This window comes from Oryctolagus cuniculus, chromosome 20 (genome assembly GCF_051225735.1).
Source record: "Oryctolagus cuniculus isolate XC-2025 breed Fujian yellow rabbit chromosome 20, ASM5122573v1, whole genome shotgun sequence".
Classification (NCBI taxonomy): Eukaryota; Metazoa; Chordata; class Mammalia; order Lagomorpha; family Leporidae; genus Oryctolagus; species Oryctolagus cuniculus.
In genome coordinates, this window is record NC_142886.1 from 33,702,042 (window position 1) to 33,846,220 (window position 144,179).

A 144,179-nucleotide genomic window follows, 5' to 3' on the forward strand; every position below is an offset into this window, starting at 1 on the left:
GTGTTATAGCCTTACTATCTCTGTTAATATAGTAAGCCACACTTTGTCCAGGAAGAGACATCATCTCATCTCTCAAGGCTTCTTACTGAAAACACAACCCTGAGCAGGACCTGGGAAGACAGTCATCAAGGTTTTAAATTCTTGGAGCATTCAGACTCTTGGAACACCCGAGAACACAGGGCCCATCTGGTCTATTGTATCTGTGAGCAAATATCTGCAACATTGAAGCTCTTACCCACAATAATTTAGCTGAACATTATTTTTTTTCTATTCTGTCTTCAAACATTCTATATATCATTCACCAAATCGACTTTACAAATTAGTATATAGAAATTATCAATTTAATATGCAAACAAAAATATTATATTAAGGTACTATATGAGAGTACAATCACTGGATTATATTCTTAACATGCAAATGAGTTGTTTTATAAAGTGATTTCTTATTAATTTTTTGAGCAATGTTGGAATAATCTCTTTGCTATATATCTTAGCCACCTCTTGGTTTGGTGAGACATTTTATTTTTTGACAATCAACTGTGCATAATTATGTATGATTTGGTTATATTTATTTTACATTTTATTAATTATCAATGAGATTCATTATTTTTTATTTTATTTGAAAGTCAGAGTTACAGAGAGAAGGGGGGAGAGAGAGAGACAGAGGGAGAGACAGAGAGAGAGAGAGCTAATATCAGGTGGATTTTAGATTTTATATATAACTTTCAGGTGATAATATAAAGAATTTCTTTATCATGTGGGTTATATTAAGGTTAAGTAAACAGTACACACACACAGAGAAAATCAATTTCATGAGGGTGTTTTCAAAAGTTCCTGGAAAATATGAACTAAAAGATAATATCCATTTTCTGTGAGCTTTGAAACTTCCTTGCCACAAATAAAAATGGCAAATATTACTTTGAATTTTCCAAACTATATTCACAAATATATAATAGGTTGTTAACAGCAGTGGAAATTTTAGCAATAGACTGAGATATTTAGAGTATTATAGACAAAAGTTTACAAAATTGAGATTATAAGGGCTTACCACTAAAGCAGCTATCAATAAAGACTGGGGGGCTGGCATTTGGTATAATGGACAAGGAATCACTAGGGATGCCTTCATCCCATAGCAGAGTGCCTGATTTGAGTCCTGGCTCTGCTCCTAATCCCAGCTGCCTCCTAATGCACACCTTAGGAGGTATCAGGTGATAACTCAAGTACTTGGGTCCATGTCACCCACCTGGAAGACCTAGGTTGAGTTTGGCTCCTGGGTTCTGCCTGGCCCTGTTGCAGCTATTTGGGGGAATGAACCAGCAGATGGAAGATCTCTCTCTCTCTTTTACTGTATATGTTTTTATGTGTCTCAAGTAAATAAAACAAAAAAAGAGAAATTTTTAAAAATAAAGAAGAGTAAAGATTTTATGTTGGAAAGGTGTGAAGCATATTCTTGGGTATTAAACTCTGTGAGTAGGAGACTTTCCCTGACTCTTGTCCTCTGTGGAGTTTCATAGATTATCATATGCAGATTAGAAATATAATAATCCATAATAAATTCATAATCTAAGATTGAGTTCAATCAATATTATTTACAATTCTTTTTTTGTTTGTTTGTTTTTTAACTTTTATTTAATGAATATAAATTTCCAAAGTACGATTTATGGATTACAATGGCTTCCCCCACATACCGTCCCTCCCACCCACTACCCTCCCCTTTCCCACTCCCTCTCCCCTTCCATTCACATCAAGATTCATTTTCGATTATCTCAATATACAGAAGATCAGCTTAGTATACATTAAGTAAGGATTTCAACAGTTTGCTCCCACACAGAAACATAAAGTGAAAAATAATAGATGATTTTTTTAAATGATGATGAAATCAGATCAGACCTATTGTCATGTTTAATCCCAGTGACAGTCAAGTTGGGAGTTGATAATTTCTTTTTTTTTTTTTTTTTTTTTTTTACAGAGGATCAGTTTAGTGTACATTAAGTAAAGATTTCAACAGTTTGCACCCCCATAGAAACACAAAGTGTAATATATTTTGTTTGAGTACTCGTTATAGCATTAAATCTCAATACACAGCACATTAAGGACAGAGATCCTACATGAGGAGTAAGTGCACAGTGACTCCTGTTGTTGACTTTACCAATTGACACTCCTGTCTATGGCATCAGTAGTCTCCCTATGCTCCAGTCATGAGTTTCCAAGGCTATGGAAGCCCTCTGAGTTCTCCAATTCTTATCTTGTTTAGACAAGGTCATAGTCAAAGTGGAGGTTCTCTCCTCCCTTCAGAGAAAGGTACCTCCTTCTTTGAAGACCTGTTCTTTCCACTGGGATCTCACTCACAGAGATCTTTTGCCAGAGTGTCTTGGCTTTCCATGCCTGAAATACTCTCATGGGCTTTTCAGCCAGATCCGAATGGCTTTAAGGCTGATTCTGAGGCCAGAGTGCTATTTAGGACATCTGCCATTCTATGAGTCTGCTGAGTATCTCACTTCCCATGTGGGATCACTCTCCCCTTTATTTATTCCATCGGTTAGTGTTAGCAGGTACTAGACTTGTTTATGTGCTCCCTTTGACTCTTAGTCCTTTCATTATGATCAATTGTGAACTGAAATTGATCACTTGGAATAGTGAGATGGCATTGGTACATGCCACCTTGATGAGATTGAATTGGAATCCCCTGGTATGTTTTTAACTCTACCATTTGGGGCAAGTCAGCTTGAGCATGTCCCAAATTATACATCTCCTCCCTCTCTTATTCCCACTCTTATATTTAACAGGGATCACTTTTCAGTTAAAATTTCAACACTTAAGAATAACTGTGTATTAATTACAGAATTAAACCAGTCATATTAAGTAGAACAGACAAAAAAAATACTAAGAGGGATAATGTATTAAGTTGTTCATTAACAGTCAGGGCTATGCTGATCAAGTCACCATTTCCCATAGTGTCCATTTCACTTCAGGAGGTTTCCTTTTTGGTGTTCAGTCAGTTGTCACCGATCAGGGAGAACATATGGTATTTGTCCCTTTGGGACTGGCTTATTTCACTCAGCATGATGTGTTCCAGATTCCTCCATTTTGTTGCAAATGACTGGATTTCGTTGTTTCTTACTGCGGTATAGTATTCTAAAGAGTACATATCCCATAATTTCTTTATCCAGTCTACCGTTGATGGGCATTTAGGTTGGTTCCAGGTCTTGGCTATTGTGAATTGAGCTGCAATAAACATTAGGCTGCAGACCGCTTTTTTGTTTGCCAATTTAAATTCCTTTGGGTAAATTCCAAGGAGTGGGATGGCTGGGTCGAACGGTAGGGTTATCTTCAGGTTTCTGAGGAATCTCCAGACTGACTTCCATAGTGGCTTGACCAGTTTGCATTCCCACCAACAGTGGGTTAGTGTCCCTTTTTCCCCACATCCTTGCCAGCATCTGTTGTTGGTAGATTTCTGCATGTGAGCCATTCTAACCGGGGTGAGGTGAAACCTCATTGTGGTTTTGATTTGCATTTCCCTGATTGCTGATGACCTTGAACATTTTTTCATGTGCCTGTTGGCCATTTGGATTTCCTCTTTTGAAAAATGTCTATTGAGGTCCTTGGCCCATCTCTTAATTGGGTTGTTGGTTTTGTTTTTGTGGAGTTTCTTGATCTCTTTGTAGATTCTGGTTATTAACCCTTTATCTGTTGCATAGTTTGCAAATATTTTTTCCCATTCTGTCGGTTGTCTCTTCACTCTCCTGACTGTTTCTTTTGCAGTACAGAAACTTCTCAATTTGATGCAATCCCAATAGTTAATTTTGGCTTTGACTGCCTGTGCCTCCCGGGTCTTTTCCAGAAACTCTTTGCCTGTGCCAATATCTTGAAGGGTTTCTCCAATGTTCTCTAGTAACTTGATGGTGTCAGGTCGTAGATTTAGGTCTTTAATCCATGTTGAGTGGATTTTTGTGTAAGGTGTAAGGTAGGGGTCTTGCTTCATGATTCTGCACGTGGAAATCCAATTTTCCCAGCACCATTTATTGAATAGACTGTCCTTGCTCCAGGAATTGGTTTTAGATCCTTGATCAAATATAAGTTGGCCGTAGATGTTTGGGTTGATTTCTGGTGTTTCAATTCTGTTCCATTGGTCTATCCATCTGTTTCTGTACCAGTACCATGCTGTTTTGATTACAACTGCCCTGTAGTATGTCCTGAAATCTGGTATTGTGATGCCTCTGGCTTTGTTTTTGTTGTACAAGATTGCTTTAGCTATTCGAGGTCTCTTGTGCCTCCGTATAAATTTCAGCACCAATTTTTCCAGATCTGAGAAGAAGGTCTTCGGTATCTTGATTGGTATTGCATTGAATTTATAAATTGCTTTTGGGAGAATGGACATTTTGATGATGTTGATTCTTCCAATCCATGAGCATGGAAGATTTTTCCATTTCTTGGTATCCTCTTCTATTTCTTTCTTTAAGGTTTCGTAATTTTCATTGTAGAGATCTTTAACGTCCTTGGTTAAGTTTATTCCAAGGTATTTGATTGTTTTTGTAGCTATTGTGAATGGGATTGATCTTAGAAGTTCTTCCTCAGCCATGGCATTGTCTGTGTATACAAAGGCTGTTGATTTTTGTGCATTGATTTTATACCCTGCTACTTTGCCAAAATCTTCTATGAGTTCCAATAGTCTCTTAGTAGAGTTCTTTGGGTCCCCTAAATAAAGAATCATGTCATCTGCAAAGAGGGATAGTTTGAGTTCTTCCTTCCCAATTTGTATCCCTTTATTTTCTTTTTCTTGCCTAATAGCTCTGGCTAGAACCTCCAGAACTATATTGAATAGCAGTGGTGAGAGTGGACATCCCTGTCTGGTACCAGATCTCAGTGGAAATGCTTCCAACTTTTCCCCATTCAATAGGATTTGAGAATTTACAATTCTACCATGTTTAATTATGATACTTGTTCTTTCACCCTCAAAACACATATCCAGAAGTGTTACTGTCAGCTAATGTGCAATATTTAGGTTTTCAGTTATATTTTGTCTCATATTTATTATTCAGCTTTTTATAGATTCACTTTTTAAATTTTTAAAAACATGGAATCAATTTTATTCATTCTAAAGAAAAGGAAGTTATTGTGACATGGATGATTTGTTAAACACACTCAATAATAGCTGACAACATGGGAGTTGGTAAGCTCTGATAAAGCCCATGAGTAAAATTTATTTTTCATTTTACATATTTTTTACATTCATTTTTAACCAAGCATACATCAAAGTTTAGAAAACATAAAATAGAACATGAAACATCTTTTTCTGGAAAAAGGGAGAGAGTGTATTTCATTGTGGGCATTTTTGTGAGAATGCATAACTTGACAACATTATAAAACCAATGATTACAGGATTCATGGAAGTTATTCAAAAATGATGTGAATGATAAATTCTTGAACTAAAAAACTTTCTACAAGTGTATGGGAATAAAATAAATGATATTGTTGCACAATTCAGATCTCTCACCTTATATTGGGCCTAATGTGTTTGGTTTGCCTAACACATTCTTGCTTGATACAGACACTCAAGTGTAAGACCTCTCTCCTATACATTTTCTTCCCAGGAGTTCCTTTCATTCATATGTGATGGGATGAATTAATTCTTGGAATAGATCCAATTTGTTCTCCTGATATAATCATCAAATCTTTTTCTTTTACACATTCCTTTGGGGATGCTTTCTCTTCTCTAAACCTGGTTCAATTTCAAACCCAGACTTTCATCCTGCATCTTTATAGAGTCCCTTCAAATTGTATCAGTTCATAAAATCCTGTCATTTTTGTATACTTCCCCAGCTCCTTGGATATATTTCTCCTGATATAACCCATGGTCACCCGTGGTACATATGGTCTTATTATTTTTTGGAGTAAAATTTGTCAAGCCAACATAAGTGTGATTTTTTTAAACTCTCACATCATCTATGGGCCTTGCATAAATTAAACTTAATACTTGTTGAACATCTCAAAATAATGTCACTAAAACTCAAACCCAACATAATTAGTATTTCCTCCCTGGTGGCTCAACAATCCAGAATTGTTAGGCTGCTTAGTGGAATGAGAGAAATTTGTTTGAAGTATAACAGTACCTGACTGGATCAAGTGTTCTTTCAGATGATTTGCAAACTATTGCTTGCTTTGTACATGTTATTTATCATCAAGTTGTTTTTTAATACCTTTAATGTTGAAGATCTGGTATTGGTAGAGTTGTGGAAGTGAAATTATGAGGATGTCCTTAAAGTCCTTTTCTATGAATGAGTGATTTATTGGGGCAATGAAAAAAGGAACACATTTTCCTGTTCAGTATAGCCCGTCATTTTTGATGAATGTGACTCCCCTTTCTATAAGAAGTTCCCCTTAGCGCTGGTGCCAGTTCTTGAATTTTATAAGGGAATTGTAAAATGTCTTAGAAATATGTTGAAGGAAGGTTGAAAAAAATCAGGTTCAAAGAATTAAATTCTGAACTACAATGGATGCAATGGAAAGTCAGTGTTATTCAATGCCAAGATAATCTCAGGACAAAATTTTGTTTTAAAATTTTGGAGCAGTATTTGCTTGATGTTGACTAAATTCAGGTAGTAACATTCGCAGCTTCCTTTGTAACCTGCTTCATGTTTATATTAAAATGTGCTTTTCCTGCCATGACTTCCGTGGTAATCTGGGCTGACTTGTGTATGAGAATGCTCTATATGTAATTCCTCCTGACTTTGCATTAAGTGCCATCATGTGGTACCTTGATATTAGACATTAATAAGCACTTACATCATGAAGAATGGCATGTGTACTAAATGTTAGGGGCCCTGTCCTTTTAGAGATCTCTAGGCTAAACTGCAGGAGCTTCTAAAATATCCATCAATGTGTCCAGAACAATTTTGTCAGTACAGTGCTGTATTCTTCTAATAAGCATGTAAGTTCCTTTGCATTCAGAATTTTTTAAACTATTACCAACTAATGACTAAAAAAAAATGGAATACACAAAGAAGATAAATTGATCCATTCACATTCCCTGGTAAAATTCATTTAAATATAATTTAAAACATAAAATTTATTTAAATATAATTATGCATTTGTAGAGTAGACGTGCCTTCTACGGCAGAAGGAACTATGGAGAAACCACAGAGAACCAGGACTTAATTTGAATTTCATTTCTTATGCTTTTTATGAGCGTGATATTAGAGAGATTATTAATTTTTCTGAGGTTCCCATAGCATAGCAGTAAACTGGAAAATAACGATATGTATATCATGGCTATTGTCTTTTAAATAGAATCCAAAATACAGCAAACACATACATACACACATGAAAATTCCAAAATCATTTTAATTTTATTTGAATGGTACACACACACACACATACAGGCTGAGACAGAGAGAGGTAGAGAGATATCTTCATCCTCTGATTCACTCTAAATGCCCCCAGCAGCCAGGGCTGAGCCCAATTGAGGAAGTAGCTAAAATCTCATTCTGGGGCTGCCACATGGGTGGCAGGCACACAAGTGCTTGAGCCATCTCTCACTGCATCTCAGGATATTCCAGGGTATGCATTTTTGGGGAGTTGGAATCAGAAATGAAGCCAGGATGCAAGCCAGGCACTCAAATATTGTATACGGGAATCCCAGGTAACTGGGGTGCCAAATGCCTGCCCTCTGAATCCTCTTAAGACAGGGTTAGCATATTCCCATTCCTTTTCTGTGCGGCAGTTTGTAGGACATTCGTTCTTTCTAATCTGTAGAGAGAACAATGGGGGAGTACGCCTTTTCTGGAATTTTAGCTATGCCACTAAGCAATTTAAGTAGTTGTGTGGGCCTAAACATATCATTTGGTTATCTCATCTACAAAATAAGAATATTGACACATATGTTTTTTATAAGAATTAAATCAAATATTACATTTAAATACATTTCCTAGAGATGTTACTTATTTGTTAACAATGTGTTTTGTTAAAATTACATATATGTTTATTGTTATTAGTACTACTTATATTACCATTAATTCATGAAGGCAGACTTCTCAAAATAAATTCTTTAGAAGGTCATAGAATGGCATACTTCTCTTTTCATAAAAGGTGTTCAGCCAAGGAAAACAGGCAAGTATTCAATGAGACCAAGGAGGCCTTGACAGTAACTAGAATCTCCATCACAACAACAGTGGGTGTTATTGGAACACCTAGTCTCCCTCACTCACCTTTGACAGAACACAAACACTAAGTTGTTCTCCATTGCACACAAAGCTGTGGGTATCTGATTATTACAAAAGTGAAATATATCTGGTTTAATCCACTGAGGAAAAGCAGACGTTTTCAGAACTTCTGGAAGGATACTTTTCCTGCCCTCAAGTTGTCTTTCGCCCCAGGTGCTAAGACAGATGGTTAGCAATTTAGGAAAATGCAGTGGGTTGAATGTTTGTGTCCCCACAACATACACCTGCGAAATCCTGAACCACAATGGTATGGCATTAAGAGGCCTTTGGGAGGTGACCTGGTCGTGAGAGTGGAGCCCTTCCGAATGGGGTTGGTTTTCTCATAACAGGACCCCAGAGAACCCCCTCATTCTTTTCCAGTTTGTGAAGATACAAAGAGAAATCAGCATCTGCAATCCCGAAGGGAGACCTCACCAGAACCTCACCATACTGGTGCTGTGATCTTGGCCTTCCAGTCGCCAGGCTGTTAGAAAGGAACTTTGGCTGTTAATAAGCATGGCAGTTTGTTATAACAATACGCACTGATTGAGAGAGGAAGGCCGATTTATAGCTGAGGAGTTAGCCAAGCAGTAGTATTCCTCCTAACTCATCTCACCTGCAGAGCTGTTTATACTGTTTCTGTGAGTGAAGATCTTCACTGCTCACCGCTCTTCTTTTCCACAGCTCCTGAATTCCTGTCTAAGCCCCGCAGTTTCGAGTTTCTTTCATTCCAAGGGCTGCAACATTTTCTCCAGTATGTGCCAAGATCTTACCAGATGCTTCCGTATATATTATCTCCCAGTTGTCCTATATCACAGGAATTATTCTTTCAATTTGGTAAAATGAAGGTAGCTGATTTAACTTACTCTTCATCACCAACACTTTAACTGTATAGGAAGGACTTCCTTTTTACAAAGATTGATTTGTTTAAAAGCACCTGTTTTTTTGCACTATGTTTCACTAGCCCCAGAGGTAGGGTTGGATAAAAACTAGAGGATCCAGGCAACAATTCTTAGTATTCCAGGTGACTCTCTAAGGGGTTGTAATTAAACTTTTCTCTGTTCTGAAAACCCTTTGTGAAGTAAAGAAAAAAAAGACTCACCTTCAACAGCTGGAGCTGATAAAGGGTATCCTGGGAGAATAAAACCCAGACAAAAGAGGCTCTTGGGAAAGCCAGAGTCTGGCAGAAGTAGGTTGGATTATGGGTGAAAAGAACAGCGTTCCTAAGAAAGACATCTTTTGAGGAGGTTTGGAGCATTATTCAGGCTTTGCTGGTTGAAGAAGCTTTGTTTGTTATGTGATATAGGTAAGGACTATTTATGAATTCTTTCTTTACCAGCAGTTAATCTGTTGACTGATTCCCAAATATAGACATTATGAAAGAGTACAGAATAAGCCACAATTCACATATAAGAATGGTTTAAAAATTTTAAAAAAGTGGAACTTTAATTCTTCCAGTTGTGTTTGTGGGCCATATCAGTCTATGGGGGCCATGCTAGCTCCATGCCTGGAGGGAGGCAAGGCTCTTTACAAAGAAAGGAAGTAGCTAGCTTCTTTGGTTTGGAGGTTTGTTCTGGTTTAAAACTGATGATTTTGTTATCCATATCCAAGTCTCTTACACTAACTCCTTTTTGTTGAAGTCATTCATTAAAGTGACTTAGGAAGAAACTGTCTAGCTTACCTGTGCATCTCGTTAATCTTCCTGATTTGCCCTGGGTTGCTCTGCAGAACCCACATGTGAGAGTCCAGCTAAGAGGCTCCTGCATTTGCCTCTTGTTTTCTGAATAAATATATTCCTGGCACTTCTGTGACTTGTCTATCCTAATCTCCGACCTGGAGGGATTATAATTTAATTTCTTATTATATTTAGTACAAAAGGAATTTTACAAAATAGAGATTTTTATTGAAATTCAAATTAGATGAGCTTTTTGGATTAGTATTTCTAAAAGGAAGGGGCTTAATAGTAGTTAAACCTGTACTCTCTGAAGTCAGCACTGGTTTTGAATTCTCTTCTAACTACAATATTCAACAAGTTACAAATCCTGTATAAACCACCAACTTCTCATTTGAATAATGGTGATATTATTAATCTTCACAACAATCCATAACAACTGTAGTATCTGTGAATTTAATCATAATTTTTTTTTTTTTTTTGACAGGCAGAGTGGACAGTGAGAGAGAGAGAGAGAAAGGTCTTCCTTTTGCCGTTGGTTCACCCTCCAATGGCCGCCGCGGCCAGCACACTGCGGCCAGCACACCGCGCTGATCCGATGGCAGGAGCCAGGTGCTTCTCCTGGTCTCCCATGGGGTGCAGGGCCCAAGCACTTGGGCCATCCTCCACTGCACTCCCTGGCCATAGCAGAGAGCTGGCCTGGAAGAGGGGCCACCGGGACAGAATCTGGCGCCCCGACCGGGACTAGAACCCAGTGTGCCGGCGCTGCTAGGCGGAGGATTAGCCTAGCGAGCCGCGGCGCCAGCTAATTTAATCATAATTTTAATGTGATTTTGCATACAAAGAACTTTGTACAGTGCTTTTCAACAAAGTAAACAGTAAACAATATTTGTCACTATTTCTCTTCATTTATATCCTTCTCTGCTTCCTTTTGTTCTATTTTTAAAATATTTTTGTCCTGCAATATGTCACATTCACCAGTTCAATTACATAGGATTTTTTTTGTATGGAGGGTAGAACATCATGACAAAGAATTCCATTTAAATTATATTTGTATTATTCCTCATACAAATTGAACTAAAGTTTCAGTACTCAGAGTTTACCACCCAGATTTCCTCTCCTTCATTTTAGCAGCCATTGAAAATTAAACTTTTCTGTTTGAAGGAAACTCAAGTGAAGGTTCATGACTATAAAAAAAATCTCTCAGCTCTTAAAGTCCATTCTTTCAACAGAAGGGGGTCCAACCTGGGCAGCTGTTTTCTTCACAGTGTGAAAATATACTGAGGAATATCTTGATATCAGCAGGAACTGAAAGATCTTGGCTGTAAAGTCTAAAGCAAAACTGGAGCATCACATACCTACAACAGTAGGTGTAGGATATTTACCATGATGAGAAGTGGCACATAGCCCCAGCGTTGTTACTAGGATAGAGATGTGGATTCCATTCCATGAGGATGTAATACCTCAGAAGGGACAAAATTCTTACCATACAATATCATGTCTCCCTTAAAAGTTGAGAAGGAGAATCTTAAATTCTGCAAAGTCTGAGTCATTCATAGAACAGAGACTGGAATATAAACTTTACTTTATTGAATTTTTTTAACCCCATACATGTGGATGAATTTTCTAGATACTTCCTTTCCCAGCAATGTGCTTTATATTACAGAGACTTGGTATCTTTTAACTAATGAAAAGAACTATGAGTTTTAGTTGTTTAAATTTTTTATGAGTTTTAGTTGTTTAAATTTTTTATAGATTTATTTATTTATTTGAAAAGCAGAGTTCCAGAGAGAGAGAGAGAGAGGGAAAGAGAATTTTTTATCTGCTGGTTCACTCCCCAAATGGCTGCAATGACCCTGGCTGGGCCAGGCTGAAACCAAGAACCAGGAAATGCATTTGGGTCTTCCATGTGGGTAGCAGGGGCCCAAGTGCTTGGGCCATCTTCTGCTGCTTTCCCAGGCCATTAGCAGGAAGATGCATCAAAATTGGAGCAGTTGGGATACAAACCAGTGCCCATATGGGTTGCCAGCATCAAAGGCGGCAGCCTCACCAGCCAATGCCACACCACCAGCCCCAGTTATCTGAAATTTACATATCAAATGCCACAACTGTTTGAAAGCCCTGTTACTTAGCAACAGCTATTCTGATTCACTCTTGGTATTGTGCAAAGCATTGTTCTGATAATGCTTTTCATAACCTGAAAGGAAAACACATTCTATATGACTTTCATTACATGGAAACCTTTCTTTTTCTCTTATTCATGCCTGATCAATTCCTGACATATTGTGATTATACAGGAATAAAAATGAAAATGTCATCTACCATAAATGACTTAAAAATTTATAATTACAATGTCTGCCCTGCTCACTGCCTGGAAGTGGTCTTGGATCTGACTTTGTAACTTTAGTTTCAATGTTTTTAAAGTATTTATTTACTTGGGAGGGAGAGAGGGAGGGAGGGAGGGGGAGAGAGGGGGAGGGAGAGGGAGGGAGAGGGAGGGAGAGGGAGGGGGAGAGAGAGACTGCAATTGTATACATCTGCTCATTCACTCCCCAGATGCTTGAACAGCTGAGGCTGGGCTAGACCATAGCCAGAAGCCTAGAACTCAATCTGGGTCTGCCACATACATAGCAGAGACCCAAGTGCTTGAGCCATTACTTGCTGCCTGCCAGACTCAGCAGTGGACCAAGTGAGGAAAACTCACATTTGCTTTTATGTCCTCTTCCTCCTCCCTGTCTGCCTCCATCATATGCTTAACAGTCTCTTAAATCCAGAGACCTGTTGGGAACTGACCGCCCCCTCCCCAGTCGTTACCACCATGACAGGCAATCTGGAGTTCACAGTGACAGCCCTGAGATGCTGTGCCTCAACAGAGCGTACTCCTGTACCTTTTCTGGAATGTGGATCTTCAGCTTGATCATTGTGTCCCACTCATTTCTAAACTGAAAGGGTCAGCTTGTGAAAAGTTGTTAAACAACATGCTAGTGTGAAATGTCAACCCTCACACTAAACTTTCCCTTTTTAGGGCATCAAACGAAGACTTCATTGAGTTTTATACTGGCTTTCTGATTTTGGTAGTTCACTGAAGAATGGAGTTAAAAATTTCTGTATACTGTTGATGTTTGCCCACAACCTGCATGAAATACCATGATTGTTTATGAAAATAATATTTAATAAAGTTGGGTGAAGTTTTTGATTGGGATGAAAAAAGGAGTGGACAAAGGACTCCAACCGAGGGACTAAAATATAAGATGTGGACATCCCAGGAGACAGCAGTATACTAAACACCCATTCCATTAACTTTCTCAGTAAGGAATAAATCATTGTCTATTTAGCCTCAGCTGGCATGTTTGGTGCAGCACCATGGTTGAAAGAGAGAACTTGTTTGATCAGCTTTATAAACGTCATGTTTCTTTTGTCAAGAAACTTAAACTTAGAAATCACTGTGCTTATTACCTTTTGAAAATTTTTGGCAATAAAAATAAAACAAAATTCAGGTAGATTTTCTTATATATTTGTGATAAGCCAAAAAAGTATGCATTGTTTTCCAAAAAAGTATGCATTGAAGATAAACATTATTAAACATTCTTTCTATACCAAGTCTGACAAATCTCTAAAACACATCTGTGGAATTTCTTTGAGTATATGATACTTCTGGTGTGGAGTAAAGCACTGGAGAACAAATAAGGCAGGGAAAAATTACAGTGAAATATCTAAGAAAGCAAGACTTGCTATATTGGACAATATTGTCCACGTCTTATGTATTGGACAGAGTGGGCTGATTATATCTACTAGTGAATATATGGCAAAAATATCAGTAGCATACATCAGGAGGAAGTGAATGCATTTAAAGTGCTCCATACTCGTGTATCGTCTAGAATGAGAATTATGAATTATATTACATTTGTTTACAAAATGTTAGGCAATCTCAAAAGTATGACATAAGAGACAGGCAGCACAGTAATGCTGTCAAACTAATGGAAAAGATGAAAAACCTTTTAAGTAAAAGTAACCAAATCAACGGCATAAAGAGGCATAAAGAGGGACCAGCATTGTGGCACAGCAGATTAAGCCACTGCCTGTGACACTTCAATCCCATATCTGCTGTTTAGATGCAGCTGCCTGCTAAAGAGCCAGGGAAAGCAGCAGAAGATGGTACTAGTGACTTGGACTCCTGCTACAGACATGGGAGACCACGATGGAGTTTCAGGATCCTGGCTTTGGCTTGTCTCAGCCCTGGCCATTTGGGGACAGAATCAGCAGATGGAAGATCTCTCTCTGTTTCTCCTTCTCCATCACCTTGTCATTCAAATAAATAAATAAAATTTAAAAAGTAAATAAGTCATAATGAAAAGAAATAAGGAATATGAACATTATAAATGGCAAAAGGAAAATTTGCATTCATATAATAGCAATTAAATTATATAAAGACTAAGTAATGAAATTAATGGAGAGGATGGTTAAGTTGGAAAAAGAATGAATCATAGGCCTTTTCCAAAACAAATGTAAAATAGAATGATAAGAAAATTGAAGGTGAAAGGATTTGAAAATATATAACATGCAAACAGTCAAAATATTGTTACTTATATTTTTTAAAAATGTACCCTTTGATGCAAGCATTATTGCAAAAACCAAGTTGCTGTATGGTGCCTCTGATACAGGTGCTCGGGACCAGGAGGTCCTAGTCTCCCACTGTCTGCCAGCTCCCTCCCTCAGCTTAGTTTCTTGCCCTTTTTCAATTAAAATTAACTGAGTAAATTGAGGGAATTTGTGTAGCCACTTCTTCAGGTCCTCTGAACAAACGACTTATAAAGTAATTTATCTCCCCTATAGAGACATCTTGAGGTTTAGTCTTTTCTTGAGAGGTTTCTTTTCCAAGAATCCCAGGCCATGAGCAAACAGTAACTACCATCTGACTAACTGGAACCCATTTTGCCATCAGCAAAATTCCCTAAGGGATGTGACACTGCTCATTAATCAAAGGAGAGCCTTGAGTACTATAGACTAACCAGGCACTTGGACATGAGCTGAATGTTCATCTTTCAACCCCAACTTCAATCTAAGGATCTTTATCCATAACCCCTCAGGAAGTCTGGGAATTAAGCCATAGCTGCCCAATTCCTTTTTCTGCATTTTGCAATAAGAACCTTTTTTCTTCCATCATGCTGTTGTCATTACTTGCTGTGTACTGAGTGAGCAGACTCAGTTTTTGCGGTTCCATAGCAGTTCTTCCAGTTATTTTAGGGGTATTATATAATACTATAAATAAAGGTCAAAATTATTAAATATTTAATGAAACAAAGTTAAGGCGATATTCAATTCATTAACCTATTAATATAGCTTGAAACATATAAAGCAAACATTTGCAAAAATGTAAAAGCTTTACACCCTTGTAACCACAAGGAAAATAACAAAGCTAGTAATTAATAATGAAATAGGTGATTTAAAGGAGAAGATGAATTGTTTTGCCTAGTTTATGTTAAGGGTGCACTGTATGAAACAATTATAAAAATTATTTTAAATAATTCTAAAATATTACTGAAAATGACTATTTTAAACCATAGAACCATTTCTATAATGTTCAAAAATGAAACCATCTTTATTAAACAGTATTTTTTAAACTCAGTAGAATTAATATTAGTCAATGATATAAAAGATAGCTAAAAGTCACTATAAGGATATTTCAAAAAGTCATTGGAAAATGGAATTAAAAGATAAACTTATTTTGGTACAAAAATATTTCAAAAATCCATTCATAAAGGGATCCTCAAAAAACTTATGTAAATGTGAATTAGCAAAAACCTATGCATATAATTCAACCATTTTCACTTCAAACTTTTGCTTCTTTTTTCCAACAACTTTTTGATGTACTCTCATATATTTGCAAATTAAGAAATATACTTTCACATAATCTACAGGCTTAAAGAGAAAAAGAGTAGCCTTATGTTTCTCAGTTGTTTTAACTGCCAGCTCTGCCTTTTACGCCAGGCCCCTAAGAACTGCCCCACTCATTTATCATTTAGCGTAAGTACAAATTATGAACACTTTGGAACTTCACATTTCTGCCTCTCTTTCCCTTTTATTTATGTCCCTTATTTCCTATTTTGTCTTCCATCAAGATCATAAACAGGATCTTTCTACTATACTGGGCACTTGGGTTTAAGAATGCTTTCTACAGATTGCCACAGGACAGTTCCTGTCTTTATTTTTTCAACTCCCCTCCAGGATCTGCATGTCTTATGATTATTTTTTCCATGATTTTAATTCTTCAAAATTAATTAGTTTATTTTAAATTTATTTGAAAGGCAGAGAGATAGACACCTTCCTTTGGCTGGCTTACTCCCCACATACCCACAACTGCTGGAACTGGGCCAGGCCAAACCTAGGAGTCAATATCTTGGCCTCCCATGTAAGTGGTAGGGGTCAAAGCTGCTGCCTTAAAGGGTAAGCATCAATAAGAAGCTGGAATTGGAAGCAGAGACAGGACACTATAATTATCACTTAGATATTACATGCAAGTGTCCCAAGTGGTATCTTAACTGCTGTGCCAAGTGCCTGCCCTATTTTCAAGATTTTAAAATTTTATTTCTAAAAAACTATGCCCTGGTTTTTAGATTGTACCATTACCAAAACTCAGAAGCCATAGTTCATTTGTCTTGGCAAAACAATACAATCTGGTAAGACTGAGGCTCACTAAAAATCACCTTCCTTGGAGAAAATATTGGTCTACCCTAGTCACATATACCCTAATATATTCATTAATTATTATCAAATAACTCCTTGCTATTTGGACAGTGTGTGATTTATTATTGATTTATAGATATTTATAGATACATTTATTATAGATTTACTTTATTGGTTCCAAAGGCAGAGGTACAGAGAGAGTGACGAGAGACAGAGATCTTCCATCCGCTGGTTCACTCCCCAAATGACCTCAACAGACAGGGCTGAGCCAGGCCAAAGCCAGGAGCCAGGAGCCAGGAATTTTATCCAGGTCTCCCACGTGGGTGCAGAGGTCTGAGGACTTGGGCTATCTTCCACTGCTTTCCCAGGTGCATTAATAGGGAGCCAGATCACAAGTGGAACAGTCTGGACTTGAACCGGCACCAATATAGGATTCCTGCATTCAGGCAGGTGCTTACCCCATTATGATACAACAGCTACCCCAAGGACAGTATATATTAAGTAAAGCATTTGTTCTCTAAACTAGTTCTCAAGTAAAACACATGTTCCTGCTTATCAGTATTTATCCTAGAGCACATGGCTTGAATGTATAATTGCAAATAAGCAATAGCCAATTAGCAGTTTGCTCTATTTTTGTTACACAACGTAATTATAACCAGCAATTTGTGGTAACTAACTCTGTTCCTCTTCCTTTTTAGGCTTTGTAAGCAGACTGCTCAGATACTGTTTTGGAGCACCAGTTACGTTCAACTAGAAAACCTGTTTCCAGGTGTCTATGTTCATTTTGCCACAGTAAGTTCCTTGATCCTTAGATGCAGTGTGATTCTTGTTGTTTTTTAGGCTGACAGTCTTTATCTCTATAATTTACAGGTCCATCAATTTGCCATATTTTTAAAGTTAATTATCCATATTCCAATAACAAGTAGACTTTCGTACATTTGTCTCTTTTTAAGTTTGGATGCACTCTGTCCCAAAACATAGTTTCTGATCCACAAATTCTTATTTTCAGCTCCAAGCATGTTATAAAATGTTGCTTTTTTTTTTATAAGGGCCGGACTAACCAGTAATTTTTAGCACTAAGTACTGTGTTGTTTAACTCTATGCTCAAATAAGCTGCTAATATTTATAATTTGATTACTCATTTTTTTTGGTATTCCAATGGGAAAGTACAAATAAAAATACATTGGATTAATGTTTATTGATAGAACGTTATTTCAAAAAGTTGACTGTAACTACAATGTTCTCTTTTTAGGATTTTAAGAAATACAGAGGACAGAGTAGGTATGATGGGTATGTTAGGCCAATATGTAATTCTGTTATTCATCAAAGGTTTGTCATAGGCACTGGATTCTGGCAGTTTGCAAGAAATTAAAATGCAACATTAAAGTAACTATGGTCTAACCACCTGCTGATTTTTACTACAGTTGGATAAACAGAATTTGATGTGATTATATATGATTTCATTTGTGTTAGCAGGTATGAGAAACAGGCTATATGATCTATTGAGGACATCGAACCTGGCATTATTTAAATAATTTGGTTATTCTGAAAAGCACATTACTGCTCTTTTAATATCTAGATTTATGTGATAATGATGGAGGTAAATGTTTCTATACTCCTGTTGTAAATGGTGAATGGCAGAATGAGAGATAGCTTAATGGAATGAATCTGTTTTCAGTGTTTTGACTGTGAAATTTTAATTTTAATTATTAATAAAATAGTATTTCATTACTAATGAAAAAGTATGTCTTATATATTTATCTTCAGTTAGAAAGTTTACTGATTTAAAACTTCATTTTTACCAAATAAAATTATTGAAGACAAGCTATTAAACATTAAGAGAATTCCAGAAAGAGATAGTTTTTCTAGGTAAAACAGTATATCAATTTAAATTCGAGAGCTAGAATGCAGAAGACTGTCATCTAAGGCTTAAAAACAAACCGAAGCAAACTCATTCTCATCTCTGAAACAGAATTGTGTCAATAATTATATCTAAACTTTTGGCAATTTGATTTTCCCTTTGCTTTGTGCTTGAAAGTGAATCAAAAGCTTTGGAGTGTTTGATCTGGCTGTTATTTTTTATGATAATGAGTATTTCTATCAACCACTGACATATTAAGCTTTGTTTTTTTGGCACTGGGAGAGTGTTCTGTTGAGGCTGAGCAGAGATGCAAATACAGAACCACGCAGTACAACAGAAGTGATTTAAAAGGACAGCTGGGATCCAGGCCATGAACCTGAAAATACTATTCTTGTTTCTATTTTCTAGCAATCGATTGATCTGTCATGGGAATATGTTATTTAATATGTTTTTTTTTTTTTTTTTTTTTGACAAAGCCCTCTAAACCCTTCTGTGAGGCTTGTGGTTTAAGGTGTTTCCAGTAAAATAGTTTCTACTGATCGGATTATTAAGTATGGATACAAGAGGCTAGCAAAAGCAATGTTGTTTTTTTTTTTTTTTTCAAATTTGTCTTTTTTTTTTTTTGATTTACCAATTTCTATCACTGTTACTTGAAGGTTCACATAAAGTAAATAGCAGAAAACGAAGCAGAAATCAACCTAATGAAATTAATTAGCCCATAATTCCCTTATCAACATTATAATGCAGAAATAGCTACATTCTCTATTGAGAATCATTCAAGTGAAATAGAGATGAAACTAAGATTGGTCAAGAGGAACAAAGCTGCCCAGGCTAGTAAATGGGTAAAAGAAGAATCAAATTCAGCAAGAAAATCGTATATTTCTGTATTCTTTCTAATCGAGTCAGAACAAAAGCTGCAAGGATCTAAGCTTTCCAAGTATGCTTTGTTTGTTTCTGTAAAGCTGGTGCTAAACTCAAATATCTGCCTACTAACTGACAGTGAACATAAATTTTATGAATGGGATGATAACATCCATTAGTGTAGTATGTTGTGAGGATTAAATGAGTCATTTAATGCAGTACTTTCCTATACATATTGTACTGGCTAAATACAGATAATCAACATTATAGGAATGTAAGTTTGGACCCAGGTGTAGTGAAATAAAATTTACGGTTGGTGATAAAGGTGGTTCTTGACAATGAAAATTTTGATAAAATGTACAGATTATTTATAGACACTCAAAAATTAACTATAATTTGGAGAACATATCAGTTTAACTGATTTTGAATGAACTATATTTCAAGTGTCTAGTATGTTCAGGGAGATTTGATAAATATTGTGAAGTTTACCAAAAGTAAAGGAAACCCTCAAACCTCTAGGAAATTACAGGCTACCTGGAGATAAGAAAAATATAAATATATTCATTAAAGTGGATATTTAAAACATAAATAATAGAGTGAATATACTTTAGTTCGATGCAGCTGTACTAGTTGGAATGAGGACTAAAATGAAGTAAAATTCGTTCTAGGTTACCTTGGCTAAGGAAGTTTTCTATCAAAGGGGCAGGATTTAAATTGAGTTTATGTATTTAGTAATTAAAATGTTGCTGCAGTATAAGTAACAATAAAATTTTTAATACTGACTTTTATAGTTTGCCCATTAACACTCCATTTGGACTAAATTTCATCTAGGATTTGTTTAATCAAATTAGCTTATGGGTATGGAACTGAAGATTGAATGCACTTTAAAATTCTTATCAAATGCACACATTATTACCCATAAGTGGTGAATCCATTGAAATTTATGGACTCATTCACCCCAATAGGCAATTATGACAATTTGGGAAAACCAATTTGTCTAACAGATTTCCTCTGAGAGATTGCTGTAGTTGGAGACACATGCATTTGTAGTGAAGGTATTATTCAACACTGTATGACAAAGAATGAAGACAGTAAAGAGAAGCATTTTCTGCGATCCAGCAAGACAAAATTGATTTTAATATATTTTAATTTAGATTAACTCCATAACCATCCACTGTGCCATTATTCCTCATCTTTCCTTCAGCTTATTTGAGTGATTGCATTCTTTTTTTCTATAAACTTTGCATTACATTTAATTCTGTAATCTCAGCAGAAGCAACACAGCTTTTCATTATGCACCTCTCATTGCTTCCCTCAAAGTCTCTGCAGAGATCAAGGCATATAATCATAACAAAAACTAATCAGCCTCTACTTGTGAGAAAAAAAAGTATGTCAAGGAAAGCAAATAGAAGTAAATCAGGAGACAATTGAGAAGGAAAACAGAGCACAAGGGTTACTAAATAATCCAGAAAGAGGAGGGATCAGAGGTACTTACAAAATTAACCTTGGCCACTTTGTATGATCACAATGTTTAGTCTCAGGCTTGGAAAACATTCTGCCTACTAATTAGAGTAGAAAGAGTGGATTTTTATGCCTATTCTCTATCCAAAATTTAAGTTGAGAGTAATCATTATTTTGCATTCCCATTTTCCATTTGATAATAAATGCATGGGAGGAGAGAAGAAGCAGTTTTTGTCTCCAGCTAATATTTTTTCTTTCCAGTTCTTTTAAAAAAGTTTCTGTGGGAGCTGTTCTCTGACTTAGAGGTTAAGGTGCCAGGTAGGATTCCCACATCTCATGTCAGAATAACTGGGTTTGATGCCCAGCCCTGCTCCTAACCCCAGCTTCCTGCTCATGCAGACCCTGGGAGTCAAGGGGGATGTCTCAAGTAATTGGAATCATGACACTCAAGTAGTAGACCTGGATTGAGTCCCAGTGCCTGGTTTTCACTGCCAGTGGATATGAGTTCTCTCTGACTCTCTGCCTTTGTTTCTCCCTACCTCCTTCCTTCTTTCTCTGATTCTTCAAGAAGAAAATTGCAAGCATTTCTACAGAGGTGAGACAGTTTTTAAAATTTGTGTTATTAAAGTAATGTTGGCAGAGTGAGGGGGCAGGGTGTGTCACAGCATTTTAAACTGATGCTTGGGATACTGGCATCCCCTATCAGAGTGTTTTTCCAGTCCTGGCTGCTCTGCTTCTGAACTGGCTCTCCTCTAATGCACCCAGGAAGGCATTAGAAAGTGGCCTAAGAGCTTGGGCCCCTGCCACCCAGGTAGGAGACTTAGATGGAATTCCTGGCATTTGGCTTCAGCCTGGCACAGTCCTGTCTTTTACAGCCGTTTGTGGAGTGAATCAGTAGATACAACCTCAATCTCTCTCTGTCTTTTCCTCTCTCCATAGTTCTGCCTTGCAAATAAATAAATAAATAAATCTACCAAAAAGTCTTTAAAGACTTAATAATGAAGCCTTTATTATACCTTTTTAGTATATCCACAGAAGTTTTTAAAATTTTGTTAAATTCTATGTAGACATTGTTTAAAAAGAAAACTTAAGGAGTATGTTATTGTTAATAGTTATAATTAAAGATATTTTAATCTTTCTGTCATTTTTCTTGTCACTCTAATCTATAATCTTAGTTGCTTTGTATTTTATTGCATTATAAAGATTAAAGAAGGATAAATTATAATTATCTACATTGTCAAATTTTCCTATAAATGACTTACTTTTTATCAACTTTGAAATATTCTTTTTACATATCATAAATATTATTCTTCACACTTTTCTTTTTACTCTTAATTTCAAATAATAAACTCAAATTATAAATAGGCATGGTGGAAAAAAATCTACAAAATAAATCTTTAAGGACCATTATTAGTTCACTCATTAAAAGCAGTGTTGACTGTGTGGTACCACAATCACAGGGTAAATATTCATGTGACCTTGCTGTTTAATTAGATATTAGATAGACAAGGCAATTCTCTCTCACAATTACAAGTTTTACCTAATTGGCTAAGGGAGGGACTGTAGCATGAGAATTGATGGCATGATGTACATCATTATTTTCAGCAGAAGGGTGGCAACAAAGCATTATACAGAGATTTATCATATTTTAAGAGGATTTGGTTGGAATATATTAGTCAATGAATAATTCAAGTCATTTATCTATTTCTCCATATTTAAAAGCAAAATAACATAATCCATATAAGTGTCATTAAAAGACAAATCTAGAATATAAGCACATAGTTCAAATCCTTTGTGATATACTATTCCTTTATGATAGATTTTTAGCATTTAATCTGGATTTCCAAAATGAGATTTAAGAGAACAGTTAAGTTACATTATACTGGCTGTCTTGCTTGGGAATTTGAATAAAGATTCAAATTGGTGATTTTTTCAAAATATTTTAGTTGATATGGTAAATACAGGATACAAAAATAGTAGAATACTTACTAACAACTTATATTAGTATATCCATAATTATGCTTGGAGATCCTTATTCCTAAAGCACTAAGTTTATGCAGTAAGACCAAAAAAGGGAAGATTCATTTATTTTTGAAACCATATTATAACTGTAGCAAATTACTTAATAAATGTTAATCAGTAATTTCAAATAAAAAGTTAACAGAAATTTAAGGGATAAATGAATATAACTAGCATGAGTCCAGCCAGCATGCTAGATGTGACAAAAATTTTAATATGTAATTTATTTTCTATAAATAAAATATATTTATGTATTTTAAATAGTAGTATACATGACTTTTGGTCATAGAGGAAATTGTTCAAGACTAGGACATATAATGTATCATATGTCTGTACATATATCAATTTCTATAGGTATACCAATAGTTAAGAAGTCTTTGTTAACGATCATTTAGATAAGGCATGGAGAACATGAGAAGACTGATTGAGAGCAATTAATTGAAGCCTTCAAAACATCATTATCTCCAAAGAGATTGTGACAGAGAGGAGTCACATAGGAAGAATAGTATCAGCATGTCATATTATGAAAGTCATATGCATAAAACATTTCAATTTCTTTTTATATGCAGGAAATATTTCAAGGGGAATTTCAAGAAGAATTTATCAATTCTGAAAAATTGTGTTGCAAAGGCTAAGTGAACTAAGACAAATAATTAATTATTGAATTTGATAGCTTATCTGTCATTGTTAACCCAAAGGAGAGCCAGTTTTTCATGGTGGGCCATTGGATACTTCAGTAAATGACCTATAGGGCAGTATCACATTTTCTGTATTTGGATGCATTAGAAGCCAAAGGGTGGACCCCATATATTTTGATATTATGACATAGGTAGGAAGTGTGTATATGTATGTGTTTGTGTGTGCATTCAGAAATATTTTGGCTACCTAATTAGATACAAATTTCTTCATATGTAAGTATATATTTTGTTATTATTCTAATACTGTATTGTTTGAATTAAAAACATCATCATGTTTTATCAAATGTAAGACATTGTCTATTGCGAAATGCACCATTATTCTATTTACTGCCAGAAAAAAATTATATAGAAAAGAAAATAAATCTAAACTAGTAAAATTATAGCAATACCACAATTGCAAAACATATATCATTTAGAGAGATGTTAAAATATAAAGGAAAATTATGTCTCTGAAATGATGAGGTACAATAAACTACCTCTTGAATACAATGAGATACTATATTTGTGTTTCAGAAAATTAATGCACCTTATATATTCTGGATACTAATTCTTTATCAGATGAAGAGTTTGAAAGTATTTTTCTATTCTGTTGGTTGCCTCTTCATTTTGTTAATTGTCTTCTTTACTGTGCAGAAGCTTCTTAACTGGATATAATACCATTGTCTCCTTTGTTTTTTGCCTATGTCAGGGATCCTGTCTAAGCAGCTTTTGTCTAACCCAATGTCTTACAGAATTTCCCCCATTTTTTCCTCTATTAATTTGTTGATTTCAAATATTCAATTTAGATCATTGTTCAATGGTAAGGATTTTTTGTTTTGTTTTTTGTTTGTTTGGTTGATATTTTTTATAGAGTGTAAGATAAGCTTCTTGTTTCAAACTTCTGCCTGTGGAAATCCAATTTTCCCAACATCATTTGTTGAAGAGACTGTCCTTTCTCCAGGGAATGGTAATTGCTCATTTGCTGAAGATTAGTTGCTTGCAAATGTATGGATTAATTTCTGGAGTTTCAATTCTGTTCTGTTAGTCTGCACGTCTATTTTTGTGCCAATACTAAACTGTTTTTATTAAAACAGCCCTGCAGTATGACTTGACATCTGGTATTGTGATGCTTCCAGCTTTGTTTTATTGTTTAAGAATGCTTTTGCTAGTCAGGGTCTTTTGTGCTTCCATGTGAATTTTAGGATTGTTTTTTGAGATCTGTGAAGAATGTCCTGGGTATTTTTGATTGGGATTGCACAGAATCTATAAATTGCATTGGGTAATATAGATATTTTGATGATATTAATGATATTAATTTTTTCAATCTAGTGCAATGGAAGATTTTTTTCATATTTGAGTGTCTACTATTTCTTTAATTAATGTTTTATAATTTTTATTATGTAGATTTTTCACATTCTTAGTTAAATTTATTCCAAAGTATTGAATTTTTTGATAATTATTTTGAACAGAACTGATCTTATACGTTCTTTCTCAGAGCATAGGAAAATGCTTCTTTTTCTGTGCTTACTTTATATCTGGTGACTTTGCCAAATTATCTTTAGGATTTAAATAGTCTATTAGAGTGGAATCTTTTGGTTTCCCTATATGTATTATCATGTCATTTTCAAAAAGAGGGTAATGTGACTTACTCCTTTCCAGTTTGTATCCCCTTTATTTATTTATCCTGCCTAATGGCTCTGCTAAACCTCCAGAACACAATTGAATAATATTGGTGAGAGTAGGCATCCTTGTCTTTCCAGATCTTAGTGGAAATATTTATAGCTTTTCCTCATTAATATTATTCTGGATGTGAGTTTGTCATATATTGCCTTAATTGTGTTGATAGAATCCTTCTAATACCCATTTTTAAAGGTTTTGAACATTAAAATGCTGTATTTTATTAAATGTTTTCTCTACATCCATTGAGATAATCATATGGCTTTAATTCTTCATTTTTTGATGTGATGTATCACATTTATTGATTTGCATATGTTGAACTCTCCCTGCATCCATGGGATAAATTCCAGTTGGTCTGGGTATATGATATTTCATATGTGTTGTTGGATTTGATTTGCTGGTATTTTGTTGGGAATTTTTATATCATGTCTGTCTATCAAGGGTAATAGTCTACAGTTTACCTTTTTGTTTTATTTTTCTCTGGTTTTGGATTTAAGGTAATGCTGGCCTCATAGAAAGAGTTTGGAATCATTTCCTCCCTTTCAATTTTTCAGGATAGTTGAAGAAGAATTGGTAGTAGTTCTTTTTTTTAAAAGTTTCATAGACTTCAGCAGTGAAGTCATCCATCCCTTGGGTTTTCTTTGTTGGGAGGCTCTTTACTACTGATTCAATCTCAGTCTTGTTATTGGTTCATTCAGGCTTTCTTTGCCTTCATGCCTGGAGTTTGATATATTATATGTGTTCAGAAATCTATTTCTTCAGGGTTCTTACTTTCTTGGGTGTATCGGTATTTGTAATAATTCCTAATGATTCTTTTTATTTCTGTATTATCAGTTGTAACACCTCCTTTTTCATCTCTGATATTTTAAATATTCTCCCCCTCATTTTTTTGGTTAGCTGCTTCAGTAGTTTACCAATTTTATCTTTTTGATTTTAAATATCAGCCATTTATTTCACTTAACTTTTGTACAATTTTTTAATTTTTATTTTGCTTATTCTCTATTTATTTTTAATATTTTATTTTAATTAGTTTTTAACAGGTTCAAAATGCTTTGTGGATACACTGCTAAGAACATTATTATTTCTGTCTACTGATTTTGGTGTAGTTTGTTCCTGCTTTTCTAGATCTTTGAGATACACTGACAGTTCATTTATTTGATACTTTTCTGATTTTTTCATGTAGGAACTTACTGATTTAAACTTTCCTCCACACTGTTTTTGCAGGCATTGTTTAAAGGATAAAATATAAATAGCTTAACAGACACAGGAGAAAATGCTCAGAATCACTAACCTTCAGGGAAATGCAAATAAAAACTGCAATGAGGTTTTACCTCATCCAAGATAAAAAATTTATTATCCCAGCTCCCTGCTAATTCACCTGGGAAGGCAGTGCAGGATGACCCAAGACCTTGGGCACGTGATGCCCTGGATCCTGGCTTCAGCCTGACCAAGCCCTGGACTTTGCATCCATCTGGGGAATGAATCAGCAGATGGAAGATTCTCTCCCCCCCATCCTTATCTTTCTATGTATCTCTGCCTTTCAAATAAATAAATAAAAACATATTTTAAAAATATTTATTATCCAAACATTAAAAAATGACAAATGCTGCCTTATAAGGTTGTGGAGAAAAGGGTACCCTAGTACACTGTTGGTAGGAATACAAATTGGTCCAAGCAGTATTGTGAATATTATAGAAATTCCTCAGAACTCTAAAAATAGATCTATCATATGACTCAGTTACCGCATTCCTGGGAATGTGCCCAAAGGAAATAAAATCAGCATGTGAAAGAATTACAAGTGTTCCCATGTTTGTAGCACCAAATTCAGAATACCTAAGATATGGAATCAACCTATGCGCGTGCGCACACACACACACACACACACACACACACACAATGGAATATTACTCAATCATAAAGAATTAAATCCTGACAAATACAACAAAATGGGTGAAATCTGAGATCACTGTGGTAAGTGATACAAGCCAGACCCCAAATGACAAATATCATGTGTTCTCTTATTTGTGATAGTTATAAAATATGGAGAGGGAGAAGGGGAATAGTGGGGCCGGTGCTGTGGCTCACATGGTTAATCCTCTGCCTGCTGCACTGGCATCTCAAATGGGCACCGTGTTCTAGTCCTAGTTGCTCCTCTTTCCAGTCCAGCTCTCTGCTGTGGCCAGAGAAGGCAGTGGAGGGTGGCCCAAGTGCTTGGGCGCCCGCACCCACGTAGAAGACCAGGAAGAAGTACCTGGCTCCTGGCTTCGGATTGGTGTAGCTCCGGCCGTACCGGCCATTTGGGGGGTGAACCAACGGAAGGAAGACCTTTCTCTCTGTCTCTCTCTCTCTCTCACTGTCTAACTCTAGCTGTCAAATAAATAAAAAAATAAAGAAGGGGAATGGTTTGGGCTTTTGGGGTACTAGTAATGTCTTGCTTCTAATTTAGGTGTCGAATATGAGTGTGATCAGAAGACAAAATAATCATGTTTGTTTACTTATGTACATTTGTTGGTATGTACGCTGCATTTCAATAAATTGTTTAAATAAATACACAAAATAAAAAACTCATATAGAAAGCACTCAGGAAAACAAATAATAATTCCAGTCTATTGGTTAATTCCTTACTAGTCAGACCATAAATAGGAGAGTGGCCCCTAATATAGAATGGAGATCACAGAAGTAGGAAAAGATATATAATTATGCACTTAAGTTCATACATATTTGAAATCAAATTATTTATCTTGCTTGTTTAGTACCTAATTATGTTTGATGAATAGTACATATTTTTAAGGTAATAAAAATTTGTGTTAATTAATACTTGGATTATGCAATTAATACAAATATTAGTGAATTTAAGGAAAATGGTTGACTTACTGTAAGTTTTTTCTTCCTAATTTCTTGCTAATTTTAGATCCACAACAAAGTAAGCATTAAACATTGTGGTGGTAAACATGTGGTGTTTTCAGTGGTTAAGTGCTTGTGATACCTGCAACCCATATGAGTGCCTGAGTTTGAGTCCTGACTCAGACTTTCTGGAGCAAGGACAGCCTCTTTAACAAGGTGCTGGGGAAACTGTGGGATAAAAGTTGTTTTTGTAGCTCAATTGTGTTGGGGACTTAGACTGAGTTCTGGGATCCTGGTTTTGGTATGGTCTAGCCCTGGATGTCAGGAACATTTGGATAATGAACCAGTAGATGGAATAGCTGTCTGAATCTGTCTGTTTCTGTTTCTCTGTCTCTGCCTTTCAAATAAATAATATAAATATATAAATATACTCTTAAAAATAATGATGTTGATAGTAAAGATGGATACAATTAACAAGATGATCATGCATGATTTTTTAAAAGCATTTATTTTTCTTTCTTTAGACCACGAAATAGAGATTGAGAACAGTGGTCAAGCTTCTGCCTCCCTCTGTTGTCTTCCACAATATGATGATGAGATTTGTCTGACTGGCATACTAAATGTAGTTTAGAAAGAAGGTGACTTCATGAGTTTTAGACTTGAGTCTGTGATGTGAATGGGATTTCCTCCTATTAGTAATGGAGTCTCAGATTTTAGACAGAAATTACAATGTGTTACCTCTTTCTTTTTTTTAATTTTTTATTTTGACAGGCAGAGTGGACAGTGAGAGAGAGACAGAGAGAAAGGTCTTCCTTTTCTGTTGGTTCACCCCACAATGGTCGCTGTGGCCAGCGCACCACACTGATCCGATGGCAGGAGCCAGGTGCTTCTCCTGGTCTCCCATGGGGTGCAGGGCCCAAGCACTTGGGCCATCCTCCACTGCCCTCCTGGGCCACAGCAGAGAGCTGGACTGGAAGAGGAGCAACCGGGACAGAATCCAGTGCCCCGACCGGGACTAGAACCTGGAGTGCTGGCGCCACAGGCAGAGGATTAGCCTATTGAGTTGCGGTGCAGGCCTTGTGTTACCTCTTTCAAGGATATTTTAAATGCTAATATTATCTTCATTCATTCTTTTCATACTCAATGCAATCTTCCCACAGATTCTAAATCACTTCACAACTGTGGCCTTTAGATCTCTTATTATTACCTTTTAGTCTTTAATGGAATGAACTTTACCACTGGCAAATCATTTTAATGCAGAATTTTAAGAAAATGCTCTGGAAAATTGGTGTATTAAAGTATAAAAATATTAACTTTATTTCTTTCTATTTTTAAAATTTTATTTAGGATAAACAGATGTCATGTATTTCATATATACAGCTTTATGAACATAGTGATACTTCCCACACTACCCTCTCTACAGTGCACATTGCAACCTTCCTCCTCTTTCCTCAATTATTCTCTGTTAATTTTTACAATGATCTACTTTCAGTTTACTTTATATTCACAAGATTAACCCTACACCAAGTAAATAATTCAGCAAATAGTAAGAAGGGAAAAAAAACACTGTTCTAGTAGCAGCATACATGGGTTTAAACAATCATCAAATCTCAAAATGTCAATTACACTCCTATAATTACATCTTAGGAACTCTATTAGCACAGAACAGGAAAAGTATATGGTATTTGTCCTTTCAGGACTGGCTTATTTTACTGGGTATAATAATTTCCAGTTGCATACATTTTATTGCAAAAGAGACTACCTCATTCTTTTTTATGGCTGACTAGTATTCATATATATATATGTACACACATAGTGCAATTTTTTTATCTAGTCATTAGTTGATGGACATCTGAGTTGATTGTCCATATCTTAGCTATTGTGGATTGAACCGCAATAAACATGGGGGTACAGGTAATTTTAATATGCTGCTTTCATTTCCTTGGGTAAATTTCCAAGAGTGGAATTGCTGGGTCATATGGTAGATCTGTTTTTAGCTTTTTGAAGTATCCACATACTGTTTTCCACAGTGGCTGCACTACTTTAGATACCTACTGACAGTAGACTGGAGAAACTTTTCCCCACACCCTTACCAGCATTTGTTGTTTGTTGATTTGTGTATGAGAACCATTTTAACTGGATTGAGGTGAAAACTCATTTTGGTTTTGATTTGCGTTTCCCAGATGGCTAGTGATCCTGAGCATTTTTTCATGTGTCTGTTGGTCATTTGAATTTCCTCTTTTTTTTTTTTTTTTATTCGACAGGTGGAGTTATAGACAGAGAGAGAGACACACAGAGAAAGGTCTTCCTTTTCTGTTGGTTCACTCCCCAAGTGGCTGCTACAGCCAGTGCTGCGCCGATCCGAAGCCAGGAGCCAGGTGCTTCTTCCTGGTCTCCCATGTGGGTGCAGGGGCCCAAGCACTTGGGCCATCCTCCACTGCCCTCTGGGGCCACAGCAGAGAGCTGGACTGGAAGAGAAGCAACTGGGACTAAAACCCGGTGCCCATATGGGATGCCGCCGATGCAAACGCAGGATTAACCACGTGAGACACGGTGCCGGCCCCCCTGAATTTCCTCTTTTGAAAAATGTCTATTAAAGTCCTTTCCTCATTTTTATTTGTTTTTTTTTTTTATTGTTATTGAGTTTATTGAGCTCTTTATATATTCTGGATATTAATTCTTTATCTGTTTCATAGTTTGCAAACATTTTCTCCCATTCTATCAGTTACTTCATTTTACTGAATATTTCCTTTTGCTGTGCAGAAGCTTCTCAGCTTGAAGTAATACCATTTGTCTATTTTAGCTGTGATTCCCTGTGCTTCTGGGGTATTTTCCAAGAAGTCTCTGCCAATGTCTTGCAGAGTTTCCCCAATCTTCTTCCCTAGAAATTTGATGATGTAGGGTCATAGATTTATTTAGATCCTTGATCCATTTTGTGTTGATTTTGTAAAGTGTGTAAAGTAGGAGTTTTGTTTCATATTTCTGCACACAGACATCCGGTTTCCCCAGCACCATTTGTTAAAGAGGCTGTCCTTGCTCCAGGAATTGATTTAAGCTCCTTTGTAAAACATTGGCAAATTGTAGGTGTTTGATCAATTTCTGGAGTTTCTTTTCTGTTCCATTGGACTACATGTCTATTTTTGTGCCAGTACCAGCCTATCTTGATTATAACTTCCCTGAATTATGCCTCCAGCTTTGTTTTTGTTGTATAAGATTGCTTTAACTATTCAGATTGTGCTGTGTCCATATGACCTTCAGCATTGATTTTTCTAGTTCTGAGAAGAATATCATTGATATTTTGATTGGGATTCCATTGAATCTTTAAATTGCTTTTGGTACTATGGACATGAGGATGATAAAGTCTTCCAGTCCACAAATGTGGAAAATTTTCCATTTTTTTTGTCTTCTTCAATTTCTTTCTTTAATGTTTTGCAATTTTTATCATAAAGATTTTCACTTCCTTGGCTAAATGTGTTCCAAGATACTTATTTATTTATTTATTTATTTATTTTGTAGCTATTGTGAGTAGTGCTGACATTACAAGTTCTTTCTCTGCCAAGGCATTGTTTGTTATACAAAGGCTATTGATTTTAGTGTGTTAATTTTACATCCTGCCACATTACCAAACTTTTTTATGAGTTCTGATAGTTTCTTAGTGGAGTCTTTTGGATCCCCTATATATACAATTTTGTCATGTGCAAATAGTGACAATGTGACTTCCCTCTTTCCAATTTGTATCATTTGATTTCTTTTTCTTGCCTAATGGCTCCAGCTAGGACTTCCAGGACTATATTGAATGGCAGTGGTGAAGGGGCCATCCTTTCTGGTTCTGGATCTTAGTGGAAAGGCTTCCAACTTTTTTTCATTCAATAAGATGCTGGCTGTGGGTTAGTCATAAATTGCTTTGATTGTGTTGAGGAATGTTCCTTCTATACACAATTTGCTTAAAGTTTTCGTCCTGAAGGGATTTTATATTTTATCGGTTGTTTTGTCTGCATCTATTTTGATAATCATAGTTTTTACCCTTCAATTTATCAATGTGATGTATCATATTTATTGATTTGTGCATGCAGAACCACCCCTACTTACCAGAGATAAATTCTACTTGGTCCAGATAAATGAGCTTTCTGATATTGTTGGAAAAACTTAGCTAGTATGTTAATGAGGATTTTTGCATCCATGTTCTTCAGGAATATTGGCCTATAGTTTCCTTTCTCTGTTGTTATCATTTTCTGGTTTAGGAATTAAAGTGATGCTAGACTCACAGAAGAAGTTTGGGAGGATTCCCTTCCTTTCAATTGTTTGGAAAAGCATGAGAAGAATTGAAATTAGTTGTTCTTTGAAAGTCTGGTAGAAATCAGCAGTGAAGCTTTCCAGACCTGGGTTTTTCTTTTTTGGGAGGGTTTTATTATTGATTCAGTCTCTATCTTGGTTATTGGTCTGTTTAGGGTTTCTATTTCTTCATAATTCAATTTCTGTAGACTGTATTTATCCAGGAATCTATCCATTTCTTTTAGATTTTTGATTATTTTGACAAATAGCTCCTTGTAGTAACTCCTGATGATTCTTTTTATTTCTGTGATACCTGTTGTTACACTGCCTTTTTATCTCTGGTTTTACTACTTTTGATCTTCTCCCTCATTTTTTTATTAGTTGGGCCAGTGGTATATCAACTTATTTTTTTCAAAAAGCCACTCTTAATTTCACTATTCTTTTTATTTTTGTTTTGATTTTGTGTATTTTTCTTGTAATTTTAATTATTTCTTCTCTCCTACTAATTGGGTGTTCGGTTTGTTGTGTTTTTCTAGGTTTCTGAGTTGTCTTGATAGTTCATGTAATTGATGCCTTTTCAATTCCTTGAAATTGGCACTAAATGCTATAAACCATCCTCTTAAAATGCTTTTACTGTATGGCATAAGTTTTTATATGTTGTATTGTCATCTTCATTCGTTTCTAAATTTTTTTTTGATTTCTTCTCTGGCTCACCTTTCAATCAGGAGCATGTTCTTCAGTATCCATGTGTTTGCATAATTTCTAGAGATTCTTAAGTTGTTAATTTTCAGCTTAATGTCATTGTGGTCAGAAAAGATGCATGATATGATTTCAATTTTTTTGAATTTGCTGAGACTTGCTTTATGGTCTAGCATATGGTCTATACTAGAGAAAGTTCCATGCACTGATGAAAAGAATGTATGTTCTGCAACTGTGGGATGAAAACTTTTTTAGATATCAGTTAGGTCTATGTGGTCTATACTGTAGTGTAAGTGTTGTTTCTTTGTTGATTTTCTGTCTTGCTGACCTGTTCATTTATGAATGTAGAGTACTGAAGTCACCCATTACTACTGTGTTGGAGACTATGTTTCCCCTTAGATCCATTAACATTTCTTTTAAATAACAGGTTCCCTGTATTTGGGTGCATATACGTATATTCTAGTCACATATTCCTGTTAAATTGTTATTGTAATCATTACATAGTGCCCTTCTTTGTCTCTTTCAACAGTTTTTATGTTAAAAATCTATTTTGTCAGATGTTAGGATGGCTACACCTGCTCACTTCTGCTTTCCATTAGCATGAAATAACTTTTCAAATCCTTTCAATTTCAATCTGTGTGTATCTTTGTGGTTACGTATGCTTCTTGTAGGCAGCAAATAGATGGGTCTTGTTTTTTAATCCATTCAGCCAATCTGTATCTTTTAATTGGAGAGTTGATGCCATTTAAATTCAAGGTGACTGTTGATAAGTAACAACTTGGCTCTGCCACTTTTCGATAAATATTCCTATTGTTTACTTTGGATTTCCTCTGTAGTTTTACTGGGAGATTTCCTGCCTTCACATTCTTTCATAATGATAACTATCTTTCTGTGTTTCTGTGTGGCATACTGAATCATCTTTTCTAAGGCTGCATGAGTAGAAACAAGTTCTTTCAAATTCTGTTTGTTATGGAAGTTCTTTGTTTCACCTTCATCCATAAATGAGAGCATTGCAGGGTATAGTATTATAGGATGACAGATTTTTTTTCGAGACATGGACTTTGTCTCTCCATTCTCTCCTAGTCTATTGGGTTTCTGATGAGAAATCAGTTGTAAGTCCACTTGGAGCTCATCTGAAGTAATCTGGCATTTCTCTCATGCACATTTTAGAATCTTTACATATTACTGTTAAAAGTTTGGCTGCAATGTGTCATGGTGAAGATTCTTTCTGGTCATGTCTATCAGGGATTCTATATTCCACATTTTCCTGAAGGTCCCTTTCTTTCTCCAAATTAGGGAAATTTTCTGTAATTATTTCACTGAATTTGTCTTCTTTTTTTTTTTTTTTTTTTTTTTTTTTTTTTTTAACTTTTATTTAATGCATATAAATTTCCAAAGTACGACTTATGGATTACAATGGCTTTCCCCCCATACCGTCCCTCCCACCCACAACCCTCCCCTTTCCCACTCCCTCTCCCCTTCCATTCACATCAAGATTCATTTTCGATTATCTTAATATACAGAAGATCAGCTTAGTATACATTAAGTATGGATTTCAACAGTTTGCTCCCACACAGAAACATAAAGTGAAAAATATTAGATGATTTTTTAAAATGATGATGAAATCAGAGCAGACCTATTGTCATGTTTAATCCCAGTGAGAGTCAAGTTGGGAATTGATAATTTCTTTCTTTTTTTTTTTTTTTTTTTACAGAGGATCAGTTTAGTATGCATTAAGTAAGGATTTCAACAGTTTGCACCCCCATAGAAACACAAAGTGAAATATATTGTTTGAGTACTCGTTATAGCATTAAATCTCAATGTACGGCACATTAAGGATAGAGATCCTACATGAGGAGTAAGTGCACAGTGACTCCTGTTGTTGACTTTACCAATTGACACTCCTGTCTATGGCATCAGTAATCTCCCTATGCTCCAGTCATGAGTTTCCAAGGCTATTCTCTCTCTCCACACTTTCGGAAACTCCTAAGACTGGTATATTAGTTCATTTGATAGTGTCCTGTAAATTTCCAACACTGTTTTTAGTTTTTCTAATTTATCTTCCTCTTCCTCCTTCTTTCTTCTTCACTGAGATATTTCCAAAGGTTTGTTTTCTAGCTCAGATATTCTTTTTTCTGCCTCACTAAATCAGCTGTTAAGGCTTTCCATTGTATGTTTTATTTGAAATATTGAATTTTTCATTTCAAATAATTTAGTTTGATTTATCTTCAAAATCTCAATTTTTTTGGTAAAGTTTTCTTCCATGTCATGTGTGGATTTCTTTAAACCATTAAGTTGCTTCTCATTGCTTCTAGTGTTTCTAAAATCCATCTTTTTAATTCCTTTTCAGGCATTTCTTCAATCTCTTCATCGTTATATTCTAACATTGAAATGTTGTTGTGTTCCTTGGGGGAGTCATTGTCTTCTTTATTCTTGTTTCTTGCATGTCTGCATCTATTTTTAGGCATTTGTGGAACTACTTGTTGGTTTTCTCCTCTGACAGCTTTTAACTTTGATCCAAGTCTCTGTGGCTCAGTGGAGTGTTTGCTGTTTCCGTGATTACCCAGAGGTGTGTACTGAATGTAGCCACTTTTTTAGGACTACTAGATAGTTAATCCAAAGGAGATCTTAAATATTAGTGAATTACAGCTTAAAAAAATTATATAAAGGCATCAAAAAGAGAATCAGTGACTTATTAGAAAATTTTAAAGACTTAAAGTTTAATTGGCCTTCATAAGAAAAAGACACACAAAAACTGTCTAATTAAGGCAGAGGTGGTAATGCCTCTAATGGTGTTAATGCCAATAATGGGGGATATCCGAAGAGAAGGAAATAGGAAATTATAGAAAATAATACATGAGGTCTCAAGCAGTTTTATTTAAAAGACCAGAACTCTAAGTAAGATACTTAATGAAGTTAAAATATTTATAAACATGATAATTTTATCTAATGCCTTTGGAAAAATTTGGTAGAACTGGAAAATGACAAGATTTTTTTAGAATTCTGGATATGTGTATTTGTACATACATATTTGTATACATGTATATAGAAAAATAGCATTAGAGCTATTGTATGATTATATGAAAGACTTCGTAGTAAAATAGAGAGTCATTTCAATTCAAGTTTTAAGTCACTGATTAGAGTGTGATTGGGTATTCCAACCATTTATCTCTCCTGAACATGTATGATATAGTTACTAGCGGGCTGTCTATCCATTTCTGAGATGATGGTCAAATATAAATAAATATCCAAGGTTAAGTTATATAAAATGTCAAGTATAAATAAATATCAAGGTTAAGTCATTTTCAAATGTTAGAACTGATTGATGACATAGGAATAAATACAAATTTGATATAAAATTCCATTTTATTTGTAAATGTAAAAAAAGAAACAAAATTTAGAAACTAGTGAGTGAAATAGGAGTAACATAAAAAACTGTATATGTCCCAAGAGAAGGATTTATTTTATCCTGTAGGAAAATGAAGCCTATTAGTGATTTCAATCTTTGATCTTACTAAAAATTGTTTCAAAAATCAGTGTATAAGCAAATAGAAAACAGAATGAAAAAGATATCACACAATCCTTAGTAGCAAGGTTATTGCATTACTATAATAATGTACTTGGAAATTATTTCAGAGCAAATGCATTCCTCATTCCATGATATTTTGTATATATTTCTTGAATTACTGTGAAGGAAGTACTTTCTCCACTTGTTTTAAAAATAAATTTATGAATAATTCTTTATAATGCAGTGAATTTTCATGTATCATTTTATTCTAAAACATATAAAGCTATGCTGCACTGAAATGTTAAGCAGTCACAAATTTTTAATGTACTATATCAATTTTAAAAACCTGCTTTCCTTAACATATTTGCTATAAATTATAAGCCATTTTGGATGTGTTAAATTCTGGTTTTAAAGTTATTTCCCATCTTTTGAATTAAAGATGGTAAGCTTTCAGTTTGTAAAGTGGGTATAAATGGTTTAAAATCCTTTTTCTAAAAAGATTTCTTTATTTATTTGAAAGGCAGGTCTTCCATCCACTGGTTAACTCCCCAAATGGCTGCAACAACCGGAGATGGGCCGATTCAAAGCAAGGAGCCCAGAGCTTCTTCTGGGTTTCCCACATGGGTGGAGGGGCTCAAGGACGTGGTAGGCCATCTTCTGCTGCTTTCCCAGGCACATTAGCAGGGAGCTGGATGGGAAGTAGAGCAGCTGGGACTCAAATTGGCCACGGCTCCAGCATCAATGGTTTAAAATTCTTAACAGAAAAAGGTAAATAAATATCCTTTTCTATAATTGACATAAAGTAGTAAGTGAGAAACTTTGGATTTTAGGACTCAAATGTGGTAATTCAATTATTCCACTATGTTTTTTTTTTTTTTTTTTTTTTTTTTTTTGCACTGATCAATCTTTTAGAATAAATAAGGGCAAAAACGAGTGTGACTACCTGGTGAAATTGAGAATATTAAAGTTAGCATATGTATTCTGGACTATGTGTGGTCAAAATTTTGCCTCTTTTCTATTTAACAAGGTTTATTTCTCGGAGCTGACATAGTAGCGTAGTGGGTAAAGCCGTTCCCAGTGATGCTGATATCTCATACGGCACTGGTTTGAGTCCTTGCTCTTCCACCTCTGATCCAGCTCCCTGCTAATGGCTTGGGAAAAGCTGCAGAAAATGGCCCAAGTGCTTGGGCCCCTGCCACCCATGCAGGAGATCCTTACTTAGGTCTGGCTCAGCCCTGACTGTTGTGGCCAACCAGTGGATTGGAGACCTCTCTCTGTGTCTCTCTCTTTTCTGTAACTCTACTTTCAAATACATAAATAAATAAATCTTTAAAAATTTTAAAAAGTAAAAAAAAAAAAAAACTTGTTTATCTCTCTCCTTTTTGACTTTGTAGATCTCTTTTTTTGGTCTATACAAGTAAAACAGTAAATATCAATTATCTTAGATAATCTGATTTTGAAATTTAAATGGAAAAAAATGACAATTACTATGTGTTAGCTATAGATATAGAAATCATATATTTAAACAGGAAGTCTTTTAGAAGAAATCACTTGTTTAGTTTAAATGCAAAGAGCAGAATTTGAAAAAACATTTAAGGAAAAGTATGGAAAGATTTAACTCAAGGTTTTCTGAAAGTTTTTCTCTTCTGTTCCTCTCAATTGGAACAAGCACAGTTAAAATTCTCTCAATAACTAACTACTGTTCTATCCTCATATAAGCACCAAGGGAGATACTCCATGAAATCCATCTCACATGATTGACTTGTTTTTAACAAATAATTTATAATGTTTCTACAAATTTGTATGATGTCTCAGATAATCCAGGTCCAAACTAGGAGAGCTATCCTAAAATACTGAGCATTACTTGAAAATAAAATTACATATATTAGGCCAGAGCCACGGCTCAATAGGCTAATCCTCTGCCTGTGGCACCGGGACACCGGGTTCTAGTCCCGGTCAGGGTGCCGGATTCTGTCCCGGTTGCCCCTCTTCCAAGCCAGCTCTCTGCTGTGGCCAGGGAGTGCAGTGGAGGATGGCCCAAGTGCTTGGGCCCTGCACCCCATGGGAGACCAGGAGAAGCACCTGGCTCCTGGCTTCGGATCAGTGCGGTACGCCGGCCGCGCCGGCCATTGGAGGGTGAACCAACGGCAAAGGAAGACCTTTCTCTCTGTCTCTCTCTCTCTCTCACTGTCCACTCTGCCTGTCAAAAAAAAAAAAAAAACATATATTACCAGATATCAAAGCCTCTTTCTCTCTCTCTCTCTCTCTCTCTCTCAAATCCAGTAACAATTTTAGTGTTTGCATTTAACACGGTGCTTAAAAACACAGTATTGATTAAATCAATGTATCTTCAGTTGTGTCCTCACAAAAGCCTTTCTCTTCTACAGAGGCTGTTAAACTGCTCAACTTCCCAAATTCCCTTGCTTGTAGATTGGACACCTCGCTGAACTCTAGTGAGGGAGATGTAAGCCAACACCTCTGGGGCAGACTTCTGGGAACATTCCATTTATTAAAAAGTTTTGGTTGGAATATCCCTCAGGCCTTTATCTTTCCACATGCCCAGATAAAAACAATGCCCGGAGGCGAAAGAGTCATTTTACAACCATGAGGATAAAAGCCATGTGCTAGGGCTGTAGAACTTAAAGAAGAGAAAACATTTCTTTCCTAATTAATGTTTCTGAACACTTGAACTAACCTTAGGTTACTGGCTTTAGAATTCTTGTGTGATGAGAAAAATAAAGTATTTGCTTACTTAAGCCACTGTTAGGTTCAATCTGTTTGTTTTTGCTCATGGGAAACATTCCTTATTTTTATAGTGTGGAAAGGGTCTAGGAATTCTGTTAACACAATTTTTGCTTAATATGTTTTAATCTTTTTTCAACCATTCTGTTGGCTCTGAATATTGAAAGAAAAAACAAAACACAAGCTAATGAAAATTAGAAAATTCTTCATACTACAAAGTTAGTTTTTGAAAGCAACAGCTCATTACTTAGAAGAGCTCAACTTCATAGTAATGGGAGCTCCCACAGTAATTGTTTTTGTGATATTCATTCATTTAAAAGCAGAATACTGATGTTCTACATATCACAACAATCAATCAAGTTTGCTAACTCAATAAACCATGAGCATTTTAGCAAGGAGATGAAACACAGGAGATGGTTTAGGAGTCTGACCGAAGTTTGCTCAGTCAAGCAATGAATCTGGGTTGTAATTTAGCAATGAAACTACAGAGTGAAATCAAACTGCCCAAACCTGTGCTTCCTTTATTATACACACATAGAAAATGAAAAATATTTCAAGACCAGTGGGCTTAAAACTGCACAGTCATGTTATATTTTATTATACAAATGAGTGATTGTGTAGCTATGCCACCTACAGCCTATGTTGAGCCTTTTTTTTAAAAAAAAAATAGTTTCTTAAAGTTTAATGTTGTTATTTGTTTGAATGGTAGATTGGCATGGAGATCAAACTTTTCAATCTTTGAGAGTGAGGTAAAGTATTATTGGCCTGTTCATTGATAAAATAGTCATGATTCAAATTTGGCTGACTGAACAATTAAAGAAGTTTCTTTATTATGTTTCCAAAACAGAAGTGGCCATTTTATTAAACTAATCAGGTCTGCTATCTGTGCTTTTCACTTTTGTGAGAGCTTGTTTATTTTTTATTTTTTTGTAACTTGGCAGAGATCACAGCCTGCAAACAAAGGTATGAGCATCTCTGCACTTCAATGACAGTTTAACTTATTGTGCATCGTGACATGTAAGCAAATCCTACGGGAAGCCTCTCAGAGAACAATCCTTTAGAGATTGTGCTATATTATTCTACATAAATGTTTAAAAAACTTCTGGTTTGATACTCATATTTACAAAACATAACTTCAGGATCTTCAATTCTATTTTTCTTCCTATGATGCATGAGAGACCAAACTATGATTCAGGTTTTTTTTTAATAATTCAGAAAATTGCTAAACTACAAAGGTAATCAAAGAAAAAAAATCACAATAATTTGTGGAAGCTGATAAGAATTAATGGAGATGTAGCAAAGTTGTTTGCTTGTTTGTTTTTTGGTTCCTTACAATATTTCAAGCACATATCTGGTAAAAGGGTCTTTGTGGATGTAATGAAGCTCAAAGGAAGTCAATCGTGGTAAACATTTAACTAATATAATCAGTGTCATTAAAAAGAAGAGACACAGACACACTGGAGAAAGTACCATGGTAAGATGGAGGCACAGCTAAGAGTGAGATGTCTAGAAGTCAAGACTGTGACATCAGAAGCTAAGAGACAGAGGCTTAAACAACCCCTCCTCCAGGTCTTTGGGGAAAGACCTTGCCAGCAACTAATTTTGTGCTACTTGTAACCAGAACTGTGAGAGAACGTGTGTTTGTTGTTTTAATCCACCCAGTTTGGGGTACTTTGTTTTGATAGCCCTAGGAAGCTAACACAAACACCATTTACAGGATTTCCATGGGAATGTTTCTTACTTAAATTGTCCAAGTAAGAGCAATGTTTGCCTTGGCAAACATCAGAGTAATAATTGTTGCCAACAAGAATCATCAATGAGTGCTAAACTATTGGCTGAGAAACAGGTTATTTGCATGGTCTCAAGATATCACCTCACAAAATACTTATATTTCAGAGAAATGATTATGGTTTAAAATATGGTAGAAGCAACCATCAAGTTAGCATCACCTGATATTATGAGCTTTCTGAGGTGGTGTCCCAAGAGGGTCTTAGCACCATTTTTGTGGAATTTCTGCCTAAATTTCACAATTAAAGACACTGGAAAAACCTAAAGTGAAATACAATCTACAAAATAAATAGTCATCTTCAAATGGATCAACATGATGGAAGACAAAGATAACAAACTGTCCTTGTCTTCCTGAGACTAAGGAGAAATGAGAGAAAAATCTGGATTGAATCCTAGCCCAGAAAAAAAAAATACATTAATGAAAAAGCAGGTGAAATTTGAACAAAATGTATAGATTTGAGGGCAAATTAAAATATTATGTTACAATTCTTTTTTTTTTTTTTTTTTGACAGGCAAATTTTGACTGAGAGACAGAGAGAAAGGTCTTCCTTTCCACTGGTTCACCCCCGAAATGGCCGCTATGGCTGGCGCACTGTGCCAATCCGAAGCTAGGAGCCAGGTGCTTCTCCTGGTCTTCCACGTGGGTGCAGGCGCCCAAGCACTTGGGCCATCCTCCACTGCCTTCCCGGGCCACAGCAGAGAGCTGGACTGGAAGAGGAGCAACTGGGACAGAATCCGGCACCCCAACCAAGACTAGAACCCAGTGTGCCAGCGCCGCAGGCAGAGGATTAGCCTAGTGTGCCATAGCGCCGGCACATTATAATTCTTATAATGCTCTGTGGCTTTTTTTTTTAGTTTTAAATAAATTTAAATTATTATTTAAATTTAAATAATTATTTTAAATAAATTTAAATTTTTTTAAAATTTTTAATTAGTTTTAACAGAGTCAATGTAGTCATTAGATACAATTCTAAAAGTATAATGATTTTCCCTTCCTCCATCTTCTCACCCTTCCTCTCCGTCCCTTTCTTTCCATGGTTTTTCAGATAACATATTTTACATTTACATTACATGCTTCATCAAATAAGAAGTATAACAGGAAAAAAAAAGACACTAGCTTAGTGGGAAAATAGACAACTGCTGTAAATAATAATTGAGTGGAAAAATGCCCATGTCACACAGACACAGTAAATTTTAAGTAATCTCAGATCATTACAACTATAGTAGCATGACATTCTTTTCTTTCTTTTTTTCTTTTAATCAGCTGCTCTGGAAGTGATATGAAGTTAACAACCAATACTAGCTTCTCTAGTTCTTTTTTATGATTTTATTTATTTATTTGAAAGACAGAAATCCAGAGAAAGAAGGAGAGACAGAGACAGACAGATACAGAGAGATCTTCCACATGATGGGTCACTCCATAAATGGCCACAACAGCCGGGGCCTACCCAGGCTGAAGTCAGGATCCAGGAGCTTCTTCCAGGTTTCCTACTTGTATGCAGGGGCCCAAGTACGTGGGCCATCTTCCACTGCTTTCACAGATGCATTAGCAGGGAACTGGATCAGAAGTGGAGCAGCCAGGACTCAAACCAGAGCCCATCTGGAATGCCAGCACTGCAGGTGGAGGCTTCACCTTGTATGCCACAGTGCTGGCCCCAGCACCACATTCTTAGTTAATGGGTTGACACAGGTATAAAACAATTTTTAAAAACTACATTTGCAACAATAATAATACTTACATTTCTTTCTTTGTTTTTTTCCTTTTTTTAAAATTTAAACTTCCACGTATAAGAGAGAGAAAGCTGTATTTTTCTTTCTGTGTCCAGATCATTTCGCTTAACATGATATCTTCTGTTGGAGTCTTAAGCCTGAGGCTGACCCCTGACCAGAGGGGACAGTGCAGACACTCCCCGACAAGGCGAACAGGAGAGGTAAGTTCTGTCAAAGGAGGAACTACTTTACTGAGGAAGTGTGCAGGCTTATAAAGCTTAGGAAAGACATGCACAGTAGGGAGGCAATCAGTGAAAAGGTCATGCAGGCATGGGTGGACCATGCACAGGGGCATAAAGGAATCATGCACTGTCCATGTGTCCGGAACCAAAATGGACCTATCCCCACCCATGTTCTGATCTTACATAGCTTAACCACAGCAGCCGCAGACACGCCCCTCGAACATCTGCCAGGTACCATATTGTAATGGAGATTTTAGGCAATGCCCAACAATCTTCCTATTGCATAAATTTTGATGCAAATGGTAGAATTTCATTTTATAGCTGAGTAATATTCCATTATGTTTATATACCACGTTTTTTTAATCCATTCATCTGAAGATGAACACCTTGATTGATTTCAAATTTTGGCTGTTGTAAACAAGGCTGCTGCAGATCTCTTTGATACCATGTATTCATGTCTTTTGGTGGATCACATGATAATTTTATTTCTAACCTTTTTAAAGAAATAAACCTGTCCCTCAAAAGGCAAATGACATATGTTTTCCCTGATCTTGTGGTAACTAATAGAGTACAAAGGATGTAATGTGTATGAGCAAAATTGCCTTTTTTATATTTGGTTATTATTTATAACCCTTTCCTCTACTTTTGAGAATCAGTGGTTTTCACTTACTATTTGTTGAATTCTTTACTTAGTGGAGGTTAAGCTTATGATTATAAAATAAACTGAAAATATGTCATTCTGAAAATTAAAGGAATAAGGAAGGAGGGAGGAGAGAGGATAAGAGTGTAGGGAGGAGGGAGAGGGGATGGCAAGTAACACTATACTCCTAAATCTGTATTTATGAAATACATAAAATTTGTTCATCATATATAAATAAAAAGGTTGGAAAAAAATCTCCATACAGTTTTCCACAATGGCTGCACTAATTACACTTCCACCAACAGTGTATAAGCGTTTCCCTTTGTCCACATCCTGGCTGGTATTTGTTACTGTCTTTTGGATTTTAGCCATTCTGATAGGAGTGAAGTGATATCTCATTGTAGTTTTGATTTGCAATTCTCTGATGGCTAGTGATGTTGAATATTTTTTCATATATTTTTAGACTGTTTGGATTTCTTGTTTTGAGAACTGTCTGTTGAGATTCTTTGCCCATTTTTAAACTGCATTTCTTATTTCTTGTTTTTTGTTGTTGAGTTTTTTAAGTGTCTGATGTATTCTGGATATTAGTCTTTCATCAGATAGGTAACTTGCAAATATTTTTCCTATTCTGTTTGATGCTTCTTCACTATATTGATTGTTTTCTTTGCTTTGCGGAAGGTTCTGAGATTTATATAATCCCATTTGTTTAGTTTTCCTTTTGTTGTTTGTGTTTTAGGGGTCTTGTTGAAGAAGTTGTCTCCCAGACCATTGTCTTAGAGTGGTTCCCCTATATCATCTTCCAGCAAATTCATAGTCTCAGATCTTAAGGTTAGGGCTGTGATCCATCTTGAGTTGATTTTTGTCTGTCTTGAGAGGTATAGAACTAATTTCATTCTTATACATATGTGCATCCAGTTTTGCCAGCATCATTTGTTCAAGAGATTATCCTTAATACACTCTTTGGTCTGAGCACTTTTTTTTTTGACAGGCAGAATTAGAGAGAGACAGAGAGAAAGGTCTTCCTTCCATTGGTTCACCCCCCAAATGGCCGCTACGGCTGGCATGCAGATCCAAAGCCAGGAGCCAGGTGCTTCCTCCTGGTCTCCCATGTAGGTGCAGGTGCCCAAGCACTTGGACCATCCTCCACTGCCTTCCGGGGCCACAGCAGAGAGCTGAACTGGAAGAGGAGCAACCAGGACAGAATCCAGCACCCCAACCAGGACTAGAACGTGGTGTGCTGGCGCCGCAGGCAGAGGATTAGCCAAGTGAGCTGCCGTGCCGGCCAGTCTAAGCACTTTTGTTAAAAAAACAGTTGATTGGGGCCAGCACTGTGGTGCCTTGGGTTAACGCCCTGGCCTGAAGCACCAGCATCCCATATGGACGCCAGTTTGAGACCTGGCTGCTCCACTTCCTGTCCAGCTCTCGGCTATGGTCAGGGAAAGCGGTAGAAGATGGCCCAACTCTTTGGGCCCCTGCACCCACGTGGGAGACTGGGAAGAAGCTCCTGGCTTCTGGCTTCAGATCAGCACAGCTCCGGCTGATGCGGCCGTCTGGGGAGTGAACCATCGGATGGAAGACTCTGTCTGCCTCTCCTCTCTCTGTGTTTTCTGACTTTCAAATAAATAAATAAATCTTTTTTTTTTTTAAAAAGATACTCTTAAAAAAAAAAAAAAAACAGTTGATTCTGTGTCCATGGCTTAATCTCTGGGATCTCTATTCTTTTCCATTGATCTATGTAGCACCTTGTTAATGTCAGTATTACGCTGTTTTAATTACTATAGCTTTGCAGTATGCTTTAAAATCAGCTATTTTGATGCTTCCAACTTTATTTTTCTTATTTTGATTGCTTTGGCTATGCTGGGCCTTCTGTGATTCCATATGAATTTTAGGATTTTTTAAAAAATTCTGTAAAATATGTCATTAGTATTTTGATATGGATTACATTGAATCTGTAGATTATTATAGGTAGTATAGACATTTTAATGATATTTATTCATTCAATCCTTGATGATCTCTTTCATCAATGTTTGATAATTTTCATTGTAGAGATCTTTCACTTCTTTGGTTGAATTTATTTATAAATATTTGATTTTTGTAGCTATTGTGAATGGGATTTCTTTCTTGATTTCTCTTTCAGTGAGTTTATCATTACTGTATTAAAAAGTTACTTTTTTTGAATGTTTATTTTGTGACCTGCAACTTTACTGAATTTGTTCATCAACTCTTTGTTTAAAGATTAATTATTTATTTGAGAGGTAGATTTTCCACAACAGTTTTGATATTCACAATTAAGGTAGAAGGCACTATAGGTACATAAAAGACACTTGCATGTATAACATGTTTTTAAAGATTTATTTATTTATTTGAAAGTCAGAGTTACACAGAGGAGAGGCAGAGAGAGAGAGGTCCTCCATCCCCTGGTTCACTCCCCAGATGGCCACAATGGCCAGAGTTGGGCCCATCTGAAGCCAAGAGCCAGGAGCTTCTTTCAGATCTCCCACGCTGGTGCAGAGACCCAAACACTTGGGCTATCTTTTATTAGCAGAGAGCTGGATCGGAAGTGAAGCAGCCGGGACTCAAACTGGCACCCATATGGGATGCCAATATGTAGGCAGCAGCTTTACCCTCTTTACCACAGTGCTGGTCCTCTCTTTTGGTCTGCTAGTGTTTCTGTATAAATCTGGATAGTCTTGTGTTTGGAGCATATATATTTATGGTTGTTATTTCTTCTTTGTGAATCATACCTTTTGTCAAAATATAATGTCCTTCTTTACCTCCTTCTATGGTTTTTGAATTTAAGTCTGTTATATCTAGTATCAGGATAGCTACCCCTGCTCATTTTTGGTTTCCATTTCCTGGGATATCTTTTTCCTGTCCTTCACTTTCAGTCTGTTTTAAAAATGAGTTTCTTGTAGGCAGCTTATTGTGAAGTCATTTTATTTTTATTTCATTCAGCCAACCTAAATCTTTTGGCTAGAGAGTTTATTCATTTATATTCAAAGTTAGTATTGATAGATAAGAACTAACACTTGTCATTTTGTTAATCACATACTGATTATGCCTGTTGTGTTAGTGAATTTGATGGTGTGTGTCATGTGTTTTCATGATGTTTACTTAAAATGGAGGACCTGCTTCAGGTAAGGCTGGCCTAGTGATTATGAATTCTATATTTTTGCTTATCTGGAAAATACCTTATTTTTCCTTCACTTTTAACAGATAGCTTCACCAGGTAAATTATTCTTAATTGAAAGTATTTTCTTTTAAAATTTAAATATATAACCCCAATCTCTTTTGGCCTGTATGTTTTCCACTGAGAAGTCTGATGTTAATCTAATTGATTTACCTTAATATGTAACTTTACTCTTCTCTTACTGTCTTTAAGATTCTCTCATTGTCCTTTAGTTTTGACAATTTGACTACAAAATGCCTTGGAAAAGTTTTTTTTGTTGTTGTTGTTGTTGAATCAGCTTGGGATCCTTTGTGCTTCTTGTATCAAGATGTTCATATTTCCTTCAAGACCTGTAGAGTTTTCAAATATTATTTTATTTAGCAAGTTCTCAACCCCCTTTTTTTCTTTTCTTCTCCTTCAGGAATACTTACACTATCAATAATTGGTCATTTAATGGTATCCCATATTTCACGTGGACTTTCTGCATTCTGTTTAATTCTTTTCTCTTTATTTTTGTCTGGTTGATTTCAAAAGTCTTGTCCTAGAGGTCAGAAATTCTTATTACATCTATTATGGGATCAAAGCTCTCAATTGTATTTTCATTTTGCCAATTGAAGATTTCATTTCCAAAATTTCTATTTTATTCTTCTTAATGATTTCTATTGCCTTAGTAATATTTTCATTCATGTCACTCATTGTTTTCCTCATTTCTTTAATCTGTCTGTATTCTCTTACATCTCATTGAGTTTTATAACAATTATTATTTTGAATTCTATATCTGTAATTTCATTATTTCCTGTGGTATCTAATTCTGGAGGATTATTTTGTTCTTTTGGAGGCATCATGTTGCCTTGTTTCTTCATATCTCCTTTGTCCCTGTGTTGATTTCTGCACATCTGGTGTAATTGTTCCTTCTTCTTCATGGAGTAGATTTAATTGGAAAAGGGTTTATGGTTTAGATGGGATGCAGGTATCGTTGGCTTGTTGCTTTGGTTTGGTTCTAGGAGAGCTCAGGAATTTAGTGTCTGAGTGATTTCTTGTGTCTTAATCAGTGTCAGCTGTGTCTATAAGTGACACTGTCACCTAGTCTGCTGCAGTTCGCAGGTTAAAAGTGTGACTTTGAGATGAATATGAGTTTCCTAGGGTGTGTATCTTCAATCCACAGAGTCTGGTGTCAGTCTCCCTGGGGATTGTGATACCAGGGACTTGTTCTTGGTGCTGAGACAAAGGTGGCTGTTCTCTTGTTGCACTGGCAAGCCTTAGTGATGCTGTAGCTTGTGGCACAAAACGCTGTGGCTGTAGCACTGTGTCATGCAGATGGGCTCTTTCTCAGGTGCTGCTGGGAGAGTCAAACTGGTTCTGTGACTTATAAGACCAATAGCCCTAGTCCCAGGACTGGAAAGTGGGACCTGAACCCTGCTCCAGTCCTACAGGGTGACTCCAAGGTATATAGGAAATTTTGATCTGAGGATATAAGTCCAGAGAGGAGGGAAACAGGTAGGCTATTGGCTATGTCCACCTGGTAGATTCCAGTCAGTTGAGAAATTTAGAATTAATTGTTACCATCCTCATGTTGCAGGGTGCAGTGGGATCATTACCTGGATGTTCCAGGATGGAGGGGGATTTTTTTTTTTTTTATGGGACCTGATCTGTTGCCAGCCCCCAGAAGCTAAGGAGAATGGTCCTGGCTTATGTAGAGTGTATGAATACAGCTCTGGGGCTAATGCCCGCAAACTCTGCATTGCCGAATGCAGGGAACCTATGCTTTGCCCCACAAGTTGCCCTGATTCTGACTCTGATTGATTCTGGTAGGGGCAGAGGCTCACTGTGTAACTTTTCGCTTCAGAGTCTGCTAGAGGGTGAGTGTGAGGGGTACATGGGGGTGTGGGAGGAAAACAATTGTAGTTTTCCTTCTCCAAGCCCTGCAGTTGCTCAGACCCCAGTCAGCTCCCCAGGCTGCAGCAAAGTTGGTGGGTGACTGTGGAATTCCCTCCCAGCTAAAAGTGTGAGTGGTGGAGGACGTGGCAATTTCTTCCTTCCTTGACTTGGTAAGATGGTGGCTCCTAGCCAGCAGCTGGCTGCAGCAGTGTCTCTGTCTTCTCTCCCCTGGTACCACAGAATCTTCATTGTGTTTTCACTTCACTGAAAATTTCTCTCAGCCAGATCCCTGGATTCATGGCCCTTTCTTTGTTCTTTTTACACCACAAGGCAGCTGAAGTTAGCTTGGCTGTACCCTATTCAGGCAGCTTGGATCCACCATTGCTTTTTATTTCGCCTGCTGTCTTCTGTAAGTTTAATGATTTAGGAACATTTTCATTCCACTTAATGATTCACTAAGTGAATTTGTATAAATTCTTTATGAAATTTTAAATCTGTTGCGTTTTTATTAAATTCTCTTAGTAGTTCTGTGACTTTTCCCTCTATATATCTTATATAAATAGTTAAGAACTATTATTTTTTATGATTCCATATTCTTTGTTGTTACTTTGTTTCTTCCTCATTCTTTTTTATTCTTATGTGTCATCTTTTTCCTTACATCATCTTTATTGTCTTCTTTTTGTAGCTCATATTGGGGTTCTTGAAGAATTTCATGGAAAATTGAATTAAAATATATTTTTGATGGAAAAATGCCTGAAATCCATGTAGTTTTTTCATAATAGGCATTTCCATGAATTTATTGAAGATGCCTCATATTTTATAAATAATTTTAAAAGAAATTCTAAGGCTTTAGTTTCTGCTCTAAGCAGCACTTTGCCACAGCTCTCAAGTTCTAGTAATAAGTATTTCAATTACCTTCTAGTTGTGAGAAAAAATGTATATATTTAATTTCCAGTATGCCTCCCTTTGGATCATCAGGTATATGAAATGTTTGTTTTAATTTTGTGAACAATCCTTGGAGAGGCAGGAGAGTCCATAAGGATACCACTGTTGGAAGCAGAGGTCAGAGTGTGTAGCTGGGGGCAGGCAACACAGGAAGAAACTGGGAAATGCAAGAGACTGACTCTGCTTTCTAGCCTCCAGAGGAAAGCAGTTCGGCTGATACCCTGATTTTATCCCTGCAACACTCATTACAGATTTATGACTTCCAGAGTTGTGATGTAATCTTTGTTTGAGCAGGTGTTGTGGCACAGTAGATTAAGCCATCACTTGTGATGCCTGCATACTTTATCAAGGTGCCTGCTTTAAGTCCCAGCTACTCTGTGCTTCTGATCCAGTTTCCTGTTAAGTGCCGCAAGTGCAGTATTTGCTCAAATGCTTGAGCTCCTGTCACCCACAGTGGTGACACAGATGGAGTTCCTGGCTTCTGGCTTCCACGTGACCATGCCCCAGTTTCTAGGAATGTTTGTGGAGAGAATAAACAACTGGAAGATCACTATGCTTCTGTTTCTCCCTCACCCTGTCTTTCAAATAAATAAGTCTTTTTTTAAAAAGAAGACTTACTTATTTACTTGCAAGTCAGAGTTACACAGAGAGAGGAGAGGCAGAAAGAGAGAGCGATCCTCCATCCGCTGGTTCACTCTCCTGTCGGTTGCTACGGCCAGAGCTGCACCAACCCAAAGCTAGGAGCCAGGAGCTTCTACAGGGTCTCCCAGGTGGGTTCAAGGGCCCAAGGACCCGGGGTATCTTCCACTGCTTTCCCAGGCCAATGCAGAGAGCTGGATCGGAAATGGAGCAGCTGGGACTCAAACTGGGGCCCATGTGGGATGCTGGCACTGCAGGAAGCAGCTTTACCCACCACATCACAGCACTGGCCCCCAAAAATTAAATTCTTACTCTTCCATGTGACTTAGTTCCTGGTAATTTGTTACCAAAGAATAGAAATGTCCTGCACCCTCATGGGAGACCAGGAAGAAGCACCTGGCTGCTGGCTTCGGATTGGCATAGCTCCAGCTGTAGCGGCCATTTGGGGAATGAACCAATGGAAAGAAGACCTTTCTTTCTTTCTCTCTCTCTAACTCTATCTGTGAAATAAATAAAATAAATAAAAAGTAAATAAATTCTTGTTCTTCCTTGTGACTTAGTTCCTGGTAATTTGTTACCAAAGAATAGATAAGTCCTCATACACATTCACCTACCTTTTTAAAAAATGATTTCTGCTGGATTTATAGCCAAAACTTATCTAAATCCCCTGCAATGCTTCTGCTAAGATGTTTCTGACATGGTAGCATATGCCAGTGTTATAGAGCATGTAGAGAGACTTCTAGCCTGACCTGAGGATGTGGGTCTGAGAAGGAGGAAATGACTAAAGCAGAATACACATTAGTTATCCAAGGCAAAAGAGATGTAATACAAGAATGAGCTTGAAGAAAAAATTGTTTGAGCAGAAAAGTACTTGTGAATGATTTTTTAAGTGCTTGAAGAAATGCAGATCTGAAGAAATACTTATATATCCAGATTCTTAAAACTGATGGGAAAAGTAGTATAAGACTGGGGCAGGGAGGTGGACTGAGTGCACAGCTGGTGGGGACCCAAAGCTGGCCCATCAAGGATATTTGCCTTTACTTAAGAAGCAATGGGAAATCATTGATAAGATTTAACATGCTAAGTTGAGAAAGTTTGAATTTATATTTCCATTAAGCTATTTCCTGCTATGGCAGAATCCTTCCTTCCATCTCAATTCAACTACTTCAATATGTTTATTTTTTTCTTTTTCAAAAAACTTATTTTTTTATTTATTTGAAAGACAGTCACACACACACACACATACACTCACATCCAGAGGGAGACACACACACACATACACACACAGATAGAGAAAGGGAAGGATAGAGAGAGATCTCTTATCAGGTGGTTCACTCTTCCAATGGCTGTGGCTGGGCCAGGTGGAAGCCAGGAGCCTGAAGCTCCATTCAGTTCTCCTAAGTGTGTTTCAGGGACGCAATTATTTGGACCATCTTCTTCTGCCTTTCCAGATGCATTATCAGGAAGGCAGACAGGAAGTGGAGTAAATAGGTCTTGAACGGGATCTCAGATATGAGATGCTGGGGTAGTTTAACTCATTGTACCACAATGCCTAGCCATATTCCATTACATTAATTCTCATTACATTAAAATAATTTCATACAATATATGACCTGGGAAATGATAATTTTAGGATCTCATGTCACTATACATGTCCAAAAAGAAACATAAATTATAATGTTTTATGCAATAAAATAGCATACTTAAATGCCCATATTTCTGCATCCTGAATAAGCATTTTAGATAATTAAAGCCAGTTATTTGTTCATATCATCTTAATCAACGGAAGTTAGATAGACTCAATATTTCTTCCTGCCCTCTTGCCCAGCCCTAGTGCAAATATAGATGAAAAAGAAAAATCACTGTGATTAAAAACAAATCTTCTGCAAGTGAACTTTAAAATTAATGTGCCCCTTGTGATAGTCATGGTCTGAATTTTATTCTCAATTAAGTGCAATCTAAAAATGAATTAAAAATGACAGCTGTAAATGGATGGAAAAAATCATATATAACAGTGATTTGGCTTTAAAGGCCCAATGATATTAGCTCTTTTAAAAAGTCTGGGAGTTAGAATGAATTGGCCCATAAAATTTCTGGTGTCAGAATATCTTAGTGACAGATGAAGCCCTACTCATTCTTACTTATTTGAATTGGCCTGGTCTAGGTTGGATTAAGCACTGTTTTTTAGAAGGAACCACAGGATTTTTTTAAAAAAAATTCAAATTTATTTAAAGTGTACAAACTTCATGCATTTCATATATACAAATTTAGGAACATAGTGATTCTTCCCATTCTAGTATCCCTCCCACTTCTACTCCCATCTTTCTTCCTCCTCTCTCTTCTGTTCCCACTCTTAATTTTTATAAAGCTCTGTTTTCATTTTCCTGTATACTCATAGGATTAACCCTTCAGTAAGTAAACAGTTTAGCAAATAGTATGAGGGGAAAAAAATCAAGAACTGTTCCTCAACAGTAGAGACAAGGACTGTAAACAATCATTCAATCTCAGAATGTCAATTTCACTCCTCTACATTACATTTCAGATACTCTGTTAGTTACCACAGGTCAGGGAAACCATAAGGTATTTGTCTTTTGGGGAATTATGCTCTACCAGTCATGGTAAAATTTTGAGATGAGATGATTCCAACCAAATCTTCAAAAACAGATTTTAAAAGGACTAAGTAAAATTTCATGTGACAGAGTATGTTATAATCAAGTTGAGGAGTACACTCTCTTATCACATATTTTAAAACAAATGTAGGGGCTGGCGCTGTGGCGCAATGGGTTAATGCCCTGGCCTGAAGTACCGGCATCCCATATGGACACTTGTTCGAGACCCGGCTGTTCCACTTCCCATCCAGCTCTCTGCTGTGGCCTGGGAAAGCAGTAGAGGATGGCCCAAGTCCTTGGATCCCTGCACCCACGTGGGAGACCCAGAGGAAGCTCCTGGCTCCTGGCTCCAGATCGGCACAGTTCTGGCTGTTGCGGCCAATTGAAGAGTGAACCAGCGGATGGAAGACCTCTCTCTTCCTCTCTGCCTCTCCTCTCTTTGTGTAACTGTACGTTTCAAATAAATAAATGCAACCTTTTAAATTATGGTGGGCCTAGATTTTTGTACATTGTCACCAGTCGAGTCGCGGAGGGGAGGGCAGTTGCAGGAGTGAGTTTTGTGGGTTCTTTCCTAACCTCAGCATAGAAATAAAAGGCTGGGAAGCCATTTGCAAAGAAGCAGACAGTTTTATTTCATTGGCCAGTGACAGAAAAAGCATCTGGCCGGAGAAGAGACTAGTTGGAGTGTCCGCAGGGGACACTGGCTTTCAGGAAGTGCCCAGGATTTTAACATTCTATAGGGGTGCCCATTGGACAGAGGACTTCACATATGTATGCTGATTGGCTTGGGTCCTAGGGAAATAGAAGGGAATCTCCTGGGGACAGCCTGACTCTCCCAGGGGCTCAGCCCCCTCCTCTGCCAGCTTATGGTGAAAGATTGTAACCTACCAGAAGGTGTGATTAAAACCCTGAGGTGACATATGCAGCACAAAAAGCTATTAGTAGGGGACAAGTCTGGAGACAAGCTTTCCAGCCACAGCTGACAGCCTGCTTGTGAAGGACATTCTACCTACGTCTGAGGGGCCCACAGACCCCCAGCCTCACTGGATGGCCTCATACATTAGCATAAACCTGCTAGAAGATGAGTAAATCGGCTTGAAACAGTACGATTCAGACCTAAGTCATTCTTAGTGTTGTAATGAACTCCTTAGCACGTCAGTGATCAAGATTTTCTGTAGTCAAAGTGTGTTGTCAGCATTTGTTAGGATCATTATTTCCAATAGAAATAGGTTAAAATCTGTAATCAAATCATACAAACTTTAGGGATTATAACCACTGTGAGAGTCAGAACATCAGATCTGGAAATCAGAGAACATGTGGGTAGAATATCAGAGATCTTTCAGGTTTGTCCTCCACTCATGGACTCCGATTTTCTCAATTTCATTTATGCAAATAATTATTTTTCTTTCTTCATGCAATATTTAGAAAAGAAAACCCTAGTACTTGTTGCATTATTTAATTATCGAATAGTTCTTAAGAGAGATTGAGTATAATGGCCTTCATTGATGATAGTTTTACCACTTAATGCTTGGTTTTCTCATGAATTTCAAATTGAATGACTGATGTCTTTTTAGAAAAAATCCATATGTGTATTTTTAACCACATTCCTTTTATTCTTTTTTTCCTAAAGTATATTTGAAAGGCAGAAATTCAGAGAGAAAGAAAGAAAGAGAGAGAAAGAGATCTTCTATCCACTGGTTCACTCCCCAGATTGCCACAGTGGCTGGGATGGGCCAGGCTGAAGCCAAGAGCCAGGAGCTTCTTCTGGTCTCCCACGTGGGTGTAGAGGCCCATGTACTTCGGCCATCTTCCAATGCTTCCCAGGTGTGTTAGCAATGAGCTACATTGGAAATGGAGTGGCTGGCACTTGAACCTTTGCCCATGCGGGATGCTGGCACTGTAGGTGGAGGCTAATCTACACCACAGTACCAACCCCCCTTTATTCTTATATCTAGAGGGAGGTTTATGATATGGGAACCCAAATGTTCTCCCGACAAACCTATACTCATACAACATAAATTTAAGGTGTAAGTATCTGTGTGCATGTTTCAATGTACATAGTAGTAATATGGTTATTAATAAACAGATTTTCTATGTTCCTCTCAAGGAGTTTGCTACTTTAGAAGATGTACCATAAACCAGGATCTGTCATGATTACATTATTAGTGATTGGCAGACACACTCTTGTTTCAGTGTGACATTAAAGGACCTATGTTTTTTGTTATTTTTACATTTTTCTGAAATTTTTCTTTAAGTAAGAAATGGTGAGACTAATAGACTCAATTTTGTTGTTCAAAATTCTTTCATGAAATATTCAGATATAGAAAAATTAATCCCATAATAATGCTGATGAAAGATATATGGGCAACCAACCATTTGTACCAAGATAGCGTACTGTCTATGAACAAAATCATTAGTTTTCTAGACCATATACACATATCATAAAACCTAGTATTTTAATAGTCAATTTTAATTCTACATATAAATATATTGTATAGTAACATAATACAACAATGTAAATTCATTTATATTGCTTAAATCTTCCACATTTCATTAAAAGAAAAATATAATAAATAATAGTTGATGTTGAATATTGAGAAACTTAAAGAGATGGAGATTGAAGTAATTTAGTGCTGGGATTAATCTGTCTCTTGAGAGAATGTACTCTTATTTTCATGACTTGCATGTGAGTTCCCCTCCTTTGTCCCCAGAAATAAATATATAGGCATGGAGAATGAAGATCAGTGCTCATTTCTTAAGTACACATTTATTGCATGTAAGTAGAATGAACACATTTCCTAGGCATTTGAGGTCATTGTCCCAGATATTTAGTAATATGAAATAGGATAGGTTTTTATTATAAACAAATTTAGGCAAATAGGGCTTTATATCTTCATTTGAAGATGAGGGACATTGATGGTATTATACAAGAGGTCTTCCAATAGTTCATGGAAAACATGTATTAGGAAGATGCTAATCATGACTTTCAAAACTTCCTTGCAATATGGTAAACCTGTCTTTTCATTTCAATTTTTTGCAGAAACCATTTGAATTATCCTCAGATGCTCAAAATAACATGACTATTTAACAATTTGTCTACAACATTAATTTAGATCCAATATGATTTTCCTTAACAATAAATACGTACCTGTTCCACTTCATTGCATACTTGTTCAGAGGAGAACCAAGTAGTCCAATTATCATAAAGGGAATGTCAAGCAAAGCTAAAAAAGTCCAATATAAAATACCACTTTGATATTTTTATACTTTTTTTAGAGTTAAATCAAAGGTGAATAATTTTATAAAATTCCATTCATTCTACAGTATGTTGAACCTTTAATTTTGTTAGTTTACTGTTGTTTTATTGATTTGTTTTTATTAGTGTCTTGTTGCTATAACAAAATATCACAAATTGAATAATACATAAAGAGTGGAATTTCATTGCTCAGGGTTCCGGAGACTATGAAATATAAGATCAAGCAAGTTACTGTCAGGTGACAATCCAGTCTCTGCTTCCAAGATGGCACTTTGGTGCTGTATCCTCCTGTGGGAAGGAACACTGTGTCTTCATATATAGCAGAAGGCAGAGGACACATAAATGGCCTTAAATTCATAAGACAACAAGGTTCACAATAATGTTAATATTTTTCTATTAAGAATCTTACTTGAGGGGTCGACATCATGGTGTAGTGGATGAAGCCATGGCCTGTAATGCCGGCATCCCATATGGACGCCGGTTCAAGTACCGTTGCTTTTCTTCCTATCCAGCTCTTTGCTAATGTGCCTGAGAAAGTGGCAGAAGATGGCATAAGTGCATGGACGCCTGTACCGGTGTGGGAGACCTGGATGACCCTGCCACCTTCGGTCTGGCCCAGCCCCAGCTATTGCAGCCATTGGGAAGTGAACTGCTGAATGGAAATCTCCCCAACCCTGTAACTCTGCCTTTCAGATAAATAAAAATAAATCTTAAAAACCTTATTTGATATATAATACTTTCATGAACAAACAGGTAAGCTACAGAGTTTTTTTAAAGACTTATTTATTTATTTGAGAGAGAGAGAGAGGTCTTCTATCCATTGGTTTACTACCCAGATGGCTACAATGGCTGGAGCTGGACCAATCTGAATCTAGAAGCCAAGAGCTTCTTCTGGGTCTCCCACATGGGTGTAGGGGCCCAAGGGCTTGGCCCATCTTCTACTGCTTTCCCAGGCCATAGCAGGGAGCTGGATCGTAAGTGGAGCAGCCAGGACTCACACCAGCTCCCATATGGGATGCCAACACTGCAGTTGGGGGCTTTGCCTGCTAAGCCCTGAGAATTTTTTAAAGACTTATTAACTTATTTGAAAGTCAGTGTTACAGAAAGAGATCTTCCAGCTGCTTGTTCAGCCCTCAGATGGCCACAGTGGCTAGGGCTGTACCGGGCCAGAGCCAGGAGTCAGGAGCTTCTTCCAGGTCTCCCACATGGCTGGAGGGGCCCAAGCACAAAGGCCATCTTCTGCTGCTTTCCCAGGCCTTTATCAGGGAGCTGGATTGCAGCTGGAGCAGCTGGGATAGAACTGGGACCCATATGGGATTCTGGTGTCACAAGTGGTGGTTTTACCCATTATGCCACAGTGCTGACTCCAAGCTACAGATATTTTAAAAATCATTGCTCCAATCCTCTGATTATCACAGATGGAAATTATGTCCCTGGAGAGGTCAAAACATTTCCCTATATCCCACAGTTAATGAGTGGTAGATTTAGCCAAAAATATGCATCTTCCAATCACAGGCTACTGCATATTCTAATGTACCATTGATTCTCCATTTGCTAAGTATTCTTCTTTTGAAAAACCAAGCATTTTTCAAATTTCTGTTTGATCCCAAACATTATTATTTATAATGACAAACACTTCGTACATAACTACTTTCCTTGAAAGGACATTCAATCTAACTGTGAATTAATTCCTTTTAATTATTCCTAACTCTATCCAACAGAGTAAAACAATTACTTGAAAATAATAATTTTTGTGTTCATTTTAATTGAATATACTAGATATAAATATTATTACTTTCTTCACAAATATGGTACTTTTTTACTTATCTGGTTAAATTTATCAATATAAATTGTATATTACAATATTTTAAGACTGTAAGAAATTATTTCAGTGGAAATTAATGATGAAACAAGTTAAATTGATACATGATAAATCTATATAGGACTATAACAATTTTAGTCAACATTTTTTGGTGTGTCTAATTTCGTTAGAATTTGTGTTTTGTGCTCCAAATGAATATTGCAACTGAATTTAACTTAATGTATCACTTGCAAGTTTTTCAAAATCAACAAGAAATGTAAAATCTCCCTACTATTCTTAATGTGATAATTTTAACATTGAATAAGTAGGTTGTAATTCCTACTTTCACAGCACAAAATATGATGAGATTTGACATTCTAAAATGAAAAGTCACTTTTAAAAAAAGAAGCATAGAATTTCAATAGAAAAAATGTATATTTTAAGCATAAGAGATTGAAAATTTGAAATTTAAGCATAAGAGATTGAAATTGAAATGGTGATTGTATGGGACTTTAAATTCATTTTATCTATACTCCTAACTATTTAAGTTAATAAAAGAAAAGAAATAACTTATCACGTTAAAATTTTTAAGACTTGGAAAGTTGAAAACTGTTTTTATTAGGATATAAATAAATGTCTTTGAATATCAACTTGCTCATGTACAAACAACATAAATATGCTAACACAAAGCCCTAGAAGGCAGCAGTATTGGCTCAAGTAGATGGGTCTCTAGCAGCACGGGGAGGTCCTTGATAGGTGAATCAGAGGATGGAAGTAAGCTCTTTAGCTAGTTTCTCTCTCTCTCTCTCTCTCTGTCTCTGTCTCTGTCTCTGTCTCTCAAATAATTATCCAAAATTTAAATTGCTATAAAATAGATCTTAGAAAATTATAAGGGAAGATGGGGAAGTAAAGATCTAAAAGGGAAATTAAATATAATCAAAGAAAAATATCAATCACTGTGGTAGAGATGAAGGGAAACTTGGTGGTACATATGGAACCTTGGCATGTTCTGCTGCTGAGGTAAGACCACAGATTATGAGTGGTATAATGGTCTATAGAAAGCTGATAATTATTCATGATTATGCTCTCTGTGTTTCTGGCAAAATGTCTTCTGGTGGTCCTGGTTTTGCTCCTGATCAGCAGGGCTGACGTTTGACAAGCATGCTGAAAGAAGTGCTAAGTAAGTCAATGGGAGCCTACCGCATTTGCTGTTTGCTTCATCACCTGGAAGCATTGATGGCATTCCCAGCGTCATGCTCCATTTTGCTTGCCAAATATCATGCACCTGCTTTTTGGCAAACTGTAACCTAAAGCCATACAGGGAAGAGTATTATTGGAAGATTAATTCTAGGGTAATCAAGTTGACAGAAATACAGTCTAACATATTTCTCAACATTGAAGCAAATATTTTGCCCAGTTTGACAAAAATAGCATGAAGACTCCATGGTACTCTTAGTATTTTCTATAACCCCAGATAACTATCAATAAGAATCTTGCAAAATGACACAACAGAATACTGTTTTGAGATGAGACTATGATAAAGATATAAAAGAGGATGCAGATTTTGCACTAATAGTGTTTAGGAAATACAGTATTATGCAAGGTGTCAGTTAAAGGTTCAAAGTTCTGAAAGAAATTAGCATTCCAATATTTATTTTGATTCCATATGAAAAGGAAATAAAAAACAGTCTGAGAATGTTTCTGTATCAAATGTCCATGTAAGTTTTATTTTTCTTGCAGAAACATCTCTTAGAAGTGTTTCTATAGGTTGAAAGATCTGATGCAAATTTTCACCTACATTTCTTACTTTTCTGTTTTAAGGTAAACTCCTTAACATGAAGGATGGGGAAGACTATCACTTTTCACAATACCCAGTTATCTGACACTTTTGGATTGCCCGGTAAGTAAAGAATGGAGAGTTTAATGCAAACAAACCTAGCATTAGCAAATATTTTTAATTAATCAGCAATTTTTAATTTTCCATAGTACATACACAGAGTGGAATTCTTTCTTTGTCCTTGATTCATGATGTTCCTGTGACTTTGCTCTGGGGAAGAGTTGGCAGAATCATGCTGTAGTCAATCATAAAGCTAGCATGAAATGCCCATAGTAATGTCTACCTTTGAATCACATTGGGGATGATTTTAATCAAACGGAGAAAGACATTGTTTAAGAAAAATACCCAAGAAATTGGTTTACATTAAAAAGATGCATTTTATTTATAAAAAATTTAATTTTATCTCATAAAAGATCATCTTCAAACAAAATCCTGTGGTCTATAAATAAAATTACAGGCAAAAAAATTCACAATAAATAATCTAGCAATCCATAATATGAAAAAATATTATAAATGTTACTGTGGACAAATAATCTATATAACAAGTCAGTCTGTGTGAGGTTTACAGGACCTTATAAACTCTACCACGTAGTACCCCAAGTTCAATGTGAAGGATGGCTTAGAAGTAGCAGTATGGGCCCGCACCATGGCTCAATAGGCTAATCCTCCACCTGTGGCGCCGGCACCCCGGGTTCTAGTCCGGGTTGGGGTGCTGGATTCTGTCCCGGTTGCTCCTCTTCCAGTCCAGCTCTCTGCTGTGGCCCGGGAGTGCAGTGGAGGATGGCCCAAGTGCTTGGGCCCTGCACCCACATGGGAGACCAGGAGAAGCACCTGGCTCCTGGCTTCGGATCAGTGTGGTGCGCTGGCCACAGCGCACCGGCTGCAGCGGACATTGGGCGGGGTGAACCAACAGAAAAGGAAGACCTTTATCTCTGTCTCTCTCTCACTGTCTACTCTGCCTGTCAAAAAAAAAAAAAAAAAAAAAAAAGAAGAAGAAGTAGTAGCAGCAGTATGGATTATAAGAAAGGTCACAAATTTGGAGTCATGTAGATAGTTTCTATGTATAAATCCAAATTAGTGTTTATAAAATTCATACTATGAAAATATTACAAGAATATTAGAATGTCTGTATCAAAAAGCAAACATATGAATAAGATTTTCATGAGTACAATTTTGTGAATATTTTGTATTTGCAATGGGATTGATTATTCACATTATGGATCTTCAATGAATGGGTATGAATTCTACTTGCATTTCTTATCTAATATGTATATATTTATCTGCCCCTTCTATTGGTCAAATAGTGTTACTAAAAACAAAAATAAAGGCTAGTGGGGCTGGCATTGTGACACAATGGGTTAAGCTGCCACCTGTGATCCCAGCATCCCATATTAAGACATATTGAAATCCCAGCTGCTCCACTACCTATCCAGTTCCCTGCTAATGCCTCTGGGAAAGCAGCATAAGATGGCCCTGGTGCTTGAGTTCCTGCCACTCATGCAGGAGACCTGGATGGAGTTCCAGGCTCCTGACTTTGGCCTGGTCCAATCCCAGCTGTTGCAGCCATTTAAGGGAGTGAACCAGAAGATGATGCCTGTCTGTCTATGTGTGTGTCTCTCTCTTTCCCTCTCCCTCCCCCACCCTTCTCTGTAACTCTTTAAATTAAGTAAATACATCTTTAAAAAAAATTGTGAGACGAGTACTTGGCCATGAAATTAAAATGCCTGTTAAGATGCACTTGTCCCACATCAGAGTAACTGGGTTCATTCCTGGCTCCAGCTCCTCATTTTAGTTTTCTGCTAATGCAGAGCCAGGGAGGTAGCAGTAAGAGCTCAAGGAATAGAGTTTGTGCCACCCATGTGGGAAATTTGGATTGAGGTTTCAGTTCCTGGCTTCCACTCCTGTCCATTCTGGGCATTTGTAGAGAAACCCAATGGGTGAGATGTCTCTATTTCTCTCTCCTTCTCAAAGAAATGTAAATTTTAAAACTCAGAAAATAAAATTATCTTACAATGTATGCATGTGTTGAGACCTTACATATTTCCCCGTAAATATGTACAAGTTTTACATATCAGTTAAAATTTAGTTTGATAAATATTAAAGTATATGTTAAGGTATAAATATATGTTTATAATATTCACAATATTTTACAATGGAATATTGTGAAAATGTTTATCTGCTGATGGACACTGTGGTTGATTCCATATCTTGCATATCTTGGCTGTTTTATATAGTATCGCAGCAAATATGAGAGTACAGGTATCTCATTGATATAAATACATTATGTTTATATATTAAAATGTTATAGATGATACATATTTATGAACAGAGAGTCCAATGCCAGATAATGGTGGAATCTGCTTGGAAGAAAGATAAAAATGATCTCAGACACATAAACATGACCATCCCTGGAATGAGCATGTTTGCTCTTACAAATTAGCCAATATTGTAGTAAAACAGATATTTGAATTCGCATAAGAGCTCATATTTGGAAATTGCTTCAAAGGTGATGTGATTTCCTTTAAGTTAATTACAACACTGACTAGTTTCTCCTTATGTAATCCTGTCTCACCTTGCTTTTAGCACTATTTGTTGAAGATAGGAATATATGTTCCATGGCTGTCAGTTAAGGGTGATTTCATTTTATTTTACTTAACTAAAAGTTTAGGAAAGTAACATCTTGCGGCTACACCAAGATGTCCTGTTTCTTTATTTCCATGAATATTGAGTAATTGCTGCCATCGAAGACGAGCTAGTCACTGTAGCTCTCAAGTTTAATGTGGTTACCTGAATGATCTGGGAAGATTTTCAGTCATGTGGACAAGTAGCCTGACAGGGCGGAAAAATACCTGAAATCTGTCACCATGTCAGACATCTAACCTCTCCCCTATTCCCTCATCCAAATTGTTTACCATTCCTATAACAAAGATGACTCTTTTTGCCCTATTTTAGAAAATGTCCTATGGATCCAACAATTCTTTGTCCTACTTACTGATGTTTAAATTTAGTGTCCCCAGGGGGAAAAAAAAGCTTGTGTTTTTAGAGAGCAGAGGGCCTCTGTGAGTATTTGCCTCTGGTTCTGCTGTCCTCGAGGGATTTCCTATGGCTAAGAAGCCTGCGCTAGTTTTATGATGTAGGCTGTGCTCACAAACCAGTCATGATGCCTGGGAGCGAAGTGAAGAGGCGCGCACACACACACACACACACACACACGCACACGCACACGAAAGCAAAAGCCCAGGGGATCCTGGTTACTTCTCTCTCCACTAAGCACATAACCAGGCTATCACGCAGATCCTTTGAAACACACACATGGGTTTCGCTTCTGTGGTTATGTCCCTGTTTCACCAGAGCCTTAGGCTGAAATCTGCCTTTGACGTGTCCTGGGGTTGCATCTCAACCACTAGCGGATTCTTCGATTCTTTATGCAGCATCCTTTGGAGTGCTTGTAAAGCTAGAGCAGAAATGCTCATGTGACAACACATTGAAGCTGCCTTATTAGCAACAAATTTGCAGGCAGCTTTTGCCACAGTTTGTTGCAGAAGCTTGACCAGGAAATCTATTTGCACACACAGTGTGCTACAAAGGCGAATGTGATCTTTTCAGACTGAAAGTGCTGCCTCATAAACAGTCTCCAAACACCTCGGTCTGCTGGAGACCCTCAGCTGTGACCTCCTGTGAGTGACTGGAAGGTGGAACACGACTTTGTAAATTGGTTGGGAGATCTTAACGTTCAAAAGGCTTGAAAGCAGTTGTTTTTCAGTGATGATTCTCTTCCATGAAACCTTTGTTAATAGATTTTCTGATGAACTCTTAGAAGCTGCTGCTAGTTTCTGTAGTAGGAGTTTGTTTTGTTCTTAATTCCTGTTGCATACAATGAGGAGATATGTCTGAGGAGATATGCCATGCATTTTTCACATCTTAAATAAATGATGCTGCTTAACTAAAAAGACCCATTTCAAATGCATAGTACTGCTCCATGGAGGAAGCAATAGGTGACTGGTAATTGAATGGTAAGTAAGTGGCAGCCTACAATTCCATTTATACTGTATGCGGTTATGGCATAAAGAGGCGGTGACTAGACTTGTGCCATGGCATTATAAAGTGTGTGAAAAAGGTTAATTCTCCAATGTTTTAAATTAAATTAATACTTTGATTTATAAAAGAACAAGTAAAAACCAAGAAATTAATATCTACTCCTGTTACATCTCAGGAAACAATATTCAGAAAGAATTCAGAGTAGTCAGAAATATAGAATTTGTGCGAGGACTACAGACAGTAATTTACAAGATATTTGCAATGTGTTTGTTGCTAGGAAATAATTGGCATGTCGTTTTTTTGCAATGAGCATTGATAGATCAAGTGTCTAGCAACTCCCAGTTGTAGCATTATGCTAATTCCTTCATACATCTTTAATCAGATTCTGTTAAGTAATGTTGAGTTTTTCTATGTTCTAGGCATTCTGTTAAACACTTGGGTTATGTCCATGGAAAAACAGAAAAGACCATTAGAACCCTTAGAACAGTGGAATTTATGTTTTAATTGGTCACAGACAATAAACAGCTATATTAAAGATATATATTTTATAGTGTAGAAGTACAGAAGTTAACATGTGTTTAAAAAAAACCAATGTGACTATACAGAAGTTGGATAGCCATGTGGGATGAAGTTAGTTGCATCATTAAAAAGAAATCGAGCTTCTTTGGAAAGAAAGGGTTAAGAAAACTCAGCAATGTCCTTATCTGGAGAAGAGTACACTGTGGCTCACTTGGTTAATACTCCACCCATCTGGGCGCTGGGTTCTAGTTCTAGTTGCTCCTCTTCCAGTCTAGCTCTCTGCTGTGGCTCAGGAAGGAAATGGAGGATGGCCCAAGTGCTTGGGCCCTTACACCCACATGGGAGACCAGGAGGAAGCACCTGGCTCCTGGCTTCGGATCAGCGCAGTGCGCCAGCCGTAGCAGCCATTTGGGAGGTGAACTGATGGAAGGAAGACCTTTCTCTCTGTCTCTCTCCCTCACTGTCTACTTCTGCCTGTCAAAAAAAAAAAATCTAACTTCTATTTAGAGGGAGAGAAAGCAGTTAAGAGAGTATAATAGAGCTGACTTAGATCCAATGGTATCAATGAAGTTGTAAAAAGTATACAACTTCCTGATAAATCTTATAATGGAATCCAACAGAATCCCTGAGAAGTAAATAAGAACAAAAGTCTCTACAGGGAGGAAGTTGCCATGGACTAAGATATGTATGATTGAGGATTGAGCAAGGGTTGGAAATAGTGGAGATTCAAGGGCCTGCAGTTCAGTAGAACGTTGTGGACTGGAGATACACATTTAGGAATTAGCACATATGTAGGGTTCAGCTATAAAATAGCCATGAGATCATCTGGAAGTGAATTTAGGGAGATTAGGGAAGATGAAGGAACAGAAAGCAAAGAACATATAGGGGAGGTTGAAGAAAAAGGCAGGAGAGATCTAAGGGCTGAGCTCTCACATAGTCCAGTGTTCAGTGTTAGAGGAGAGGTAAGATAAGGAACTTATCAAAGAAATCAAGAGTGTTCAATTAGACAGGAAAGAACTCAGATATATTGTGAGAAATTAGTGAAGACACTGATTACATGCATCCAGTAAAAAGGCAAATTAAACAGTGTATTGACTAATAACCCATCATTGGCTTTAAACATGAGGTTTATGGTGATTTAACAAGAAGAGTTTCAGTGGACTGATAATGGTAAAGGTTTGAAGTGTGCCTGAGTGAGCATTGCTATATGCTTATTATCGTCACCTATATTTGAGCCATGGAGAAAAAGGTAAAAACTCAATGTAGGAGATAAAGGAGCAAAGTATTAGGAAAATGTCCTTGAGTTGATAAGAGGCAATGGAAATTCTATAAGCAAAGCTATTGGCCTTAGTAACAATCACATTGTAGGCTTAAGGTAGCACTTCAGAGTTTAAAGATATAGATTCGATGATATATAAGTAGGATGCTGAGAATAAATGTGAGAGAACAAGGGTGTAACCATGTGTATAAGAAAGAAATTTTAATGAATTTCCCTTGAATTATAGATGTAAATGGAAAAGAAAGCATTAAGGAAGTAGGTGATAATTAAAAAAAATATATTATCAGTCATGCTGAGTTATACAAATGTTGGGGAGAGGACAGAGGATACTTGAAAGGGAAAAATAAGAATTGATGGTCAGAGAGTAGGTTGCCAAAAAACAGGACCAAAGAAGTAAGTAAGCAACTTAAAGAGTACAAGATGACATCATTAAAGATAAGGTCAAAAATAGTTGTATGTATGCATATATGTGCCCATGTATATCTGGATACTTTTAGATATTTTATCAGTTAAAATTTTCTGTTTAATAAAGTATCTCAAAATGTAGTAGATCTGAAGAGCAAAATTATGTTTAGTTCTTGATTCTGTATGTTGGCTGGATAATTCTAGTCTTGACTTACTTTGCTCAACCCACTGGTCTCTCACGTTTCTGAGAGGGAAGGGTAGGGAGAATCACTATGTTCCTAAATTTGTATTTATGAAATGCATGGAGTTTGTATACTTTAAAAAAAGGTTTCTGAGAAAAAAATCAATGTTAACAATCAATTTAATAAGTAAGCAATTGGTCTTCCATATTTACATTTAAAACTTTCCTATTGATACTGAGTTAAATCATATTATTTTTGTTGATGTCACATTTTTAGTGAGACTCTTTGATCCCTTTATGACTGATTAATTGAAGTATCTTAAAGTTCATTTTAGTATATCTTTATGATTGTATAAAATATTTTAATCATTTCTTTTGATAGATGCAATTGAGAAAAATTATGTATATGTATGGTATACAACTTATACATTTAATCTATATTATATATATATATATGGTGAAAGGTTAACTCAAGCTGATTAACACGTCTTTCAACTCACATACTCTTTCCTTATGATGAACATATTTGAATCTACTTGCTTGCAATTTTCAAATATATTATACATTATAATTTATTTTTTTAACTTTTATTTAATGAATATAAATTTCCAAAGTACAGAATATGGATTACAATGGCTTCCCCCCAATAACGTCCCTCCAACCCGCAACCCTCCCCTTATCCACTCCCTCTCCCCTTCCATTCACATCAAGATTCATTTTCTATTCTCTTTATATACAGAAGATCAGTTTAGCATACATTAAGTAAAGATTCAACAGTTTGCTCCCACACAGAAACATACAGTGAAAAATACTGTTTCTTTCTATCCTTGTCTCCTCCCCCAACCCCTAACAACTACCATTCTACTTGCTCATTTCATGTATAGATGAGCTCAAACATGGTTTTGTTTGCGCCATGCATATTTCACTTAATATTATGTCTTCCAAGTTCATCTGTATTTTCACAAATGGCAATATTTCCATCGTTTTTAGGGTTAGTTGAAAAATAATTGCTATGATTTGAATAGGATATGGCTCCAGAATCATGCTGACTCATTAAATTCCTAAGTCCTGAAATTATGGTACTAAGGAGATGGAGCTTTGATTTAATTTGATATCTAAGACATAGATCTAGTGGAAGGTCTTAGGTTATTGAAATTTGGCCTGGGAAAGTAGTTCTTGAGAAAGGTTGATTATACAAGCTAAATTATGTTCAGCAGCTCACTCTGGGTCCTGTATTGCCATGTAATCATTACTCAACACATGAAGCTGTTGCCATCCTCTAGTCTCCTTAAGCAGCTACACCGATGGCACCTCCCTATACTTGGACTGTGAACTTTAAAACCCTTGAGGCAAAACAAATCCCATCCTTCATAAATAGGTTGTCTTTGGCATCTGGCTATAGTAATGAAAATCTGAATAATATATCATTGAATGTGTGTTTGTGTGTCTGCACAACAAGTTTTCTTCGTTCTTCTACCTGTCACTGAAATTTTAGGTTGATCTATTTTCTTTCTGTTGGAATAAGGCTATAATGAAGGTGGGAGTGCAGTTATCTTGCCCTCATAGTGATTCATTTCCTTTGTGTATGAAGTTTTACATACTTAAAAGTAGGATTTATTCATTATTTGGTAATTCTATTTTTAATCTTTGTGGAAACCCCGTATTATTTTCCATAACTACTGTGCAAATGTAAATTTCCTTTAGTAAGATCCAAGGGTGCCTTTTCTCCATGGCTTTGCCAACACTTTTGTCTCTTTGATAACAGTCATCTTAACATACTTGCAATGATAATCTCACTGTACTTTTGTTTCCCATTTCTCTGATGAATACTACTGTTGAGTGTAATTTCACATATCTTTTAGTCATTCACATGTCTTTTGAGAAATGTCTATCAACTCCTCTGCCCATTTATTAATCAGTTTATTTGCCTTATTGCTAAAGTTGTTTGGGTTCTGTAAATATTTTCTATATTAACAATTTACAAGATGAATGTTCAGATATTTTCTCCCCTTTCATTAATTGTTTTTTTTTTTTACTATGTAGATTTTTTCAATTGTTGTGCAGAAGCTTTTTAGTTTGGTGCTATCCTATTTTGCCTATTTATAAGCCAATATCAAAAAGTATTTCTACATTTTCTTCTGGTAGTTTTGTGTTCTTGGTATTCCACTTAAGATTTTAAGACATTCTTAAAAAATTATTAATTTATTTGTTTGAAAGACAGAGTATCAGAAAGAGAAAGAGAGAGAGAGATCTTCCATCTACTGGCTCACTCCCCAGATGGCCATGGCATCCAGGGCTGGGCCGATACTAAGCAGGACTTCCACCCAGGTCTACTGGGAGGCTGGAGCCCAACCTTTGAGGTCATCATCCTCTGCCTTCCCAGGCAAATTAGCAAGATGCTGGATTGGCAGTGAAGGAACTGGGATTCAAACTGGCATTCCAATACAAGATGTTGGCACCATAAGCAGCAGCTTAACCTGCTATACCACAACACTGACCCCAAGCTTTTAATCTATTTTGAGTTCATTTTTGTAACATAAATGTCCAGTTTCATTCTTTTACGTGATATCTAGTTTGCCCAACACCATTGATTGAAGACCGTCTTTTATCCATAGTGTGTGAAATAGACTGCCCAATGTTCACTTTGAAGGTGCAGAAAGAAATCACAGTCCAAGAGACCAGTGCAGACTGTCAAAGTTGAGAAGTGAAAGAGGATAAATCTCCCTTTTAGCTCCCAGAAAGGAATTATGTCACTGAGACACAGTTTAGACTTCTGAACCAATAGAACTATAAGATATCTACATTGCTTTCAGTGGCTGTAATTTGTATTATATTCAGACATAGAGAACTAATACAACAAGCCTTCTCCAAGCAACCATATTTTTTCCCAAATTTGATATGGAATGTAGTTGTTCCAAGCAACAATTTATCCCCTTCAGCAAATGCTAGCCCCAACTATTATTTCAAGGATACTATGTAGATGCCAGACTGAAGACCCTACTCCGAAGATTCACCAGTAAATTGCAGGCTCTAAAACGTTTCTACAATAAATCTCTTCTATATGAGGCATTATCATACACTTGAGGAAGTACCACATTTTTAAAATGTTATGTCAACTTGTGATTGAACACGTGGATACACAAAGCCAGATTATGCACTGGGTATTTTTTGGCCCATGAAATGGCCTTTCCAAACTTTAGAGCAGAGTGCTTGCCTAGAGCTGTCTTTAATAATATATGAAACATTAAATGTATGAGTGTAGCACAAGCACATTAGCTTTTTTTTAGGTGCCCTGAACTCCATATTCTTAGGTACGTGTACTCATTTCCTGTCAAAGAAATTAAATTATTGAAATACAAAATTCTTATTATTTTCTTTGCTGTATATATATTCTAACATAGAATATGTATTTTCTTGCCTCTCATTTTGATTGGTACTATTATTAGTTTATACTTTCAAGTGCTCTTAATTGTAGACATGTAGGAATTTCATAAGCCATTACAAATAAAAAAAAAAAATGTTTCCAGATGTTAAATCTGAAGCAATCATAGCCTCGTTGACAGTGGCACATTTAAATGTGGGTGTCATGAAAAGCAATTGGAAGAATATCATGAATCAGTTCAAATTCAATAGGCGACAATTTCAAGAAGGATTTTTTCCCTTTGAATCAGGCTCAGTACACTGGATGTTGTTCTGTGAAATCTCAATTAGACGTGTATGCCAAGTCCTGCAAGGCTGCTCAGATCAATTGTGTGTAGGTCGATCACTGAGCAGCCATCAATAAAGTAATCAAAGGGGAAATATATTCCACTTACAGCTTCTAGTTTCCAATACTTTCAGAAGTAACTAAAATCATTATTCCCTCAGCTCTGATACTTGGAAGTCTGACAGAGGAGCAAGCCTTCAGGAGGACGAATCCCGCTGTTAGGATGGAGGGTGAGTTCGTGGGTGCTTGAGACTTAAAGGAGTGAGAATGAGAGGATCTAAATAATCACGTATCTCAGTTATATACCAAAGGCCAGGAGTTACAGTGTTGGCTTCTGAACAACATCAAAATTTTACTAGTGACTCAGAATGGAACATTTTTGTGCAAGGAGATTATTCCCCGAATTCTTCACTGAATTCAAAGCAAAGCATAGGATTTAGTATCAGTATTTAACATGACCATAATGTTTTTGGTGTATAGTACCTGAGCAGAATGTCTCTGCCAATGATTCATATATCCTGATATCCATGACTTTGTATTAAACCCCTCTTCTTGAGTTGGGATGGTGTTGATGATTTGCCTGTAACCAATACAACATGCCAAAGATGCTGGGATATCACCCCACAACAATTTTATATGCCATAGGGCTCCTGCTTAGTGTACTACAGAGAAACACTTCTCTCAGTTGCCTTGGAGAAGCAAGTATCGGTGATATGATCTGCCAATAGAGAGGACCACAGGGCAAGGATCTGAGGAAACCTAGGGAAACGGGCAGTTGGCAAAAATATGAAGACCTCAGCTCCATAATTGCAAGGTGAATTTTTTGAACAATATGAAGGGACTTAGAGGCAGCTATTTCCAAGTTAAGCCTCCAGAGTAGCATACACAATACCTGGATTGCAGCCTTATGGGACTGAGCAGACAATGCAGACAAAATGTGATTGTATATTTTACCTATAGAAATGTGAAGTAATAAATGAGTGTTGTTTAAAGCCACTAATTTCATGATAATTTTTTACATGGCATTAACATACATACAGTAAAAAAGGAAAATTCCGGCTGGCGCCGCGGCCCAATAGGCTGATCCTCCACCTAGCGGCGCCGGCACACCGGGTTCTAGTCCCGGTCAGGGCGCCGGATTCTTTCCCGGTTGCCCCTCTTCCAGGCCAACTCTCTGCTGTGGCCTGGGAAAGCAGTGGAAGATGGCCCAAGTGCTTGGGCCCTGTACCTCATGGGAGACCAGGAGAAGCACCTGGCTCCTGCCATAGGATCAGCGCAGTGCGCTGGCCGCAGCGTGCCAGCTGTGGCAGCCATTGGTGGGTGAACCAACGGCAAAGGAAGACCTTTCTCTCTGTCTCTCTCTCTCACTGTCTACTCTGCCTGTCAAAAAAAAAAAAAAAAAATTCCAATGTGTGTAGTTGACAGAAAAAATTTCTGAATCAAGAATGTTGAGATATTATAGGTAAATATTTGTGAATGGTAAATTTGTCTTAGTAAATGTTCTCCTTAAAATGTGTGACCTATTAAATGAGGGGACATTCATGGCAGCATGTTTAATAACAAGAACTCTAAAATTCTTACATCAAATTCCTATTCTATATCCTTAATTTGTGTTCCTGAGCAATCCATACTACCACTACAAGCCTAATTTGTTTCATTTTAGAAATGAATAATAATCATTTGGGTCTCACAAGATTCCTATTAAGATTGAGCAAGTCAATATCATATTATATGTATTTGATGTTACTGATGTAATGATTTTGATTTTTCTGGTATTACTGTACTATGAAGTGTGTTACTCATGCTAAGCTCATTGAGCTTCAAAAGTGTTATAAATAGATCCACTCATTGTACCTAGAATTAATGTCAGGAACAGGACAGTCTGTGGAACAATAGAAATTAGCAGATACCCACAACTGAAAGAAAATGAAATCAATGAAAGGACAAAAGAACCCTAAAATGTCATCACATTTTCATAGCAGATAATTATAGCAGATTACAGATGTCAGAAAAGGAGTGCTCAGGTAGAACTTCGTTTTGAGCCAAAATTTTATTATGTATGAATAAAAAAAAAGTCCCAATGTGCAAGTTTTGGTTTGACAAAACTGTAACAAAAATAAAATGAAAAAAGTTACTTAATAAGTAGATGCAAAAAAGGCAAAAAAGGCAAAACCAGATAAGTATGGTAGTAAAGTTTAATGGAATTCTCTAAGAAAAAAGCTGTGAATCACACTTAAAATGAAGATTCCCCTGTGTTTGCTGCGCCACAATAGATAAGATAAGGGAACACTCTATGTCATTGACAGATGACTAGACAAGGAAATGATGATAACACACATCTACACACAAAATATAGATTATTTCCACATGAAAATAATAAAATATTGTCATTTGCAACAATATGGATGACTCTTGAGGACCATATGTTAATTAAAACAAACCAGAGACAAACAGCTTCTACTTGATCCCTCTTATTTGTAGACACTAAGAAAAAAATACATATTATGAGAGTGGAGTGGGTGGTTATCAGGGACTGGAAAATGAGAGAAAAGGAGCAATACTGGTTAAGGAGTACAAGCTTACATTTACAAGATGAGCAAGCATTGGTAACCTAATGAATAGCCTAATAACCATGGTAAATGACAGTATACTAATTATTTAAAATTTGATGAAAGAGTAGATCTCAACTCCTCTCCCCACTTGCACAATACAAAAACTATGTGAGGTGATGGATATGTTCATTAGCTTTATTGTAATTTTTAAATGATGTATAAATACATCAAAATATCTTATTATGATATATTTATTTGTCATTCATAACTCTATAAAGTGGGATAGAAAAAGAAAGAATGACAAGGACACATTCCTTATCTGGGCTTATATTTTATAAAAATAGGTTTGAAACCATGTTCATCTGTACCTTGCTGGAGAATTATAGACTTCTCTACACTATGACATTGGTGATACAAACTAAACTTACCAATATTTTATATTTCTGATGTTCATTTATATTTCAACTACCAGTAAATCTGTATATAATTCCATCTAATATGCCATGCTGGTTCTGTCAAAATGTATTTTATTTGATTTTCAGCAACCATGTAGTACAGTTTTTCCCTGAAATTGTTTTCTTCATGAGTTAGTCCATGATTAATTTTCCTTGGACTTCTTTATCAGTCATAAATGTCTTACTCAAGTCTTTGCACCCAAAGTAAGGCTACGTGTTTGAAAGGCAAAGTGTCCCTGAGTTAAATGGGCATTGTCTTTAGTCAGCTTTTCAATGACTACATTCAATTTAATCATCTTTCAGATGATTGCTTACATAGGCGAAATGTTTGAAAAAATTAAGATACTAAAATCAAAATCAAATTCTTCTTCTTCTCCTTCTCCTCCTTTTCCTTCTACTCCTTCTCCTCCTTCTCCATCTTCTTTCTTTATGTTGAATGTGGAGTGATCCTTAGATTTATATCATAAAGATATGCAGTTGGGCTGGACAACTGGTACAGTGGTTAAGACACTGCTTGGGATGTCTGAAGACCATACAGGGGTGCTTGGGTTTGAGTCTCAGCTTTACTTCTGATTACAGCTTCCTGCGTATGCACAACCTGGGAGACAGCATGTTATGGTTCAATCATTTGGATACCTGTCGTGTGTGTGGATGACCTGGATTGAATTCTGATCTCCTGGCTTTGGCTTGGGGCAGCCCAGGCTGTTTCAGGTTTTGGGGAAGTGAATTAGCAGATGGAAGATCTACCTGTCTCTGTTTCAGTCTCTTTCCCTGTTTCTCTGCCTTTCCAATAAATAAAAAACAAAATATGTTTAAAAGATAAACAGTCATAAAATAATCAGCTTCAGAAGATGGCAACAATCCAGTTATTAAAAAAAAAAGTTTAATTTATTTGCCTTTGGCTAAGTGAAAACTCAGATGGTAAACAGGAAGGAGTTGCTTACCATAGCTATAAAAAAGCTTCATATTTTGAAATTTTAAAGCATTTGTCATAATAAATCACAAAAATCAGGCTAACAAATCTCAGTAAACATGAACTTTTAAAAGTGTTTTTAAATATCACTCTATTTTTCTCTGTGACTCTTGCCTAATTTAGAAAGATAAATAGAATATAAATATTGTACAGGTGTTGAATCAACTAGTCATCAGTGTTTAGCATCCCAATAGTTTTCCTTCCTGAATAACAATTACTTTTTAATAATTTTGTGTATTCAAAAATGAAATACTTTGCAAAGTGGTAATATTTTATTTATGTATAAAATATGTTAATGAAATTTTCATGTGGAATGCTGAATGTTAAATGTGTATTGTCTAAATATAGAATGATGGAATAAATTGACATTGCATGTGTATGCATGTTTATATGTGTGTGTGTATGTATGTAATGTTATATTCATGTTTCTCTTTTGCATGGCTATATTTAGTCTACCCTCAAATTTAGTCTCAATTGATGCTATCATTCCCGAGTAAACTTTGGCAATTCTGCTTTAAAAATTATGTGAATATTCATATTAAATCTAATATTTCAAATGTATCTAAACATATTTACAATATTTATAGCCAAAATTCAATGCAATATGCCTGACATGTCATGAAATATTTTCTATATGGGTACTTAGGTCTAATTGTAATATTATTAGCAAGAATGGTATGTAATTCTGATATTTTATATATACCCCATAAAACTGCACAGGTATTACATGTTAGTGAAACATTTTAAAAATATGAAATAATTGGAGTGGGCATAACACACCATCCCCATATTGCAGATTCAGATTCAAGTCCAGACTCTTCCACTTCTGATGAGTTTCCTGCTCATGTGCATCTTGGGAGGTGGCAAGTGATGGTCCAAGCACTTGGATCCCTGACACTCACAGGGGAGACCTGCATGGAGTTCCAGGGTTCTGGTTCCGACTGCCCAGCCATGGGTGTTGTGGGCATTTGGAGATTAATCAGCAGATGGAAGAGCTCTGTCTCTCTGTCTTTCAAATAAAATGGAAGCAAATAAATAATTTTTAAAACTGAAAATTAAGCAGTGAACCAAAAGTAAATATGAGAGGAAGTAGTATTTGTATACATAAACAAATAACTTAGTAAAAATATTTTTAAAAGTAGTATCAATGCATTGTTTCCTGAAATTAACGTTGCATTAAAGAGTGTTCCATCCATACTGAAAAAAGTTTTTTTCTATTAATATATTCATTCATTTAGTAAATGCTATGAAAGAAGACCATCTTATGTGTATACAATATATCTTAATATGGCCAGTTATCTAATTTTCTAGTTCAATAGATACATTTTTAGCACTTAAATGATTGCTTCTTAGAAAACATGAAATGCATGACTACTCATATTATAGAGTCATTAACAACATTAACCATTGTGCAGATACTATTTATTAAGTTATTCATCAATTATTAGTATTAATAACATTGTTATATGTAACAATGATTGTCACTGTTTATTTGCTGACATTTCATTTGGTTTAAAATACTTAATAATGTTTTATTCTTGTATACAAGTTCATGTGTATGTGGTTATAGTTATTTTTCAGTACACATGTAATTTTAATATGTGAGTTCATATGTGTATGCATATGTGAATATTCACATTCTTTATAAACAAACATTTGTGTGCAAATTTATAATATACTTGACAAATGAATACTGTAAAACAATTTTTTTGAAATTTCATTGGTTTTATTTGCATTGATTATAGAGTATCTAATAATTATTAACAAGCAAATCTGTAGGTAAGAAAACATCAATGTGCTTCTTAGCCACAAATAAGGAAGATGTATATCCAAAGTATATTTGATTTCTGAAAACTATTTCTTAGCTCCCAGAGTGAATAGATGTAAGATAAAATAAACCCCATGGGCCGGTGCCATGGCTCACTTGGTTAATCCTCTGCCTGTGACTATGGCATCCTATATGGGCACTGGGTTCTAGTCCTGGTTGCTCCTCTTCCAGTCCAGCTCTCTGCTGTGGCCCAAGAAGGCAGTAGAGGATGGCCCATGTGCTTGGGCCCCTGTACCCACATGGAAGACCAGGGGGAAGCACCTAGCTCCTGGCTTCGGATCGGCGCAGCGCCGGCCGTAGCGGCCATTTGGGGAGTGAACCAACGGAAGGAAGACCTTTCTCTCTCTCTCTCTAACTCTGCCTGTCAAAAAAAGAAATATAAAATAAACCCCTGTAACTTTCTACCTGTATTACCTATGGTTATTTTTAATATTGCTATTTGTCTATTTAACAGGATGATACTAGTGAAAAGATTTTCTTTAAATAAAGTCCTCCAATACATACAGTTAAGAATATGTTAAAATACAATGTGCAAATATATAAGCCATATATTTGCATTTTTCATCCACTTTTACAAAATTTGTAAAGCATTGTGAGCATCCACAATTCAGAACCTTTTCACTGAGGTGATTATGTTAATTCACTTTAGAATGTCACTTGAAAATGGGTACAACTGCTTGACCATAATTTTGAAGTGTGTTGTTTGTAAAACTTCATATTAAAATACCATCAGGAAATCACTTTGAACTATTTAGAAACTCTATTCTCAACTAAATTGCTCCTACCTTTCTTATTTTCCTGTTGAAATTTGCTATTAGTGTAAAATCTCTTTTTAGGAAACTCAACATGAATGAAGATTTCTTTCTTTCTTGTGTATTTGCTCCATTTTAAAAGTGATATAATTACCTACAAGGTACATTTTAAATCAGATCACCTTAAGGCAGCCGGCTGATTGTTCATATGATTTTGTCTCTGTTCAGACATTCACCAAATCAGCAGGGGTGGGGACATTTTTTGTTTTCTGCCAAGGGCCTTTTGGATATTTATAACACCATTTGCAGACCATATGAAGTTACCTACTTAAAAATTAGTCTACAGGTTGAGTCCCACCTACAATTGCCTTGGCAGACTCAGACCAAATGCTTTCACAGGCCTTAGATGGTCTACAGGCCAGAAGATTCCCACTTCTGCAAGGGAATGCAGCAGGTAGACGGTGAAGAGCTGCTCTCACTTAACAGTATAAATTTAGAATGAGGGTGATATCAGAATAAATATATGTTATTTATATTTTTTGCAACTGGCCTATTTCACTAAGCAGAAAGATTTCCATTTGTATCCATTTGTTGCAAAAGACAGGATATCATTCTTTATTATGGCTGAGTAGTATTCCATAATGTATAATGTATATATACTACATTTTCTTTATTTAGTCATAAGTTGATGGACATCTGGGTTGATTCTATATCTTTGGTATTGTGACTTTAGATGCAATAAATATTGGATTACAAATAACTCTCTTGTATGCTGCTTTCAATTCCTTTGAGTATTTTCTCAGGAGTGGGATGGCTATGTCATGTGGTAGCTCTGTTTTCAGATTTCTTTAGAATCTCTATACTGTTTTCTATAATGGTTGTACTAGTTTACATTCCCACCAACAGTAGATTAGGGTACCTTTTTCCTTACATCCTCATCAGTATTTATTGTTTTTGATTTTTATATGAGAGCCATTTTAACTGGGATGAGGAGAAACAACATTATGATTTTTATTTGTGTTTCCCTGATGGCTAATAATACTGAGCATTTTTTCATGTGTCTGTTGGCCATTTGAATTACTCTCTTGAAAAACTCCTGTTTAGGTCCTTTGCCCATTTCTTAACTGGATTGTTGGTTCTGTTGTTGTTGAGTTTCTTTTTCTTAATGATTTTATTTATTTATTTGAGAGGTAGTGTTCCAGACAGTGAGAGGGAGAGACAGAAAAGTCTTCCATCCGTTGGTTCACTCCCCAAATGGCTGCTATGGACGGCGCTGCGCTGATCTGAAGCCAGGAGGCAGGTGCTTCCTCCTGATCGGAAAAGGAGCAGCTGGGATTAGAACAGGCATCCTTGGCCAGCGCCACAGCTCACTAGGCTAATCCTCCACCTGCAGTGCCGGCACCCTGGGTTCTAGTCCCGGTTGAGGCACCAGTTCTGTCCCGGTTGCTCCTCTTCCAGTCCAGCTCTCTGCTGTGGCCCAGGAAGGCAGTGGAGGATGGCCCAAGTGCTTCGGCCCTGCACCCACATGGGAGGCCAGGAGGAAGCACCTGGCTCCTGGCTTCAGATCGGTATAGCTCCAGCCATAGCAGCCATTTGTGGGGTGAACCAACAGAAATTAGACCTTTCTCTCTGTCTCTCTCTCTCTCTCTAACTCTGCTGTCAAAAAATAAATAAATAAATAAATAACCGGCATCCATATCAGATGCCAATGCTTTAGGCCAGGGCCTTAACCTGCTGCACCACAGCACCAGCCCCCTGTTGTTGAGTTTCTTGAGCTCTTTATAGATTCTGGATATTAATCCTTTATCAGTTGCAGAGTTTACAAATATTTTCTCTCATTCTGTCAGTTACATCTTCACTTTGTTGAGGGTTTCCTTTGCAGTGAAGAAGTTTCTTAGCTTGATATAATCCCATTGGTCTATTTTTGCTTTAATTACCTGGCTTCTAAGGTCTTTTCCAAGAAGTCTCTGCCTATACCAATATCTTACATATTTTCCCCAGTGTTTTTATCCAGTAATTTGATGACATTAGGTCATAGATTTAGATCCTTGATCCATTTTGAGTTGATTTTTGTATAATATGTAGGTAGGAGTCTTGTTTCATACTTTTGCATGAAAAGATCCATTTTTCCCAGCACCATTTATTGAAGAGACTGTACTTTTCCAGAGATTGATTTCAGCTTGTTTGTCAAAAATGAGTTAGTTGCAGATGTGTGGATTAATTTCTGGAGTTTCTATTCCATTCCATTTGTCTGCATATGCATTTTTGTGCCAGTACCCAGCTTTTAACAGTACTCTGTAATATGTCTTAACGTCTGATATTGTGATGCTTTCAATTTTTTTTTGGTTGTTTAAGATTGACTAAGCTATTCAGAGTCTGTTGCATTTCCATATGAATTTTCCATTGTTTATTTTCTAGATTTGAAAAGAACGTCATTGGTATTTTGATTGGGAACACATTGAATCTGCAAATTGCTTTTGGTAGTATGGATATTTCTTTTGAAATATTCTTAAATATATATTTCAACATTCCCAAATACTTCCACATGCCAGGAGAGTCAGTTGTTTGCAGGTGATGATGATAACTCAAACTTCCTTGTAGCTTTAGCAAGACGTTCTTAGCCTCAAATGAAGGGTGCCTGTTCTGAAGATAATGTTGCTGAGATGCTCAGGATAATTAAGATTTTGGTTGATTAAAAATTCATAAACATTTTCAAGTTGAAAGTTCTTTTTCTCTGTTTAATATCAAATAATTTGGGGCTTACCCATGAAATTAGCAAGGTCTTAACATTTTTATATGAAACTATTAACTGTGTATGTAAATGTCTGCTGCACACGCATGAGCCAACCTCTTTAGGCAAAGAGTCAAATCTAATTGAAAGCCATTGATAACTGAGTCAGAAGACCTTCCCCTTGTGTTTGGGATCTCAAGCATAAAAACTCACATTTCATCCAACAATAACAAATTTCTATACAGTGAGCACTTGTACCATGAACAAGGATGTCTTTGTAGATAAATGACTAGAGAACTAATATTATTAGCTAATTATGTTACTCTGTGTTTTCCAATCCTGCTTTAATTTCCAGGAAATGCTGACCAGCAAATTAAGAGGCAGACTGCTGATAACATTTAACCTTAATGTATTTTCAGATGGTTTCTATTCTGGTTTTACTTTCATTATTCTGTCCCCATTATATTTATTTGTCTATATTCTGTCGAATCATTTTGGGTGTACGTTTTTAAGTAAATTATTAATGTGTTCTCACTGAAATGCTCGAGATAATACATTTAATGTTGAAAGAAAATAAGCCTACTGAAAAGAGATCTTTTCTTCAGATCATTGAAAACGGGCATATTAATCACTGTAAGGAAGGGGTGGTTTAGAGACTGAGATGGGAGATGACAGGAAATCACTAAAAAAATCAATGTGTTTAAATGATGAAATATCAAAGCATCGCACTGCTAGGAAATGTACAAATATCAAGTAGAGTAGTTTAGTTTTCAAAAAAGAGTATTATTCTCCTCTGAGGAGGAAAATAGGATCAGGGGATGAAACATGATAATAGGGAACTAAAATAAATTTAGTGTCCGAAGATTGGGAATAATACTGAGTTCCAGGAAAGAAGAATAATTGTGATGGATTATGACATTTCGTTTGAGAATACTGCGGATCACAGTGCATTATAAAATCTGTGTCCACGTGTGTGCTTGCATGTGTGTGGTTTGTCTTTGTGTGTTTGCTTATGCAGGAGAGAGATTCAGATATCTAACCATGTGTGCTGTTGTCTTTTAAAAAGCAAAATTTAACATACATAAATTCTAGATCAACAATCCTAAATCCTGGTATTTGCCCATAAATCAATTAACAGAGTCCATAAAGACACTTGTGCAGTGTTTTTTTTATAGTAACTTATTTATGGTAGGCCTTGGGTACAGAGATAAAGAGGCCATTTGGGATGCCTGCATATCATATTGGAGTGTCCAGTTTCAAGTCCCATCTCTGTCTCTGATAATGCAGTCTCTGGGAGGTAGCAGATGATGGTTGAAGAAGTTAAATCTTTGCTGCCCATGCTGGAGAACCCGATGGACTTTCAGGCGTCTGGTTTGTCCTGACCCAGCCCTGGTACTTATAGGCATCTTATGGGTGGAACATTTCCTGCTATCTGCCTCTCTCTCACCTTTCAAAAATAAATAAATAAAAATAATTTAAACTCACTTTCTTAGAATGTGCTTAAGCTAGAACAAATCAACATTCTACCATACTAGCACACACACACACACAAAAGGAAAATAAAATTGTGGCATATTTATTAGCAATAAAATAGTTAATTTTACACCCTTAAAATTTGTATCTATCTCCATAGGTAGACTTACTTGAAAAACAGAACTTTGAATATAAAATTCTAATTAATAATATGAGGGAGAATCACATGGCGGTGAATTGTATTAACTAGAGTTCTCCGGAAAGATGGAACTAATCAACTATATAGACAGATAGACAAATGCATAGAGTCTAGGGAGTTAATTAAGGAAATCATTGCAGCAGAGATGTCCCATGCCAGGCCATCATCATGCTGGAGACATTGGGATGTCAGCAGCATGGTTCAGGTCAGGTCCAAAGCCTCATATCCAGAAAAATCTGTGGTACGATTCTCAGACTGACACCAAAAACTTGAGAACCAGAGTTGTTGCTGATTTAGTTCTAGAGTCCAAAGACTGGGAAACTGGAATTCTGATGCCCACAGGCAGCGAAAAGCAATCCATCATATAAGCTCTCAGAGAGAGAACAATTCTCTTTCTGTGTATGTTTCTTCTGTCCTTCAAAGCATTGGAAGACAGCTGTGTATAGTGAGGTGGATCTTCTCCACCTAGCTCTGGAAGAACCATCACAGATAAGTCCAATATGATGCCTTATCAGTTTTCCTTTATTGTCGCTCCCCCTCTTCGTGGAGGAACAACACTAAACCCTGCCTAGGCTTCATATCCGAGTCACGGCACCATTATGTCGCTCCCCCTCTTCGCGGAGAAACGACACAGGACCCTGCGTTGTTCTTTCATCTGCTCAGCCCTCCCCGGGTTTGCTGCTGGTTCTTCCCAGGTTGGCTACCATCCCTTCCACCTCCGTGGAAGGGCGGTTCCCCCTGCCACTTTCCCCACTTCCGCGGGGGAGCGGCACACCGCCAGCCGGCTCTCTCGGGGGCTGCACAGGTGTTCCTTCAGATAGATGTTCCTGGTGCATGTTGTCTCTCTCCTCCTTTATAGTCCTCTTCCACCAATCCCAACTCTGCTACCCACATGCCGAGTACGCTGCTCTCCTCCAATCAGGAGCAGGATCAGCTCCTGCAGGTCATCACTCAAGTTGGTGAGAGGCAGCTGTGTAGAAGTTGTTACTCCCTTCTCAGCACCATATTGTGGGAGAGCAGATGCATAGAATAAGTCTTAATTCCAGTAACAGTCTAGTTCGAGTTGCTCCCCACACTTTATCCAGTCAGGTTGATACCTAAAGTTAGTCATCATAAGTATGAAGTTGTCTCTTTCATTGAGAGGAACCCAAAATAAATTACAGTGATAGGTGGTTAATAAGAAGCATATATGCATGTATATATACATATATATGCAATTAAATATGAAATAATGATAATTATAGAATTTAGGTGATGGGAATATGTTCACTGTGTGGTAATTTCAAGTTCTATATGCTTAAAATATTAATGATACAGTGCTGGGGTCATTGAACAGAAAAAAACACAAGACAAAACATTTGCTCTGGTGTCTGTATGTTTATATATCTGTATGCATCTGATACATATAGCAACATTGAGGAATCTTAGAAATATAATGTCAAGTGAAATAGACTTTCTACAATCTATATGTACTTTGTGATATCATTACAAATATCACGAAAGAAAAATTGGTGTGAGCTTTGGTGAAGTAGTTAAAACACCACTTTGGACACCTGCATCCCATCTCAGAGTGCTCAGATTTGAGTCCCGACTCCATTTCCAAGCAGTTGGGTCATTGCCCCTGATGTGAGGATGTGGATGGAATTCCTGATTCCTATCTTTGGTCTGGCCCAGTCTTGCCTATTACATACTTTTGGAAAGTGAACTAAGGGATGGAAGATCATCCTCTGACTCTCTCTCTCTCTCTCTCCCTCTCCCTCTCCCTCTCTCTCTCTCTCTCTCCCTCCCTCTCCCTCTCCTTCCCTCCCTCCCTCCCTCCACCTCTCCCCCCTACTCTCCCACCCTCCCCTCTCTCTCTTTCTCTGTTCTCTACCTAACAAATAAATGCAAATAAATTAATCAAAATAATCAAAAGGAATGTTGATAATATAGTGGTTACATAGATGTACACATGACTACAAACCAACACTTGTAAACTTAAGATTTTTACTCAAAATTTTATAGATATAAAGTAAAATAAAAGCATTTTAAGATTTAAAAAGCTAGTAAGATGGTTTATTTACAATGTAATTTAAATAAAAGAAATACTAAGTCATGTTTATTATCAGAAGAATAATTCTAGTCAGACACACAGAGAAACAGGAAGAAATGAGAAACAACTGGATGAATAATATGTAATCAAATCTAGATCTAAAACTTTTAAGGTCTTATAATATTTAAAATGTGTATCAAATTAAAATAAATTATTATGATTGCACACAGAAAAGAAATAAGTAAATTGAGTTAAAGTTCTCTGAGGTCACTGAATTCTAGGGATGTTGCAGGCACTAAACTTATATAGCTTTATATATAAAACATATATTTTGTAATCTCTACAGCCAGGGAAAGAAAAATAAGATATGTATATTAACAAGCTAGTTGAGAGAAAATATCGGTTTAACAAATAAACAGATATAAAGGAGAGATAATGTAAAACATATCATAAATGTTAGAATTCATGTACAAGTGAAATTGAAATATAATGCAAATTTTCCATGAATTTCTTGAATGTTCCTTGTATAAGTCCTTAAGTATCTAGGTATGAATAGAATTGTTGTATGTAAACTTCTTTAAAATTTCTGAAAAATAAAACAAATGGGCTGTCCAAATGACCATATGAATAGGTGGAAAAATTTATGAGTAAGTTATAAATCTAACTGTAGCAGTGTGAAAGGAAGTTAGAAGCTTTATCTAAGCCCAAGTATCTCAATAATTACATAAAATCAATGAACTAAAATGTGAATATTTTGAGACTAAATTTGAATACAAAGTATGTTTTCTTTGAAAGATTTATTTATTTATTTGAAGAGCAGAGTTACAGAGAGAGAGAGAGAGAGAGAGAGAGAATCAGAGAGAGAGCTTCCATCCACTGTTTCACCCCCCAAACTGCTGAAATTGCTGGAGCTGGTCTGATCCAAAATCAGGAGTCAGGAGCTTCCTCCAGGTCCCCCATGTAGGTGCAGGAGCCCAAGCACCCAGGTTATCCTCCATTGCCCTCCCAGGCGCACCAGCAAGGAACTGGATCAGAAGCAGAACACCCAGGACCTGAACCAGTATTGAAACATATGTAAAATGAAACTTATAGAATATTATGAACTTGGGGAAAATTAAAATCTGGCATTAAAAACCCGTGTTTTGTAAGCAATGCTATATTTAGATGAAAATATGTAGCAATAAATGTGTAGATTATAAATAAAGAGCAGGCATCATTTATAACAATACTTTATGATGACTTTTAAAGGGTGCTCAAATTAAAAACAATAAAATCAAGAAAATGAATTAGAAGAGTCAAGTTTATGAAGTTGGGACATGAGACTATCCCGCTGATGCCACTTGAGCCTGGTTCTCTTTAGGTGTGGGTTTACTTTGTTTTCTAATAATTCTAATGTCCTTTTTATTTGTATACTTCTCTGAGAGTATCCTTCACTGAATAAAAACAATTAAACCTTCAACCACTTTTCAACCTCCATCTTCAGAGTGATTAGATCTAAAGAAAAGCAATTCCCAAGTGTAATGTCACAAGATTTGGTGTGGGACAAATGTGGCAGGCACTGTGTCAAGGTGGCCCTTATATATGTAGAATCCACAATAATCAATAATCAGATTAATCATGGCAGTATTTAACACCATGTTAGGTGCTTGTGAAAGGTGCAGGAGGAGGCATGATCTGCCCTCAAAAAGCTTCCATTACATTTGATCCGTGAGTTCAAAGAAATCCAAAATAAAAACAAGAACACAAACTATAGTTTATAATGAAATGTTATCTAGTATAGACAAAAAGGCCCTTAAATTAAATAGCTATGGGTTACAAGCTCCCTAAAACTTGGTCTCTGTCTACCACAAATCCTCAATACATAAAACTGTTTTCTGTGGCTGTTCATGCCCTAGTGATTTATCTGGTATATTCTGAATGACCTCTAGATTCTTCGGCTAAAGTTACTTTTAGGTAGGAATGCATATGCTTTCCATGCTTTCTCCATCTTGTTTGCCCAGAGACGGCCTAACTGTCCTCTAAGCTCTGAATCAATCATCAAATATGAATCTTTTTTGACCTGTTTACAATTTTGTTCTATCTTTTCTGTGAACCACTACAAAATATTACTAGATCATCATTCTATCACTGTCACAATAAATTGGGAGATCACAGGCTACAGATATAATTCTTAGGTCTGAATCATTTTTCTAAATATAGTAGTCAAATGACTGTGGATAAGTTAGTTAAACTTGCTATCCCTTGGTTAACTCATCTAGAAAGTAAAGGCAAGTGTTCCATCAAAGTCTAATTACAAGCTATGAGGTAATGTTGCTAGGACAAGGACAATCTGTGAAACAGCTAACATGATTCATCATTTATTAGATCTTAGATATCATTCTAAAAACTTCATATATTAGTTAATGCAAACCCTACAACATTTATATTGCTACTTCTCACAAAGTAAGGTTTAGAAACCTAAAGTACAGAGAATTTTAAAAATCATATAGCAAAAGCCAGCGCTGCGGCTCACTAGGCTAATCCTCCACTTTGCGGCACCGGCACACCGGGTTCTAGTCCCGGTCGGGGCGCCGGATTCTGTCCCGGTTGCCCCTCTTCCAGTCCAGCTCTCTGCTGTGGCCAGGGAGTGCAGTGGAGGATGGCCCAAGTGCTTGGGCCCTGCACCCCATGGGAGACCAGGAGAAGCACCTGGCTCCTGGCTTTGGATCAGCGCGGTGCGCCAGCTGCAGCGCGCTGGCCGCGGCGGCCATTGGAGGGTGAACCAACGGCAAAGGAAGACCTTTCTCTTTGTCTCTCTCTCTCACTGTCCACTCTGCCTGTCCAAAATATATATATATATATATAGCAAAGCTCTGATTTTAACTTCATCCTGTACATAAATTATTATTTTTTAAATATTATAGAAGGTAAACACATAAGTATATAGCACAAAGTAAGAATGGCAGTATGTATTTTTCGTTTATCTAAACTATTTTCCGAGAGCTTACTTAAAACTGGCATGTTGTTTCTTTCTTTTGGTTTCCATAAATGAGAAAACACTGGCTTCCGTATAAAGAAACAACACACATTTATGTCTAAGTCTTTTCTGAGCTCATGAAATCGCAGTATGCTTCACCAGTTTGGAAGTAGATACACTTATTTTTGAACATGATCAGGCTTGAAAAGCCAAATGTTCTGATTTCTTAATAGGAATCACTGAGTGGCTTATGAATTCAATCTATTGTAATGAGTTCACTGAGAAAAAAAAAATGTTCTTTAATATTACCTAGCCTGAATGAAGACGTTCATCAACAGTTATTTTGCAAACCAACTATGCTATGCTTTATATAATTATGTAAATTACTGTTTTATCCATTCTATGCAGTAAATGATATTTAAAGTAACTGTGCGCTCGTTGTCAAGGTTTACATTACAAGGGCATGTAGCAACTCCCTTTTGGTAATAACAAATAAACACAAATTATCAGACACACCTAGAGGCCACATATTTACCGAACAGTTTAGTCTAATCTTATGGTAAAGTTAATTTTATAAGCCATGATAAAAACAAAAGTAAGTAACCTTGAACTTAGAGATTGGTATGAGAGGACATTCATTGCATTCTCAGAAAATTTGATCAGACAATATTAGAATTCTTAGAATGTCAAACAAATTAGTTCTAGCTCTGGCATTTTATAAAAGCATATAAATCAGTGTTAAGGCTAACTCTAGTGATGCTAAATATGTATATTTGCATGTATGTGTACTTAAAAATTTCTTGGAAAATGGATTTAAATGTTTAATTCAATATATACAAACGTTTTGAAATCCATGCATACAACGTCTCACCAAAAAGTTCAAAAAAATTACTATTATGAAAAAACTAAACATGGATTTCAAAATTGTTTTCATCAAAATAAACATATTTTAATTCCATTTTTCCACAAACCTATTGAACACTTTCATTATATACACACACTATGCACTTACATGTTTTTTAAATCTTTTTTGTATATTATATATGTATATCTTATAATGTTCTCTATGGTCACAATAAGCTTGTGATATAGAGCATCACTTAACTGACTTCAATATCATTCTGATTTTTAAAGTCCTTAACCATAAGGACATATTTATATCTGCCTAATTGACTATCCAATATTCAACTAGGCAAATAATCCCATAAAAGCCTGTAACAGCACAACTATTGGCTGCTCAAACACCATTTTCTCACGTATCACAATGAAATATTATGCACCATGTATGATTGAAATCCAGCATTTTGAAGATTTGTGTTAGAACTGTATACAAAGAAAAATTAAGTAGGAGCAATATCCAAGGGAAAAGACTTTGTACTTTGAAAGAAAAAAAAAAACACTTGTGTGTGTGAGTATGGGTCGATGCAGGTATTAGTGATTCAGAATGTAAGTGGAAACTATGCAGTCAGAAATAGCATTGAAGGTAGTTAAGATTGATCACTGTTGGCCAAGGCAACAAATGTGGACTTAATTTGAAGATGAGAAGCTATTCAAAGTTTTAAGTTGTTTAATCTTCAGCTTTTTAAGAAAATTACATGTATATATAATTATAAATATTTATCTGATTTTTGGTACATGTATATATCATGTAATAGCCAATCAGGGTAAATATATACATCTCTTCAAATCTTTAAACTATATATAATGTGAAAACATCTAAAATGCTTTCTTCTAGTTATTCTATTTTACAAATACACAGTACGTTAACATTTACAGTCACCCTATTATGAATAGAACTCCAAAATCTCCTACTCCAATCTAGCTATAATTTCGTACCTGCCGCTCTATATTTCTCCGACCTTCCTTTGTACCTTTCCTTCTTATACTCTAGAAACCAGCATTATATTTTTAATTTCTGTAAGATCATCTTTTCAATGTGATATTTGTTGTATTTAGCTTATTTCCCTTTACATAATGACCTTCAGTTGCATCCATGTTGCAAAAGACAAAATTTCAGGCATTTTTGTGCCTGAGCGGTATTCTATGTTGTATATGCACCTCATTTTCTTTATGTATTCATTGGTGGATAGGTATTTAGCTTGTTTCCCATTTCTTGCACATTGTGGCTAGTGCTGCAATAAACATGGGAGTGACAGATAGATTTAATTTGCTTTTTTGTGTATACACAGGAGTGGGATTGTTGGGTCATATGGCAGTTCTATTTTTAGTTCCATTTTTAAAAAATATTCATTTCATTTTTTTGAAAGGCAGGGAGACAGAAAAAGAGACCAAGAGACAGAAAGGAGCAGATCTTCCAACCCCTGTTTACTCCTTAAGTTACTTCAATAGTAAGAGTTGGGCCAGGCAAAAGCCAGGAGTCTAGAACTCTATCTGATTCTCCCGTGTGGATGGGAGTGTCCCATGTACTTGAGTTGTCATCTGCTTCTTACCAAGATACATTAGCAGAAAGCTAGATTGGAAGTGGTAGAGCAGGACACAAACTAAGCATTCCAGTATGGAATGATGTCCTCTCAAGTGGTCACTTAGCTGCTGTATCAAATGTTTTCTCCTTCTTTAAGTTTTTTTAAGGGTACCCTATTCTGTTTTTCACAATGGCTTTACTAATTTACATTCCCATCAACAGTTTATGAAGTTTCCCTCTTCTCCATATCCTCATCAACACTCATTATTGTTTGTCTTTTTGGTAATAGCCAACCTAACTAAAGTTGGGTGGTATCTCATCCTAGTTTTGATTTGCATTTGGATCATGATTAGTGACACTGAGTATTTTCTTTTCATGTACCTGTTGCCCATTTGTTTGTCTTTTCTTTAGATCTACTGCCCATTTGTTAATTGGATTATTTACTTTTTTTGGTCACTGAGTTATTTGAGTCCTTTATATATTTTGGATATATTTAGATATTTTGGATATTAACCTTTATCAGATCCATATTTTCCAAATATTTCTCCCATTCTATACATTATCTCTTCACTTTGTTCTTTGTTTCCTTTTCTATGCAGAAGCTTTATAATTTGATGAAATCTCACTTTTCCAATTTTTCTTCAGTCTCCCATACTTTTATGATCTGATCCAGAAACTCCTTGCCATTCAGTGCCCTAAAGTGTTTTCCCCATGTTTTATTTAGTACTTGGAAAGTTTCAGGTTTTACATTTAGATCTTTAATAAAATTTAACTGAGTTATGTACATGGTGAGAGATTAAGTCCTGCTTAATTCTTCTCCGTGTATATCTGATTTTCCCAGTACCATTCATTGAAAAGACTGTCCTTTTCCTAATGTATGTTGTTAGCATTCTTGTCAAAGATCAGTTGACTGTATGCTTGTGGGATTACTTCTAGGGTCTATTCTGTTTTATTGGTTTTGGGATATGTTTTATGCCAATACCATGCTATTTTAATTACTGTTGCTTTGTAATATATTTTAAAGTGAGATAATGTAAAGTCTCTTTTTTTTTTTTCTTTTTAGTCAGCTACCTTTGGCATTTCAGAGTCTTTTGTGGCTCCATACATGTTTTAGCAATTTTTATTTTTTAGTTCTTTGGAAAATGTCACTGAAATTTTGATAGGGTTCATTGAATATACAAATTGCTTGGGTAGTATGCATATTTTAATATGAATATCCCAATATCTGAAGAAGAGATTTTTTTCCATTTCTTTATGCCCTCTTCAATTCCTTTAATAATTAATGTATAGTTTTCATTGTAGAGGTCTTTCTGCTCATTCTTAAGTTTAATTTATTGCCAGAAAATTTATTTATGTTAGCATTATTAGACATTGGATTACTTTCTTGATTGCTTTTTTCAGATGATTCACTAATAGTGGCTAGCAATGCTTCTGATTTATGTACATTGATTTTGTATCCTGTAACTCAACTGATTTTATTAGCTTTATCAGCTTTTTGGTGGCGTCTTAGGGTTTTCTACATATGAGATCATGTCATCTGCAAATAGTGACAATTTGACTTCTTCCTTTTTATATTTGGGTGTCCATCATTTTTTTCCTTTTGTCTTTTTCCTCTGTTTAGAACTTCCAGTAATATGTTGAACAAGACAGAGAAAATGGGCATCCTTGACTTGTTCCAGATCTTAGAAAGTCTTTGGCTTTTCCTCATTCAATGTGATGTTAGCTGTTGGATCATTATACATGGCCTTTGTTATGCTGAGGTATGCACCTTCAATGAGTAACTTGTTCAGAATTTTTATCATGAGGGGGTGTTGAATTTTGTCTAATACCTTTTCTGCTTTAGGGAGATTAGCATAACATTTTTGTCCTCCATTCTGTTGAGCTGGTGTATCACATTTATTAATTTGCATAGAATGAAATAGCTTTGGATATAGCAATCATTTTAAATCATTTTAGAACCCAGAGTAATTTACAAGTGACTGCAGAAAGAAAGACAAAATCTTGTAGTTAATTGGACCACCTTAGCCACAAGGAATGACTAGAAAAGAGTTGTCATTTCAAAAGTATCTTGGAATGATAAACAATAGAATTTCTGATGGATTAGATGTAGAAGGTAAGATAAACAGCCAGAATTGAGGACTTGTTTTGGAATTGAGCAACTGGATAGGTAGTTGGCCAGATTAGTAGGATGAGAAATTTAGAAAAGAATGGATTCTGGCAAAGACTATAAATTAAATGTGATATTTTAGAAAAATAAGTGTGAAATGCAACTTTCTCTTCCTCTTGGCAGTATCTGACGGAAAAGATGTTCTTCATTTTGAATCTGAGGACGAAGCTGACACTCGTTTTCCCTCCCTTTACATTTTTCAAGATGCCTTAACATTCGATTTCATCAACGTTGTGTTAGTGGATTGCCAGACTTTCAAGCCAGCTACTGTCAAGCATTCTTAAAGGGATGACTCTCCTCTATTTTGCCAAATTTCTAGTATACATTTTTATAGTAAACCATTTCTAATTATAGTCTAACATTTAAACATATTTATATATTGAATTCTTTACAATGTTGTTAAAATTCAGTTTATCTCCAATCTTTCCATACAACTTCTTAAATGATTGACCAGCTCAGATGTATTACATTCTGACTAGTCTTACCTATCATAGACATATGTTATTTTTTAAAATTTTTAATAATTATTTAATCATATGTTTACCTAATTAATGCATATGCATATTTGCATTCATAATATATTTTTAATGATTTATTTTTTAATGGTCAGAGCAAGAGAGAGAGAGAAAGGGAGAGACAGAATCTTCCATCTGCTGGTTCATGCCCCAAACAGCCAGGAACCACAACATCAAAGGCCTGGGTCAAACCAAAGCCAAGAGCCAGGAACTCATCCTGATATCCTGTATGCATGGCAGGAGCCCAAGTACTTGAACCATCTTCCGCTGCCTTTCCAGGAGCATTGGCAGAAAGCTGGATCAGAAGAAAAGTAACCAGGACTTGAACCAGCACTCTGATATGGGATGCCAGTGTCTCAAACTGTGGTTAACATGCTGAGCCACAAAGCCAGCCACACATGACACATTTTTTAATCCAGTAATGAAATAATACTCTGTGTAGTCCCTATAAAATTGAGCCTCTTCTTGATAAATAGTATTTGTCAAGTATTTGTTCTATTAAATTAAACCTCCAACTCCACAATAATAACTTATTAAGTGGGGAGAGACAAATATTTGGACAAACTTCTGCATAACACTTCTACTTGATGAATTTGTTCTTTCTTTGATAACCATTCTTATTGCTACAGTCATCTTATTGTTGCATTGTCAAAACTGTCAAGATAACTTTATCTTTAGAATATATTTTCAGTTTAAAATTATACTTCATTTTACTGTTCTTGAATTCTTTTATTAACAGCTTAAGAAAAATTTAGCGAAATAAATAAAATGTTATTGTATCATCTGTGCTTCCATCAGTAAAAAACAAAAATAGAAATGTAATAACAATATGGCACATGAGATGAACATTCAACACCCTGGTTTAAGATGTTGTTTTGGAACTTACATTTCAGGTTGGGGTGCCTGGGTTTAAGCCCTGACACTGCTTCTGGTTAGAGCTTCCTGCCAATGTGTAGCAGATGGTGGTTCAAGCACCTGGGTCCCTGCCACCCATGTAGGAGACTCCAACTGAATTTCAGATTCTGGCTTCAGCCTGGCCCAGATCCAGCTGTTGCATCCATTTGGGAAGTAGATGGAGGATATCTGTCTTTATATCTGAAACACATTCTCCCTTTTTTTCTCTCTCTCTCAAATACAAGATGAAAACAAGTAAATAATAATTTTTAAAAAGAGTGAAGCATGGCATATATCTAATTCTATTAGATATCACTTGAATATTCCTGAGTGGTTTTATATTCATGACTAATGGATCATATTTTTTTAAAATGCAGTTTCCAGAGACCCGGAAGAGGCTCCTGATTCCTGGCTTAGGAACGGCACAGCTCCAGCCGTTGTGGCCATCTGGAGAGTGAACCAGTGGATGGAAGACCTCTCTCTCTGTCTCTACCTCTCTCTGTAACCCTGTCTTTCAAATAAATAAAAATGATTTTAAAAAAGATTTTATTCATTTATTTGACAGGTAGATTTACAGAGAGTGAGGGGAGAGATAGAGAGAGGTCTTCCATCCTCAGGTTCACTTTCCAAATGGCTGGAACTGGGCTGCTCTGAGGATAGGAGCCAGGAGCCAGGAGCCTCCTCCGGGTCTCCCATGTGGGTGCAGGGATCCAAGCACTTGAGCCATCTTCTGCATTCCCAGGCAATCAGCAGAGAGCTAGATCGGAAGAGGAGCAACCAGGACTAGAACTTGCACCCATATGGAATGCCAACACCGTAGGCAGTGGATTAACCTACTGCACCATAGTGCCAGCCCCCACCTCTTTAATTTTATAAAAATCTATCCTTTCATGCTGAATTTAGAATGAGTAGATAACAAAAATCACTGCATCTTTTTAAATTTGATAAATGTATTTTTTTTTACTTTTTTAACTTTTATTTAATAAATATAAATTTCCAAAGTACAGCTTATGGATTACAGTGGCTTTTTCCCTCCCAAAACTTCCCTCCCACCCGCAACCCTCCCCTTTCCCACTCCCTCTCCCATTCCATTCACATCAAGATTCATTTTCAATTCTCTTTATATACAGAAGATCAATTTAGAATATATTAAGTAAAGATTTCAACAGTTTGCACCCACACCGAAACACAAAGTGTAAAGTACTGTTTGAGTACTAGTTATAGCATTAATTCACATTGGACAACACATTAAGGACAGAGATCCTACATGAGGAGTAAGTGCACAGTGACTCCTGTTGTTGACTTAACAACTGACACTCTGGTTTATGGCGTCAGAAATCACCCTAGGCTCTTGTCATGAGTTGCCAAGGCTATGGAAGCCTTTTGAGTTCACTGACTTCGATCTTATTCCGACAGGGTCATAGTCAAAGTGGAAGTTCTCTCCTCCCTTCAGAGAAAGGTACCTCCTGCTTTGAAGGCTTTTTTTTTTTTTTTTTTCCAGAGTGTCTTGGCTTTCCATGCCTAAAATACTCTCATGGGCATTTTTTGCATTTTCATTCTCCATATTTAATAATTCACCTACAGATGAATAGCTATCAGATTTATCTAATAAAGTTCATTTTTAAAAAGATTTCTTTATGTATTTGATATGCAGAGTTTGAGAGTACAGGGAGAGGTCGGGAGAGAGGAGAGAGAGAGATAGAGAGATAGAGAGAGAGTGTCTTCCATCCGCTTGTTCACTCCCCAGATTGCTGCAACGGCCCGAGCTGCATGTATCTGAAGCCAGGATCGAGGAGCTTCTTCCAGGTCTCCCACACAGGTGCAGCACTTAAGCCATCTTCTACTGCTTTCCCAGGCCATAGCAGAGAGCTGGATTGGAAGTGGAGCAGCCAGGTTTTGAACTGTTGCCTATATGGAATGCCCGCACTGCAGGTAGCAGATTTACCCACTCTGCCACAGCTCCAACCCCATAGTTTCTGTTTCTAAAGATATTCTGAGATACATAATATAGTTTCATACAAAAGGATCAGTTTAAAAGTCCTAGCTATGATGTGCTTTCTGGGGCAATGTGAACCATTTGATTGATGAAAAAATTCAGAATCTGGTAAAAACATCTATGAAAGGATAATATTTTACTGAGTGGAAAGAATCTATTGCAAAAGAATGGCGGTCTGTAGGCAAGAGAAAAACTACTTAGAATATAGGAGAGATCTTTGAAAGCAAAGGAAATGAGCTAGTGTTAGTTTAAGGTTTTTTTTTCTTGGTTAGAAATTCTGAATCACTTAGAAAAAACTAATAGGACAGCCATACAATGATCTTGAATCTGGTTTTCAAGGTGGTTCACTGGTGAGCTATATGGAACTTGACATATGAGATACAAGATTCCTGTACTATGTAAGTGACTTAAAACACCTCAGCTTGTCGGGATTTTTGTCATCAGGACATTTCAGAGATGGCACAGATATAGAATCATGGTGACTTTAGTTACCTTGTTAGCTTTCAGTATAACAAAATCAATAATTATAATTATATTTCTCTGGACTCAAAGTTTGTTCAATCTAACCATGTTATTAATTCATTGGGTTGTTTTCAGTAGCAAGTTATACAGATTGGTGATATTTATTGTTGACAGTATATTAAAATTAAAAGCTGTGAGCTGTGAGTTGGAAGGAACATGACAAAAGTGTCAACAGAGGATAAAGATAACCACAATTGTGACATGTTCAAGGATGGTCTTGGAAGTACAATAACAGGAATAATGAGAGAGAAGGCTTTGAAATGTGTAACATTAGAGCAGAGAAGACTTTGAATACTAGGCAGAGCTTTCATATTTCATATCACATGTTTTAAGAAATTCCCTATTAAACATGCTGAAAATATAAGCAGATTTTTATGAGCTGGAGAAAAATAAAAAATAATCTAAAAATTATTTCTATTTATGTAAAAATGTGCATGTTACATATTATTTTGATGGTATTAATTACATGATTCTGAAAACTTTAGTTCTGATGATGAATGTCAACTAAATGTTTCAATGTCTTGCAATTTCTTATGATTATTTTCATTCATTTACTTGAAGCTAGCTGGTGTTTGGAGTGCATTCTGTTTCAATAGAGCAAAGCTAAGCTGATGACCTTTAATGCAATTAAACCTATGAGTTTGCCTCATTAGTTACATATTTAAGCTAAATGAGCTGGCATGTTTATCTAGCATAACTACCTTGTAGCTTAAAATTTAGAGTAAATAAGGAATCATAATATCCTTGCAATATATTCCCTGCAAAAAGTTAATATCTTAGAGGTATTAAACAGTTTATTTTCATATGATTAGCTTATCCAAGGTTGCATGTGTTATTTATATTTAGAAAACTTGCATTAGATAGAAGACAATTTCAAAGATTTAACTATCTTTTGAAAAAGAAAAATTTTTATTTTTGGTCAACTTATGAATTATCATATCAATTATAAATCATGTATACATTCCAAACAGCTTATATTTATTTAAATATATACTCAGCCGAAGGTAGCTATGAACTTGAATAAGTGCAGTGATATTTCTGACATGCATTGATTACATGATAGGTCAGGAATGGGTGAGCATTGTGGTCCAGCTGGTGAAGCCACTGCTTGGGATACCTGCATCCCAAAGCAAAGTGCCTGGGAGTGACTAGCTCTTCTGGGGGTGTGATCCATCTTTCTGCTAGGTACATCATGGAAGGCAGCTGATGATGCTTCGTATACATGGGTCTCTGCCACCAGTGTAGGAAACCTGAATGGAGGTCCTGGCTCCTGGATTCAGCCTGCTCAGCTCTGGCTGTTTGGGGCATGTGGGGAGTGAACCCTCAAATTAAAGATTAATATTGCTCTCTCTCTCTGTCTCTCTCTCTGTCCTTCTCTCTCTCACTGCCTTTCGAAAACAAAAGTGATTGGATCATGTGACTACCACATAATCTGATAAATACAAACCATTAATGATAAAATCTAAAATAAGGAGAATATAATGGGCACAATACTAATGCCATGTAGAAACTAAACACCATTATTTATTAAATTACCAAAAGCATAATTTTAAAACCTACCATTTATTGACCAGCATGTATGTCCCTGGCAATGTACTGCTAGAACTTTCACCTGCAAATAACACTCACTGTAGGTGGTTTTAATTCCCACATTTTACATGGAAGTAAATTCTCAGGGATGTGAGGTATTGCCATAGCTTCACCCACCCTGAGAATATCAGGGTCAAAATTTACCTGCAGATGGTAAATCCAAATTCAAAACTTAGCATTGGGCGTCTCGCTATTAGATTTACCTGGTGCTAGTTTGAAGGACAAGGACTGGCTGCCTGAATCAGGGTGCAGAGAAATATTTTGTAGAAACGATTCTTTGCCTGATAGATTTTCTTTACCCAACTTTATTCTCACAAGAGGAAATGTCATAAGACCACAAACATAGAAAAAGAAGTCTTCAGGACGATTTCTTTTTTTTTTTTTTTTTTTTTTTTTTTACAGGCAGAGTGGACAGTGAGAGAGAGAGACAGAGAGAAAGGTCTTCCTTTGCCGTTGGTTCACCCTCCAATGGCCGCTGCGGCCAGCGCGCTGCGGCCGGCGCACCGCGCTGATCCGATGGCAGGAGCCAGGTGCTTCTCCTGGTCTCCCATGGGGTGCAGGGCCCAAGCACTTGGGCCATCCTCCACTGCCTTCCCTGGCCACAGCAGAGAGCTGGCCTGAAAGAAGGGCAACCAGGACAGAATCCGGTGCCCCGACCGGGACTAGAACCTGGTGTGCCAGTGCCACAAGGCGGAGGATTAGCCTATTGAGCCGCGGCACCGGCCCTGCGGATATTCTTGAAGTAAACCAGGCACACACATGCATACTCCCCACTGAGCCTCTGTCCCTGCAAATGTCTCAGCAAAACACATTTATTGCTGAGGTCTCTTTCCAGTCTTCTCTGAATTCTATTCTTCCATAGCATAGTCTTAAAAGAAAAGGATTAAAATCCCTGTATATGGGCTGGTATATTTGGGAGTAGAACCTTTGCATATGCACATCTCTGATTAGACAGGCATCTGGCAATAATATTTTCCACGCAGAATTAACTCAGGACAATAGTTTTCCATTAATTTGTTCTACTCTTCTACTGGAGACTGACAACACTCATAGGTATATCATATGTACTTATATGTAAGTAAATCACCTATAGTCCTGATCAATATACAGTGAGAGATCCAAAGCATTAGAAATAGTGAACTCATCTCTGTGTGAGAAAAGGTTAAGAACTTGCACATTTTTATATTTTTATTTTTTGTTACAAATGGCATGCCATTTATTGTACTGTTACCTAACACATCAGTGTGTTGGGGCGTTGGGTGAGAATTTCTGATGGGGAGCATTTCTTAGAGCAACTTTGCAAAATTAGTTCTTGTAGCTACTTTGTTGAATCACAGTCCCCCTGGGAAAATCCCGCTGCTAACTCATTCTTCCTGTCTTCATTATAGGGAACTAAGAGGAGTTTTGCTTGTATCTGGCATGTGATATCCCATCCCTTGAACTTCTGAGGAAGTACACTGTGCAGCCCTTTCTCAGTTCTGTACCCTTGTGTGTTCTCTACTCCATGTCCTTTCAGGACCCTGCTTCTAGCACACTGCCTACATTGTTGTCTTTTCTAGCTTTCTCAAAGTTGTAATGTTTATGTATGTTTCTTTTTCTGCTTGTTACAGAATGCTTTCCCAGAGGAGAGCAGAAAAGTGACTACTTTATGCTACAATGTTCTGGAATCTCACTCTAGGATATATTTTCATTTGAAAGGGAGACATTCATTAAATAATCTATTAATTCTCCGCTTACTTGCATGGTGCCTCTGCCATGTATCCATGGAACTGTCCCTAAGTCTAATAAGGGCTCAGTTACTCTGTTCGTCTCATGAGGTGCCAAAGCCTCACAGACTTGATTACCATGCTGACATAGTTTAAGCCCTGATATCTCCTAGCACGAACTCTATATCTCTGCTTCTTCTTCCTCAGTGTTATGTTGGCTGTATTTGACATTTTTCTTTTCTGTTATGAATTTAAGAAATGTCTAGTTCAAGAAAAGTGATGTGCTACTTTTATCATAATTATATAGAATGTATGTATTAATTTGGGTAGAAATGAAAGTTTCACAACTCATAAACATGGTAAACTTTCTCTTTGATTCACATCATCTTTTTTGTGCCCTTCAAGAATGTCTAATACTTTTCTGGCAAGAATTTGCACTGTTTTGTTATATGTGTTTATAGTTACCTTATGTTATTGCTGTTATTAACAATAGGATAATTTAAAATTTTATGTTATCTAATTGGTCCTGATATGCAAGCATCCAATATTCAGTGAATCATGAGCTGAGACTCCTTGCAAAATTTTGCTTTAAGAGAATATAATTTGGCATTAGAGACCTAGGATTTTGCATGTGAATACTCATATTTGCCACTAAATAAAATTATTATTCTCTCTAGTCATGTATTTCTTCCTTTCTTCAGCAAGTCTTATATATAAAAGAAAGACATTAACCTAAATTAATCTTACTAAGATGGATATATAAAAATTAACATAAATGATTTTCCATTCTGTGAGTATGCTGTGAACAAACTTTCAGACACTGTTTACTTTTTAAAAAATATTTATTTATATATTTGAAAGTCAGAGTTACACAGAGAAAGAGAGGCAGAGAGAGAAAGGTCTTTCATGCACTGGTTCACTCCCCAGTTGGCCGCAATTGTTGGAGCAATGCAGATCTGAAGCCAGGAGCCGGAGCTTCTTCCAGGTCTCCAACACGGGTGCCGGGGTCCAACAATTTGGACCATCTTCTACTGTTTTCCCAGGCCATAGCAGAGAGCTGGATTGGAAGTGGAGCAGCTGGGACCAAACGGGCACCCACATGGGATGCCGGCACTGCAGACAGCGGCTTTACCTGCTATGCCACAGCACAGGCCCACTGTTTACTTTTTAAATCTTAATCTCTGCATTTGTCCTTAAGCCAACATTAATTCTTTTTTTTTTTAGAGTTATTTTTTATTTCTTTGAAAGACAGAGTTACAGAGAGAGGTAGAGCCAGAGAGAGAGAGAGAGAGAGAGAGAGAGAGAGAGAGCGCTTCCATTCCTCTGGTTCACTCCCCAAATGACCACAACAGCCAGAGCTGAGCTGATCCGAAGCCAGGAGCCAGAAGATTCTTCCAGGTCTCCCACGTGGGAGCAGGGGTCCGAGGACTTGGGCCATCATCTACTGCTTTCCCAGGCCATAGCAGAGAGCTGGATCAGAAGAGGAGCAGCCCGGACTCCTGATGCCCATATGGGTTGCCAGAGCTGCAGGCTGGGTTTTTAACCCACTGCACCACAGCGCCAGCCCCAGACAACATTAATTCTATCTCAAATTGCTGATGGGAATTTTCTTTGTGCCTCATTATTGGGGTCACTGACTATTCAGGCCTTGTTCAAATTTGACCTAATCTCAGTCACCCAACTGAAATCCTATCTTCAAAGACTTCCATGATTCCTGCCAACCAAGACTCCTACTCTCTTTGGAGTCTCCATAGTAATCATTTTTGAGGAATTCTTTTAACTATTAATTATGCATAGCATTTGAAATATTATCCCACGATTAGAATGATAATACATGTAAGTTTTAGTTAAAATGTTTAATCTTGATATCTTCTTTCTCAAACAGTATTTTATTTACTTTGAAGTGAGGGACCATTCTTTGTCTAATTCTTTGTATAAAGGCAATGACAGATTTCCTGAAACAGAATCTCATAATGTGTGTGTTATATGCCCCTCACAAAGCTTTCCCAGTGTTCACTGCAAATGTTGGAGATGAGTAAAAATGCTTTTCTAACTAAAAGGATAAAATCCTTCATTAATTTCATAGCATAAAACCAGTAGTAGTGTTCTAAACATAATATATATTAACTTTGCATTTTTACTGATTTTTGTTTTTTCAATGTTTAATTAATTTTATTTAATCACATTTGGAAAGGAAAGACAGATAAAGATCACCCATCCATTTCAGTTACTCTCCAAATGACTGCAATAGCCAGGGTTGGGCCAGGCAGAAGCCAGAAGTCAGAAACTCAATCTGGATATACCATGTAAGTGACAGGGACTCAACTACTTGACCCATTACTTGCCGTCTCCCAAATGCATTATCAGGAAGCTGGAATCAAAAGTGGAGCTGGACTTGAATCCAGATACTCCAATATGGGATGTGGGAGTCCCAACAGGTATATTAACCACTCAGCCAAATATGTGTCCCCAAATTTGCATTTTAAAAAAATTGTGTGGGGGCCAGTGTTGTGGCATAGCAGGTAAAGCCACCACCTGCAGTGCCGGCATCCCATATAGGTGCCTTTCAACCCCAGCTGCTCCACTTCCAATCCAGCTCTCTGCTATGGCCTGGGAACGCAGTAGAAAATGGCCCGAGTCCTTGGGCCCCTGTACCTGTGTGGGAGACCTGGAAGAAGCTCCAGGCTCTGGGTTTCAGATCTGCACAGCTCCAGCGGCCAATTGGGGAGTGAACCAATGGATGGAAGACCTCTCTCTCTCTCTCTCTCTCTCTCTTTCTCTGCCTCCCTTTCTCTCTCTGTGTAACTCTGACTTTCAAATACATGAAGAAATCTTTAAAAAAAAATTGTTTTGAGCTTGGAATTTATTGATGCTATAATCCAGAGTAAACTAATTTAAAATTAAGATGGGTACATTTTCAAAGAAAAGTTTGACTGCATAATGTGCTCCCACTTTTTATCTCCAGTCTTCTTTCTCTCAAATATTTCTAATGAGAATGTCATATGTACATCATTTTCACAGCTGGTTCCCCAGCATGCAACTTGGTTTTACTCTACATATTTGAAATTCTATGTTTCATCAATATAGGAAGGAAAATACGAAAGACTAGAGAGATGGGAAAATAACAGTATCCCCATATGCAGCAGTTTCAAACTTATATGGTGCAACCTAATCCCCATGGCAGTTGGTATTCAGTGGTAGGGCCTTTGGGAGGCAGTTTGGTCATGTGGGTTTGGGGCCTCATGTGGGAGATCCATGCCCTTATAAACAAGACACCAGAGAGCTGTCTTGCTCTTCTCACCTAGAAAGGTCACAGTGATGACAGACATCTGCGAAGCAGGAAGGAGGTCGTCACTAAGCACCCAGTTTGTGGACACCTCGTTCTTGGACTTCTCAGACTGCAGAACCCTAAGAAATAAATGCTTGGTGTTTAAGTAAAGCATTCTATGTATAGTATTTTTGCTAAAGCAGCCAGAACAGACAAAAATGTCATATAAATATAAATTTTAACAGTGTTTTCTGCCTCTAAATACTACATTTTGGTTATTTACCAAACTCAGAATTTGTATTCTAGGCACAAAAATGAATTAATAAATAAATAAAAACATCCAGAACAAGAAAAACTTTGAGAATTTGTGTTGAACAGGGGGAAATGTAATAGTGTATAAGAAATAAAGAAAAAAATGACAAAGATAATGTTATGGAAATAGGGAAAATTTGTTATAAAAATGAGTGGAGAGATGTGTATTCAAAGGTCAAAACTGATATACATGAGGCATTTCCAACCGCTTTTTGTTATGAAATGTGAAATTGTGTGGATGTGCTTTTTGTATGTGTTGAATTCTGTTCTCTCTGTGGCAAGACATTAGGATTCCTTCCACTTTCTGGCAACCGCAGTGTTTTTCACTGTTTCTAAGGACTGTATTCACTGTTTTGACTTTCTAGCATGATGTTGGGTCTATCATAAGTTCTAAGAATTTCAGATTGCACTAGAAATCTTACAACTTGTGGATGTTGACACTCACACCCTGCCCCCCTTAGGATCAGGGCATTTAATTTGGAAGATAGCTCTAAAATAATTCAGTTCCAATAGTTTTGGGAAACTTAATAAATGGATTATACTCAATCACAAATAAATGGATTCTAAAGAGATATGTATTTTGGACTATGATTAGCTATGTTTTAAAGAATATAGTTTAAACATTTCATGGGCTAAGTAAGAACTATCAAGTAACAAAAAGTTACTACTAAATGATGAATCTGATGAAACATATTCCAGGACCTTTATCATTCATTCATGCACTTGCTGTCAAACTAAACTCCATTTTAAAGTTTGTTCTCCAATTTCATTTCTTTCACTTTTTAAGTGAAACCTTATGACATTCAAATACTACTTAGAGTTCATCTGCAAATCAAAGCCACGGGAAGAGAAAAAAAAGTGGGCTGTCACTTTCCCGACAGTGGCTGATTTAAGGGTCTATGTGCAAATGCTTTTATTTTTCTTACCTTATTTTAATTTCCTGGCTAGAAACTGGCATAGTCCACTTACTTCTCCCTTTCTGATATTGGCACATACCATACACAAAACAGTAGCCACAGTTTTAGATATTAATCTTCATGTAGTACTAAATAAAAGAGTAGCAATAGCATGTCTCAAATTTGCTGATGAAGAAATAATGCAAATATATTTTTTAAACTTTTGGAAAGTTTCACAGTAATTTTACAAATATCATAAGTATATTCTTCTCTTTGAAAAATAAGAAAATTTGAAACCTTAACCTCAATTTTTCTCTCTTCATTCTTTGTTCTGTTTTAGAGTTCCAACAACAATGGAAGAGGCTCCCTCTTACTCCTTAGCTTTTTTTTAATGATTTATTTATTTATTTCAAAGTCCGAGTTACACATAGAGAGAAGGAGAAGCAGAGAGAGACAGAGAGAAAGAGAGGTTTTCCATCTGCTGGTTCATACCCCAATTGGCTGCAACAGTTGGAGCTGCATGGATCCAAAGCTAGGAGCCAGGAGCTTCTTCTGGGTCTCCTATGTGCATACAGGGGCCCAAGGACTTGGGCCATCTTCTCCTGCCTTCCCAGCCCATAGCAGAGAGCTGGATCAGAAGTGGAGCAGCCAGGGCTATGCTGATCAAGTCACCATTTCTCATAGTGTCCATTTCACTTCAGGAGGTTTCCTTTTTGGTGTTCAGTCAGTTGTCACCGATCAGGGAGAACATATGGTATTTGTCCCTTTGGGACTGGCTTACTTCACTCAGCATGATGTGTTCCAGATTCCTCCATTTTGTTGCAAATGACTGGATTTCGTTGTTTCTTACTGCGGTATAGTATTCTAAAGAATACATATCCCATAATTTCTTTATCCAGTCTACCATTGATGGGCATTTAGGTTGGTTCCAGGTCTTAGCTATTGTGAATTGTGCTGCAGTAAACATTAGGGTGCAGACCGCTTTTTTGTTTATCAATTTAAACTCCTTTGGGTAAATTCCAAGGAGTGGGATGGCTGGGTCGAACGGTAGGGTTATATTCAGGTTTCTGAGGAATCTCCAGACTGATTTCCATAGTGGCTTGACCAGTTTGCATTCCCACCAACAGTGGGTTAGTGTCCCTTTTTCCCCACATCCTCGCCAGCATCTGTTGTTGGTAGATTTCTGTATGTGAGCCATTCTAACCGGGGTGAGGTGAAACCTCATTGTGCTTTTGATTTGCATTTCCCTGATTGCTAGTGACCTTGAACATTTTTTCATGTGCCTGTTGGCCATTTGGATTTCCTCTTTTGAAAAATGTCTATTGAAGTCCTTGGCCCTGATCAGCATAGCCCTGACTGCTAATGGACAACTTAATACATTATCCCTCATAGTATTTTTTTTTTGTCTGTTCTACTTAATATGACTGGTTTAATTCTGTAATTATCACACAGTTATTCTTAAGTGTTGAAAATTAACTGAAATGTGATCCCTGTTAAACATAAGAGTGGGAATAAGAGAGGGAAGAGATGTATAATTTGGGGCATGCTCGGGCTGACTTGCCCCAATTGGTAGAGTTGGAAACATACCAGGGGATTCCAATTCAATCCCATCAAGGTGGCATGTGCCAATGCCATCTCACTATTCCAAGTGATCAATTTCAGTTCGCAATTGATCATAATGAAAGGACTAAGAGTCAAAGGGAGCACATAAATAAGTCTAGTATCTGCTAACACTAACCGATGGAATAAATAAAGGGGAGAGTGATCCAACATGGGAAGTGAGATACTCAGCAGACTCATAGAATGGCGGATGTCCTAAATAGCACTCTGGCCTCAGAATCAGCCCTAAAGGCACTCGGATCTGGCTGAAAAGCCCATGAGAGTATTTCAGGCATGGAAAGCCAAGACACTCTGGCAAAAAGATCTCTGTGAGTGAGATCCCAGTGGAAAGAACAGGTCTTCAAAGAGGGAGGTGCCTTTCTCTGAAGGGAGGAGAGAACCTCCACTTTGACTATGACCGTGTCTAAACAAGATAAGAGTCGGAGAACTCAAGGGGCTTCCATAGCCTTGGAAACTCATGACTGGTGCATAGGGAGATTACTGATGCCATAAACAGGAGTGTCAATTTGTAAAGTCAACAACAGGAGTCACGGTGCACTTACTCCTCATGTAGGATCTCTGTCCTTAATGTGCTGTACACTGAGGCTTAATGCTATAACGAGTACTCAAACAGTATATTTCACTTTGTGTTTCTATGGGGGTGCAAACGATTGAAATCTTTACTTAATGTACACTAAACTGATCTTCTGTAAAAAAAAAAAAAAAAAAAAAAAAAGAAATTATCAATTCCCAACTTGACTCTCACTGGGATTAAACATGACAATAGGTCTGATCTGATTTCATCATCATTTAAAAAAAAATCATCTATTATTTTTCACTTTATGTTTCTGTGTGGGAGCAAACTGTTGAAATCCTTACTTAAGGTATACTAAGCTGATCTTCTGTATATTAAGATAATCGAAAATGAATCTTGATGTGAATGGAAGGGGAGAGGGAGTGGGAAAGGGGAGGGTTGTGGGTGGGAGGGACGGTATGGGGGGGAAGCCATTGTAACCCATGAGTCGTACTTTGGAAATTTATATTCATTAAATAAAAGATAAAAAAAAAAAGAAGTGGAGCAGCTAGGAAACGAACTGGCACCTTATGGAATGCTGGCACTGCAGATGGTGGCTTTACCCATTATACCACAGCGCTGGCCCCACCCTTAGTTTTTTTATGATTATAATGAAACATATGAGCATAAGTAGAAAAAATGAATTTTAAAATAGTTTTTAAATCCTAGGGGAAAATATTCTATATCACATTTACTTGAACACTGAATGGAATGCTTTCTTTATATGAGACAATACTATTGTCACAAAATCTAAAAGTTAAAGAGATTCTTATTGTTTTCCTGTCCTGATCTAAGTCATTTATAGATCCTATGTTTCACTGGAAAGATATTTGAACATCTTCAAATTTGTATTGTTAGTGAGATTTCCAAATTACCTTTATACAGTTTTTAAGGAAATTAAAATTTAATGTTTGCTACAATTTCTAACCTTTCCGCTGGTGAATGTCTGACCCTGTTAACTCCCCATGTGAGTTATCACAAGGTTCCTTCCTATTGCTGATCACAACGTCATTCATTGAAAAGAGCTAAGGTAATATTCATAAATTACAGATGTTCTCTACATTTGAGGAATCTATAGACAAAGATATGGGTTTCCTTAGCCCTCAGCTGATAAACTCTTCCCATCTTCCTTCTTGATATTAATCATTTTCTTAACTACTGATTTTATGTTTTTGTTTATTTTTCTCTACAACATTAGACATAGATAATGCTGCCTTATCATTCTAATATCTTATGGCCATTCAAATTTCCTTTGTGTGTATGTGTATGAGTGTTTGTACTTTTTAGATGGATACTTTGTGCTATCATAAATAACCCCTTACCATTCCCTTTTTTTTTTTTTTTTTTTGACAGGCAGAGTTAGAGAGAGACAGAGAGAAAGGCCTTCCTTTTTCTGTTGGTTCACCTCCCAAATGAACCGCCACGGCCGGCTTGCTCTGCCGATCCGAAACCAGGAGCCAGGTGGTTCCTCCTGGTCTCCCACATAGGTGCAGGGCCCAAGCACGTGGGCCATCCTCCACTGCCTTCCCGGGCCACAGCAGAGAGCTGGACTGGAAGAAGAGTAACCGGGACAGAATCCAGCGCCCCAACCGGGACTAGAACCCAGGGTGCCGGTGGTGCAGGCGGAGAATTAGCCAAGTGAGCCATGGCACCGGCCATCCCTTCCCATTCCTGTAGCAAATATTTTCCATTTATTGAAGACTTATTCTGATTTGATTACTAATCTATGGTATAAACGTGGTTGCAGTTTTCTGTCATACCAATCAAGGGATGGGCATTTGCTGCATCAGTAACGATACTTCTTGGGATGTCTTTATCCCATATCAGAAAGCCTGATTCTAATCCACTTCTAATTCCACTTCCTGCTAATGCACATCCTGGGAGGCAAGAGAGAATAACTCAGATACCTGGTCTCTGTCCCCAAGGTGGAGGATTAGGATTGAGTTCTGAGCCCCTGTCTTGGCCTAGCCCGCTCTGGCTGTTGTGAACATTTGGGGAGTGAATCATTGGAAGATTCATATTCTCTCTCTCTCCCTCTCTCTCTCTCTCTCTCTGTGTGTGTGTGTGTGCATCTCTCTGCCTTTCAAATAAAATAAAAGTAAATAAGTAAATTTTTGTAAGTTGAAAAGTGTATAAACAAACACCAATCTGGTTGTGACTGTGTGGTGATTTTTCAGATGTGATTAAGACTTACGTCTGTCGACTTCAGTAAGCGGATGACCAACAATGGGCAGGGGCTTCTTCTCATCACTTCAAGGCCTTAAAGGAAAAGCCTGCAGTCCTAGGGGAGGAGGATTTCTGCCTGTAGAGAACCTTCAGACTCCAGACTGCACCATCAGCTCTCGCTGGAATTCCAGCCTGCCAGCCTTCCCTGCCCATCTCCAGTGTTCTAGCCCCAGAAATCTGCATGTATATGTGAGATGTGAAGTCACAGGCCACCAGTCAGAGACTAGGGAAAAACAAAGCTCTGTTTTTGAAAGAGAAAATTTCTGATCAGAAGGCCTGTGCTCTACCAGCATAGCATTCAGCCTGCCTTCTTTTAAAAATCTGAGTACATAGCAATAGCTTTTTCTTATACAAAAAAGTAATGATGCTTTATTATCCATTTTGTAAATTATACATGCTTCATGTTTGTTGGTTTTATTTGTTTACCTTTAGGTTTTTTAGTTTGTCTTCTGAAGTGAAAATAAGATTAGGATTAGTAAAGAACAATGATGGATAACCTCTAAACCTAATTTATTTTATACTCTGTGTGACTTTTTATGGGACTCAGAAGATGATTTAAACATGATTTAAAACAGATTTAATAAATGGAATTTTTCCAAAGATAATAGGAAATAATAAGGCAATTTGTTTGCTAGTTAAAGTAGCAAACTCCTGTCTAACTGAAGGAAAGAGAAGTGGTTGGGATTCAAGGGTTGTGGGAACCCAGGGTGAGCTGTAGCCACAGGAAGTGGCTGTGGTGAGGAGCTGCAGTGTGGAGGTAAGAACGGCAGCTGGCTTGTCCTGGAAGGAGCCAGGAACGTAAATATCACACCCTTTCCTCTTTTCACTGTTGAAATCTCTTGCTGGTTTCTCTCACTAACCAGAAGCAAATGGTCCAGGAAACCCAACTGCTTAAGTCTGTCACCCGGCCTGAGTACCAGCCTGGAAACAGGACTGAGTAGTTGTATGGTGTCTATTTGAAGTCTTCCATAGAGGCTCCCAGGTATACCACAAAAACTTCATCTCTTAAAGGAGAAATAATGCGTGACAAGCTTTTATCCCACTCCCTTAGAACTGTATTTCTGAGATACAAATAATGGTTGAAATGTCCAGAATATACTATAGTCATATGTCACGTAATTCTCACAATGTCATGGACTTATTAAGAATAAAAAGGTGAGTAAAGACCAAACTGGAAATAATTTCCTTTTGCGAAACAAAACACACACAAACCACCGTTTCCGCTTTCAATAATTTTAAGACTCGAACATTCCTAGTGTTTGTTATCTTACTTCTTGGCAGTTTCAAGCCACACAAGCAAGTTAAGTGTCTGGGTAGCAATCAGTGTTGTAAGGAGTTCGGCCTTGTTTCCAGGGACAGTTTCTGTTTTAGCTGCACACTCTTCCCATGAGATGGCCTTTGCTTCTGTGCACAATGTCTTGTTTGTTTTATCAAAATCAGTTGTTAGAGAAGGATTCATCACACCTCCTTGTTGCCAGTGTATAAGTAACCGTTAATGTAACTGTGTGCCCACGATAGGTGAAAAAATGCCTGGTGGGGGATTCTGGGAGGGTGTGAGAGACAGCATGAGCACTCTGGCTTGTTGAAAGTCTGTGGAACTGACACTAGAAGTATTGCAGAAAACACTTACTTTGTGTAATTCACAGTACTTTTATTAGTTTTTTTTTTCTAGCCATGCTAACAAAAGCATCTTTTTTCACAAAACCTAGGATTTACAAACCACATTTGTGCATTCATCAATTAAACCAAACTATAGGACTACTCGTGAGGCAGACTTGGAAGATAATTTCTCCCATGGTTCATTGTTGAAAACTCACATCTCACAGAGGAGAAAGGAAATTAGGATAACACAGTTAAAAAGTGATGAAGCTGAAGTTTTACACAATTTACCTAACATGTAAATTTGTCAAATATTGCTTGATTCTTAAAAATGTTTTCTTCCTATTGTGTTCTTATGAGATAAATATTTGTCTGTACCCATCTAAAGATATACAGCTCTAGATGATAGATAAAATGTTGTTTGAAAAATCTTTAATGCATTGAGACCTGTTGAGGGCCATGTTGATACCGTTTCCATGTACAGCCCATGGTATTAACTGCTGAAGTCACTAAGAACTCATGGCTTATCACTTGGTTGGTTGACCATAGCAGAATTAATCTTTCTTCTGGAAAAAGCAATGGAAAATAACAATATCGGGGTAAGACCTGCAGACTAGGAGGATAAAATGACAAGCAATTTGAAATAGCAAGAATAAATGTTTTGAATTAGGGATAGCATGTTTATACCTCCCCTAAAAAAATTATTAAATGTTTTTGGAATGAATGATGAGGGCAGTCTTAATAGTTGAGAGAGAGAGAGAAAAGAAGGAAAAAGAGAGTGAATGAGAATGAAAAAAAAAAACAAGAAAGGAAGGAAGGTAAGAAGGGAAGAAGGAAAGAAAATGAGAGGAAGTGAGAGAGGATAGGAAGTAACAATTCTTAGAGGAAGGGAAGCACCCTGTTCTTAGAATTATATCTGTGAACTACATGGACTCTGTTCTCTTTGCATTAACATCACATTGGCATAAGGATTTATGAGAATTGTGTTGTAGTAACTATCTTGCATTTTTTGCTGACTCCCTGAGAATCTAATGTGCTAATAAAGTCATTAAAAATAAAACAAAAATTTTGAAAGAATTTCTGTAAGAATTCAGCTTGAAAATAATTTGCATTATTTTTCACTGTACTGAGTAGATTCTTCCATTTAGAGTACATCTTAGTATTGATCTCTCAGTGTTTACTTTATCCATCTAGTGTTAAACATCAGGGATATTTGAGGCACTACTTTATAATTCATGGTGATTCCTGCTAGATTTCTTCATTGTGAAACTGAATAATATAAGTGATTCTTTTGACTTTCCTAAACAAATATCTAAAGACTACTGTTTTCTAGGACTTAATGTTAGGTTTCAGTGCGTGAAATTCCACCTATTTAATAACAAATGATTACTCAATGACTTCTTGATGTATATGTAGAAACTGCATTCTTTCGTGAAGGAAGATAAAGTTCAATACAGTACAATTTATTTGCAAAGACACTGAATCATAAGGGACACCCTTATTTTTCTATCAATAGACAGATAATGAGTCCTTGACTAATCTGAATTATCAACTGATGGTGAAAGTATTTTACTCCTATGACTTTCCTTTTCTGTTTTTTGCTAAATGAAAAATAACTGCCATAATTTCTCTTAACATGGGAAATACCTCTAAATTCAGTAGAGTCTCTTTTCTGTTGTAATTGAAGTTAATTGTGTCAGTGATAAGGAATTATGTATTATTTGGAATTTATAATCTAACCATTTAGTAGATATCTCTTCCAGTGAAATCAGTATTTATGTATTCATTTAATATTTGTGAAATGACCATTAATTATGGGTCCTTCTATGGGTGTACTATGAGTATTACAGGTAAATGATTTAATAAATAAATATCTTACTTAATTGTATCCAGAAGGAGAACTGGAGAATTAGAGAAGGAGTTACAAATCAGAGAAGCTGAATTCTTACAGCTTCCAAAGCAGAAGAGGATACACTCACTTAGCAGTCTGTGGGAAGTTGCTGACTTTTTGTAGCTCTGATCTGGGATTCTGGAGTCAAATTCCTGGTGGATCCTCTGAGTTTGCCATGATCAACTGTGCTTCCACTTGGAAAGAAGAGCTTGAAAAAGAGCAGAGGAGAATGAAAACATGGAGAAATTTCTAGGCATCTCTGCATTTGTTCATCACTACATTTGACTCTAATGGTTTTCAGGGAGCAATGGTAGCTACTTCTACTTATCTTCCAAATCTGTATTCACTTCTGATTTGGGACAATTATAAATTGGACCCATTGATAAATCATCTCCATGAGGATTATTTTACTTGAAAGACCAAAAATGAAAATCGTTCTCTTCAATAAGTGTTTAAATATTTCTTCTGTTACTCATACCTTTTTTATCTTGAGTTCCCAAGGAGCAATTTCAAAGAGCCCAATTTATTTGAGATTCATTAATTATTAAGTATTCACAGAAAAAACTGATAAGGAAGTAGAAACCTGGAGACAATTAGGAAATGATACAAGAAAATAGGCAATATTTACAAATACCTGTGGTTAGCAACTTCAACTCAGTTCTTGAAGAAGCATGGTTCTTATCTCCAAGTGGTCCTGATTGGGTTAAAGAAATTGGATGATTTATATTCCTGCTGCCCTCAGACATTATGAAAGAATGCTCATGGAACCAACCTCCATATACAAGCTATATCATATTCATGTAATTTCAGGGAAAATTAGCTGGATTTTTACAGTTTAAAGATTTAGGATATTTTTTCTGATGTCCGAAGTTTTCTGACCATGCCTATTAAAATAGAGAGAAGTCAAACATGGTGACCTGGGTGAGACGGTGGAAACTTTTTTGAAGATTCATTGAAAATGATTCAGCAGTTCCACATAGGGAAACACCTTCTCCACACGATCAGTGATGCAATATTCTAGTCATTCCGTGGATATGCACTATCATAATTTAATCATCACCAGAGAGTGCTGGTTCATCACCTGAACTCACATACATCCCATAATCCAATCTAGTACACCAATTATTTAAGCAGTTTTCACAAATTTTGAAACCCAAAAAGAAGAAAGGAGTCTAAATGCAATCTCTGACTTCCACTTGCCACTTATTGATTGTAAGGTCACCGTTTTGAATGAACATTCTTAATCTTGGAGGTAGCGTTCTGCTGATATGGGACACCACATTAAGAAGCAGACAAAAACTTAAAACATATTCATCACATTAAATGTGAAAGTAGGATTGAATGTTCTTATGAAGTATAGAGTAGTTCTCATGAACTACTTAGGAAGTTTAGTGCTTATGAAGTATAGAATAGTAGTTTTTTTAATTTATTTTTTTTTATTTTTATTTTTTTGACAGGCAGAGTGGACAGTGAGAGAGAGAGAGAGACAGAGAGAAAGGTCTTCCTTTTGCCGTTGGTTCACCCTCCAGTGGCTACCACGGCTGGCATGCTGCGGCCGGCGCACCGCACTGATCCGAAGCCAGGAGCCAGGTACTTATCCTGCTCTCCCATGGGGTGCAGGGCCCAAGGACTTAGGCCATCCTCCACTGCACTCCTGGGCCATAGCAGAGAGCTGGCCTGGAAGAGGGGCAATCGGACAGAATCCGGCGCCCCGACCAGGACTAGAACCCGGTGTGCCGGCGCCGCAAGGAGGAGGATTAGCCTAGTGAGCCGAGGCGCTGGCCTAGAGTAGTAGTTTTAAAGACTTATTTTGTAATATCTACACTTATGTAAGTAACTGATTATTTCAAAACATTAAAAAAAGTGAAATTTCTATGACAAAATTGAAGATGTCTACAACATGATGAGTCATGGTTTTAATGATGGCATGGAAATTCTACTTTATGCAGGGAAACTGCCACTTTTCCATACACTTTTGTGGTAAGTGGGACTGCTTTGGAACCACATGCTTTTTTTTTTTTTTTTAAATCACAAAGCCTATTATTACATACTGCAATCTGTACTTAGTGTTGTCAAATAAGCACATAATGAAGAGATGCGATCTGTTCTGTGAGGACGTGGAAAACATCACTGAGTCTACATGGTGAGCTAGGGAAATGTGGAGTGTGGTGGCAATCAAGGCAGATGGACTAGAATGTGCAGATTGGCACAGCCATAAAAAGAAGCACTTTAAAACTAGAGTCTGTGGATATCTTAAAGGAATGGGTGAAAGGTGATGTGTTGGAAAAAGGGCAGAAAAGACTGACTAATGGAGACCGAGGTATACCATATCAAAAATATTTTCCTTCATCCTAAGAAAAATGGGGTACTTCAAGTCAATAAAGTTGGAGAAGAGAGCTTCATTTTGAAATCATTGCATATTGGATGCCTTTCAGATTTCCAAACTGGGGTATAGACTGTTCAGGCAAATTATCTGACCTATCATAATAAATCAGCGCTTGTTGGTAAATATGTTATTCTGGAGCTTTTGTGAACTCTGATTTGTATTAAGTCTCTATGAGTCTTTTATCCCATAATCACCCCATACAAAGCTATAGGATAGAACACTCATACAAAGTTCATGTACATCTGTGTGACCAGTATACATAATTAATGTATAAATATCAAATATTTTTGGTGATTGCCCTTATTATGTGTATAATTAGCAGAGTTGCAGGACAAAAACACTTTTTTTCAGTAAATTCCTAACAGATGAAACAACAATTTTACATACTTCTTAATGCTGGATATTTTTAAGCAGTAATTACAGAATTCAATGAAGTTTTAGGCATAATATATATGTATATCATATTTTATATTATAAAACATTATATGGCATTGAAAAATCATTTATTAAAATGAATTCCTAGCTTCTGATTAGTTTATATGGAAATACATTAAAATCTATAAACTTATTTTACTATAGTGAAATTGTTAGTTTTATATATGTGAGATCTATCTATCTCTAGAATTTCATACATTGGCATATGTATTCACCTAAATATTTGTTGACCAAAAGTGCATTTGCATTTACTTTCAGCAAAATAAAAATAATTTCAACCAATTATCCTAACTAAATTAAATAATACAGTGTATTTTATAAAGTACATTAATAAGAACATACATTTCTAGAATGTAACAGATCCTGACACACTAATGCTTTGCTGTATCTGCTAGAAAAAGCTAACTAAATTATATACATTTAATGTCTCGTAGGTATCTAGATGAGCTAGCTTACTGGAAGGGGTAGAACCACTACAATGCAGGCTGAGATCAAAGGCAATTCTCAGATTTAAGGCATTTGACATTTTAGTTTTGAGTAGGAGCTTCTAGATGTAATTACTACTTTCATGGTACCTTCATGTTTCCTCTTACCTCTTGAATTATCTATTGAACATTTTTGTATCTAGCTAGTAATTTTTAAAGATTTACTTATTTGAAAGTCAGAGTTACATAGAGAAGATGAGACAGAGAGAAAGTGGTCTTGCATTTGCTGGTTCACTCGCCAGGTGGCCCCAATAACCAGGGCTGAGCCAGGCTGAAGCCAGGAGCCAGGTGCTTCATCCAGGTCTCTCACGTGCGTAGCAGGAACTCAAGCATTCTCTGCTGCTTTCCCCTGGCATGTCAGCAGGTAGCTGGATCAGAAGTAGAGCGACGGGGACACAAACCAATGCTCATGTGGGAAGCCAGCACTGAAGGTTGTGGCTTTACCTTCTCTGCCACAACACTGGCCCCAGTTAACAAATTTTTAAATTAATATCCCTCTGTTAAAATAATTGGTAAGATTTATAGCTCATAACTAGAGTATGACTAACACAGGTGGAGTTTAACATGTTTTACTTAAAAGAGAAACAGTTTTCAGTGTGGGAAAAACTGCAGATAGAATCCCGGTGGATGTCTACACCTGTATATATTCCCTACTGAGAATGCAATTCTTACATAAAACTAATTAACACAAATATTCAGTGTCTATTAGCAGATGAATTTTCCTTGATAAATACTCAGAAGAATATTAGGGCTGTCACTTATGTCAAAGGCTGTGCAGAAACTAAGTAAGCAGCTGGCCCAATTTGTGGGATCCTGTATGTGAAGGAAAGAGATAAGAAGGGCTATTTATAAAGAAAGAAAAGCTGGTTTGGGATTTAGGTAATACAGTAATTATGTAAACACCTTTGAGAGTCATGTTCAAAAAATATTTTAATGATTATAAACTGCAGCAATATTTGTTGGTTAGTAATGTAATCCACCATCTAAACCCAGCCTTCACAAGTGTCAGGAGTACGAGCATATGTTTTTTTTTATTTTTTTATTTTTAGACTATAAATCAGCCATCCTTATGTATCATGAGTATGATCATAATTTTTTTTATTTTTAGATTGTAAAATAAAAAATGTAAATGTAGAAAACAGGCAAGTAAGAAATAGATATTATGGTACTGTATTTGCCTTTTCTTAGAAATAGTTTTAAGATTTTTCAAAAAGTATATTTTAAAATTATATACTATTGACTTATTTTCTACTTTCTTTTCAACTAGAAACAATTCCCAAATGTCTTCTTAATATTTAAAGTTGTCAAAATTATTTGCCACCTCTGCGTTGTCTCCATAAAGTAATAAAAAATGTATTTGAACTGCAGAAACATCAGAACTAGAAGCAAATTATGGTTAGCTGTGAAGACGGGGCAGAGTAGCCAATTTCAGCCTCCAACTCACTGAGCTTTCCAACATATGTTCCAACATCTCATGACTTGTTACTTACAGCACAATTCACTTGACTCTCCCTATCATAAAAATGAAAATATATAAATCATTCATCTTTCCACATTTTCAGACATAAAGCTGGAAACATCTGTGGCTTTTTGGTTCACTACGCAATGTTCAGACCAGTCATTTAGTGTTTGATTTTTTTTTTTCACCCCTATCCTGGAATCTGTTTTTATATGAACTACTATGTGGAACCAACCTGAATATTTTGACAGAGTTCTCGGTTACTTTTTTAGTTTTCCCTTGATAAGTTCTACTTTTTATACAGAATTTCTCAGCTAATGACAGCTGTGACCTAACCACAGTGAAATGTACCAGCATGAACCAGCATGATGTTTAAGGCTGATACACCTGGTACACAGAGGACTAACACAAAATATGAGATATTTCATCACTAAATAAAATGCAAGCGCTGGAATTGTAAACCGTGCTAGTGGTATAAAGTGCTTTTAGTTCTAGTTTTGTTTTTTTAGTGATCATGGACACTTTCATACAAATCTCCCATGTATGTAGCAGGGTCCCGGTGATTTGACCGGAGACTACTACCTCCCAGGGTAAATATTATGAATAAGCTGGAATCAGTAGCAAAGCCAACACTCTAACCCTAATATTAATTAGATATGAGATGTGGGCTTCTTACAAACCAGGTCAAATGCCTTATAAAGTGCCCTTGACATGGATATCTAAGGCCCTAATTTCTTGGTATCCCTCCTTTAGCTTAAAATTTCTTTGCCATGATGTGATGATTGCAAATCGGCCTCTTACTAACTTACTAAGTCGAAGGAGTGATCTCTTACGTCCAGCCTGTCCCACAGTGTCCCAGATATCAAGGCTCAGGAGTTTGATTAGTTCCTGTAGAAATAACGTCTTGATGTCAGGTTCTGTCATGAAGGTTGACTGCTTTCCACAGGACCACCAGACCCTGAACAAACAAAGTAACAGCTACTTGCATATAGTTTCAACTTGACCATCATGAAAATGCCCAAAAGCACACAATGGCCACACTATTGCTGACCAATCAACGGAGGACCACAAGTACTTTGGACCAACTAGAGACCTGAATATAAGCAAACTGAGTAACTGATTTTTCCACCATGTAAGTGTCAGTAACGGGCTAACTGCATTAGCTGAGGAGACCCAGGTTTCTGTGGTTCTGCAAAGCACTGAGGAGGACATTTGAAGAACAGAGCTCTAAAGAGAGGCACTACCTGACTGGTGCTGTACCTCAGGAGTTCAGAGGACTTGCTGAGTCACAGCTCTGAAGGAGGACTGCTCACCTGGTGCATTGCTTTTGGGGGACCTGGTGAGGCTAGTTCTAGAAGTGACTAAGGCAGATGTGGTCTCTGTTTCCACTGCTTAACTATGTATTTTTCACATAGTATATGCCAGAAACTATTAGCAAATAACTTCCCAGTAAGTGCCGTTTCATTCATTAGAATTTCTTTCTCTGTTTTATTTTTTATATTTTATTGATTTATTCATTTTATTTCTCAGTCTTTATCCATGTTAATATCCCTTTTGCTGAAAAACACGTTAAACAACTAAAATGGAGAAACTGGTATATGAAATAAGTTAATGACTTTTACAAAGGAAATTCAGAGAACTTCCTTATACTTTACAATATGATAATCTCTGACTCAAACACTGCTACCTACACTTCACTAACTGAAGAATTGTCATAGTGCAAGCTTGAACATTTAAAAACCCAGGTAGCATAATAGGTAGCCTAAATAGAGATCTACAAATTCTTAGGCACTGCTCCTGATGAACAGTAGTGACCCAGTGCCATTTACTAGAAGTAGCCACTTGATTATCAAATACAGCCTCTTAAAGCTTTCCTGACATTAGGTCTATTTTTTCCAACCTCTGTACTCTGCCATCAAGTTCTTGGCTACTCTTGTTGAAATGGAGTCTTAGATATTGGGACCTGCAAACCTGTGTTGAACTTTTACTGTTCACCCTGTAATCTGATTTGAGTATACGTCATTCCGTTTTCTCATTTGGAATGCAAGAGTAAGGACAGAACTTTTCTAGTATGCAAAAAATTCAATTGTGGTAATAGATGCCAAATTGGTCTGTGACTAATTGAACTGTAAACAAAATACCACAAGCTATCTTATGTAATAATTAATAATGAATAACAAGGACACAAACCTATGAGGTACTTAAAATGTATATTTCTACCAGAATTATTTGTGTTTTAAAAGAGTAAAGTACAACTGGAATGAATACATAACATTATTTTCACTAATAGCAAATTTTGATGGTATAAATACTTTCATTGTGCTCAAGAGATTTGTCTCTAGATCTCCTAATCCATGTTACTTACCTCTATTTTGACTCACTTGCTGTGCTTAAAAAATAAAATCTCAATACCAGCACATATAACTATCCTACTCTGAGTATTCACTTTATACCAATAGCCCTGGCAATTCCTTTAAATATCACATGATACTTTTCCTCACAGTGAACCAAAGAGATAGGTGTTATTATTGTTCTGGTTTACCAATAATGACTAATCTTTAATGTTTTAAATGACGTCCTAGGTAAAACAAAGATAGTAAGTGACAAAGTAACAACATGACAAAGGCAGTAAATGATACAGCCAAGAGACTGAATCTAAGTATGAATGAAAAGGCTCCTAAGACCTTGGACACCACTAATTTGCTGTCCCTGATTAGTAACAGAATCATATCTCAAACTTGCCTTGGAAAAACCCAGTTGATATCTGTTGTCTGGGTCTAATCACTAGCATTCCATTTTACTTAACAAGTTTTCTGAATTTTAATGAAAAACTACTTGATCACCCTATTATTTGCCTCTCTTTTTGGTGTTGTATAAAATAAAGTTACTAGTATAAAAAGTATTTCATTTTTTCAATGTGTATTTTTTTAATTTTTCATTCATAGTACATTATCATTTTCTAAGTCCTATTTTCTTATTATTTTACAGGTATAGGAACAAAGAAAGGAGGGGTTGGGATAGAGAGAAGAGGGTTGGAATAGAGAGAGAGCTTCCATCCACCGGTTCACTTCCCAAATGTCCTCTTTGTAGGGCCGGGATGGGTTGGGGCTAGAACCAGGAGTCAGTAACTCAGTGCAGGTCTCCCACGTGGATGGCAGGAATTCATACACTTGAGCCATCATCATTGTCCCCTATGTGTCTGCATTAGTGGTAAGCTGGAGTCAGAAGCCAGAGCTGGAAATAAAACGTAGGTATTCCAATGTGAAGGATATCTTAATAGCTAGACTGAATCTTCACTATGTCATTTTCTAAATCTAAGATTTGATTTATTCATTTGTGATGTAGAGTTACAGACAGAGGGAGACACAGAGAGAAAAGTCTTCCTTCCATTGGTTGACTCCCCAAATGGCTGCAATGGCTGGAGCTGCGCCAATCCAAAGCCAGGAGCCAGGTGCTTCTTCCTAGTCTCCCTCACGGGTGTAGGGGCCCAAGCACTTGGGCCATCTTCCACTGCTATCCCAGGCCACGGCAGAGAGTTTGATTGGAAGAGGAGCAACCGGGACTAGAGCCGGTACCCATATGGGATGCCTGTGCTGCAGGCAGAGGATTAACCTACTGCACCCTGGCTGCTCCACTTCCGATCCAGCCCTCTGCTATGGCCTGGGAAAGCAGTAGAAGACAGCCCAAGTCCTTGGGCCACTGCACTCAGTGGGAGACCAGAAGCAGCTCCTCACTCCTGGCTTTGGATCGGCACTGCTCTGGCCCTTGCAGCCTACTGGGGAGTGAACCAGTGGATGGAAGACCTCTCTCTCTCTCTCTCTCTCTCTGCCTCTCCTTCTCTCTCTGTGTAACTCTGACTTTCAAATAAATAAATAAATCTTTTTTAAAAAATAATCATTATTAGGAACACAAATATTCAGCCCCAAATACATATTAGAATTTCTGACTGGAAGAATTATTTTCTATATAACTCAATCATAATATGGTACTTATAACCACCTAGAGTATAAAATGGCAGACAGAAAAAAATAATGTCATAATATAAAAATATCTGGAGCTATTATTCATAAAAATGTTACTGTTAACTGTATTTTTTTCCATAATGTACAATTCTCCATGTTTCCCTGTTGTGATGTTATTTCTATCATATATCTTTCACTATGAATTTATTTCAGTTGAAATAAATCATCATGAACACATTTTATTTTTTGATGGATATTGTGATGAAACAGAAATCACAGGCCAGAGTCAAGAAAAACTGGTTTCTGGCTCTTGTTCTACCACTGCTGGATGTTTGGCTGTAGACAAGTTCCTTAAAGACTTTGGGCTTCATTTCCTCACCTTTATTATGTTGTTCTAGAATTTTGTTGCTGATCTTTCAAATTACAAAATTTAAACATCCTCCTCCATATTTTACATTAGAAATTAAGGTAAACCTCATTGAAACTAATACTTGATTCCTGAAAAATGTCTGGTACAGGAATGTACTAAAGGACATAGGACTTGAGAAATTAATGTTTCAAGTTTATCTAAACCTCAGAAATAATTTAATACTTAATCTATACTCTAAAAACTATATTTATTTGGAATCATTCATAACTTTGCAAACTTCTGTTTGTAATTGGTGGTAAAATGATTAATTATCTGTAGTATACTTATAAACTTCAAGTTGCTTCTTGTGAATCGTGATTACTATGACTCAATTTAGCAAAATTCATGAGGGTAGACAAAATAATGCTTTCTCAAAGATATCTGCACCCAATCTGCAGTGTAAATTGTGAATATGTTTTGTTATGTGCTAAAGAGAATCACAGTAGTATACAAAAATAAATTGCTAATTAGATTAGTTTTTTGAAACACATTTTGAGTGTTTTTTAATTTTATTTGTTTTAAAGTTTTAGACAGAGACATACATACAGATAAAGAAATTTCCATTGAACTGGTTCACTCCTTAAATGCTAAAACAGCTGGAGTTGAGTCAGGCTGAAGCCAAGAACCAGGAAGGCAATGCAGGTCTGCTGCATGAGTGGCAGGGATCCAAGTGCTTGAGCCATCCCTTGCTGCCTCCCAGTTGTGCATGGGCGAGGAAGCTGGAATCAGTGGGGAGCTGGGACTTGAATCCACGCAGATTGGCATGGGATGTGGGCATCTCAAGTGGCACCTTAACAGCTACACCCAGTGCCTGCCCTAGGAGACATAAAATCAAAAGAACATAAGATAAGAAAGGTACACTGTATTACTTGGGTGAGCACAATAAGATCACAAGGATTCTCAGAAGTGGAAGAGCATGGTAGAATTAGTGCAAAAATCATAAAATGTGAGAAAGGCTTGGCAGTAATTGTTGACTTTAAGGTAGTCAAAAGCCAAGGAATATGTATGATCTCTAGAAGCTGGAAAAAAGCAAAGAAAACAACTAACTTTTCGAAAGAAATCAACTAACTTCTAGAAAGAAAACCAGTTGTGAAAGCAGCTTGGTTGTAGTGTAGTGAGATCTACCATATTTTTGGTCTCTAAAATGGCAAGATAGAAAGTTTGTGCCTATTTAAGCCAAGAAGTGTGTAATAACTTCTTACAACCATCACAAGAAACTTAAACATTCATTAATAAAATATCTGTAACATATTGGGCAGCTGCTTTGGTAGATAATTGTCTATAAACAATATATAAAATTATTTTAAGTGTGCAACATCACACTTATCTTTTCAAAATTTATATTATTATAAAACCAAGTTTGTGTGCTATAAAAGTAATCATGAAGACTTTAGAAACATGAAAAATGTAAATTTAATCATAAAACACTAACATGTACTATTATTGCAAATGTATAGAATGTGAATGTGGGGGCCGGCACTGTGGCTCACTTGGTTAATCCTCCACCTGCAGTGCCGGCATTCCATATGGACGCTAGGTTCTAGTCCCGGTCACTCCTCTTCCAGTCCAGCTCTCTGCTGTGGCCTGGGAAGGCAGTGGAGGATGGCCCAGGTGCTTGGGCTCTGCACCCGCATGGGAGACCAGGAGGAAGCACCTGGCTCCTGGCTTTGGATAGGTGTAGCTCTGGCCGTAGCAGCCATTTGGGGCGTGAACCAAAGGAAGGAAGATCTTTCTCTCTGTCTCTCTCTCTCACTGTCTAACTCTATGTGTCAAATAAATTAAAAAAAAAAAAAAGATTTATTTAGAATGTGAATGTGTATAGTGAAGAACTGGAATAACAGCATAAAATACATTATTACAATGCAATTAAAATACAAGTCTTTAAATTTTATGTGCTTTCATGGTTAAATAATGTTATTGTTTGTAAAATCAGGACAAAATTAAATCTATGGACCCAGCAAGGAACAGGGCCTCCACAGACAGCTGACATTAATAAGGAAGAATTAGATGGTATGAAGTGGGCCATAATACCCTCTACATTTCCTTTCCCTAATATTAGTGTGGCTCAGTGGAGAGCTGAGCTTCCACCCTAAGCCAGCATCAATAAGGTGGAATGAGGGGAATCAAGGTAAGGATGGTTGGCACTCCACATTTTCCCTCCATCCACGCTTCCTCACTCTAACCCTGGTGTCAGTGAGACCCAGTGAAGTGTCGAGCTTCCACCTACATCCAACAGTAACAAAGCAATGAGAATTGGCCTTGTACTTACCATCTCCCTCGTGACCGAGGACCAGCATGAAGCTTACATTATTCTTCACTCTCCAGGCGATGGGGAGGGGCAAATTAGTACCACTGCCCCTGAGACAGTGTCAGCAGATTGGAAGGGGGTGAGCCGTCACCACACCTCTCTGCAGTGAGGCGGTGTGAGTCAGTACTCTGCTTTTGTTGGATGTATGTAGGACACAGTGGGACACTAAATACATGTACCCACCTGGCCTTTGCACTACTCCTCAAGGAACTTCTGCTTCAGAAACAAAAAAAAACACGGAATTTGAGCTAGAGTCTTGACATCCAAAATGTCAAGAAGATGGTGGAGAAAGAATTTGTCATACTAGAATCAGGAAAATCACACCAGGCATGAGAAAGATATCCTTAGAAGCCAACAGTAAAGTGAACCCAAGGTAGGAATCACCTAAGAAGTATTTTAAAACAGCCACCATAAGATTCCTCAAGTAATTCTGAGGTCTCTTGAAACAAGTAGAAAAATACCAGCAAAAATGTAAAAGTTGCAAAAAGTGGGGCAAACATTTGGGTCAGTTGTTAAGTCGCTGCTTGGCATGCACATATCACATTGCAGAATGTAAGTTTCGGGCCAGTGCCAGGGCTCACTTGGTTAATCCTCCGCCTGCGGCGCCAGCATCCCTGCGGTGCCAGCATCCCTTATGGGTGCCGGGTTCTAGTCCTGGTTGCTCCTCTTCCATTCTAGCTCTCTGCTGTGGCCTGGGAGGGCAGTGGAGGATGGCCCAAGTGCTTGGGCCCTTGCACTCACATGGGAGACCAAGAAGAAGCACTTGGCTCCTGGCTTTGGATCAGTGCAGTGCCGGCTGTAGCAGCCATTTGGGGAGTGAACCAATGGAAGGAAGACCTTTCTCTTTGTCTCTCAGTGTCTAACTCTATCTGTAAAAAAAAAAAAAAAAAAAAAAAAAAAAAAAGTAAGTTTCCAACCCTGGCTACTCTGTTTCTAATTCTAGGTTTCTCCTAATGCCCATAGGGAGAGGAAGGAGACAGTAGCTCAAGTATTTGGGTAGCTGCCACCCACATGGCCAAGTAGAGTTCCAATCTCCTACTTTGGCCTGCTCCAGCCCTGGTTGTCATTGTCATTTGGGGAGTTGACCAGCAAATGAATTTCTCTCTTATCTATTTCTGTCTCTTGCTTGCTCTTTATTTCTCTCTCTCTCTCTCTGCATTTCACATAAATGAAAATAAATGATTTTGTTGAAGTTACAAAAGAGCCAAACGAAAATTATGTAACTGAAAAAATGGTAGATGACTTAATAGATGTGTTAAGGCTATTATCCACCTATAAATAAATAAATAAATTTACAATACATTTTAACATTTCATTCTAGAACTTTAAGGGACAGTCCTGACAAAATGAAGTCAATGGTCAAGAATTACTGCTGTTTTAGTGGTTTTTAATACATGATTGGTAAACATACTTAAAATCTTTAAGATACAACACTCCATTTCCAGTTTATTAAATCTGCTCTTTCTGTATTATTCCCATGTCAGTAAGTGGCAGTTCTAGCCTTCCATTTACTCAAGCTAAAAATGTGGCAACATCTCTGCTTCTCTCTGTCACTTTCAATATAAACCCAATTTCAATATTTCTAACTTTAAAAGTATATTCTATTTCTCCTGCCACCAATTACTTTCGAGCCCTGGTTCCTTAGTATGTCTCAAGTGTATCAAGACAATGACTCCTCTCTTGTTCGGTGAGAACTGAAGGAATTAGAAAACAGGGAATAATTTCAGAGCCTAAACTGTCTTTGCTTTCTCAGTGTACAACACAGAACTTTGTAATTTCTATATGAGCTTCCCTGAGTGGATAAGATCAGGGATGATTGGTATAAGCTATTGCAGTAAACTGCAAGAATTTCCATTCCATCCTTGGCTTCCTTTAGTGTATTTTAACCAGAGAAAATAAGTGATTTTATTTAAAGTCATATGATGTTTATACCTACACAAACACTTCAAATAGTTACACTTAATTGTAGTCAATCAAAATTTGATTCTGATGTCAACACTGATGGTTGCAAACATACACACACACACACACACACAGCCCACAACAGGGCATGAAAAGGTTTATTACTCATCTAAAATATTTTCTTGGAAAACTAATACCACTTCCAAGTGAGTCTGAAAATGGCCTCAGAAAGCAGGCAGAGATTGGCTTGAGGTTTTACTGTGATTAGACGGTAGTGCTGGCGTTTGGATTTCTGCTTTCAGGTAGAGGTTTTATTAAATTTGAAACATTTGCACCAAAAGAGGAAGAACTGGGGTGTTCTTATCGGATTTTCCAGATGTGGGTCAGAAAGGAAAAAAGTAGGAATGAGGCTTAACAGTTCTCCACAAAATGACAAGTGGATTCAGATCGTTCCTTACAACTTCCTAAAAGTTTGCTCTTCCACACGCAGAGTCCCCTCTAGGATCTGGTTCCCTGTGGCATGCCTGAACCATCTTCACCTCACTCACCAATCTGTCATCCACTCTGCTTCACTCACATTGGTCTGTTTTATCTCAAAATCCAAGCAGATTACCAGCTTTTAGAATCATAGTGCTTGGTGAATATATGTTCCACAATTTTGTATCTAATAAAATAAGTTTTATTTTATTTTTTTATTTTAATTTGAGAGTGGGAGGGGGACAGCAGAAAGAACCAGCTCCTATCTGCTGGATCAATCCTCAAATGGCTACAATAGCCACCAGAGGGTCAGAGCCAGGAACCAGGAACTTAATTCAAGTCTTCCACATGAATGGCAGGAATCCAATTACTTGAGCCATCATGGTTATCTCCATGTATTAGCAGGAAATTGAACTCAGGAGTTGAAGACAAGTATTGATCCCAAGCATTCTAATATAGGACACTGATATCTCAACTGGTGTCTTAACCACTAAGGCCAAACCCTGTCCCCAAATATGATTCTTATGTGGTTTAACCATTTCAAAAATTTTATGTGCCACTTTTCTTGTTAATGACCTCTGGGAATTTGATTTCAATCATTTTACTAAGTAAAAATTAGTGATTAATCTAAGTTATATCAATAGCTAGTTGAAAGAGCTAATGTACAAGGGGACTTCTAAAAAGTTCATGGAATATGAAATTAAAACTAATTTTAGTTCAAATATTTTGAAATTCATGTGCATTTTTTCATAATGTCCATTTTTTTCTTGGATTTGAATTCCTTATGCACATGATTTCAAATTTTTTGTGCCCAAATAAACTTTTAAAACCCATTTATCCATGAACTTTTAGAGGTACTGAATATTTTACCAGTTTCAGACAAAAATAATCATACAAACACACACACACACATATGTACTTTTTAACTATTCTTGTATTTTATTTAAAAAAAAAATTTGGCGAGGAAGACAGAGGGAAACAGAAAAGTGCACAGGACCTCCATCTACAGGTTCACTTCTAAAAGCTCTCATTAGCCCAGAAACAAGTCAGAAGCCTGAAACTCAGTCCAGGCCTCCCATGTGGGTGGCAGACACCCAAACACTTGAACCATCACCTTCTGCCTCACAGAGTCTGCATCCGCAGAAATCTGGAATTGGGAGTGGAACTGGAATTTTTTTTCCCCCAGAAACCTTTTATTTAAGCTATACAAACTTCCTGCATTTCCTAAATACAACTTTAGAAACATAGTGATTCTTCCCACCCTACATGCCCTTCCACCCTCTCTCCCACCCTTCTTCCTCCTCCATCTCCTATTCCCATTCTTATTTGTTACTAAGATCTATTTTCTTTCTATTTTTTTTTTTTTACAGGCAGAGTGGACAGTGAGACAGAGAGACAGAGAGAAAGGTCTTCCTTTGCCGTTGGTTCACCCTCCAATGGCCACCGTGGCCAGTGCACTGCGGCCGGCACACCCCGCTGATCTGAAGCCCGGAGCCAGGTGCTTCTCCTGGTCTCCCATGGGGTGCAGGGCCCAAACACTTGGGCCATCCTCCACTGCACTCCCAGGCCACAGCATAGAGCTGGCCTGGAAGAGGGGCAACCGGGACAGAATCCGGCGCCCTGACTGGGACTAGAACCCGGTGTGCCGGCGCTGCTAGGTGGAGGATCAGCCTATTGAGCCACAGCACCGGCTTACTAAGATCTATTTTCAATTAAGTTTATACACATAAAATTAACTCTATGGTAAATAAAGAGTTCAACAAATAGTATGGAGAAAAATCTGTTCCTCAAAAGCCCTTGTTCAAAGTCATTGCATCTTGGGGCTGGCACTGTGGCACAGCAGGTTAAAGCCCTGGCCTGAAGCGCCAACATCCCATATGGACACCAGTTCTAGTCCCGGCTGCTCCTCTTCCAATCCAGCTCTCTGCTATGGCCTGGGAAAGCAGTAGAAGATGGCTCAAGTCCTTGGGCCCCTGCACCTGCGTGGGAGACCTGGAGGAGTTTCCTGGTTCCTGGCTCCTGGCTCCTGGCTTCTGAGTGTCACAGTTCCGGCTGTTGCGGCCATCTGGGGAGTGAACCAGTGGATGGAAGACCTCTCTCTCTGTCTCTAACTCTCTCTGTAACTCTGTCTTTCAAAAAAATAAAAATAAATCTTCAAAAAAAAAAGAAAGTCATTGCATCTCAAGGTGTCAATTTCACTTCTGTAGATTCCTTTTATGTGTTCTATTAGTTACCACAGATCAGGGAGAACATGTGGTAATTGAACGTAGACACTCTGATATGGAGTGCATATATCTCAACTGGCATCTTCATTGCTAAACCAAACTCTAGTGGAAGTAATTTTCCCTAAATCTTTGAAAGTATCCTTTTTTGTTTTCTGTCATATATTATTTTTTGTGAGATGACTTTCTAATTATTGCTCAGTAGTAGGTAATCTTTGTCCTCTGTCAGATGTTCATCAAGAGAAATTGGTATAGATTTAATTGTTGGCTTTTAATCCAGATTTGATTTGAGGAAGTTGCTGTTGTTTGATTATTAATAGTCAACTTTTTTCTTCAACCTATTATCATAGTATTTTTCTAAAATTTTCAATTGTTGACACTTGGAGTTTTAAGCCCACATCTAGACTGTGCACTGGTCAGTTGAAACTCCTTACATTATGGTTATTTAGAATACATTGGTAGAGGCCTTGGCTATTACTCTTATATTTCTTCTCTTGCCTCCTGGAAGTAGATGTTTAAGCAGAGGATGGATTCAGAGAGAAGTAACATATTTTAACCCTTCTATGTCCCAAGTTTTATGAAATGAGCATGGTTCTAGTTAAGAGTCCTTGTTTTGACAGAATATTTTTCATTTTGTATGCTGTTAAAGTCTCACTGATATAATATACTGTAGGCTCCCAAACCTTGATTCCAGCAGCCTTGTAGACCCAATCCTGTCCACTGTTTTTGTGTTGTTTTTTGAGTTAGACCTGTCCTGGAACACAGTAAAGCAATAACTTGTTTAAACTAACATTTTTAAAGGATGACAGATATTTGATGACATATATGATAAACTTGATAAGCCATCTCAGAGGGAAGACATCCCCACAATACTGGCCAGATCAAAAAATACAACAGTACCCCATTCTGTATGCTCCTTTTTATCTGGTTTGCAACCACATCATGCTCTCCGAAGAGATTGACTTCCTTCAGTTTTTTTGATAAAGAGGGCTATGACTTCTAAATTCTCTCATTCTTGTTTTATCTACTAATGCTTTGTGTCCACAGCAGAGGTAAGAGGGTGTCTGAGGCTTAAAAAGAACCATGATGATAACCTCACTGGGAAGTAGATTGAAATGCGCATTTCTTAGACAATGCTTGCCTTTGGGGCCATCTACTGGAAGGTTTGTGACCAGGCTCCAGTTCTTATGACTATGTGCTTCCATTGATCCTGGTACCCTGTAACCAGCCTTTAGTAATACCAGTCAGTAAGCACAACTATCTACTATTTTTGTACTCACATGAACAGTTTTAAGAGTTTTTACATGGATGTGAACAATAATAGGATATTTGGTTACTAAACACTCACATGTACTTTTAAGTTCCATCATAAAATTTCCTTTGGCTTCACTCTCAGAGGTAACGTAGGCCTAAGGAAATAGATTTGAATTGCATGTGTACTCGTCAGCTTAGACCTGTCAGTCTAAACTGATGCCATTTCTCTCTTCCAGATTACTATTAAAATAAGTGACTTGGGACATTGCACATGTGTCTGTGTGTTTTTTAAATGAAATCTAAAACTGCTAAAATTATTTTGGTTTGACTTTTTTTTTTTTTTTATGTAAACCCTAAATGGGGCTCAAGAGAAGTGTCAGGTGAACTTGGCCCAAGTTTCAGGGGGAACTCTCTCCCTCCCAAAGGATATAAAGAAAAGATTTATGACTCCAGGTGAAAAGCATAAGAAAGCTGGTGACTATGGATGACTTTAACTTTGGGTTTCTGGTTCACTGGGAGTCTAAAATGAAACTTGGCAATTGAAAGGGGCATGCCTCTATAAATGAGAAGAAAGACCTTGCAGAGTATGTTCAAAATGGTCTTCAGTCTGCGGCTGTCTATTGATAGACACTGTCTCCAAAGACCATAGAGTTAACCTGTAGAAAGCACACCACATTTTCATCTTGAGCTTACATGTTGTCAAAGATATTTTAGTATTAGTTTAGAATTCCCCATTTCCACAATTAAAACAAATCTCGATAACATTTTGCTTTACTCACTAGTGCAATTGAAACACTGGCCCTGAAATAGACGTGATCCACGTTCCAATGTGCTCTCCAGTATTCAGAACAGGAAATCAAGTCATGTCTGTCTGTATATCCCTCACCACGTACATAATTCATTAAGGAATTAGAGCTCTGGGTTTTTGTAGTATTTTTTCCTTGCTATGGAATTTTTAATATGTAAGCTTCAAACAGGGTGTCTGTTTGTGATTTAAAAGCTCCCAAATTGAAGACTTTTGCAGGTGCATGTTGGCATGTGGGTGGGATCTAGACCACGGACTAGCTCACATTTCAGCACCAAAGTAGAAAATGGGCATGGAATGAATCCTCTCTTGCCCCATTAACAAATGGCCTCTTAGGCAACATCTGGAGTTCTCATAGGTATTTTATAACTAAAATAGCAATAGTTACTCCACCTTTGGCTATAATACTCCTGGGCTAAGAACCACAACATAGTCATTGAAAGAACAGTCTTGTTGACTAAAAGGTTCAAACATGTTTCTTTTCCAATTTATGAGGAATTATGCAAAACCATAGACATTTGCTTTACTTTCTGTTTCCAATTTTGTGCATTATGATGCTTGATGGTCTCCTATCATACTGGGAAATAGAAATAAGCAGTATTTACAAGGAATATCCTCTTTTGTTGGCCCCTGGTACTGCCAGCTCTGCTGGCATCAGAGGTATAACACATAGGGAAATCAAAGTCAGAAGATTTCTAAAATGTGCAGTTTCTGTTTTAACACAGTGAAGGTGAGTGACATATTATGAAATCAACTTTAACACAGTATTTAGCACTGTGTAGTTTTCTATATAGGTTTTATTAAAATAACTCAAATCCCTTTGTTTCAATTTTTCATATCATTTTACTTGACTGAGATAAGGCACTTGATGAATATGGAGAAATGGCTGAAAATGTATGGGAAAAAATCATATAGAAAGGGTTTCCTGAATGCTTGGGAAAGTTCATTTTGCTGAAGGAAAAATTTCTCTTATTTAAAGGGAGAAATTAAGAAGTATTTTCTCGGCTCCATTAAAGCATCTCAAGCATAAATACTACTCAGGAGTTCATTTTTTCAAAGCCCTATTTATTTCAAAGTCAGAATTACACACAGAGAGAAAGACAGGCAGAGAAAGAGAGAGCGATGTCTTCCATCCAGTGGTTCACTCCCCAGCTGGCTGCAACAGCCAGAGCTGAGCTGGTCCGAAACCAGGAGCCAGGAGCTTTCTCCGGGTCTCCATGTGGGTGCAGGGGCCCAAGGACTTGGGCCATCTTCTACTGCTTTCTCAGGCCACAGCAGAGAGCCAAATCAGAAGTGGAGCAGCCAAGACTCGAACCAGTGCCCATATAGGATGCTGACACTGCAGGTGGTGGCTTTACCCACTATGCCTCAGAGCCAGCCCCAGTTCATTTTTATCATGATGTTTGATATCTATAGAAGGCTTCAAGAAGCAATTTCTTTCCTCACAGAGACTGAAAGATTATGGACCTAGAGCAAAGGACCCAGGAGAGAAGTTGCCAAGTCTCACTCTGGGCCAATTAAGTTCTAATTAATGAATAGGAGTTATCGTATTCTTACTTGGATTGCTGAAGTCTTCATTTCTTTGAGGAATTTTCATATTTCCATCAAAATGGTAGGCTCTGGACACGCGAAAGTGAGCTGGATGCCTGGTGTCATTAGCCCCATAGACTTTACAATCCAGAGAAGGATAGTGGAGAACAAACATTGAGATGGGCTTAAAGGCTTAAACCAGAGGGTGCTCTGAAGGAATAAAAATAGAATTGGAAACACTCAAGAGAGGTCTCTCTGAAGATGTGAAGTGCATACATGAGATGAAATGTTGTTTTTTTCAAAAAAAAAAAAAAAAACAGAAAAGAAACTCTCAAGGAAATAGGTGTTGTGTTAAGGCCCTAGTGCAGGAAAGGCTACTATTGAATCAAGTAATTGAATAAAATTACACAAGAGGTGAAACTGGACTGGAAGGCAGGGGCCAGATATTCTTCTCTTTCTGGTTAGTGGGACTTTTAATATAAAGGGTGCGTAAAATAAAGGGTTCATTGAATTTATCACGTCCTAAGAATTCTAACGAAGTTGAAGTCTGAATAATTTTAATCCAAGTAGACAATGAGAGGATAATTCTTTCTTTAGGACATGGAAATTTGTATATTGGGTAGATCATTTCTAATAATGCTATGAATTTTTATAGAGCCTTTGAATTGGCTAGTATTTTCCATATAGGATTATTTTTCCTGTGAAACTCAGATTTATAATCAGTTTCTCAAAAGAGTTATTAAATCCAACCCTCGAATACACTGAAAAAATGATGTCAGTTAATCAAGATTAGAGGTTAGGCAACTTTTGTTTTAAAAGGTCCATGACGACTATTTGATGTTGAAACACTACAATATCTAGGGAGAAGCTAAAGATCCATTTTCCCCAGGTATATCCAAAACCAATGTAGGAATGGAATTCTATGTTTATGAAGTTCAGTAATAGGTAAAACTAATAATGGAAGCCTCTAGAATGGTTGATTTAAAAAAGGGTATAAAAGAACATTCTAGTGTGAAAGAAATTTTCTATATATAACAAGTAAATGACTAAGTAGGTAAGTAAGTAAGTAAATAAATAAAATCACCTCGGTCTCCAGGTTATTTTCATTCATGATTGGATTAGTAAGTCACCATGAACAAGTCCATAACTTGGTATCATCGAAACAAAGAAAAATAAAGTAATAGAATCACTGATTGTGATGGTTCTTGGTTCTACTCCCTATAATCATGACTTACTAAGAATGAAAATGAGGCATCTTTCTCACAGGCATCCAAATGATTTTGGGGTTTAAAGACACTGATTTATCTTTATTTTGTGAGTGCACCCCCAATTGAAACTGTAAACTTTAATGGTATCTGATGTGTTGCTGATACTGAATGTATGGAAAATAATTACTGGGCATTTAGGAATTGACTTTCAGTTTTTTGGTTAAAATGTATTTGATTCATCTATGTAATCCGTGTATTGACTTATTTACATTCATCAACTATCATGGTGGGAGTTCTGGAAAGCAGAAAATATCTTGAATGAAGTGAGGTTGTAGAATAGTTAGAATATTCAATTATGTCTCATGATATTTGGCAATAATTTCATACACAATGAATAATAATACATCTCAAAATATTTGCTACAATATTAATTTTAGAAAGTTGATTTAGTCAATTGAAATGTTGTGTAATATAATGGAAAGGTATTACTTTCTATTTTTCTAATCAGCACATTTTAGTCTTACATAAATTCCTTTTCAAAGAGACTAATATTTTAAAAGATTATCCCCATTTTTTTAATCTGTGCTATATCCCACAGATATTCCACATTTAAAATGATTTAGCACTATATAGTGATATACAAATATATATATGTCCATATAGATAAACAGGAGAAAATATTTCAAGAATTGCAAATTTATATTTGGGACAGAAGGTTTCAGACTACATTTTTTGTGGATGTTGCCCTAGGTCCATTTATACGTGTTATTTCTCATTGATTTTCATTAAAATTTTTTCCAAACATTAATCCCTCATTAATTACTCATTTCAGAGCTTATAGAAGTTCTGTTGTTCAATTCTACATAACAAATGGAGACAGAAAAGAAGGGAGTTACATAAGACATGTTTAAGAAAGTGTAAGTTGCAAAACAAATTTGTCCCTTCAGCATAAACCCAGTGGTGTTTATCTGTATGCTTTTGTGGTCTCCGCTTTTCTGAAATAGCAGGAAATGTTTTAACAATTAGAGTGAGCAAATTGTAAAGGGAAATATGGTAGTGCGTTACCAGCCGAGTCCTTAAATAAAACATTCCTTTCCTAATGCAGTCCTCATGCTGCTCTATCCTCTGTTAGTTGGGGCCACTGCATTGCCATAGGCAAACCTCACATACAAGAGTTTGATAATGGTGATATATGCAGCAATAGGACAGCAACACAATTATGACAGGAGCAAAGAAGACATAAACTGCATTCACCTTAAGGCAGCTTTTCGTTTCCCTTGAATTAAAGGGAATTTAATTTTAATTTTGTTTAATTTTAAAACACAGACTAATTTCTGTGATGTATGTTTCTCTCATTTGCATTCTTTCAAAGTTCTAGCTTCTAGACCTCATTTACTGAACAAAACATGGAAAAGAAATATTGGTGTATTAGTTATAACTACCAATTTTTTAATGGGAGATGATAAAAGTGTAGTCAGAAATAAAATGCCCAATAAATGAAAAGAAAGGTGGTTTAGGAGAATAAATTATTTTTAACCTACAGAAAAACTATCTAAATATTTTTAAATTAAAGCCTTATATATTAGTTAATATTAGAATGAGTTAACTCTTTAGGTCTTCATCCCAAGAACTTCAAATCTGTGTTTAACATTTATTGCTCTAAATTGACCATGTATAAATCTTCAGGCTTTCTCTATGATTCACAAATCTGAATTTAATCTAAAAATTCAGTTAATATAATTTTTCCAAAATATTAGAAGCAAAAACTGGAAGAAAAATATAATCTCAACCAAAATATTATTCTATGTGATTTTCTTGGATATCATTTTTCTTTATGAGAACCACCATCCAAAATTTAAGGTGTACTTTCAAAGAACTAAGATCACAAATAACACATGTTTAGGTACCTTTAGAAGCAGCTGTAGTAATCAATAAGAACATCTAAAATGCAAATACTTAAATATGCATATGTTTAGGAAGTGTAGGTGTATAGAAAGACTGAAAGTGATAAACTCTAATTCAGATCTGCCCTATATTTAGGAGTATTTCCCTTCACAGAGTATTTGTGAGAATCATGGATCCTGGAGCCAGACTTCCTTAATTCAGGATTATTCTCTACCATATCGATAACTATTAGACCTCTGGCCAATGTATAATCATACTGAGGCCAAATTTTATAATTTTAAGATCTTGGATAATAACATTATTTGTATTACTGATTTATATTAGACGTTGAGTGACAGTTTTGGGCATTCCACTCAGCATTTGCTTTCATGGTAAAGTTTGGTAATTTTCCATTGCTAAAGAACAGTTGTGTATTCTGTGTTACCTAGACTCTACTGCACTCTAATCCAGCCTTTGTTTTTCAATTGTTTTTTTTTTTTAATTTAAAGAATTTTTGAAAGAAGAGAAAATTTAATGAAAAACATTTTGTTTCTCCACTTAGTACCAGGATTAATAAGAAGTTAACTAATACGGACTCAATATGTTAGGCCTCTGAATACTATGAAGAATGGCAGTTCTGTTGTTCATTTATTTCTCTCTATGCTTTGCACAACCTGGTATAAAGTGTAAATCTATGGACTGCTTGTCAATACTCCATGCAGTCTCATTTGCTAAACTTGGAGACACCTCAAGATATTCTTCCTGCATATAGTTCTTTAGCCCATTTCTAATTATTTAAATTCAATTCTGCTAAAATTTATAGTTCAGTTCCTTTTTTCTTAAAAATATTTCCATGGTATGGTGCTTCTCTCCACATCATTTTTATCTTTATTACCAGTAGCACAAATTAAATACTTAGCATTATCTTTCACTGCTAATTATAAATGCAATATGTCCTCGTCTGTATTGCAATTTCCACCTTTGACCTCTTTAAATCCATAGTGCTTAGCACTCTTCTAGGCATATTGTTTGCATTGAATAAGTGTTTGGTGTTTATAATAAATATATGATTATAATAATATATAGGATGATAACTGAATTTTCAGGCAAAGTATTAAGTTTACACAGTGCCTCAAGTACAGCACTCAAAAATGCTAGTACATTTTAAAGAGTTTAGTTATAAGAAATTTCTAGACACATATTATGTAAATTATTTAATTCAGAGGAGGACATATCTGTTTGATGTAGCTGGAAACAGCAGCACTTTGAGCCATTTAGTGAAAACAAATAGCTGATTTCATTAGCCATTAGTCAGTATATCTAGAATTAAGGGTACATTTAAAATACTGTCAGAGAGGAGGAAAAAATAAAGAGTGCAGTAGAAGTTTAACAAATCTGACTCAGAGATCTGAATGTATTCTACATGTGGAATCCATCAAGCTGACTTTAGTGGCACTTACAAACTTCCCTTTTCTGTAACTGTTCCTCATTAAACTCAGAGGGATCGAGGATAACTTTTTTCAGTAATTTATGACATTTGTGTCTATTTGCAACAGTTGTAAAAATACAGTATAACCAGGAAACATCATAAAACACTCATAAACTCTTCTAAAGGCAGCCAAAGAGCTAGACTTTCCATAGCAGTTAATGATACAAATGTGGGCGAATTATCCCTTGGCAGAGCTTATGTGAAATCTGTGAACTATGTAATGCATTATAGCAAATATTTAAGGCATAAAAATAAAAACAAAATCAGTTTTAGAGAAGAGCAAATTTATATAAAAGAAAATTTCTCAGTAATTCTTTCATCCGCAAGTATGAATTTTCATGGGAGAAAGATTCATATGAATGTTCAATATCTGTTCTTTTAACAGTATTTTAAAGTCAGGTTTTCTCCAAGAGGTTATAACTCACTTCTTAAAACCAATGAGCTCCATTTATTATAGGCGGGAAGTGAGTTGTTCCCATCATGGAGAAGTACACAGTAATACTCAATGGATGGACAATTTCACAAGTAATTGCAAACTCAGGAAATATACATTTATAGTTACTGATAAATGTGTGCATATATATATATATATATAACATCTTTGCTTCATTTTACTGCGAATGACATATTTCACAGCTTTTTAAATGATATCTGAAGGAGTTAGGTGCTCTGAAAGTTCACATTTTATAGTTCCTTACACACTCCATCCTAAAATAATTCTAAAATACTGCTGGCAAACAAATTTTGCTGCCCAATTGATAGTACTTGCTGAATTCAATTATTTTCTATTTTCCAGGTTTCTAAGAATGCCAGACTTTCCCTCCCTAAACCATATGAGACATGCCTTAGAGTTGGATTACAGGCATCAGCCTGATCTTTTCCTCAGAAACTAAGCTGTTCAGAGGATTAAGAAAAAATGAAGTTCTCATATTTGTGCTACTAGTCTGAATCCTTTCTAGATCAAAAAGGACAAAATCAGTCACATTCTAGGTTCACTTGTCATCAGCAACACAATTCCTCAGCTGCTTCTGTCCATCTCTGGAGGATGCCTCATTCTAGAATCCAAAGATTGTCGAAGCACAAAAAGGCTCTCTAGTTCCAATATGAAAAAAAAAATAATTATAATGAATGGTGATAATAACTTGGAAAAGTCACTTGCCAGACTAGATTTATTCCTTCCCAAAAGATTTGGAGAAATGGAACATTAGAGGTAAATATAAATGCACTGTCATCTCTGTTGACATACTGCTAAAAGCAGTAAACCTGCTATGATCAATCCCTTTTTTTTTTCTATTTTTTTTTATTTTATTTTATTTTTTTTTTGGACAGGCAGAGTGGACAGTGAGAGAGAGAGACAGAGAGAAAGGTCTTCCTTTTGCCGTTGGTTCACCCTCCAGTGGCCGGCGCGCTGCGGCCGGCGCACCGCGCTGATCCGATGGCAGGAGCCAGGAGCCAGGTGCTTTTTCCTGGTCTCCCATGGGGTGCAGGGCCCAAGCACCTGGGCCATCCTCCACTGCACTCCCTGGCCACAGCAGAGAGCTGGCCTGGAAGAGGGGCAACCGGGACAGAATCCGGCGCCCCAACCGGGACTAGAACCCGGTGTGCCGGCGCCGCTAGGCGGAGGATTAGCCTAGTGAGCCGTGGCGCCGGCCTGATCAATCCCTTAATGAGAGGATACAAGAGAAAGCAGTTGCGCTAAAGTTAGTCCACATGTAGAGTTATGAAAAATGAAATAAATTTAGTAGACTTGTTTCCTCTCCACAACTCCCCACACCCACCAAACCGCTACTCTCTGAACACTCACCACTGATCATCTAATAATGAAGATTTAAATGGCTTAATTGCAGAGTCAAAAAAAAAAAAAAGGAAATGTGAAGAAGAAAAAGATCAAGTAGGTCAGTAGTATTGGAAATTTCTCAGGTTGAATAAAAGAAATGATAATGAAAATAGGGGAATATGAAGATAATAGTTGCAGTTATATTGAGTTCTCTAAATTGAAAGTACTGAATGTAGGGGCCTCATTGTTTTCCATGATTATTTCCTAGCAAATGTCTATCTCAACAGATACATTTTATTCACACACATACACATAAATGACTGTGTCTGTGTGTGTAAAATGGAACTGCATAATTGAATTTCATTTTAAAATAAAAAGTACAATTTTAATTGAAAACTAAATGGACAGAGTCCACACGTCCTCTGTAATCTTGATTTCTTTGTCCAGGCAGCAGTGATGTAGAATATTGACATTACAGAAGGTAAACACATTCATGACACTTACATCATTATGTCACATGCTGTTAATCACCTAGCATGCTGTGAAATCTGCTAACCTGCTATAAAATACACACGTTTTCTTATTTGGAAATGGTTCAACTTACTGCCTTTCTTTCTAAAAATGACCTGAAGTTGATGTGTTCAAGACATGGCTAAGCATTTATAACACTTGTCATGGAGGAGCAAGGTAATTGCATATTTGCTCACTAACCTACATTGAACAACTTCCTGTTTGCATGTAGGATGTGCCAATAAATTGGTTGCAAGCTAGGAGCTTTATAATAGTAGATTGAGAAAATTCTCCACCCTGATTGATGAATAAAAATGTATTGAGAAACATCTCAAAGAGACAATGAACAGGTCATCCTTGGTGAGATTTGTGGCCAAAATATTGCAAGCTATGGCTAACATGTCACTTTCTGTACCTTCACTAAGATGACAAATACCAGGTGAAAATGAGGCATAATGGCCAGGATATTTTATTATCCATGCAAGACTATTTATTTTCTTGATTCTTCTGGCCCATTCTTTAAATGTGGTCTTAATTCTCTATGCTTTGAAATATGAGAAAGCTCAAGGAAATCTTTTTGATGGATTTTGTGTTTGCAATGACCTAATATTAAAAGGCAAGTCCCACATAACCAGGATCTTGTCCTCATTTCTGTTGTCTTTCTAAGTTCCCTGAGCTACTGATGGAAACTGTATAAGAATAGTGGTTTTTGATGATTTACTGCACATGAGATGAATTATCAATCTATCTCCTGAAACTCATACTTAACCACTTCCTCTGTCTTTTTATTTACTTTGTTGAAGCTCCTATGCTTATTCTGAAACTAGTTTAAATATTATGTCTGTTTTACAATTTTTCCTAAATTTCCTAGGCAAGTAATCCCTCTCTCATCAGTGTTCCCATAACACTTTGCACATAACTATTACAGCATTTATCACACTGTATAATTTTATGTCTTGTTCTACAACTAATCTGTGTGTACCCTATTGGAATGCATAGTGTCATAGACTTTTTTATTTATTTAATTTGTGAAATTTTGCACTGTGAAGGTAATAAGTAAATGATTCTTAATTTTTCATTTTAGGGAGTGATAAATGCCATTTCTTTTCCTAACCACTATGTATTTAAGTCACCAATAATTCAAATTCAGAGAGATGAGATGATTGTATGTAATAAAGTAATGGAAATGAAGAATTCCAAGGCAGCAACCCAGCCTTCCTATTTCTTCAAAAGGTTGTAATTGGTGAAGTTGGATAATAGTGAAAATGACAAGCAAGTCAATCTCATATTTAATACACTTTTTGAATATTTCTTCTACATTTACATGTAGTGGTTAGGAAGATTGATAATGTAAAGGACTAGCAGACTATTTAAGTACATGTTGGTGAAAACTCAGAATCATTTTTAAATGTAGCCTTTTAGGAAGGAATTCTAGAGAGATTTTATGTTGATCTTTTTTTCCCCAAGCAGCATAATTCTGCCATTGCCATTACTGATCCATGTAACATGGGAGACTCCATGATTTGGGCATGGGGCATTCATCCAATGTAATGAATATAGAAAGACAATAAACACAGAGGCTATTCCAACCTATAAAACAAAGATACCAACTATTTCAACTAATGTAATGAATTTACATTTCAGTTTAAATGAAAGAAAAATTTTGTAATATACACTGGAAAGACAATTTGTGAAGCAACTACAGGCCTGAAAACTATTTTAAATCAGTTAAAGCACTATTTATTTGTCAAAATTACTATTCTTAATAAGCTGCTCCTTAATAAAATAAAAGAGAAATTTATCAAACAGAATGTGTGACTATTTAACAATTCAGTATAAAAAAGCAATGTCATATAGCTTGCATAACATGACTTATACTGTTGATTAAATCATTTCCTTGCAGTATGATTCAAATTATGAGATAACTCTATATCATAATTTGAATTTTGAGACATATGTAGTATAAATTTTCAGAAATCCAAGAAACTAGGATTATTTTAATTTTTAAATCAGTCATTTTGGTAAAGTTTAATGGAATTTTTAAGCATAATCTAGGATTTATAGTGAATGAATTATAAAACTGCCCTTTTATTGCTTTTATTTTAAGTCTGAAGTAAAGGTATTAACCTGAATATTCCATATAGGATTGGCATTAATATATTGTGAACTGCGTTTGAAGATCCTCGTGCGAGAAAAGAGAAGGTATAGAGGAACAAAGAGAGAGATCGGGAACCCCTATGCCCATCTACGTCTTACCCCTCCCCCCAACTGGACCAGCAGTAAGCAAGGGACTACCACCTTTGCCTCACATGCACATACCCATCAGTTGTAGGGGCCACCTCACCATAACCTCTACCCAGGAATAAAGACCATAACATTTCAGAGTAATTTCTTCTCCAACATGCAAGCTGTACAACAAGAGAAGTCCTGAATATAAAAAACTCAAGCTCATTCCATGCACCAGTGAGAAGCAAGCCGGGCCCCAGTAGGCAGGGCTTAGTTCACCAGAGCTTTTACCTGCCCCCACCACAAAGTGAGCTGAGCTCCAGGAGGTGGGGCTGCATGCTTCCATTTGGAACTCACAGACACATAGCAGCTCTTATCAGAGGGAAAACTCACAACAAGCACAAAGACACAAATTGAAGAGAAAAGCAACAGACCAAAAAAAATATACAAATGCTGAACAACAAAGGAAAAAACCCTAAATAAGAATAAAGAAGACACTATGAGTGCCCTCAAGGGAACACTACAACTCTTCAATAATAGGAGACGAAGATGAAGAGATTGGGGACATGCCAGAAACAGAATTCAGAAAATTAATCATCAGATTACTTAGAAACAATCAGAAGCAAATTCATGATCTAAATGAAAAGCACTCCCAAGAAATTGAGATATTAAAGAGAAGTCAGAATGAAATACTAGAAATGAAGAATTCACTAAATAAATAAAAAATGTAATGGAAAGTCTTAATAACAGAATGGGTGAGATAGAAGAATATCAGAACTAGAAGACAAATTTCTGGAAATATTACACTCAGACCAAATAAAAGAAGAAATGAGAAAAATAAAAAACACAGTTGGAAAGCTAAAAGGTTCTGTCAAGCAACCCAACATATAGATCCTAGGAGTTCCAGAAGGCATGGAAAGAGAGACAGGATTAGAAGGCCTTCTTAATGAAATAATAACAGAAAACTTCCCCAATCTGGAGAAAGAGACATCCAAGTACAATAATTATACAGAACTCATAATAGATGTGAACAGAAAAGATCTTCACCATGACACATTGTAGTAAAACTCTCCACAGTGAAAAATAAAGAAAAGATGTTGAACTGTGCATGAGAGAAAAGCCAAATCACATTCAGGGGAAATCAAGTTAGACTCATTGCAGACTTCTCATCAGAAAAACTCTACAGGCAAGAAGAGGATGCTGAGATATATTCCAAGTCCTAGGTGGAAAAAAAAAAACAAAACAAAACAAAAAAACAAAAAAAAAAACATGTCAACTCAGAATACTATACCCTGCAAAACTCTCATTTATGAATTAAGGAGAAATAAGAATCTTGCACAACAAACAGAAATTGAAAGAATCTGTAACTACTCTCCCAGCCCTACAAAAAATGCTCAGAGATGTGCTACACACAGAAACAGGAACATACTATAAAAGGAGATAAATGTAGAAAATGACCCAGCAGAAGTCCAAAGGAAATACAAAATACAAAAATAGGACTATTTACAGAAGTATGTAAAGGCAAAGTCGGTACTTAACAATAGTCACCCTGAATATAAATGGTCTCAAGCCCCCAGTTAAAAGACAAAGACTGGCTGAGTGGATTAATAAAATAAAAACCCATGAATTTTCTTCCTACAAGAAACACATCTTACCAACAAAGATGCATGTAGACTGAAAGTAAAATGATGGAAAAAGATAATCCATGCTAACAGAAATAAAAAAAGAACTGGTATGGCCATTCTAATATCAGACAAAACAGACTTTCATACAAAAACTATTAAAAGAGACAAGGAAGGACACTATATAATGATTAAAGGATCAATTCAACAGAAAAATGTGACTATTATAAATGCATATGCACCTAATTACAAGGCACATGGCTATTTAAAAGAAATGTTAATGGATTAAAAGGGAGCCATGGACTCAAATACAAACAGTAATGGGGGATTTCAATACCCTACTTACAACCAGATAAACCAGACAGAAAATCAACGAGAAAACAACAGAGTTTATTGACACCATAGACCAAATACAACTAACAGATATCTACAAAGCCTTCTAGCCAATTTCCACAGAATACATATTTTTTCTCACCAATAAAATTAGAGATGAAAAGGGAAATATAGCAACAGACTCCACAGAAATAAAAAGAATCATCAGAAATTACTACAAAGACCATATGTCAACAAATTGGGAAAAAAAGAATAAATGGATAGATTCGTATACACATACAACCTACCTAAATTGAGCCATGAAGACATAGAAATCCTAAACAGACCCATAACCAAGATGGAAATTGAATCAGTAATAAAGACTCTCCCAACAAAGGAAAGCCCAGGACTGGATGGCTTCACTGATGATTTCTATCAGACATTTAAAGAAAAAATAACTCCAATTCCTCTTAAGTTATTGAAAACAATTGAAAATGAGGGAATCCTCCCAAATTCTTTCTATGAAGCCAGTATCACCTTAATTCTTTCTTAAACCTAGAAAAGACACAACAGAGAAAGAGAACTACAAACCAATTTCCCTGATGAACATAAATGCAAAAATCCTCAACAAAATTCTGGCCGATCAAATCCAACAACACATCAGAAAGATCATTCACCCAGACCAAGTGGGATTTATCCCTGGTATGCAGGGATGGTTCAACATTCATGAATCAATCAATGTGATACATCACATTAACAAACTGAAGTACAGAAACCATATGATTATCTCAAGAAAGGAAGACTTTTCTCTCTGTCTCTCCCTCACACTGTCTATAACCCTACTTCTCAAAAAAAATAAATCTTTAAAAAAAAGAAAGGTCCAAAACAGAGATAGGGAAAATTATCTTAATTCAAAAAGTACTGAATTTACTTTGGACAGTGTATGTTCTCTAATTTTTTTTTGAAAGAAAGATTTTATTTATTGAGTACAAATTTCATAAGTACAACTTTAGGAATGTAGTGATGGAGGGGAAGCATTTAACAAAATACAACATCCTTTCATGATGAAACACTAATCAAATTGGGTTTAGAAGGAACCTTCCTCTACTAGGCAATTTAGGACAAATGCATGGCCAGCATCCTATTGAATGGGGAAAAGTTGGAAGCATTCCAACTGAGATCTGGAACCAGACAAGCAATCCAACTCTCATCATTGCTATTCAATATAGTGCCAGAAATTTTAGTCAGAGCCATTAGGCAAGAAAATAAATCAAAAGAATTCCAATCATAAAAGAAGAAGTCAAAATATCCCTATTTGCAGATGACATGATTCTGCATATAGGGGATCCAAAAGACTCCACCAAAACACTCTGGGAACTCATACAAGAGTTTGATAAATAGCAAGATATGAAAGATATTATAAAAAAGATATGATAAAATAGCAAGATATGAAATCAACACAAAAAAATCAATAGCCTTTGAATACATAGACAATGTCCTGGCTGAGAAAGAACTTCTAAGATCAATCCCATTCACAATACCCACAAAAAAATCAAATACCTTGTGATAAATTTAACCAAGGATGTCAGAGATCTCTATGATGAAAATTATAAAACATAAAAGAAAAAAATTGAAGAAGACACAAAAAATGGAAAAATCTTCCATGTTCCTGGATTGGAAGAATCAATATCATCAAAATGCCCATTCTTCAGGAAGCAATTTACAGATTTCAATGATATACCAATTAAAATACCAAAGACATTCTCAGATATAGAACAAATGATGCTGAAATTCATATGGGAATACAGGAGACTTTGAATAGTTAAAGCAATCTTAAGGGATCATATAAATAAGATCAAGTGTCCAGTAATAACAATAGATAGAATTAAAATATGTGAGTGTTCCAAAATGTAAAGCAGTCTACACAGCAGACTCATAGAATGGCAAATGCTCTAAACAGCACTCTGACCTCAGAATCCGCCCTTAAGTCATTCTGGTCTGGCTGAAAAGCCCATGAGAGCATTTCAGGCATGGAAAGCCAAGACACTGTGGCAAAAAAAAAAAAAATGTCTTACATGAAGGATCTCTGTGAGTGAGACCCCAGGGAGACCCCAGGGGAAATAAAGGGACCATCAAAGAAGGATGTAGTTTTCTCTGAAGGAAAGCAAGAACTTCCACTTTACTTATGGCCTTGTTTAAATATTGATGTATATTGCAGACTCAAAAGGCTTCCATATCCTTGGAAGCTCATGTCAAGAGCCTTGAATGATCACTGGAATCATACATAAGAGTGTTAACTGTTAAATTAACAAGAGTTACTGTGCACTTATTCCCCATGCAGGACCTCTGTCCTTAATGCGTTGTACTGTGAGAAATAACTGTGAAAGTTGTTCTCAAACAGTTTTTTATATTTTGTGTGTGTTGTATGGGTGCAAATTGTTGAAATCTTTACCTAGTATAGAGTTGGTGTTCTGTCTTTAAAGTTAATTAAAAATGAATTTTAATGGAGAATGGGACTGGAAATGGGAGAGGAAGGAAGAGGAGGTAGAATGGGAGTGGGGGTGAGAGGGCGGGTGTGGGGGAAGAATCACTACATTCCTAAAGTTGTACTTATGAAATTTGTTCTCAATAAATAAAATCTTTCTTTTGAAAAAAAATTAGAGAGCATATACTGTCCAAAGTAAATTCAATAGTTTTTGAATTAAGATAATTTTCTCTATCTCTGTTTTGGACCTTTCCTTTTTTCTTTTTTTTTTTTTAAAGATTTTATTTATTTTTTTGAGAAGTAGGGTTATAGACAGTGTGAGGGAGAAACAGAGAGAAAGGTCTTCCTTCCGCTGGTTCACTCCCCAGATGGCCACAATGGCCAGAGCTGTGCCAATCCTACTTTGCCAAGGTACCAGCCCCTGGAGTAGTAATCTTTCAAAAGAAGTTAGCATTAGCATTTTTAAGAGTTACACTTTTTTGTACTCCATGTCTGACATTTAATCATGAACAATGAGGCATGTAAATCTATTTATCAGTTGATGAAACAATAGATAGACAAATATAGATAGATGGACAATATATATGTGTATATTTGTGTGTGTATATAAGGCCAAGATTAGAAAACTAGATAAAATACAACCCTTATATTATACAAAGTCACTGTTATAAAACAGATATGTTTTTTAAAAATGTGTTTTATACACTAAAAATATAAACTGCAAGGTGAAGAAATAAGTTCAAATAGACTTTCATCTAATCTCATTAATATTAATTCCTAAATTTAACTCTATCATGCTGAAATATTTGTAACACATGTGTTTCAAATATGTAGAAGCTATACTATAAGAAAGCCAGCAAATAAAAATTTGAAACCTGTAAAATGCAACAAGTGAAATTAAGAACTTAATGTGTACATTTTAAAGCATCCATTAAATAGGTGTGTGATCACAGCAGAAAAGTGAAGCAGTATATTAAAATGCAGAAGAATAGGGGCCTGTAATATGGCATAGTGGGTAAATACACTGCCTGTGATGCTGGCATCCCATATAGGTTCATGACCTGGCTGCTCCACTTCCTCTCCAACTC

The 144,179-nt window shown here is 36.6% G+C and overlaps 2 long non-coding RNA genes across 8 annotated transcripts; both read left to right on the forward strand.

Annotated features, from left to right (window-relative positions):
• Positions 1-9,158: 9,158 nt before the first annotated feature.
• Positions 9,159-106,854, forward strand: LOC149120133 (uncharacterized). 7 transcript variants are annotated; one of them, XR_016226838.1, is made up of 6 exons: positions 9,159-9,503; positions 17,252-17,345; positions 59,673-59,751; positions 69,978-70,046; positions 89,811-89,949; positions 92,143-92,273. It is a non-coding gene; the product is annotated as an uncharacterized LOC149120133 (long non-coding RNA). The 7 variants fall into 7 exon arrangements; XR_016226841.1 differs by lacking the exon at positions 69,978-70,046 and having other exon boundaries at positions 9,161-9,503; XR_016226840.1 differs by lacking the exons at positions 89,811-89,949; positions 92,143-92,273 and adding an exon at positions 106,406-106,854 and having other exon boundaries at positions 9,164-9,503.
• On the forward strand, positions 12,424-13,407 carry LOC149120134 (uncharacterized). The gene is made up of 2 exons (XR_016226673.1): positions 12,424-12,558; positions 12,895-13,407. It is a non-coding gene; the product is annotated as an uncharacterized LOC149120134 (long non-coding RNA).
• Positions 106,855-144,179: the final 37,325 nt, after the last annotated feature.